At 39.2% G+C, this 144,179-nt stretch overlaps 3 protein-coding genes across 3 annotated transcripts in view; 2 read left to right on the top strand and 1 right to left on the bottom strand.

Moving 5' to 3' along the window:
* Positions 1 to 7,394, top strand: part of LOC134139603 (organic solute transporter subunit alpha-like) — a 10,333-nt gene extending 2,939 nt beyond the window's left edge. The window contains exons 4-8 of the mRNA XM_062574201.1: positions 789 to 947; positions 3,591 to 3,702; positions 4,829 to 4,975; positions 6,360 to 6,465; positions 6,955 to 7,394. Of these exons, the coding sequence (XP_062430185.1) occupies positions 789 to 947; positions 3,591 to 3,702; positions 4,829 to 4,975; positions 6,360 to 6,465; positions 6,955 to 7,142 (712 nt within the window). The 3' untranslated portion in view covers positions 7,143 to 7,394. The remainder of the gene's footprint in view (positions 1 to 788; positions 948 to 3,590; positions 3,703 to 4,828; positions 4,976 to 6,359; positions 6,466 to 6,954) is intronic.
* A 23,717-nt stretch (positions 7,395 to 31,111) lies between these two features.
* On the top strand, positions 31,112 to 84,454 carry PDK3 (pyruvate dehydrogenase kinase 3). The gene is made up of 11 exons (XM_062600144.1): positions 31,112 to 31,259; positions 49,159 to 49,300; positions 58,372 to 58,443; positions 66,632 to 66,816; positions 68,938 to 69,027; positions 72,626 to 72,703; positions 74,948 to 75,024; positions 76,256 to 76,357; positions 76,575 to 76,685; positions 81,758 to 81,871; positions 82,984 to 84,454. Exons 1-11 carry the CDS (start codon positions 31,154 to 31,156, stop codon positions 83,125 to 83,127), a joined length of 1,221 nt encoding a protein of 406 aa, XP_062456128.1. The 5' UTR covers positions 31,112 to 31,153; the 3' UTR covers positions 83,128 to 84,454.
* A 17,269-nt stretch (positions 84,455 to 101,723) lies between these two features.
* On the bottom strand, positions 101,724 to 132,547 carry PCYT1B (phosphate cytidylyltransferase 1B, choline). Its single transcript, XM_062600133.1, has 8 exons — positions 132,431 to 132,547; positions 119,763 to 119,862; positions 118,214 to 118,330; positions 115,022 to 115,173; positions 114,017 to 114,095; positions 110,169 to 110,311; positions 107,211 to 107,399; positions 101,724 to 101,936 (listed from the first exon to the last, which is right to left on the bottom strand). Exons 1-8 carry the CDS (start codon positions 132,545 to 132,547, stop codon positions 101,724 to 101,726), a joined length of 1,110 nt encoding a protein of 369 aa, XP_062456117.1.
* Between the last annotated feature and the right edge of the window lie 11,632 nt (positions 132,548 to 144,179).

Raw genomic sequence — 144,179 nt, 5'->3', positions numbered from 1 at the left:
CTTCCAAGGATCCAGTCCTATAATACTTTAAGCATATCTTAATATCTCCTTTCCTCCATTGCTACAGATGCAGATTCCTGTCCCCTTCCTTGCACTGCCACTCACACTTCTCCAGCTGCACAGTAGGCTTGTTCAAGGAGCCAGTGCAATTGAAGAGGACCTTTTCTATTTTGTGGATTTCTATTTGTTGGATTTTAGTGGATCAGTTCCCTAAATCAGTTTAGGGCAGGGAGGAAAGGGTGGCTGCACAATCTGTAGTTCCTGGAAGGGACTGAGAATGCAATTGGTGAAGGAGGGAGAGGTGGAGTTGTAGCAGTCAGTACTTGGATCCGCTTTGGCTGCAGAGGAACCACACCCTGACTGGGACAGCACATATGATGTTAGCTAAATATATATATGAATGTAGTCGTGTATTTTTTTTTTTTAAGTAGACTTGTTCAGAAAAAATTGGACTGGTTAGGACTAGCTAACTGATAGAAGAAGATAGCGTTAATGACTTGGGCCAGAAATTTCTGTGCTTAAGTACTGACTGCCACCAAGCACCAGTGTGGCTTTGGGCAATTCCACAACTCCTTTGTGTCTCAGTTTATTCCTCTTTCGATGGAGTTATGGCAGTTCTGATCCTGCAAGGTGATGGGAAGCTGATGATCTTTTACAACTGGTACTAGAATTTCTGCTGATTGCAAAATGCAAGCTTTAAAACTCTCAACAGCAGAAGGTACTGGTGTGTGCAGGCATATGAAAGACATGCAGGAAAAGTTCGAGCTGGCATTTTCTTCCTCTCCTAGATTTTTTGCCATAGTTATCCACAAGTTCCTGCTGATGATGATTAACGAGTGCGGCGGTCAAAAGTTGTTCCTCAGGCGGTTTGAAAATGGTTGCTTCAAGATCAGTACAGGCCCCTGCTGTTGCTGCTGCCTTTGCCTCCCTGGTGTGCGCATCACTAGGTGAGTTGCCCTTTAAGATTTCCCAGCTGGAAAACTGCTGCTGGAATTCAGCCAAATTGGCAAGGCCACATTTACAGCAAAGGGCCTCCCTACTTCCTGAAAAACACTCTCTTGGCTCTTGTAATTGAGATCTCTTCCATCAGTCTCAAGCTGTCTCTTTTAAACAGTACCATCACTTTAGGGCTGTACAACATGGCTAATTTATTTCATTTTTATTAATGCAGAATTTTGCTTGAAAATAGCATGAGATAACTCATTTTTATCCCAGGGCAGTGTTCCCACTTGTAGTCATGTTGAACAATGTGTTATCCTCCCAATTAGTCCCATTCTTTTCCAAGAAACTATTTGTGTACTAAGCAGTAGTGTGTGGGAGAGGGAATTTCCAATCTAGAAACAATAACAACTGAGATTTCAGTTTCTTTTCATACCAGAAGGGAACAATTGGATACTTTCCACAAACAGAATTTTCAAATTGAGGTTGACTTGAAGGAAAATTTCTCTTACTTTGATAAAATTGAAATGCTTCTTTCTGATTTTAGCTTTGAAAGTACTTCAAATTAAAACAATTTTTAGAACAAAAAAGATGTAATTCCTGGAAAGGTGTGATCACCATGAAATGGCATTATCTATGAGACAAAACCAAATATTTTCTTTACTAAATTAATAAGGTACTTTGGAGAAGACTGGTAAGGATGAGGAGCTGCACCTACAGATAGGAGCCAATATACTGTACCATAAACCTTGGCTCCTTCTAGCATTGCCTGGTAGGGCCTCTTCTCCAGCTGGTATCATGCTATTATTTACATGTTTCCCCACATATTTGCAGCTTGAAATTCTCAGAGATTTCCCAGGATTTTTCTACTGGCACAGAATATAGGAGTGTTTCTCACATTAAGAACAAAAAGCTCAAGGATTGAATGTGCAAGATACAGAGAAGTTTCTACAAGGGCCTGGACATTAATGCCAGAGGCACCTCCAGGACTTTATGGTCTAGTTAAGTGAAAGCAGCAAAGAGAATGCAGCATACCTCACTGTCAGTCCAGTGAGAGCTTATCCTGGAATATGAGAGGGCTGGTGATATTAGTTTGTAGTTGTTCATTAAAAAAAAAATTTTTTTTTGCTCTGCAGAAGAGCTTAGGGCTTCTTCTCTTGAGTTTGTAGTACTGGGAAACTTACTGCTGCCTCTGCTTCTGATTTTCAGCCTTTTCCCATTACAGATAACAATGTTTTTTTTAAAATTGGGAAGGTATACCAGAGGAAGATCAGTCTTGGATTCCTTCCACGGATATCTTCTAGGGAAGCAGGGAACTACTCCAGGGGAGGAACTCATTCTTTAAAAATATGGTATACTATCAAGCAGTCTGGGGAAGGTAACAAGGTATGGTGGACAGATGAGGCAGGGTAACAAGCCATACAATGGAGAGATGTGGCAGGAGAAATCTGAGGGTAAAGAATGGTACACCTGTGCCAACAAGGAACAAAACACCTGGTGTTGCAGTGACAGCACTGTTTGTCTTGTTATTCTTTAAAGTCCCTTTGGAATAATGAACCTTTGAAAAGGCATGTGCTAAATGGCTGGCCAGTTGCAGGCCATTCCAGAAGTGTTTGTCCTGTTCATAGTCCCATAGTTATTAGCTATCTTAATTGAGCAATTCAAGTAATTCCTGCTTCATGGCTGTATGCTGTAACATATATTAAATGGCAGCCTGTTGTCTGCTAAGGCATCTGTGATGCGACTCTCAAGGGATCAGGAAGCTGCGGTGAAGACAGTAATATAAATGTGTGGGAAATACACAGTAATAGACTAAGACATGAGCCAGCTGTAGCAGCCAAAGCTTTTCCTGTGAAGACTAAAGGTGAGTTGAAGACAGTCAGCTTTCATGTCCATTGTTTGCATGTGCATCTGCCCCTTTTCTGATGATACTCAATACTGGATGGCCAGGTTATTGTATACAGGCTGTGTTCTGGATAAAGATTATGCTGACAGGTAGGAGAAAGGAAATCCTGAGCTGTCCGGCTGGCCATGTGCACCTTACCAAGGGAAAGGTAACTCCTTTCTCCTGTTAGAGTACAGAAAAGCAAAACCAAATGCATGCGCTGAAAAAAATAACAGTCCTTTCACTTAAGTCTGTGTAATTCCTTTTCTTGATTTACCAGAAGACTAAGAATTGGCTGAATGAGAAGGCAGAGTCAGATGGAAACACTGCTCATGACAGAGATTGAAGTTCTGTAGTAGTTTGCCATTCAGCCATGAATGCTGAATTGCTCAGTTTCATCCGAAAAGTGGAATAGTAAGGCGACATGACAGAGCGAATGGCACTATTATTCAGAGACCCATTATGCTGCTACAGGATCCTTTACTAGCTCTGGAGCAGAGAAAGACATCACATTTTGCCCAGCTGTGGTTAGTAGGTAATTGTTGAAGAATAAGTTGTAGAGGCTCTGCTAAACAAGCATCTGGGTAATCCTTGGAAAGATTTTTGAATCTTGAAGCTGTTCCTCCTCAGATATTAGCCATGTACTGTAGGAGTGGATAAATTTTGCTGTTTGATGGTATCCAAACAATGTTATTAAGGTTACAAATTGGCCTGTGTGATTCTTTTTTTTTTTTTTTTTTTTTTTTTTTTTTTTGTAATTTGTCAGGCGAACCCTCCTTTGGCTGAAGTTGGGCACCTTTCAGTTTGCTTTCTTTCGACCTGTGTTCATGTTTCTGTCAATAGTGCTTTGGACCAATGGCAATTACAGTCCTTATGATGTAAGTAAATATTATAATGAGCAGTAGCCCACGAAATCCGTAATTTGGAGGTTGATGTTAGTATCTTGGCAAACAGATAAACTGTGGGATCTGGTCCCCCCACATTTCCACGTATGTCCTGGCTTTGTTCTGTTAAGAAGAGACCCTAAAGTACATCATTTCTCCATTCCCTCAGACCCTTGATTTTTTGGCTTCTTTTTCTCAGAAAAAAAACTGAGTATCCAAGTGGTTTGGACGTCAGGTTACACTCCAACACATGGCCCAGTCTATAGGGTCTGGGGATCAGGACTGCAGGATGGCCTGTAAGATGTACGTGCCCTGTTTTGTGAGATGCAGAAGAAACATAGTATGCATAAACAGGAAACCTAATTCAATATTTTTCTGCAAATTGAGGAGGTTTTTATTCTTGCAAGGTAGAAAATGTAGAAAAGCTATTACTGTGCTTCCATTTTTCTGTGTAAGCTGCAAGATGATGAAGAAGTAGGCTTTCATTGGGTTGCAATAAATGCTTTGAGCCAGTATTTAGGATCCTTGCTACAGCTGAGTAAGCTATAACATTTCCCTTGATGTCAGTCTTTTCAGCAACAGTGTCTTAAAAACAGACATTTCAAACCTTTGTTGTGGTGTGGTTCATGCACTTCCATCTTTTTACCATTGAAGAGTCAATCCAGAGGGGAATGTTGTGCCATGATCACCAAAGCTGAAGAAAGTCTGTAACTGCTAATAATTAGGCATCTCATGGGTAACTTGAATTAAAAGCAGTATTTTTTGTGTTGTTTCATGGTACCAAAATAAATGACCCCTTTGAGATACCACATTGCAAATGCTTTCACAAGCTGCTGAGCATTCTCAGGTGCTGTTGGGTCAGGCTGAGGGGTCATGTCGCTTGCTGCCTTCCCAGGACTGAACAGATTTGCCCAGAGAGTGGGAGTGCTGTGGTACCACTCCAGTTAGTACTGTGCAGTTTACAGTGCAAATCTGATCTGATCAGCCTCTGGTAGCTTCAGCTTTTGTGGAGACAGAAACAAGCATTTTAATGTCTGCATCCTCCAGTTTATAACGTCTATCTCAAAATAGTAAAATTTGCATTGTCAAGTTTTATAAATATGTTTGATTTGCTTCTCAGTTATCTCTTGAAGGAGCTGCAATATGGATTAACTGCTTCATTGGTATCCTTACCATTATTGCTCTGTGGCCAATTGGAATCATGTTTCGACAAGTTAGGGCTATCCTTAACTGTAAGAAAATCATCCCTAAGTTTGCTCTTTATCAGGTGAGCAATTTAACATTTTTGGTAATCATTTCTATTAATGTTGATATAACACTATTTCTCTGATTGTTGGTCCTTTGTTTGAAGGTTATGGTATTTTTTTCCATAAAACACACTGTGCAAATGCATATTTTTACCTAATTAAAGCTGTCATGCATCTATTGGAAGCATTTTTCTTGGCTACTTTTCAGTTTAGCCTGATTTGAGTTATATCTAGTCTCTCAGAAGTGCTGGAGATTTCAGCTGTTTAAAATCCACTCATCTTTAGGCCGTGGAAATCAAAACACCACCTTCTGCAAGGCTTGAAGGAAGCTTTGGACATACAGTATCCTGAAACACAATGTTAAAATGCTGGTGTGTACTTAAAAACTAGGAGAGGATGTGGAGCATTTTGTGGGTGGCTTTTGTTTGAACTGTTTTAGCAGGCCACGATGTTCTCTTTTGGAAGTATTTTTCTTGGCCATTACCATTCTGTAGTTCAGATTTAGGTAATAATGAAAATACTGTCTGGGAATCATCAAACAATGATGAACAGAACCAGATAAGTTAGGCTGAATAACCCTGAAGAAAGAAAAAGAGTAAGGTAAAATCCCTGGATACGCATCCTACTTGTAGAGGACATATAAAAGACTGTACATCAAAGTGTTAAGAAAATTATTAAAAGCTTATAAATGCAATAGACAGGGTGGTAAGCAGTCATCACACCTGCAAAACTACATTAGTGTGAATCCAAATTTAAGATGGCAAACTCCATTCACGTGAGGTTTTACACCCAGGCAATAACACCAGCAGCTAAAGAGACGCTCTTGACACCGCCAAGGCAAAGAAGGCCTAGCTCACTGAGTAGTGGGTAATATGATACATAAGTGATTACTGTTGAACCCAAGTTTCAGAGTCCTTCATCCTCCATTCCTTTTGGCAAGGAAGCCACTTCCAGTGTAATTTGGGGAGCTCCACATCTCTCTGCGGTGGCAAAAAGATGAGCCAATAAAAGAAGCATTCCTTGAATGCTTGTTCCTGCTAAGGGAGAGTATGAGCTCATAGTTAGATTAATGAGAAGTGATTTAAACCTTTTTATCTAATATTCAGAATTCAACATTGGTTAAAATCCCAGCAGGGAGCCGTATATATATTGCACTTCCAGAATTAAGTTCTGAGATGAATCACTTTTAGAACAGAGAGGTTTAGTTTCATAATCATATGTACAGCAATATCATCCTGACCAAAGGATGTGTTCTTCAGAATGGCAGGCAGCTGCTGGTGGATGGGAGGTGAGGAGGGCAAGAAAGGAAGAATGAGGTGAAACAGAATCTACTATGAAAGCAGAATTGGTGTGTGAACCAATCCTGCTGGTAGCTAAAGCATCTGTTTTCTCTTCCTGGTGCAGTTTATCCTCATTCTGAGCCACCTGCAAGCAGCTATTATCAACATCCTGGGTATGCAAAGAATTATTCCCTGTGTTCCACCACTCTCCTCTTCAGCAAGAGGAGCATGTAAGTCCTTCTTGACAAGGATGTTCTTCATTTACTTACAAAGGTGTCAGTTCAGTTTTGCTAAGTGCAGTATCTGGCATTTTCCTGAAATATTAATTTCATGGGATGATGTAGCCTTTTGAGAATCTCAGTTTTTATTTAAGAACAATAACAGAACTTTTCTTGCTGTCATAGTTGCAGAGGAAAATTTGATAGTGAGAAGAGTTAGAATCAGAAATCAGAGGACAAGAAATCAACAAGTATAATTATTGTTAAATCTCATAGCTTTTGGATGCGTATCTTATTGCATGCTTATAGATGGACAGTACGTTAATTCTGTATCTGGTATTATTGCTGAGTGTGAGATATGCTCCATTATGGAAGTAGAGTAGTAAAGTTTGTTCCTTTCGCACAGACAGGAATGAATAGGCTAGTCATTCCTTGCCTGAGCCTCATGTTCCTGTGTTTTTGTTTTGTTTTGTTTTTGCTTTTTCCCCCTCTTTTTGGCAGATATGACCCAACAGCTTCTCATCATGGAGATGTTTCTGATAACCCTAATCTCAAGGGTGGTCTATCGGAGAAGATATGATGATCTAGAACCTCCAGAGTGTACCCCTGAAGAAAGTGGAGATAACAAGCAGACTCCTAAGATTATCCTAAATGGTGCAGTTACTGAAGATGGATTATTGGGGATTTAGAAGGTCTCTGGGCTCCTACTCTGCAGGAGCTGGAAGCTCAGCTTTAGGAGCTTTTATATCCTTGCAACACAAATAACAACTGCCATGTCAGAACAGCTTCTGGTATAAATACCCATGAACTGTACTGAAAGGACCAGGAAGGATAACCCCCTTTTTCCCCCAGTGATATATACATGGTGTGAGCATTTTCATACCATGTAATTTAGTGAGATTTCATACTGTGTAATTTTACCCTATTGTCAAACACTTGATGGTGGCCAGTCTCACAAAGTGATCCTTTTTTTTTTTTTTTTTTTTTTTTTTTTTTTTTAGCTATTTGAATGGCTATGATTTAGAGTTAATCCAGAGTCATTCTCTTTTCATCTTTTTTGATTTTTGTTTTAAGCCTATTTCAGGTAGGCTGGATGGCTCTCACAGGTCTAACAGCATTCTCCCATTTGTTCTCCATTAGAATTTATCATCTCTCACTCTGTGCCACAAGCTCATTTTAGCTCATTTGGATCAGTATTTGCACATGCTCCTTCTGAAATTCCCAAACCTGTTTGTGCTCTCCGGCTGCATAAATGATGATCTCTTCATGGAAAGACTTTCGCATTCTCTGACAATTCACATCCTAACTCAGTAAATACACAGTTACTATTTGTAAATCTATAATCAACATTGGCAGATGTTCTTCTTAGGGAAGGCAGATTCTCCGTCACTGATATGGAAAAAGAAAGTAAGAGTTATGGTCCAAGGTGTGTTCTGTCACCTCTATATGATGATACGTTGTGCTTCAGTTCTCTCTTTGGAAAGTGGGAATAAGGATACATGGGATCCATGTGCGAAAGATGTCTGTGAAGATAATTATTACTGAAAGGAGCTTTTCCAGAAAATTCTTGCCTCCCCAGCTTATCTACCCCACCTCTGGCCTGCCCAGATGTCCAGTAGAACTTCAAGTGTTATTAAGCCTTTTGACTTCACATCCATTAGTTTGTTTTGCTTAAATCAACTTCTGCTTTTAGCGAAAGGTCCTGGTGTTCAGGTATGACCCTGATCACTTTTATTTAGTTCACTATAATTTGTAGTATGATATGTAGTATGATTAGTAGATGTTTACTCTGTTTAAGCATGTTTTAGCATGTGGATATTGTGTTTGTTGGGAAAGGAGTTGCAGTACCATATACTAGCATTTGTCTCTCTCCACATCTAGTCTGATTCGTAGAGGTAAATGCCTAATCCATGTAGCATGGATGCTTATTCTATATGTAGACTGGGAAAATGTTTTGTATTAGAAAATGTGTTATTCTCCTCTTTTACCTGTTATGTCAAATACAATTCGACATCAAGCAGAACTGGGCAAATAGTGGGGTTATTTCTGGTTTACAAGGAACTCAGAAAATACATTCAGTCTGGGAGCTGGGGGTGGAAAATGAAATATTCTGTAAACCTCAGCAACAAAATGTTTTCTTTCCTTTGGATTGAGGTCAGAAATAATATTTTCATTAACATTTTACTAGAAAAATGGAATTATTTTTGTTTTGAAAAGGTTGAAAATTTTTTGCTTAATTTCTTTCTAAGCAGATAGTGTGAGAAATTAACACAGATTCTTGAACTACATTAATGTGATAGAATCTGCATTTTTCTTTGAAAAACAATTCGTGTGAAAGTTTTCACCATAGAGCATGTCCTTAGCGTTAACTAGGAATCAGCTTATGTATTGTTAATACAACAAACTTTGTTAAAGTATTTTAACATTATGGCTATTAACGTATTTCTAATGTTGTATTTTGTCTGGATACACAAGACCACAGATACATTAATAATGTTGCTTTTCTGAACTTACAGACTGGTCTTAATTTCATGATGGCATAGGGAATGGCTGGCTATGACTTCAAGAAACTTCAAAATTGGAAAATATTTAGAGCCAGTAAATATCTCTGAATTCATGTGGAAAATAGTTTAATTATTAGAGTGAATGGGATAAAAGAGCATTATTGCAAGAGGCTTTCTACAGTGATTCTTTAAGTGGCGTGGCTTGGTGAGCAGGATCTGTTGCATGGCACAGCAGACCCATACCGCCACACAGACACTGCATTTGGTAACGGAGCGTAGGGAGAAGCTGAGCTGGGGTGGTCTCTGCACACCTGGTGAAGGTGGCTGCCAGGGCACAGAAGGGTCTTCACATGTGCTGCCTTTGAAGCACTTGTTCAGGGGACAGGATCGCTATAACTGTTGGCTTGATATTTGTCGTGTCTCTAAAATGCTCATTAAAATACATCTTGTAAACAGCAATGTGGGCCTAATTCAGCCACAAAGATCACTAGCTCTTGTGCTTTTGAGTAGATATTAAATGTTTGTCCTGCTACTTATCTAACATATTTCAGCAATAAAATGTACCGTCAGGTGATGACTGTCAAGCAGAGTTGGCAGCAAAGACAATTCCTTTTACTATGTACAGTTACGGAGGTCTCATTTCAGAAAGCACTTGTTTATGTAGAACCCTTTTCAGAGCAAAATTGGAGATACTAAATCTTAAATATGTGCCTAAGAGCTTTCTTGAATCACAGCTTATGTGAATGCAGTAGAATGTATGGATTTTACTACTAACTTCTTGATTTTTAAGCTTTTTAAAGGAAGAATTTCTCCCTCATCTCTGGCTCAAGCCTACAGCTTTAACCTGCGTAATCTAGATGTTCCTCCCTAACTGGGTAGGAGTCTGGGAGGTAGCAACCAATGTCAGCAGGTTGCTTTACATTCGTTAGGTGCTCTTGAAATTAAAACAGAAAACCCAGCATGCAGGTTGTACCTTAGGTAATCTGAGCATGGAAGAAATGAAACAAAACACAGAAAATTCTTGCAGTCTCAGTTCGGATAAGGATCCCTTTCTCACCAGCAAGAAAAATTGCTTTCAATTATGTGATGATGGTGATGAAAGCGTTTGAAAACATTTAACAAAAGCTAGAAGATAAGTTTCACAACTGATATTTATACAGCTGCTATAAAGTAATAAGTCTTGAGGTAAGCTATAACCTTTAAGCAACGTTTGCCTTAGCTTATAATACAAGGAAGGATAAGGGTATTTTATTGGTGCTTTTTGTGATGATAAAAGGCATCAACACCATTAAATAGAAAGATAGGAATAGATGCACAGAGATACGTGATCAAAGGTTAAAACAGCATTTGGAGAGATTGATGAGAACACGGAGGAAAAAAAATAGCTATGTGTTTTCGGTGGCCAAGCAGTAAAACTATTGAGAATGAAAACAAACACAATAAAGTGTTCCAGAGTATAGCATACGGTGATGTAATAAGTACAGCATATACAGGAGAGGGCAGAATTAATACTAGCACTTTGTAATTTTGCATGATTGGCTTTTCAAGGAAAAAAAAAACCCTGCTCAGTGCATTTCTTTTGCATCTGTCATTCAGTTGGTGGTGTTTTTGTTTGTTCAACAAAACTAAGTGAATCTCCTGCTGCAGATGGCTGTGAACTCCCCCATGAACCTTGAACTCCCCCCTACAGTCCTCCTTACAGTGGCAAGCTGTCATTCCCTATGCAGGGCTAGCTAACAGAGCAATTAAATGTGTATTGTCAGCAGCAAAGGAATTGTGACTGGCTACCTAAGGGATCTTTTCCCAGTGATAAAAGAATATTCAGATGACTGTAGACTTTTCCATCCCTATATGCCCCCTCCAGTTGTCCCCTCACACTTGTCCCTGCCTCATTTCCCTGCTCGAGATAAAAACTGGATTGCTCCCCAGGCTGGCCTCTGTATTGTTGTCTGCCAAGAGAAAATAGGCAAAATAGTCTTTGGCCATTTTCGGCCATTTTTTTCTCTGCTAAGTCACACCTTAATGTAGCTCCCAGCAGGTCACAGTGCAGCCTCATTAGCAGATATGCTGGCTCCTTCCACAAACTCTTTACATTCTTCACTTCTCAAAATCCCAGTTCCTACTGAAACGTCTCTATCTAAATATTACAAAAGCAGCAGATTTAAGGAGATGAGAACTCTTTATTTCTGCAGAAGATTCTCTTTGCTCTTCTCAGTTCTTTACATTCAGAAAAGCTTATTAGGCCCACACTGATGCTACTTAAATGCCAAATAAGTTAGTTGTTGTGTCAGTGTGAGACAGTTGTGCACCAGAAGACATGGGTGCTTAAAGACGAGTCTGCTTCAGCTTGAACTCACCAAAAATTATTTATTTGGCTCTTCAAATAAGAAAAAAATATATTGCAGAAAGTGAATTGAAAAACAGCATCAAGCTGTTATTGAAGAATTTTTACATGCATTTATATGAAAAATCGGACAAGATTTTGGAGATTCTTGGTCAGCTCTAGAGAGAGAAAAAAACATTGTCTCAGGGCAATTTCTGTTTCATTTGTGGGTGTCTCCTCCTTTGACAGCTACTCAGAAGCTACCATCTTTTAGACCTAACTACCCAGCATCCATTAGGCAGATATGGTCACTGCTTATGTACAAAGCTAACGGCAGGGGAAACAATTAGTCACATTTCCTGTAATGCAGTTTAGCACCTGGAAAGTAAAACCTTTCCTTCTAGAGGTTCAGCTTTCTAAGATCTCACGCACAGTTTTAATACAGGCTGAACTTGGTTCCAACTTCTGAGAAAATTGCTAAATTACAAGAAAGTACTGTAAGACAGGCTGCAGGCTAGAACCATGCAAGATAAGAAAGGTAAAATTGCCAGCAGTGGTGCGAGGGTTGCCACAAGGATAATCAGCAGCTCAAGGGTTCACGAGGAGAAAAAACAACATGAAAGAGTACAAAATCCTACAGAAAAAAATGAGTTGCCCAAGGACAGCAGTTTAGCAGTTTTGATGACCACTCTGCTCCAAGTGGCAGGAGAAGCTAAGCCTTCCCCAGCTGGCTGAGAGCTGCCTGGCCAGCCATGACTCCGTGGGTCAAGAGTGGTGAGCCTAATATCTTGTTAATCTACCTACCTATGCGTGTGTTGACCAATAAATAACTTTGGTAAGTTTTACCGTTTCCAGCTAATGTCGTTAATCCATAGTCATCCAAACAAACTGATCCATATAGAGAGGGCTGCAAAATAAGAGAGAACTGTATGATGTGGGCAGACACCTCCTCCTTTATCACAATTTGAGAACCACTGCCAGAGGCACAAAAATGAGTGCTGAATTTACATTCATTCTTCAGTACAAATCACTGAAAAAGGTGAATTTCTGTGTCTCTTTATAGCCTTGCCATACCCAGCCAGCAAAGGGTGTGAGCTAATTGTTAAATTCAGTTCAACAAGTTCCTCATTAGGGGGAAATTACCTGAGTTTGAAATCTGCTAATTTTCCAATCAGGGTGAGTGTTTGCACTTGTGATTTGGAAATAATTAACACATGGTATAACATCAAAGCCTATGTAAAGGCTAATGGTAGAAAGACTAATTTCCTTGGTATGAAAATGGTGAGCTTAGTTTTTCTAGAGCTCTGTTACTGCCCTTTCAATATAGATGTCTAGTATGTAGACTGTTCTATTATTTATGTAGCTTGATTGTTTCTAGTGTTGTGTTTTTCTGTGTTAATTTTGAAAAAAAAATCAAACCTTTATTTTTCAAGGCTTAGAGTTATTTTTGGTTTTATTTTGAAAGGAGTTATTTATATTTCTCTATTTCTTGTCATTACAGGATTTTCCAGAATTACTAACTTCCATTATCTCTAAAAACAGATCAGTAAGAATAAACCATCACCTCAGGCTAGGGCTTCAGTCTTAGTTCTGCAAACTTTAAGATAAGTGTTCCTAGGAGAACCATATTCAGATTCTTAAGAGCCTTTCTGGAATATGAATGTAGTGTAATACTTAAAGAGGAAAAGATGCCCAGGTTAGGACTGTTCATTAGGAAGACAGATTTATGGATAGGAATAAGGAATATAGCTGGAAAACAGAAATGGATCTTTCTATTTTAAAGTTCCAGCTGTTGAAATAACCCGGTTCATCACCACTTATATGCATTATTGGATAATGTTAACTGGTCTAAAAGAGATAATACTTCACTAAATGATGCTACCCTTGGAGCATTATGGACAACTTGGTGCATTTGTTACCTCTCTCTGTGAAGCTTGCAAGGGAGAGTAGTGATTTAACATTCAAGGTCAGGGTCAGTGCCACCCAAGGGTTTCATTAGTTCTGCTTGCAGGAATATACTGCAGTGTATTGACAAGAAGGGTGCAACTTGACAGCCAGAGACAAGGAGAAGAGCCAATTCCCCATGTGCAGGCAGCTTGTGGCAAGTATGTTTTCTAGACTAATGTCTATTCTAGAACTAGTCCAGTTCTTGCTGTAAGCCTGGTGACCCAGAGTGTGCTACATGAGCTCTGCTTGCTCACCCTCTACACACAGCACTTTTCACCACCTTGTGTCACTGTGTTGCTTTTAAAACAAATACTTAAAGCCTCCACACAAAGCTTCACACACACACGCACACACACACACGAAAGAAAGGAAAAAAAGGCCATCAAGAGAGCTGTGTAGGATGGTTTTAAATGCCATCAAGTCTACCAAGGCTTCCTGGTGCCAGGCAGTGCCCTCAGGGTTGAGAGGCCACCCCAGGAAACCCATAGGAGGGGAAAGTGGCCAGATAGTAGCTCCTTCTGCCCAATCCCATCTTATTTCACACCCACCAATATCTGTGGCAACTGTTTGTCCTGAGATACGTGTGTTGTGTTTCAGGTGTATGTGACTCAGCTCAGGGGAATTTTGCTGTTGGGCTAATATCTCTTAGGTAACCTGTTTTGAACACTTCCAGTATCTTATTGATTTGCAGCTTGTTCTTCTCAATGTGTATTTGCATGAATGTAAATAGAGCCTGAATTTCTCCTTTCATAGAGGAAACATTTGTGATTTGTGTGCATGTCTGTTGAGTACCATTCACGCTACCAGAAACGCTACATGCAAGTGGTACATATTTGCATTTTCATGCAGGCTGACAATAACTCCATTTCTCAGTCAGTTTTGCTTTTGTTATAGCTCTTTGCTTATGAATTACTGTTTCTTTTCAAATCTGGGACTGCAGTTCTCATATTCATTTTTCTATTGCTCTAGTTCTCTGCATCTGCCTGCTTTTGTCAATGACATCAGCTGCTGCTACCTCTGTGCTTCAGTAGAAATTGCTCACATCTAAAGTGGGTGCTTTGGTTATAGGTGGTAATTCATATCTCATATCCCCAGGAGCTGTAGAGGGCGTCTTCTTTCCTCTCTCCTAAGGAACATCCCCCTGCACTGATCATATATAATGGGGAAAAGAGAGCATGAGCAAGCAAGCCTAATGGGCTAATACTTGAAAATTCTCATTTCTGACTGGAAATGCTCGAGTTATTTTTCTGTTTATTTTCCTTGCATGCATTATCTCTAACTTCAAAAAAAGAATCAAGTTTCAAACTCTGCTCAAGAAGCTGCTGTTTTCCTAAGAAATACATTGGCCATTTCACTCTGTTTTTTACTGAGCAGGTTTTTGTGCTACAAAAACCACATCTTGCAACTTGGGTGTAAATTTTTCCTTAGTGCCAGCTGCCTTGGGAGATGATGGAGACTCTCTGCTGCACAGGCAAGGGAGAGCACAGCCATTAGGTCATCTGTCGGAGTCCTGGCTGGTGTCTGCTTTTGGACGATGTTAAGAATATAAAGCTAAACCAACTGTCTGTTCTGCTTTCTTCTTCCCCTTCTATCTTTTTGGTTGCATGTTGCTTTCTACTAGGAAACCCCTTCTTTCACACTCTTTCCTCCACGTTCTCTTTTAAATTCTCTTATTTGAAGCCTACAGATCTCTTGTCAGTATAATTATGCACCAAAGGATCAACTAGCTTCTGGAAGCTAACATGAGTCTCTTAAAAATAGTTTTTTAAAAAAGGGGGGGGCACAAAGAGTTAAATATGAGCTGGTCTCTTAGCGAATTGTAAATGTCAGATGGTTAATTACTTTGCTACGTAGCAATACTAAAAACATAAAAAGAACTTTTGATGCTTCTCCTAATGTACACACATTCACAAATCCCTTCAATAATTTCTCTATTTTTAACCACTTGCATAAATTTAACTGAGTTATACAGGAAACTAATATGAGTGCCATAGGAAATAAAAGTATTTGACCAAAACTTTCACAGCAATACTTCCAAATTACCATCTGGGCTATCAAGCCAATTTCTATTTTTAAGTAAATGAACCTGTAGGCTGCTATTTGTTAAATGCTGCCATAGCATACAAAATCTCTTTGAACTGAAGACGTGGGCAGGCATATGCTTTCTTCGTATCCTTCACCTCTAAAGCATGCAACACAGCCTATCGTGTTCACACTATGAGGTAGCAAGCACCAGCAGCTGTGTGGTGTAAGAAACCAGCTCCCAAGTTAGCGTTGCTGCTTCAGTGTGATGCCCTCAACTATGATTTCTTCAGTAAAATTGTGTTAGCAAATCCCTGCAAAGGGATTAATAACAATTTTTCTTGTAATGATTTTAATGGGATTTTTGAATTGCTTTTGTAACTTTAAGCAGAAGACTCTGCTAGATTCTTACCGCCAGCCTCCAGCGCCTGGGCTGTCTCTCAAGAAAAAGAACACTGATAAATGGAGAGAGATAAAAAGGATTTAATTTGGATTTATGTTTCTTAATATTCTAGACTCAAAACCACCTTTTGAATGGCCTTTTCTTTTTGAGGAAGTTATCTGAATACTTTCATTAGTATAATGGGATTTAGGTAAGATTACTGACCTTATCCCATCTGCAAGCCGATTTCCACTGACAGTCTAAAGAGATTTCCCTGACACTAAGCAAAAGCCTCTGGCAACAACTGTAGCCACCTGAGACAAGACTTGCTACTGGGGCTTTCTCTCCAAGCTAATATGTAAGCTCCATCGAAGCCCTCTCATAAGCAGAGGTGAGAAAAGTATGACAAAGTGAAAGTTATTTGCTTGGCCTTTTTTTTCCTTTAAAATAATATTACTAATAATTTATTTTTTCTTACTTTTCTTTTGTCTGTATTAGTCTGCTACCTGAAGCTGAGTGAAGAACCCATGTAATTGTGTCACACTGCAAAATGTGCAGGGAATGACAAATAGTAAAGTTTGATTTACCATCTTTTTTCCCCCAACTGTAAAAATTCTTGTATCCTGAAAATGTTACAAGCTAAATACCCAGAAATCTGCAACAGCCATCACCATCCCTAAGACGCTTAAGGGTTTTTCCTCTTTTCCAACTATTCGGGAGAGCTGCAAATGGCAAGCATGTGCAACGCAGCCTCTTGCATCTCTCACTTTGTCCTTTATTACAGGTAGGAAATATTTCTTTTTGAATTCTGTATTATCTCATCTCTCCAGTATTTGTAAACACGGAACTGATTTGCCTCTTTTTTTGCCTTTTATTTTGCCTTTTTGGCCTTTTGTTTATAGCTATGCCATGATGGGAAAAGTATTTCACCCTCATTTATTTCATTCTGCAGTCTTTCTAGCTGCCTTTGTACTATGCTGATGGAGAGAAAATGCCAACTATTTTTGGTCATTCCACTTCTGAAGTCAAAATGACAATATTTGAGATAATTCATCAGTCTGGTGAGAAAGGAAAGAAAATAATGGAATATGATAGAATAATTCCCCACACACGCCCACCTACTTTCCCAGTTCTTCACAGATCAGGAAATGAGTGTTCACAGAATCACCTGGTTATTTTATGGGTTTATAAAATGTTTCCTTCTCTACAAAGCAACAACAACTTTTGAACCCTCAGAATAAATCACCTCTAAAGACAGCATCTACCCAGTCTCACTTTCTCTCATACCAGATTACCAATAACTGTGACAATTCCACCAGTTTGAAGCATCCAGTTTAACTTCTGCTGCATCATAGGACACGTAGATATCCTGAAAAACATAAATGCCAGGAAATCCTATATGTAGGCTTCCTCACAAATCGTGGTTTGTCCATAGGTAGTACTCAGTAAAATACATGCCAGTCACTAGATGGCACACTTAAACAACTCACCGTGATTTCTTACCTTGCTTTACAGGTGCACGTGGGCATGAGCTGAGAGCTCCTGCCATGAGGGACAAGGGGTCTTTGATGCACGGTCGTGTTTTATATATGCCATGCAGTTATATTTGTATTTCAGTTTCCTGCCTTAATTGATAAGCTTAGTGTTTTGTTATCAGCATACAAAGCTCGATTTCTTTGCCTTTAGTTATATTTAAATTAGCTTTGTTGGCTTAAATTTTGGAGAACAGCTCATTTCAGCTGCTTTGAGGAATGTCTGCAAAAAGTGATATGTCCTGGGCTTATCATTCCAGCTGCTGTCACACAGCTGTAAGATTAGGGTGATTTGTGATTAATTCCTGAAGAAATAATGAGTGGTGCAACCCTCCCTGGATGCTAACACTATTTTGAAAAAACAAATTTATAGGGTACTTGTATTTCCTCCATCATTTTACTTGCATTCTCAAAAATATTTAACAGGAGTCACCGCTGTTATCACTGCCACATGTACTGTAAGCAGTAGGAACTACAATTTTTGTATCTTCTAACCATCCGATCTTCTTGCAGTTATTGAGGAGAAAAAATGTGAATCCTACCATGTGGTATATGGCAGTTTCAGCTGTTCTTGCTCAGATCCTATTGTATTAGCCCTGTGAAGACTAAATCAGTACACCCTGGCGTTGCAAAACGAACAAATTCAGTGAAGGTACTACAACTGCAACTTCAGCTCTGACTTCCAGCCTTGTCAATGTGAGACTATTTGTGGGACGTGAAGATGGTTGTTCATGCTCTGTACCCTGTCCTCCAAGTGGTGGCACTAATGCATGAACCTTACACGTGTTTTCTGCCTTGTGCTGAAGTCTACCCTCGGCTTGGATGAAAGAAAAAGCTCCTTGGGGATGTGTTTTTAGTGTCGGTCAGACTGGATGTGCCTACATTAATATTTTAAGTTGGGTTAGTGCTTGTGAAGCCCGTCTCTCAACTACTTCCTGCACCGCTTTGGGTCGCGCTGTGGATGGAACATGGACTGCTGCAGCAGGATGCCTTGGGGCAGCTCGAGGGGCTGGGGAGCTCCAGCTCCTCTGCTGCTGACAGGCTCAGGCTGTGGGGCCGGCCAACAGCTCGGCCAAAGTCAGCTCCCTCAGATGTGGATAAGGTAGATACTGAGCCCTCAGAACAAACCATTGTGCCCTACAGATTCACTCCCCTTGTGTTGCACCACTTCTCAAATGTACCTGGAGTCACTGTTCCTGATGCTAAATGTAAAATTTCCCCCACTCCTCCTCCTCCTTTTTCTTTTTTTTTTTTTCTTTTTTTTCCCCGCACAGTTGCAGCCCCTGTCTCTCAGTGATCTACATACAAGATGTTCTTTCTTCAGGTTGAAGCTTTCAGATAAATTTTGCCATTGATTAGTGAGAACATGCCCAGCACGTGATATTTTCCTTTCCTCCCTTTCCCTTGCCCCTGCAAGTAGTGTCAGTCATGACAGTCCCAGGTATTTGTTGTCCTGAAATGCTGCTGGACACAGTAGCAGAAGTGCAAAAAAATGTATTTCATTGCATACAGAGAAGCAACATAACTCTTTGTCCTACACAATAGTCTGCAGTGCCTGGAAGTTGGAGCATTTTCAAGCCACACTGTAATTTGCCATCTAAGAGGATTCAGTCACACAGGGAAGCTGTTTCCAACCTTGCTATTTTTCACTTTATCAGACTTTTTGGAATGAGATGTATAAAATCCAAGCTAATATACTCCTTAGTGAGAGCATATTCCTCCCTTCCCCTCATGGTTAAAGAGGCACTGTCAGAATTTATATGACGTCCTAGTCTCTTCTTCCTTATGGATAGCTAGACAGAGCCTGCTGATACCACTTACTAGTGGAAAAAAATGCTTCACAGTTTCACAGCACTGTTATTCTATAAATAGCATTAATATGCTAGTGGTGCAGTCATTTTTTCTACCTCCAGTTTAGCTGGTGGTGTCTGGCAACCTCAGGCCTTGACTTGATGCTGTGTGGCTGGAAGAAAAAGGTGGGATGGGGGAAGGAGAGGGGAAAGAGAAGCAGGCTGGTAGCATTTGTACATGCTCTTGGGCACTCCAGGAAGAAATCAGGATTGCGAGGAAAAAAAGCCCAGGCCTGGGAATGGAGATGTGTCTTCCATTCCTGGCTCCACCATCACTTTTCCACTCCATTTTCCAGCTTTCCATCAGTAAAAATGCACTGCTTGGTTAGGTTTGCAGAATGTAGAAAGTGCAGCTGAAGACCATTCTTAAAGACAGGAATTTTGAAACACTTTTTACAAATGTGCGCATCCCACCTTTAAATGCATTCGGTTTCTTTGATGGAAATCAGGAATTTCAGCAGATAGGCATGGAATGAAGTTCTACAGTTTTTATTCAGTGTGGTTGGTTTCTCATCCATTTCAACTAATGCTTGTGTAGAGAATAATATAGTTAAGGATAATGCCTTACCTAGAGGGGTTGGGTACAACCAGTAAGGAAGGAAAGAGAGCAAATGAGATGTCGTGGCCTCTTCTCGCTGGGTAATTTTTGCTTGAGCACCTTGTGCTGTGCCAAAAGACTCTGCGTAGTTTAAACCTGCAGCAACTATTTAGTGGCTGAAGTACACGTAGGTGTTGCTGCCTTCCCGTTCTCTGCCTTTTCACTTGGGCTTTCGCACCTTTTCTTTTCATATTTTTCCTCTTGAACCCCTGAGCTGCTTGCTATTACTGCCCCCGCAATTTCACGTCTATCTGCGTGCCTGCTTTCACACGGCTTTGGCTCATGCTCCTTCTTGCAGCCTGACAACAGCTTCTTAAGTAAAACTGAGCCCAGGTGCCGCAGCTGTGCTGCACTGACAGCAGGCTGCGCTCGCTGCAGCTCAACACCTGGGCTGCAGCTGGGTGGGTGCAGCCAGCTGCGTATTCCCATCAGAAGGTAAACACATCTCACTGCTCTTGGTTGTGGTGCCTGGACTGCTGTCACACTGATCATTAAGACTGTTCTTTAATTATGATTAAGGCAGGTTAGACTACTAGCTTTTAAGATACTGTTATGGAGTACTGGTACTGTTATGAAGAAATTCAGGCTAGACAGCTCATAACACCAGAGTGCCTGAGCTAATCATTCACTACATTACAGAACGTCTTCTAGAATAAAATGATCTTGATTTAAATGATCTTGATTAATTAATAAATAAATAAATAAATAAATCATTCACTGGCTTAGATAGCTTGTCCTAGTGGTTGCTTCAACACCTTAAGAAGGGCCAACTGCACCAGAAATTTTTCAATGAGAAGTGCTGGTTTCGAAGTAAACTGTAAAAGACCTAAACAAATTTTGCAGGGCATTCTTTCCTAGATGACAAGTCTACAACCAATGTCTTTGAACCCACGTTTTGGAAGTTCAGACACACAGAAAGAGACTAAGCTTCCTCAGACAGCAGAGCAGCAAGAATGCTAAGTACCCAGTAACTAAAACCTACTTACCAGAAACCATATGTACAGAAAATTAAGAATGTGATCTTGATAGGGGCACTGGAAATACCTTCTTTGATCTGCCCGATAATCAGAACGTACCGCAGAGAAATCAATACAAAGATAATCTCATTTGCTATCTTTTTCTGGCTTGTATTTTCACCGGATTTGAAATGTGCATTTCATCAGTCATCTCCTCTAGAGAGGAATGCTATGAATTTCAATAGTCCTGCTATTTTTGCCTGCAAAATATTCAATACTGTTTCTACAGAAGCTACAGGAAGCAATGGGGGACATTTATTTTGAGAAATTTGGAACAATGGATCACTAGTGATTAAAAGAAGAATGGAAATTACTCATTTATCTCTTGCAAGCAGAATGTATCATTTGAATGTATCAGCGTTTTGTGTGTATGAACTATCACTAACTGAGTAGTTACATTTTAGAAATTTTGAGACCCGACTGTCTTTTGAAGCCTATAAAGAAAATTGCAGACTCAAGCTCCTGACTTTATGCTAATAGAAATAGATGAGGAGAATATGAGTTTCTTCAGTGAAATTTATGTGGGAACAGAGCGCTTTGGACTTCTCCCTCCTGAAAAATCAGTTTTCAAAATACAAAATATGATTAAATCTTACAATATGATTTTTTCCCTCTCATATCCCCAAATCTTAGGTTACTTGTGGTACATTAACAGCTTTTGAGCCTGTAGCCAATGGGGCTACAGCTTCTATAATTTTAAGTAATACTCATAAACTACAAATTTAATAATCTACAAATCTAATAACCAATCCCATTTTCTCTCCTCTTCGCTAATTTTTCTCTTTGATCTCTATTTCAGTTTTGGGGACTGATGGTTTTGGAAACACTTATGAAGTAAGAGTTTGAGAGACAGCCTGGCTTCACTCTTTCCTCTTGCCAATGCTTCTCTGCAGAGGACGGTGTGGCCAGCCTTGCCAGAGGTTTGTGCTTGTTGCTGATGGATTCCCTGCAAACAAACCAATCTGGCAGCCGTATGTTGCTGAGCTAGCTCAGCTGCAGCGACACAAGGGAATTAGTGCCGACTGAAAGGAAAAGACTTGTGAAGACAGTGTACTGTGGTTTCGGGAAGGCTTCCAGCACAAGCAGCTCTTCATAGCTGCATATGCACCTGGCTCAAAACAGTCAGATCCAACAACGCAGCCACATCCTCTAACACGTGAACCTCCCGCAGCAGAGGCTATGACACTCTTATGCTCACGTGAGATAAAATCTCAGGAATCTCCATGGTGAATGCGACTCTACAATGAAAGGACATTTTTGCCTTCCAATTTCATTGCCTCTCTTTCTCCCGCTCCCAGTTCCTCTGAATAACCTCACGGTAACCTGACCTGTGTTTAAAACACCTGTTTGCATTTGTGCCATGGTGTGCGTTTGCTTTCCTTCCGTGCATTTTATTTGCATTTGGTTAATGATTAAAACAAAACCCAACCATTGTGGCCGTTCAGTGTCTCCTTTAACAGTGAGGATAGAACTGGCAGTAAGCCTGCGTTGGTGGCATGGCTATTTCTCCCTCTGGAGTACTGGATCTGGGCCACGCTGAAATACAAAGTTGAGCTGTAGAGCTGAATCCTGTAAATATAATCTCCACACCAACTAAGGCTGCTTTTGTCTGCAAATGCAATCACGTTATTTTGGAAGCAAGATGGTTTTTGACAACAGTGTGGAGCTTCTTCATTTTTAGTCATCTTTGCTTGGGGTAATTATGGCAGACATAATGATGAAGTACAACTATTCTGAGCTTCATAGCGACCAGATGTTCCAACTTTGGTATCAGAGAGCAGTGACTAAACCCCACCTACGCCGCACTAGCAGTTAGAAAGGCGGCAGGAGGTGCAGTTAGATTATGCAGCTTTAACGGTTGTAAAGCTCTTCTTTCTCTTGGCAATGCCAATATTTGCCTTTCTGACTAAATGATTGCTTTTTTGATGTGGTAGCTACTTTGCTCCTAAGGGGAAATGTAAGACACTCGATAAAATGTGTGTTTACAGGCAGAAGATTACAAAAGTTGTTTGTTTGTTGCCTAAATGGATGAGATGTGTACTTGTCTTGATTGCCTTACTGGGCAATAAAAATCCTCTAATCAGCTCAGTGAAAATCTTGATTAGTAGAGGACCAGTGCTGTCACTTCCTTGAATGAGAGGTAGCATCTCCCGAACGGATTTATGGCAACAGACCTGCAGTCCTCTCACAGGAGGCTAATTTAGGTGGTAATGGGTAGGAGAGAGCACGGCACATTTCCCTTCTGCATGCCCTAACCTTTCGCTGAAGGCAGTAACTGGTGTCACATTCCTAAATCTGCTTCACTTTTTGCTTGATTTGAATGAACTTCCCCCTGCTATCTGAATCAGAGAATCAGAAAGATGCTGTTACAGTTACTGGGGGGAGCCTGGGGCAGCTCCGGGTGCAGGCTGTGCTCTCACAGCTTCAAGCCTAGCATCAAGCCTAGACAGCGTGGCAAAGTCCAGCCGTTCATGGACTGCACTTCCTGATGGCTCCATGCTTGCTTATCTAGCAAGAGCTGCTAGTACTGAACGTCCTCTGCTTCTTCGGTCCGAGCGTTAGCCAGCTGCCTGAGTGGCCTTCAGCTTGGGCCAGGCCATAGAGTGATCTTACCTTCCTTGAAATTGTCTACCAAGAGATGTCTCAGGTCGCTTTTTGACAGTATGAACATTGCCTTTAGATTTGCCCAGTGTGATAAAGCTCAACACTGGGCTGTGTTTTATTGAGCCAGTCACTTTTAGTGCCCTTTTCTCCTGTCCTGCAAGCGTACATGCTCATACAGCTGTGCCTTGCATCGTCTCCAAATGACCAAGCAGATCAAGTGGAAAGTTCATATCTACAAAATAAGGTCCTCTGATATTAGGTATATATGGCCAGGAGACTTTCTGTCAAAACATTTTAATAAAAAGTGTGTGTCAAACAGCAAGATGTTAAAAGCAACATCTTTGGTTGCTTTTGATTTGGTTGTTTTAAGCAAATTTCTTGTGGGGGGAAAGAAGTTGAAACTTTAAATATGTGTGGAAACTTTTCATAGTTCTTGTTCTGAGTATTACTAGTGAGTAACAATAAATATGAAAAACAATTTCATAACTCCTTCTCATTCCATGATCATAGAATTGAAATATTTCATTTGTTTTCACAACAAAAAATATTTAGAGGTTTTGTACTAAATAATTTTCTACAAGAAAAAGATTTTATATTTAGATTTTCTGATAACTTAGTGAGCACAAACCTGTCAGCTCATAGTTGCCAACTATGATAGTCATGAGTAAGATATGATCTGGAAGGGAGACTTAGCTTGAATGAAAAGCATAGGAAAAAAATCCCTTAGAAATGATGCATTACCCAATGTCTCCACAGTCAGAACAAAGCACCCTAGTGACCATCATGGCAGCATTGCTAAACTATATTTCACACACATTAGTCTTGTACACAGTTTGTGTCGCTTTAAATATGTCTGTGAGAAGGAAATGGGCTCAGTTTTACTTGTGTAATAAAGCTTTACTTTTGGGGGGGACAACACTCAATAATCTTATGACATTGTTTTTATTTTTCAGATGTCACAAAATAGCAATTTATACATTTTTCATGTAAAAAATACAAAATACCAAAATCAAAGCCTTATTTTAATAGATGGAAAATGATACAATAGGTGCAAGTTTGACAAGATGGCAAATACCATTAGAAACAGCGAATCAGGAGACAAAAACAAAACATCTGAAAAATGTGGCCTTATACCTACTATTGGCAACCCTCTCGTGACTGAGATTGGCTCCAAAAGATTATGTTTCATGTTAGCAGAACTGGAACCCTACTTTTCACTTACATACATTAAGAAAGGATAGCTGCCATCTGAATGACATGAGTGTATGAGGCGAAGCACAGTTTCTCAGAAGAGCTTGCTCCAGTGCTGCTCTGTCCCAGGTGACTGTTCCTGGCCATGCTGCCTGGCTGCTTTCTGTATCTTCTCTGGAAACGCAAGATTTATTTATTGTGCTCCTCCAAGGGTAACAGCTGTAGTATAAATAAGGCATGGGCCCTTTAGCTACAGGTTAGAGACGGCTAGGCTTGCTTACGCTACAGCTTTACTGTTGCGAGTATACCTGAGGAACCATTTTTTTCTTTCCTCCGACTTAGGAAAGGCCTGCTGCATTGGTATCCTATTCATTATGCATGCATAATGCTGGTCAAGTGCTGAAGGGTTGGCAAATTTCTGCTGAACAGACCTAAAAATGGCTTCTAAAGGCAAGCATTCAACAACCCTAGTAGCAGAAAAATGGCCTTTGCTCTTCATTCTGCTTTTCAGTGTGCACATTACACGCCACCTCCAGGTTCAGCAGAAAAACATTACATGTATGTGTAAATGTTAATCATTTGAGTGAGACTCTTGTTTAGTATTTGGTTGCTTAATGAAGTGTAAAGACGAACTTGGGCCATCAGTAATTCTGCTCTCATCCACACCCACATCTAATCTTTCAAAGCTAATCTACCCCACAGCATATCTGTTGACGTGACTGATGGTGCACGTGGAGGCAGTAAGACTTTTATGTTGTTAGGTCTTTGCACAAGATCCATTTTGGTCCTGAAGCACAACATTTTATTACTTCTGTTATCTCAAAGCAAACATCTACCTGCAAACACTGAACCAAAAGTTTTCTCCCACCAATGAAGCTGTCAGGCTATGTCTTCCCACTGACGATCAGAATACTTTGCAAAATGAGATGAATAACATGCTTAATAGGTAGCCTATTTAAAGAAATAATTTGTTTTTTGCTCTTGTTAAATTATAGTATTTCCTAGTCGTCTTTTTCTAGGAAGCTCTGCACAGAGACCCATGAAATTCTGCCAAATGATTCTCTTAAAAAAGCTGTCAGCCACTAACAGCAGGCCTTCTGGCCTAAATTGAAGCCTATTGCATTTACTAAGATAGAATGCATAGATGTATCGAATGAACATAATGTATTTTCTTTCCCCTTGGACTATGTACATAAAGAATAGAAATGTTGTGGGGTTCTTATTTGGCATTGATCTTGAGTCCCATTATAGGCATAGCCTTCAGCAACTACATTTACATTCTGATGTGATTCCCTGCTGTTAAAAGGAATTGGAAACTAGGATTATGATGCAAGAAAAGCTGTACAATACAGACAAGAAAAGCTTATCAAAAAAATAGTTTTATTATAAGCTCAACAAGGGTTTCTAATCTAGGCTGTCTACAAGATATAGTTTGCAAGCTATACAGAAAATCAAACAAAGTATGTCTGGCTGTTTACTCTACATCGCAGGGAAATGCCAGAATCTGGTGAAAAGCAGTATCAGCAAAAGGTGCAAAAGTATATTTGAAGTTCAAGATGTCACAAAAAGGTTAAGGATCATATTTAACTTGTGTTACATAAACCAGTTCAGTTTCTCTAGTGTACATTTGCAAATCTGTAAGACAGAACAAACACATGAAAACAAGAAAAACGAAAGCTTATTAGTCAAATAAACACAGGAAAGTGTTTTCAAGAGAAAAACTGGGGAAACTACAACTGTTATTTTAAATTGTCACTGGGCTCAAGTTAAGATGAAAAAACAAGCGATCTCTGCATGAATACATAGAATGAAAAAGTCTGATGAGCAATAAGAACCATGGGTTAATGAAACGTATCAGGTTGGATAAACCTGATAGCCAAAACCACTGAAATTATATGTCTGTTATACAAAGGTATTCTAGTGGATGTAATGGTTATTGATTTGAGAAAAGCACTTGATACAATATTGAATTATGAAACTTTCAACATTCAATGGCTAAGATACAAGAACATATCATAATGGGCTGAAAAGGATTGATGAAGAGGAGCAAAGCTTTGTACAACTACATCCTCGGTGAGCAGAGCTGCTGCTGGAACAGTAACTCTTCTCATCCCACTTTCTATTGCCAAGATCTGGGAGAGTAGGTAATCAGAAAACATACATGCTTGCCTAAATATTTTTTTTCCTTTGAAATGAAAATGGCTGATAAGTCATTAAAAAAGTGCATTCAAACTCAGAATCCTTTTTTTTTTTTTTTTTTCCCCCCATCTCTTGGCACAGAGGTACCCCAGGAAAGTGCAGCTCAGGAACAGGAGTAATTCTCTGAAAGATTTTTAACATTCAGACAGTTCTGCAATGACAAGCACAACAGCTCCTCTTCCCAGTTGTTTGTGGAGCTGCAACTGTATACTACTCTGTTTAAAGAGTCCCATGAAACGGGTGGATTCTCAAACAAGAATGCTTTGGGTTTCTAGAAAAAGAGTGATGTTTTCTGGTATTTTTAGTTCCTTACTTCAGGGGTTGCACTGAAATCAGCAACCTCAAAAGCCCCATGTTCACGACACCCTACATGGCAGAGCTGCGGAAGTGGAGGCATGAAAACCTTGGGAAATGCACTTCTCTGGTCCCCCAGCAGCCTGCTCCATAGGATGCTGAGCAGTGGGAGTGCCAACACAGATGGGAACAACTTCCCGTATGGCAGGAGAGTACGGCAATTTTCAAGCAAACCTGGTATCTTTTTTAAAGAATTGATTGTGTGGAAAACAAATGTTCTGCGCAAAACGAATGAAAAGTGCATATCTCTGGCTGAGAACTTTCACAGTCAAGACAACTCAAACCTACTCTCCTAAATTCCAGATTTTATTAAGTGTATTTGGGGAAAAATTACAAGAACTTCTCCCACTGCCGAACATGGTAAATTCCATGTAGCAAGATCTGGCCCTGATTCATTTTTTTCCTTGCAAGGTTCCCAGAGGCTTCAATCACTGTGAAAGAATTCAAGAGGTTAAAATGATTTTCCCCAAAGATATCGCCGGGTATAGTAACATCAACTCAAACTCAGATCAATTTTTGAATTTTTTCCCTAGGCAGTTCCCTAGCCAGGTGGTGTGCTTGAGTGACTGCAAGGGAAGAAAAAAAGAAAGAGAAAATGGAATTTCTTTTAGAGGGTTTCCCATTCTACTAATAACAAATCAATGCTGTCCTCCTCAAAGTAGGTTGATAATCCCATTTTAATGGATCTAGGACCTCAGTACAAAACTCAAAGGTATATTTCTCATGTATATCTAGCTACATCTTCCTCAGCTGGGGTATTTGTAAGCTGTTCTTGTTTCAGAAAAGATGGTAAAGAAACGTTATTTTCTCAAGTAATAGACATGAATGACTGCAAATGTAGGCTATGAGTATAATAGAATCTAATACTGCATGTGCATTTCCAAATGAAACTGCAATATTTACTTTAAACTCATGACTTTGAGTGCTATCAATCTTCTGACCATTATGGAGAAGAGCCTTGCCAAACTTACCTGAGTGCACAAACACTAGGAAAAGATAAATTATTAAAAAATATAAACAAGTCTTTTTTTGGAAGTTTAGGAAAGCTTCATTACGAACTTTGATCCCTGTCTAATTCTGTGTATTCCCAGTGTACCTTTACACAATCCACTACCTTAATCTAGCCTTGAAAGCATGTAACAGCAGGTGAGAAGGTACAGCAGGGTTACTGAGAAAAATTAGCACTGTTAACAGAAGTAATTTGTATGAAACATCATACTATACTATACCAGTTTTTCTGCTCTGTGCCGTTTTTTCTGTCATTTTGTAAAATGTACTTTGGGACTGTAATTCTCTGTATGAATTTCCCCAAAATAACTGTTATTGGTTACTGTTATTGTTAGCTTTTCAATTGTATTATACCCACTCTCAATGAGTGCTTCTGAAATTTAAGATACAGGGGTTACAATAACTTCAATATAGCTTTTTTTTCAGTTAAAAAATACCACAAATTCCACAAAGTCAGCGTGTCTGGAATACTCTAATAACCATGTTTTCTTGGTTTACAGTTTAACATTCCTTTTCTCTCCTCTGACATCTGTACAATGAAGTTCATTATGCTGAATGCCCTGCTGCTCGTTTACAGAACTACCAAGTATTCCGCGCTGAAGAAAAACAAGCTTTGTTGAGGAGATTATGGCTCTGGTGTTTTAACAATCTGAAATGTTCACTGAGAATAAATCCTAACTGGACAAAATGTTCATTGCAAACACTTTGATCCCTGAAAGCCGAAGTACATGTAATATAAAGGTCCTGAAAGAACTAGATCTGGAAATGTAACAAACACAGTTTCCACAGCAATAGGAGGAATGAAAATGCTAACATAGCTAAAGAAGCCTTTAAGGTTTTTCCAGTGGTTAGAGTTACCTTTGAAACAAATATTACCTTGAAAATCACTACTTTATCTTCATTCAGACTGACTGTTTAAGCACTGAGTTTTTATGTATGGTTGTCGCTGTCTTTCATTGGTAAAACAATCATAGACTTTGGGGCTATCTACATTTTATGCTGTGACAAGTTTTGCAGTCTTCATCTGCATGGGGTTAGACAGAGTTGTTGGGTCAGTCTGTCGTTTCTGAGTAAGAGTATATATAAGCGGTTTGCAGAGAATTCAATCTGTTTCTCCAGTATAGACTAGCTATTGACAGTCCATTTGATGAGAAACAGCAGACCTCCGCTCTCCAGTAACTTTGCCCAAATCTTCATTGTTACGATGGTTTTTGGTCTATATCAGCACCGACCAAAACAATTCCAATTTTTATATGGGCTATTTAATACAGGCTTAAAGAAATCCTAACAAAGCAATGCGGTGACACTGTTTATATTGCAAAAATGGTGTGCATTGAGAAAGACAACTGAACAATTAACTGTTGCCTTGTTATTTTCAAGGCAGAAGTGAAATCACACGAGGATAATTTGAAAATGTGAAAGCTATAATATAATCAAGTGGCTTACAATTTGACAATGTATCACTCTTTGAAGGTAATAATGTTCATGTTAATTTTGTGGGGCGTTATTCTGTCTACTACAGATAAAAGAGTATTTCCTTGCCAGATAATTCTGCAACTCATTTCAAAGTTACGTTACAGATAAATCAAAATCAGATCTTGAAGAGTGTATAACAAAAGTTTTAAAACACTTTTCCTCACCTGCCAAAAGAGCTTCAGGATTACAGGAGAAGTTCATTTTGTCACCCTTGATTACATGACATGTCTCTTCAAGACAGTTATTTCTATAACCTGCAGTTGAAGTGATTTTAAAACATTTTCCAGCTATTTTGTACCTTAGGCCAGGATTTCTCAGTCCCAAATTCTGTAAGGACAATCATGACAGGAAACGTGGAAAGACTTCCAATAATTGAGGAGTATCTGTACTTCTTCTGTGATTCAGTTATAAAACTAGAGTAGCATTATTGTGTATGTGCTGAAATGTATACTAAATTAATTGGAGAAACAGGAAGAGAAAAGGATTTGTAACCTGTTATTTGTCATTAGAGGCATTTGTCATAAATTTATCTTAAACACACCACAGCAATGCAGTACAAAATAGACAAGGATTTCATTTCATTCAGTGGTACATTTTAGCTCTCAAGTACCCAACTTAGCTTTTGATTCTGGCAATCAAAATTATTTTAATTTGGTTCAGGCACTTTCTCAGATAGAAAAAGGGACTTTTCAGGAAATCTTAAGTATTGAAGAGTTTAAACCTGACTGGATACGTAATGTCTTTATGAGGAATGTAGGGCTGTAAGAGATTCAGCCGTGCTACCATCATTTTAAGTCTTGTTAAGAAATGGTCTCATCTCTCACCTCTAAATCTAGTTCCGTTTCCTAAAACACGAAACGCAGTGAGCAATGCCTTCCTTGTGCTGTCTTGGGCGGTAAAAGCCCGTTGAATATTCATACTGTTACGGTTAAACTTCAAGTTGAAGCTAATCGTACATGTAGTATTTTATGCACCAGCTGAAACAGAGATTAACCGAACGGCAATAAAACTTATCACATCAGTCTTAACTAGTAAACAAGCCGCGAACCGGATTTCAGGGAGTGCCAAGCAGAGAGGCGTGCTGAGAAGACGCTGAGAGGCAGCGCCGCGCCCCCGATTTTTAACGCGGGGCTCCCGCACGCCCACCACGGCGCCCGCCGCGGGGCGCCCCGCCGCCCCCGCGCCAGGACCCACGGCCGCTGGCGAAGGGCGGCGGCGCCCGCGCTCGCCCCCGCCCGCCCCGCTCCCGGCGGCGATACGCCTGCGCGCTACGGCCCCGCCGACCGTTGGCGAGCGCGCCCGCGCCTGGCACCGCCCCTCCCCCGAGCCGGCGGCGCGCGGCGCTCGCTGCCCCTGCCCCGGCCCCTCCCCTGCGCCGCCGAGGCGGGACGGGGCGGGGCGGGGCTGGGTTGGGGAGGGGGGTTACGCGCGCGCGCGCGCGCGCGCGATGCCAGGCGGCGGGGCGGGGCGGGCGGCGGGGCGGTGCCCGCTGCTCGCCCCTCCCCCTGCCGCCGCGCCGCGCTGCGGAGGGCGACGGGCGCCGCCGGGCTCGCTGCGCGGCCGCCCCAGCGCCAGCGCCCTAGGGCTCCTGCCGCCGCCGCCTGGGCCGGGAGCAGAGCGGCGGGAGGCGGCACGGGGCCGCGGCGGGCCGGGCCGGGCCGGGCCGGGCGCCGCGGCGGCGGCGGCGCCGAGCCATGCGGCTGTGCGGGGCGCTGCTGAAGAGCCCCATCCCCAAGCAGATCGAGTACTACTCGCGCTTCTCCCCCTCGCCGCTCTCCATCAAGCAGTTCCTGGACTTCGGTGAGTGCCCCCCGCCGCCGCCGCCTCAGAGGCCGGCGCCTAGGCCTCGCCTTGGTTCCTTCACGGGAGGCCGCGCGGCGCCGTCGTGCGAGCTGTGCCCGCGGGGGGGGGGGGGGGAGGGGCAGCGGCCCCAGGGACTGGCGAGCGGCTGGCGGGGCCGCTCTGCCCCCCGGCCCTGCGCTGGGGGAAAGCGCCGTCCGCCCGGACGTGCCTTGCCGTGCTCTCCCCCCCTCCAAAAAAAAAAAAAAAAAATTACCCCCACGTTTCCACTATGAAGTTTTGTGAGCCTCGCAAGTGAGGGAGAGAGCAAGTACCTGATCGTGAATAATTAAAAAAAAAAATGGTTTCTGCCTTGTGTAGATTGGTTTTGTTAAACCTCAGGCACAAACTTCAGCAATGCTGGCGGGGGAATACCTCTTCGTGGAAAACTCGTGCTTCAGGGAGCGTTGCTGATGGATACGCTGGATTTGCTGTCCAGAAGCACTGAACTGAGACACAAGAATGACTTGCATTGCTGTCAGAAAATAGCCTGTTTCATCTAGACGATAATAAATTGTTCATATCCATACCAGAGGGTATTTTTCTATATACATTTTACTCATTGGTTTTTGCCCACCGACACAAGACCTGCTTAGATTTCTGTTATCCTATGAATGTTCTTGCTAAGGTAAATAAAGGCCATACATAACGGCATATAACTTAATAGAGTGTTCCTTCATCCTACTTTTATGCTGAAGGTCCAAGAAGATGCAGATGAGGCAGTAGTGTTAAAGGAATGATTAAAATGGCAAACAGTTGCACTCTTAGGGCCGTGGTATTAGTGAAAGAACCCTGCAAGTGCTAAGAGGCAGCACTGGGAGCGTTATTGCTACCAAGTTTTAATGAGCTTTCCCCTCCCCTCTTCCAGCCATTTCCTCCCCCTGAAAAAGATCGCTTTGCCTTGGCTTGAATTAAAATTAGAACCTGACTAGTGCCCATGCCTTCCTTCTCTGGTCTCTGCCTGCTCACGTGAGTTTGTTCCCACTTCCCCACTCATTCCTTTGCTGCTGTGCTTCCCTTACCCTCGCACTTGTGCTCCTTACTCCATGCTTATCTGTACTGTCAAGACAGCAGCCTGGAGATTGGAATACAGTTATTTCAGCCCTGATATTAAATAAGTTATTTCACTGCTGTCTGTTTGAAACTTGAGTTTGTAAACGATTGTTGAAGACCATATTAATATTCTTAAGGCTTTTAAGTTGTGATTAGAGAGGTATGAAGATTTTAGCCCTTGTTTTAGTGACGTGAGTATTCTGCCAAAACTCTGCTTTTTGGAAAGGGTGTCTCTACCATTTTAAGTTGTCTCTCAGGCATTGTTTGTTTTTGGACATATTGTGTGGCAGCCTTTAAATAATGCTATTTTTTGCCATATAGTGTCTGTATTGCTTTATGATTTGAGTTTTTGATTCTCCAGTAAGAAAAAGGCCTGGTTTATGTTAGTTGATGTGAACAAAGTAAGAACTGAATTCTAGTGTGGCCCATCCTATTCTTTGGGTGTGCTCTGGTTTGTTGTGATTGAATGTGTATGTTGAATCTTTATGCTATACATTTAGCTAAATAAATTTTTTTTATCAATCTTAAGACACAAATCTTTGCTGTTTAAAATCTCTGAAGAAAAATGCCTCCAGTGTAGGCTTCTAAGATCACCCTGGAGCATTTTCAGGTGTTTATAGGATTAGTAGTCTTATATGGCATCAGTCTCACTAAAACCATCAACTTGATCTTGATAAGCCTTAGGTGCTTCTTAACTTTTCTACTTGTTCTTTTTAGTACATGTGTTTACCTAGAAAACCTGACTGGGAAGATTGTACCAGTTTAATCAAGCTTGTATAAAATGAGGTACTTGTGTGATCCCAGACAGTTGCTGGCTTTGGATAGTTTAAAGTTTCACTGAAGACTTCAGAGGGCTAGAGGAGAGCTAAATTGGCAACAGAGCTTAAGATGCTGCTGCAGGAATTCTACTAGTCTATGCAGAGAAGGCCTTGACAGTATGAACTGTGTTGGGGAGCTCTGTTATTTTTATCTGAATTGCCTGAAGAAGAATTTACTGATAGTGCAGGGCACATGGAAGTCCTCAACAGAGGAAATACATCAAGAATAAGGAGTGCAATTTTAAAGGTGCGGTTTAGTTGTGTTTACCTAGCCTGAATGCTTGGTGGGAAGAAGGCATTCTATTTTGTAGCCAGTTCATAAAAGCTACCGAATGGCTCACATAAACTGTATTTTCATTGAGATGTGTAAATGTGGTGCTTGGTTCAAAAATCTTAATCATGATTTTCTAACACAGCTTTTGAAGGAGAATAAGCCCAGTGGAAACCTGTGAATAGCACCTCTCAGGGCAGTCTTGGATTTTGCTGTCCCCTGTGTGTGTAAACGTTTCATGTGAAAAATGGACTTGGAATTAGTGTACTCCAGATATATTTGGAGAAGAATTTTGACTTCCATTTTGATAAGAATGTAACTCTGCAATATGATCTTTCCATTTTATGTCTTCTCTTTGTTCAGAGTTGTATTAGCTTAAATTAAATTGACTGCTAAATTGATCTCTGCAAAATCCTTTTGAGTAGGGGAAGAGAAACTTTCTATTACTTGGCACCTGAGAGACTTCAAACACAGTTGGTGGCAATGTATATTAACATACATCTTGGTCTTTTTTATTACAGAAAAACAGTATGGGTGGTATGAATGCAGTTGTGGGCATATCCGAGCTGCAGAATCTCCCTTCCTCTGCAGTGGTAGAAATTCTTGATTTTATTTATGTTAAACTTCTGCACGTAGCTTAATTCAGTTAATTAAACAACTGTAAAAGACAGTTTTGACTATTTAAATAATTCCAGGTTATAACAGGTACTAAAAACCTGTGAAACAAAGCAGAAAGGAAGACTTAAAGCAGCGATTCTCAGGGTCTTTCTCTAGTTATGAGTCCTGTTTCTGTCTCCATACTGTATTCCTGCATATGTGATTTACTTTGTCAAACTTACAGCTATCCATGTAGCTGCCAGAACTGTGCAAGAGGTTACAGCCTCATGGGTTGGCACCTCTGTGCTCTAAACTATGAGAACACAAATTGCTTGTGCAGCTTTTATTTCCCCCTGTGCATTCATTTTCCGTTTGTATGCTTTTCTTGCATAACTCTTCCTTCACTTTCTTTTTTATAAAGTGGATTTCCCAAGATTCTTGTGCACTCTTGTTTCCTTGGTCAGAGAATGACCTTTTGCGAATACATTTTAGTCTGAACAAGTTCTGACCTTGTGGAGTGTTAGTGTGTCATTCTAGGTTTATCCAAGCTTCCATAATTACTTTGGTCTGAAAAATACCTGGATTCAGCTGTGTGCTTCCGAAGTAGGTAGTTAATTTGGAAGTTATTTTGGTAGATTTCTAAGTGCAGGCATTCCTAAATGACCCAGTTGCTGTAATTGCTAAAATGGCTTTCAGAAGTAAACTTTCAGTTAGAGTTGTAGTCGTAACATTCAGTTCTTAACATTCAATATTAGTCTTTGTACACATTTGGGGCTAGACTGATAAAATACCCATACTGGAGATTCTTGTTTTGTGTCAGTGTTGATACAGTCATGTTTATTTGGTGAAAATAACGTTTCTATGTCTAGCTGTGTCCTATCATTTAAAAAAAGACATGAAGAGACTTGATCTCATTGTGTCTGCATTACAGGCTGGCTTGATAAGGGCTAGGTTTGACCAAAAAACCACATGGCCCTACTAATGCAGAACAGTACCTGAACTAGTAAGTCACATGAAACTGCATAGTTCGAGCAATGTTGGATTCCTCAGTTGACAGTAAATGTATTAATGAAAGTTTCATGAAACCTGTGGTTGTACTAAAACATTTGCATATAAAATAGTCACAAAACCATGTCTGAAATGTAAACTATGTAGGGCTTTGAGTATGAACAAAAGAATCATTTTAAGTTTTGCCAAAACTGAGATTTGTTATAACTGGTTTGGGTATTCTTGTAGTGTCATTTACTAGTGTGTATTCACTTTTTCGTACAGGTCAACTGATGAACCTGAGACTTTTGTGAGCTTGTGATTCCTCTCATCAAAATAATGTTCTGCATGCTTTTGGAGCTATTTATTGCTGAAAAGCTATCTTAGTCTGTTGAATTTTGTTAAGCTTCAATACAAGCTGTGAGATTAAACTTTGCTTTTGGTTAACTCTTTGTACATGTAGGTAAAATTTAACAAAATGGCACTTATTCCTACTTGCTTGTCATATTTTAGCATTCATGTAGCACATATTTACTAATGAGTTTGAACAAGAACAGTCAAGCATATACTTAGGAAAGAAGATAGTGAATCACAGGCTGAATGAATTGTTATGGAATATGGCCTAGAACATCCTGATTTCATAGGTTATAATCAAAATATCTGTGGCAACAGCTGTAGCTACTGGCATTGAAAAATATCACAAAAGTTGTAATTTAGCAATCTTGCTGTATGGTGAACAACTGAACATGCAACAAATAGTTGCAGTGAGTTCATGCAGTTTGGAAACAGTTGCCTTACCGGAAGGGAAAGGTGAGCAATGGATATTCTCCCCTTATTTTAAAATATGTTTTTGGATATTGAATGGTTTAGCTCATGTGATACCTATTAAAGTTTCTGTTTTGAAGGACAGGCCTCTTCCAATACTGGTGTAAAGAGTAAACCAGCATTGGCATTGCTGTCAATTGTATATGCAGGATTAGATCAGATTTTTGTGGTAGTGTTTATACTTACTGTTGTTGTGTTGGCAGCAAGAGTGTATCAGCATTGTACCTGAAATCATACTTGGAAACAAGAAAATTGAAAAGGTAATTATCAGATACAATTTAAACAACAAGGTGTGGGGGTAGAAAAATGAAGATTGAAAGCAGTCTTATTTTTCTGAACAGAATTATTGTTCCTGAGATGGAATATGATTATTTTAGGAGGCATTTTTTTTTCACACATCTTTAATAGGAGACTGTGTTTTTGTGCAAGTCTTTCACAAAGCTTAAGGCTAAAAGGTACTATTTTAAAATATATATGCCTGTCATTTATTGCATGCAAGTGCATTTTTCTATAGCAGTTTATGTATTGACCCTAAAAATTTAGGTTTAATTAATTGTATCTTCAAAAAAAAAATTGCTCTTAATCTGGCTATTAACCACTGGAATGCTGACCGCTGAAACAGGCCAGAAAGATGAATGCTAGTCAGACATTTTTTTCATTATTTAATCTGATTGGCTTCAGCTTCCCAACTAACAGTTTTGTTGTGGCTTTTTTTGTTAGGTTAGGATCCTTCATTCATTCCTTTGTTCACCACTTCATTCTGTAGATGTGGATCAAGTTTGCATTTCATAATATAAAAATGCGTTTTGTTTGAATGACCTGTAGCATAGCAAGGGGTTGGAAGCTTTTGTATGATGCAACTATTATTGTTTGCAATCTGTTGCTTACAACTCTGCCATTGGTACTCCAGTGCATATATGTTATTGCAGGTTTGTATAATGCCTGGTATTGATTGTTGTGGTTGTTGTCTGTCTCCTACAGACATAGCTGTTGGATGACTTTCTCTAGCAGACACTGTTCAACAGCGATGTGGTAGAGAGATTGATTTTTGTGAGAGTACTATGCAGCACTAGATCAAAAAATTTTTTTTTTTAGTAAATGTTTGTTTTCATTAATTTCATACTGTTAGTTGAATCTTAGAGCAGTTCTATGAAGTCCTCAAATGCAAGTTTTTGGCTACTTTGGTTATGTGTTAAAGGAGTACTTCTTTTTTTTTTAAGCATTAAGAATTCATAGATTCTGAAATCAGTGTTTTACTGTACAAGTTCTGTGAGTTGGTGTGGATGATGGAACTGGCTTACGCAGATGATAGGCTTTTTTTGTGTGTTATAAAGTCTAAGCACAGAAATTTCTACTTTCAGTGGTTGAATTGGCAGGCCATTTTCTTGCCTGTTTACATATGCTGTCAGCCAGCAGATGAGCATCCTCCAACTAGTGTGACTGGTTTGGTTTGGTTTCCTCTACCCTCTAAGTGACTGAAAAATCTCTTTGATTTTTGCACACTGTCTTTGAGCTGACCAAAGGTGCTGCTGTGTTCATCTGCCTTCAGGTGTTCAGAAAGAGAGTGTATTGCACTGCATACATACTCATATGCATGCTCATGCAGTTTTTTGCTGAAGTTGACTAACTTCAGAGTTGAAGCAGAAAGTTGATTTTTTTTTTTGCTCTCATTTTAGCAAGTAAGAGAAGTGATAGAGACTTGATAGAAACTGCAGGCTTTACAGAAATACTTGCTGGAAGGGCAAAAAGATAGAATGTTCAGTTTATGAAGATCTAGGCATGCTTAGGACAGCTTTTTCTTTTAGAAAATGAAAAAAGTTGTCAAAGTGGCTACTTCAAACTAGATTTGGACTAATAGTGATGAGGTAGTTGAAAATTTGAAACTTAAATTTTGATGAAAATGATCATGAATTGATGGTATTCCTTCTGCTTGGGAAAGGAAGAAATGAAAACTATTGATTTTAAGTGGTATGCCTTTTATAAACTAAGGAAATTGGTAGACAGGAAATAGGATCTTTCCTAAAATGTAAGGGATATAAAACCTGTCAATTTCTGAAAGGGAAGTAACTCTGATGCAGGCAAACGGTAAGAGAATAGTAGAACAGTGTTAGGAATTCTTGAAATATTATTAATCAAAAAGAAATCCTATGAAAACTGGAAACAAAGACATCTATCTAGGGTTGCAACACAAATAAGCACAGCTAAGGTGAATAGTCAGGGAAGAGAAAAACAATTAAAAAAATACTGGAATAATTTATAGTGATTGGACTGAAGGGTGAAGTATAGAATCTATTTGATGAAAGTAAGTAAAATAAGTAAATACTGAAATCACTTTTTTGCTTTGATCCTCAGAAAAAGATAAATTGTATGCAAAAAAACTCCACCAATTCCCCACTGCCCCAGTACAAATGGAACAGAGTTGGAAGGAAATTTTGCATAAGCTGAAAAATGTTTAGATCCTTTTGGCTTAATGAATACCACTAGAAGTATGCAAATTCTGTGTTTTATGAATATCTGAACACTTTTTTCCTATAAACATGAGTGGCCTGTGCAGCCCATCTGTTGCTTATGGGATTAATGGAAATAACCATTAGTGATGGTCCCAGGATTGTGGAAGTGAGCAAATACAGCTGTTGCCTTTCAAAGAGAGGGAAGAGGAAGACATTGGAATCAGTCAGGAATTAGATCAGTCAGGTTGACCTAAATAGCTGAAAAAATGATAGAGCTAATAATTAACTAATAAATACATAGGTAAGCACCTAGGGGTAATGAGGTGGTAAATAGTAAATAAATTCTGTTGAGACCATCTGATTTCCAGGTTAATTGGTGTTTGTTTAGAGGAAAGCAGATGATGTTGTGTAACTCACTTTTTAAAAAATGTTTCTTATGAAATTCTTAATAAACAAACTATGGGCATTAAGATGAAATTGCCATTTAGTAGGGATACGATTTTATGAAGAACTTTCCGTATATACTCAAAATTTCACTAACAGTAGTTAATCTTCACATTACTCTTTTGTGGATGGTAAGTAGTATTTCTCCAGTTCTCTACGGTCCACAACAACATAATGTGTAATAGAGTTAGATTTAAAACTTAGGAATTGTTTTATCCCAATCCCATACTTACTGTGCTAAAACAGCTTTTTTGGATGCCTAATATCCTAAACATATTAATATTTCTAAGAAGTGATATTTTTCTGAGCAGTTCCAAGGTATTTTTATAGACTAGTTCTTTTTAAAATATACTTATGATAGTGTTCCTGGAGTCGTCTAAGTGTGTAGTTTTTCTTGTTTGAATAATAGGCTAAAATGGCAGAAAATTTTACTGGAGTGCTGAACTGGGACTTGAATTTGTTTTATCTCCTTTTTCTGATACTGTTTTGCTTTGTGTATTATAAGAGACTTAAATTATTCTTAATTTTTCTTTTTTTTCCAAATGTTTCTATGTCAACTGTGACATTTTCCTCAGTGTTTGCCTTGTTTATTTAAACTATAGTTTTCTCTGCAAAGTTTTTGCTTACTGTATAGATATGCAATTCATAGAATATTAGTTTATAGGCAATGTTAAATAAATATCATAGTATCGTAAATAGTTCCACTGATTTAATTCCATAAAATCATGCAGTTTGGTGTGGGTTTTTTTTTCAGAATTAGGTTTGACGTTTTGTGCGAATAGAAAAGAGGTAAGGTAAAATGCTGCAAAATGTATTGTTAGAAAATGTAGTTTCCATTCTAACTGTTGCTTCTTTGTGTTAGTCCTATGTTTTTCTTTAAGATTTTATACTGGATAAATATATTCATAGCTCCTAGTAACTGGTGAAGATATAGATGCATCTTCTAATTTTCTTTCAGAAATGTGTCTTGTTAGGCCTTGAAAGCCTTTTGTAAGGAGATAGCTAATACTCTAATACATTTCACTTTGCTGAGACTGAAGGGAAATTAGATCATGTGGTATCAGCAATATTTTTATGCTAGTGGGATTAGCTATGTGAGTCTTTGCTCATATTAATGAGTTAATTTTGTCCATACTGGAGATTTGGAGTAACTTGCCCTTACACATGTTGTCAGAGAGCAGAGGGTAAAGGAGAGATTTGTTTTTTTTTCTTAGGTGGTGATTGAGAATTATGGATGTGTGTAGTTTTATGCAACCAATTTATTTTGTGTATGTAACCACAGTGGGATTGTGAGTCTGTCTTGTTCAATATGCTGACTTAAAATCAGAGTTGTTACAAAATGGTCATCGAAGGAGAGAGAGATACTGTATTTTGTTTGTCCATAACTGAATAGTTATTTTTCCGTCAGATTTTGGGAGGAAGTTCTCAAAACTGAGCTTAGAGACTGTGTTAAAATTTTGGAATACTCAACTGTAACCTTCAATGTGAATTAAATCTTTACCTTTTATGGAGGAAGATGTGATTATAAACTCAGAAAGAGGCAAAAATCAGTCCTTTCTGGAGTCAGTTTATTGTGATAGAATTTAATTGGGGAGCAGCTGACAGGGAACAAAGTTTCTTTGGCCTGGGTTTTTTTTAGCCTGATTTGTGTAGAGTTTTTCTTAAACCTGTTTGGTTTAAAATTTTGGGTCTGACACAAACACACTGAATTTGCATTCCCCAAGCTCTATCTTGAAAGCAACGGATCATCTCAGTTTAGGCAGGGGCTGCCTGCTTCGCTAGTTTTCCTGCGAACATACGACTGGTCTGCTGTGAGGCTTCCTGGTGAGGTACTGCCCAGTGCGTCTGCCTCTCTCCTGCTCTTGGGCTGCTCCGCCAGCAGGGCTCCGGAGTGCTAGCGGAAGAGGAAATGTCTGAAGAGCTGCTTTTTTTTTTTTTTTTTTTCCTAGGGGCTACTTATGCTTGGGTAAGGAGTCTTTAGACTGCATGCATACATATCTCTAGGCTCAGGAACCTGAGCTGGGCCATGATTATTTTTATTTCCAAGAACGTTTTGGTTCTCTGCCTCGCATGTAATGTGGGGAGTGCCCATGATATGGCTGGGAGAACGCTCGTCTACTAAAGCGATGCAGCTGACTCTCAGCCTGCTCCCCAAGGGCCTCAAGAAAAGGCCTATGCGAATTGTTCTAAAAAATAACAAGCAGCCTTGGAGTGGTAGTTTGAATGCCTTTGCAATAAATTTACAGGTACTTTTGACTACCATATGTGTGTTTGGTTTTTTTTGACAAATACTTCAAAATTAAAATACTTTAGAAGTTACTATATTAGAACTTAGTGCTGAGCAACCAAAAAAATAGTTTTAGATCAGAAAAGTTTATTTTAAAATATTTATGCTTTTGTTTTAGTTTTAGCTACTTTATGTGATACTGGATTACAGACAGCTTTTACAACAGATTGATGACCAATTTCTTTTGACAGAGGCTGTTATCTTTGCTTGAACGCTTTTTATGAGGAGGAGACTGCTTTAGGTGCGATAGTTAGTGATTGCAGTTTGACCTAAGACTTGTCCTACCATGTATTGTTCCTTTGTTATTCCTTTGGTTTATGTGTTCTGGCTCAGGAATAAATTAAGCTTCTTTCCAAAAAGTCAGTTTCATATGTGGGGGGAGGGGGGGCGTTTTCATGATGCATGCCTACCAGAGTTTGAGAGAGTTATACAGCCAAGCATCTGGCTAAATCCAGTAACTCTGAATAAATGTAATACATTTTTTTTTCCCTATACTGAGTCATCCAGTTGCACTGATGACAACCATTTGAGGTCAAACATTTTGGTCTTAGCCTGCCTTAACATAAAAATGTGAACTGGCTGTGTGTTGGCATCAATGATGCTGGGCTAAGTCACTGTAGTAGGTAATACGTGTAAGGCGTAAACAAGCTGACTCTTTCAGGAATTTTGGAAATGAATGGAATTAGGTATATTATTTTCTGTATACAAATTGAAGAGTGGTTATCATACTTGCGTAATTCTGAACTTCTTAAATTGAAGTCTGGACCTTTTTGGTTTGGGAATGGAATTTGGACTGTATGTCCATTGAGATACCAATTGTAGACTAATGTATTCTCTTCTAGTGAATAGTTTCTTGAAATCTTCCTTTGAATATAAAATAAATGCTGTAGTTGGTCTGGCAGTCCTTGAATCTGGTTGACAGTGCTTGAATCAGTTAATCAAATTGCATAAATCAGAAATGGTTTATTAAACAGTTGTTTTGGTCCTTCAGCTCTGATAACTTGTCTGTGTGGCATGCCATATGAATGCTGGAAAGTCTCAACTGGAAAGCTAAATAGTGTGTTAACTTGCTTGCTAGTTTGGATGCATTGAATGCATTTTAGCACTGAAATCACACAAAGTAGAAATCAATGGTCAGTATTAACACCTAAACTCATTTATGAACATAAAATATTTTAGATTGAGAACATTCAGCATCCCTGTATTAGAGTACACTTTTCACTAAGCATCAAAGGTGCGACTCATGGTTTCAGATGGGAATTGGATGGAAGAACAGAAACTCAGTTCAGAAGGTTTACTTACAGACTTTAATTCCTCTGCCTTTAGCTGGTTTTCTAGGACTGGCTATTAAAAAAAAAATCATTGTTTTACTTCTTGGAACTTCAGAGATGCTCCAGTTTCCTCATTAATGTAGAATGAATCTCTTGATACACTGAACATATGTGCCAAGTGAAATGGCACTTAAAACAGGACACTTGAATGAAAAATGTTAGGTGGTCATGCAAGTAGCCTTACGAATAGATCTGTGATGGAACTTGAAGCTGTTGTTTGGACTGTCTAAAAATTGAGGCTAAATACCTAACATTAGTGTGGGCTGTACCCTTAAATTTGGCTAGCTGCTGGCTAGCTGTGTTGGAGCTTGTAGTTTGTGGTTGCTTTCTGTGGCACAACATGGTAAGCGTGAAAATAGAACCCAATTTCAGTATGCTTTCTTGATGGATACCCTGTGGTAGACAGTGCAGCTTAGCACAGTAGGAATCTCCAATTAGCCTGTGTTTTTGTTTGGTTGGGTTTTTTTTGCCCTTTAGTGTTAGTAAGTTTTACAACCCCCTGTCTTTTAGCAAACACACTGTGTGATTTGTGTGGGATTGCTATTTTTAGAGGCTGGGTGAGATAAATGCCTAGAGAGCGTGCTTAAAGTGTCTCGGTTCCTACTTGGGCATATCCAGGGCAGCCAGATACAAAGGTACTATAAAGCCAGGGAGAAGATACTTTTTTTTAAAGCTTTGCGATGTATTTAATTTTTACAAATAGTTAACATTTCATTCTTTCATTTCATCTGAAATAAACTTCTAATACTGCAATAACCTTTTATCAGACACTAATAATGATTCAGGGAAAAGCTACCAATATTGTCAAAGAACTGCCCCCCCCCCACTTTTTTTTTCCTTTCTAGTTTGTTTGGATCAGTGTATGCTATGATAGATTTGCAGTTGCTTTCTCATAATGTTGATTTGGTTTTGGTTTTGCTTTTTCTATAGGCAGATTTATTGGGGCTGAGCAAACATAGTTTGTTTGCCTTTAATACGTAGTCCAAGCTTCTGGAATTGACTACAGGCCGTGTCTTCATGTAGAGTGACAAGATTGAAGTAATGCTCAGTTGGAATCGGGTATTGCCCTGTTAGGAACACTGGGGAATAAACATTGAGGTGTATGTTTTATTGTGTGTCAAATATATCATGCGATGTCTTACTGTCCTTTCTTTTTGACTTTGTGGATTGGAGGTGCTCTACTTTGAGTAAATACTTCTAACATTTTCATCTTCAACTTTACAAAAGTATGGTGTTAAAATTTTTCAATTTTGTGTGGAAGCTGTGGTATCCGGAAGGCAAATAGACATACTTGCTGTGTGTGTGTACCTTGTATATAAATTCTGTATATATGAAGTAGGACTGATGCCATCAACTGGAATGTCTTTTTCAACTGTTCTGCTCATGGTAAATATTGATTATCAAGTTGCCCAGAAGGAGTTTTAATAAAATATGGTTAATTATAGAAATGTTTTGAATACTTAATAATGGAAGGTGCAAGTTCACTATGTCTGTATTATATCTCCCCCTCATTCTTCACAATGGTGATAATAAAGCAGAATATTACCTAATTCTTTTGTGTAACTTTGGCAGACTTTTACCTTCACAAAAGCAATGTAGAACTTGTGAAAATTTCAGTAATTGTATTTCTGAAGCACTGTTTTGAAATCTTTCTTTTCCTAGAGCAGAATCCTAGGTATCCAACAGCATAAGTACCTCAAAACTAGTATTGAGTAACTTTGTAAGTACCCATCACTTTAAGAAAACAGTTCTTCCTGATAGATTTATATACCTCCATTTTTTTTTCCTTAATTTTCATTATGTTTTTCCATTAATATGTTCTGGACTAGCTAAAATACATAATGAAATGTTGCTGGTTTTTGAAAGGATGAGAAGAGCTTGATTTCACTGTACTGTATTTTCACAAGTAACTATATATGGGAAGCTGATCCATCATACAGCTTACTGAAATATTTCCAACAAAAGTTTAGTGAGAAAAGTCAATTCAATAAATAAGCTTCAAACTCTTGGTAAGCTCTAATGTATTTAGCACTTTCAGCTTGTTTGCTTTCTGGGGCATCCTCCCCATTCCCATATTTCTAATCTCCCATATGTGGAATTAGGAGCTTCAGACTCTTGCTTTAATTAGTGTTTCCTTCATGGGTGTAGTGTAACAAGCTGGCTGATCCACAAATGAGACTTTGTTTGTGGATGGCCTCACAAGCTAACATAGAGCTGCTGATATTTGAAATGTTTCCTTGAATTAACAGTCACCTATAATTTCTATCTGTTTTTCTTGAAATGAAAATTTTCTGTATTGTGAAGTACCGTTCCAGAAAATCACTACTTTAAAATCCTCTGAACTGCTTTACCAGCTTCCCCTTCTTGGAGTTCAGAGTCTCTGGTTGACCACTGGTGGAGGGCTGTTCTGCAGTAGTCCCCCATAGCTTCTCGTTTTTTCTCTAGTCTTGAATGCTTTTTCAGAACCTGTTTTTGGAATAAAATAGTATGCAGCATTTAACCGATGGTTCCACCCATGTCTCTGGGACTGCTCAAGACAGTAAAATTACAAACGTATATGTAGGTGAAGCTGCTTCTTTATGCCGATGATCCTCAGATTGCATCTGCTCACCAGCCCTTTCCCCAGTGTATTTTTGTTTCCTATGGTTCAGTGATTCAGCGATTTATAGGCAAAAATTCATGCCTCTTCAGTGTTAAAAATGAATCATAATTTCCTATAATTTCACAGGATAGCATAAAGCTAGTATTTGTGGCGTATAGCTTCAAGTGTAAAAACAGCAGGCTTTGTATTAAGTAGTTTATAACCAAAGACGTATTCATAGTATATTATAATGTTGTGCTAGCATTATACTTCCGTGCCATTACAGTCTGCTGTACCTTGAAATCTGTTGCTGCTGTTGCTCTTTAGTGCACCATAATTAAGTAGTTCCCTGACACAGCACCTCCTGGTTTTGGAAATAAAGCTAAATACAGTCCTTGGTATCTAGTGCAGTGTAGCTGCACTGGGACATAGAATTACTATATTCTTTCTTACCTGTGTATGAATTCAAATATAAGCTTGTGATTATTTTATATATTTGTATTACCTGGTATCTTCTGGTCAGGAGCTGCCGTATAAACAAAGGTGAAAATTTTGCAAGTTTCACTTTCATCTTAACCTGGAGGATATAATTTCAAATTCTATTGAAGTGAAACTTATAGAATTAAACTGGACTTAGCCTATGACATTTAAGATAGAAGTCTGATTTTTGCTGTGTATATTGACCCAACTGGATCGATAACAAAATTGAGAAAGAATGCCATGTATTTTAATAGAAATGTAATGACTAAAGCAAAAATGAAACCACCTATGAAAAAATGGTGTCTGATTATAGCCTGAGCCTGCAAAAGACATTCAAGCTTGTCAGAAATTGTTTCTGGAGATTTATTTAGATAGGTGTACTTGTGTATGATTATATTTAAAAAAATACTTAAATTCTAGACTCAGATTGTGTGTGTGCTTAATAGGCTGTCCCGTGTAATGACAAATAGAGTCATACAGGAGTTGCTGTGAGGAACAGGAGCCAAGGAGCAACTACTAGGACGCATGCTTTCTGTTCCTAAAGCTGAAGTATTTTTAACTATTGCTGATGTAGCGAACAGTCATTCTTCTCTTCCCGGACATGTACTGTTTGGCAGGTAGATAACTGACTCTGTGCCAGAAGCTGAAGAAAATCTGTGGGTGCTCTCAGATAAGCTACATGCAACCAGTATTCTGACAGCATGCCATGAAACAAAAAGATGTACTGAAGTCACAGTGAAATGAGACTTCATATTAGTCTTCAGGCAGACTATCCTTTCCTTTTTCTTGGGCTAAGCATGCACAGGGATCCCAAAGGCTCTGTATCGAAAACATAGCCATACGCAAAGCAAGACAACTATTTAAATAGGGACAGTTTAGAACTGCTCGTGTGAGACACACAAAATAGAAATATGCCCTTGCTTATGGGAAAACAAAAAGCCAGGCTTTTCTGCTGCTTCTGTTTTCCAGCCTGGCAGCTTTTCTTGCCTTCCTTGCACAAACGCAGGGACTGTAATGTATGCCTCTGTGGCTGCCCTTCCATAGTTCCAGCCTGCGGGCTCTTGTTTGTTTTTGCTCATGATCTGCTTTTGCTGTCCTTCGCTTCTCTTGCTTTTACCTGTGGAGAAAAGAGTCAAACTTGTTCTCAGTCACTCTTGAGTAAAAGCAGGTGTCCTTTTTCTTCCAGAGGATGTCACCAGCCCAGTGTGTAGATATTGTGATGATGAGCTAGCTGGGGAGTCTTAAATCCTGCTGCCCAGCTACAGTCATCTTAATAAATATACCATCTGCAAAGGGTTGTGAACAAACAGAAGGTTATAGCCTCGGTCACGTGTGCGTTGGTGTCAAACTTAGTGCTTCACTGAAGGACAGGACTCTGAAGTCATTGCTGTGCTTCACAGAGAGCAGCACTAATGTCGTATTTCCTTTGTCTAATTTTGACAGGATGTGTGCATTTGTAATTGAAGAAGTGAAAAAGCAAATAAGTAAAATAAGTGCAAATGTTTGCTGGAAGAATAGTAATAGAATTGCTGATACCAATGGAATTTAATGATCCACTGATTGATGATACTTAAATGGGCTAGAAAAAAAGGAAAACCCAAATCCTTCCTGCCTATTCTCCTAAGCTTGTGTTACAGTTTGATTGGGAAGTAATCCATCAATGCGTGTTACCTATGCAAAGAAGGTGAAAACTCCACTATTCAGCTGATTATAATGGGGCTATCTTAAAAAAGTGTGACCTTGATTGTGCCAGTTGCATTGTACTTCAGGCTTTCAAATTGCAAATCTTAGTGATTATATTCCAGCAGCGCTTTTAACAGCTCCTGGTTTGCCTGAACGTAATTTGTAGCTCTTGTATTATACTTTTCACTCATAAATTTTGCAGGCTGTCACATTGGTTGCGATCACAAAGACATTTGCTGTCTTTCTCAGCTAAAGTAGAATACTGGCTGTTCATTATAAGTAAAACATGGATTTTTTTTTTTTTAACTTATCTAGACTGTTTAGAAATTAGTCTTCATGGGGGGAATGATAGTCTTGTGAAAGCTGTAAAATATGAAAGTATGTTAAGTCAAGCCTGTTCTTCCAGCTGAACGGTATGGACAAGAATGTTCAGCATCTTTCTTTTAAATACATGTGATTAACATTTTACGGACATCTCCAGGAAGTGGTTTAATTTAAGAATACAATCACTAAGAAACTGCAGTAGAAGAAAGAAGTGCATGTCAGTGTTTTGGTCCCTGCGGGGTGGCTCCGTGGGATTATTGCTGTTCCAAGTAGGTCCATCGCAGAGTATTACCAATTTGCTGGATCCCTTTATGTGCTTTTTTGAGGACTGTTTTGCAGTTTTCAGAGTCCTGTGCTCGACAAAGATCTGTTTTAAAAATGAAAGATAACCGTAGCTGCAGCTCTGCATTGTGGTTATGAGCAGTGCAGCTGCCTCCCAGGTGAGCTCCCTGTGTCACAGACCCTGGGAGGGGTGATGGCCATTGCTGTTCTTTCCATGACCTGCTGAAATGTGTCCAGGTACTTGGTAGGTTTGAAGAGCTTGTGAGAGGAAGCGTCAGCCAGCTGTTGCCATTCTGATTTGACCCTTTATGTTTTTGTTCCTTGCACTCCATTATGCTCACTTGCGCTTCTTGAGCTCACTCTCGCCTCCCGCCCCAAATCATACTTTTAAAAACTAGCATTTGTGAGTCTAATTTTCAGGTAATCTCAGATCTTTGGTTTTTATTAACAGGATGAAAGCTGGTATGATATCACTGTTAACTATCTTAGTGCTGTAATACATTGATAAAAATGTATGGCATATTGCTATTTGATACAGCTTGTGTGTACAGTAATGCTACTGTAGTAGTTCTGTGATTGTTATATCTAGTATTTTTGAGACAATTTAATGCCCTTCCAGAAGGCAGAACTGCAGCAGGGAATTATTTATTTTTGACCAGTTTAGAAGTCAAATGCTGATTGGGTAATAAAGATGGTAATATTGCCGGTCTCCCCCTGAACAGGGAGAAGAAGATGTATTAAATTGGAATCTTCTGTAGCAATATATCTGAAAATTCTGAGGCCCAAAGAATTCTAACTAAGATAGTAAATGAGTTACTTGTGAAGCAATTTGTGTAAACTACAGAGCAGCATCAGATGGTTTCTAGAACTCTTGAAATTTCTCAGGTTTTATCTTACTGGCATTACTGCCTCTTACTTGCAGAATGTTTTCTTGCAAAGCTTGCTTCCATTTCCTTGGAACGGAATGAGGAAAAAGACAAATTTGAAGTTTCTTATGTGAGAGTCCTGGGACGTGTCTGATGTTGCAGACATGAACTGGAGAGGAAATAAAAAGCAATCTGTAGGGAATAAAGAAGAGTAAGGGAAATGAAGTCAATTGGAGGCAATAACAGATGTATTCTCCTCAGAAACATACCTCTATCTTGAAATGTATGTGAGATGTAGGTTAGGATCAAGTCTGGATGAATGAAGAGGCTAAATTGATGCAGGCACAAGTTTTAAGATGTGAAATAAGGAAGAATATCTTTGGCTGATAAAAGGGAGTGTAAAATTTGGGAAGATAAAGATGTATTCCACTCCTTGGGAATGAGAGGGAAGTGAAACCTGACAAACTGTTTAAGTGTTTTTATTTCCACAAGTGAGCTTTTTTTTTCTCTTCTAGAAGTGGGAAGTTCCAAAATTTGGCTTGCTGCAATAGCATTCTCTTTTCTTGCATCATTTTTAACAGGTCGTGATAATGCATGTGAGAAGACATCATACATGTTTCTGCGGAAAGAACTTCCTGTGCGACTAGCTAACACCATGAGAGAAGTCAATTTGTTGCCTGATAACCTCCTTAACAGGCCTTCAGTTGGGCTAGTACAGAGTTGGTAAGTAAAAAAGCAGTTTAAGAAATTAGAGTAGAACTGACACTGTATATGTTGTTTTATTTGCAATTCAGATTTGTGAAAACAAACTTCAGCCAGTTTTTTGACTTGAATTGTTTATAATGTATGTTTCTTGTCCAAATAAAATTTAATTCTTCTGTCTTATGTTAAGTAAATACTCTAATACAGATCTTAGAGAATACAATTCATAAGGTTATGTTTTGGATGAAAATGTAAAATTGTATTCCAGATGATCAGAATTATTCAGTAACTTCTACAGTTATCTTTTTTTTTTTTTAGTGTCCTTCCTGTCCTAGTCCCTTAACTTCTGACCACAGCTATTCTTTCTCTTTACTCTTCCTTTGTCAAGAACACTGAAAGCATATTTAAGCCTTATCTAATCTTCTCATTGCTAAATCTGTAAAAATCTAACCTGGTACTCAGTGGAAGTTCATAGGATGTTCAGCATCTTTCTACATGGGAATAGCTGATCCACAGAATTTATGTTAAAGTTTCTTTGTGGTATGCAACAAACTTTCCTTGTGAATGCTAACCTAGTGACTAGGTCTGGGAGTTGCATGGGAGTTGCAGCTGATGTTGTAGGCTTTATGTTCATTTCAGTTATGTCCCTTGAGGCAGGGAACTTAGTCTTGACTCTATACTAACTATTGGGTTTGGTTTTGCATTTGTCAAACTTCAGACCTAGAAAGTGTCAATTAGGGTATTCAGTATTGTGTGGTTTGGTTCAGATATGTTTGCGTATGAGATGTAGTGCTAGCAGTCTTGATGACCACTTCAAACATAGTGATTAAGTGCTTCAAATAAATGTATATGCAATGGAGCCACACAATAGCAATCACGTTATGGTGAAGTGGCAGCCTACGGGGACTGAACACTTGTAGGTGTCTGATGTTACTGGAAGCTGTTATGCCAAATAGAAAAGAGAGTGGATAATATTCAAGCCTTTTATGCTGTTCTGGTATGGGTGATTTGTGAAGGTATCTTTAGTGAAATATAGATAGATAAATAAAGGAAAGGAAATAATTTCTCTGCATTGACTTTAAACCATAGTACTTTTGATCCAAATAGATGTTCTGTGGTATATTCTTGCATCCCGCTAATACAGAGTCAGGCAACATGGAGATTACTTCTGGCAAAGGATGCAAATTGGTGGTTAGAATGGATATTCCATTTGAGGATCCATGAGATTAATTTTATGCCTATAAAATATATGCCTGATTAAAAAAAATCTCTCTTGAGCATATTGGAATATGTAATGACTTGTCCAAATTGTGTATTTTTATATGATAGTGTGATATGAAGTATCACAATTACTGTAAGTAGTCTTTCATTAAATGGACCAGCATATCAGGTGGTCATCAGCATCTCCAGTATGATAAGTTCAAATGAACATCCAGTCTAAAAACAGAAGTTTGAAGTCAAGATGTTTGTTGTAGTGTTTCTCTGATTTTATTTCTCAGTTAAATAACAGTTTTTGTGGAAATGAGTATCTTTACTGAAATTATGTAAAAAAACATTCATGATCCCATATCAGAAGTCCAAAAATAACTGTAGTGTTTTGTTTTCCTGATTACAGATGTGGACTTTAAAAAGCTTATTCCTTTTTTTTAGTTTAGATTTTTTAAATTATTTTTTAAATAAAAAACAGAAAACCCCTAGAAGGACCAGATTTATTAGAACCCAGTAAAACTGTCAAGAGCAGAATTCTTTTTTTTTCTTCTAAATTGTAAGGCCTGCTGTTGCACATTTACCAGTAATGAATCTTTGGCAAAACTTATTATACCAGCTAGCTTTTTCTTTTTTAACAGTTGTCCTATAACTTCAGTCCCAATGACCTTGAGTATTGGGCAGGTATGATGATAGCAACTGTTGAAGCACATTTGTAATTGGTTTTGAGTCTACTTTTTAGACATATCTAGAGAGAGATTCCTGAACTTTATGCAGTAGAACCTCAGTATGAATTTAGTTGTTTGTCTTGTAAATTGAGGATACCTTTGCTTGAAGCAGTGGTTGTTTCATGCTTTAGGAAAGATTTTTCAGATCAGATCTCAGTCTTGAAACTTCATTTTTACTATAAAACATAAATTGCAGAAGCTTGACATCTTATTGATATGCAAACCTAAACTTAATGTGCATTTGCCACAAGTGAGCAAAGACATCTTGTAATGTGTTGTTCACTTTAATCTGTTTACTTGCTAATTTCAAGTAATTTGTCTAGTTACCAGCATAATTACGATTTATTTACACTACCATACTGCACTAGGACTAGGATCCTTTCCCATCAGTCCTCTGGCTGGCCAGTCTGTATCATCATGAATTGCATGAATTTCAGAGCCTCTCACAGGTCCCTTGAGAAGCAGCCTCCTCCTGGCATTTCTGAGAATCTGTTCCTTGCTGCAGGCACAAGCTCCTTGTGGTGGTGCTATAGGCACTTTGCTTCCTGTACTACACTCCCTGACTGCACTGTGCTGCGTGACAGGAGGTTTTTCCAGCTGATTGCTCTTGCAAAAGGTGCAGTCTTTGCCTCCCTCTGCTCTGGTGTGCCTGATGTGAAGCAGTGAGGGTAAGGGAAACAGCTGGCCTTCCTCTGTGCTACTCAGCTACACTCTTTTGAGCAAAGCCAGAGTTACCAACACTGTGAACTGAAAGTGTTTTGCATTTCAGTCTGCGTAGAACTAAGGCATTAACTGTGTCCCAGTTTAAAGTTTATAACTTGCTGTACGTATGTTCTGCATGAAGCAGCAAGGGAAGGAAGGAAGTGGATCAAAGTAATAGTGCAGTTTTTATGCACTCTAGCTGTGAACTGCAGTGATTTCAAATAATAGATCAACAACTAGCATGTTAGGAATCAAGAACTTATTTTTATTTTTCAAAACTAATGGCCATCCTCATAGTTCTAAAGAAGTGGCCCTTGCTAGGCCAGCTTTGAGAGGACACTTGAAGGTAGAATTCTGAACATGTGGCAGAACTACATATTAAATGATGTCATCACTAATGTCATATGGAAAAAATTGTTACATTAAACCTCGGAATGGATAAGGTCAGAGTTTATAAAATGTTAAAAGTGATAGTATGAGAGTTGCACAAAATGCAAATCAGTCATATCAAGATTGTGTTACCATGGAGATATGTTTTATTTTTTTAATGCTTTTTAGTTTCTAAAGGAAAATCTTAGTGAAATATCTTTACTTTTTCATTACGTGTATCTTGCATGAGTAATGAAAAACTGAAGAAAAAAGGTCGTAGAAAATTTGGAGTTGACATTATGGTCATTTACACTAATTTCATGTAAAAAATGTGCTATACTGAAAGTATTGCACTTAGGTTAACTTCTTGTTAGTCTTCTATGTTATAGTAATTAACAAAAGAATGAGTGCTTGAAGCCAAGACTGCTTTCCCAAGTAATTGTGGTGTACTATGTTTAAAAAAAAAGAACACCAAAAGACAATGGATTTGAAGGGCATAGGCTTTGATTTCTGCTTTTGATGACTCACTGCAAATAGCAAAATGTAACTGAATTCTTCCATTTCTACTGTTTTTCTGTAGGTCTGTGTCCTGTATGCATTTAATAGTAGTACAGCAAATCACTGGTCTCATTTATTCTAGATGACTAGTAAATTACATGCAAGTGTTTTAAACATCGCCAGGTGTTGCTTTTCAGTGCTTGGTGAATCTTGTAGTTATCACGTTCAGTTATTCACATCTTCCCTGTAGTTTTAAATCAAAAGAAAATTCAAGGAAATAAATGAATTGAATGAAAGGGGACTGATAACACACACGCGCACTATTACAGGAGAGAATTACACTGCTGACTAGTGCTCTTTTCATTAGGCAGATCCTCCTGTAGCTTGTTAAGACAATGTTGTGAATTATTTATTACAGTTCAAAGTTATAAATTTCCTTTTAAATAAGATTTTACTCCTTTTCTTTAATTTTGAGGTGTTTTTGTTAGGGAGATAAATCTTGTAAGCAGTTTGAAAAACTAAATCACAACAGAGTAAAAGAAAAAGATACACAGCATTTGCAGCTCTAGGTTTTATTTAGAGACCTGGGTTAATACAAAAGCTACATACAAAACCCCCAGTTGGGTGATACATAATAGCAAGCATCAGATGATAGTGGCTTAGATTTGAGTTAAGGTTACTTGTTTCCAGCTTCATTCAGTCAAAAGGATTGAAAGAAATGGTAAAAGTGATAGAGGAAATTTGAATGACTTAAATTTGGTTAAGGAAAAAAACCTTTTCTTTGGGCTGGTCTTTAACTCACTGATCACAGTGCTTGTGCTAATGAACTACAAACTTGACTTCTAAAGTAATATAGATTTACTCTAGAATCAGAGACATCTTTGAGATACTGTTGCTAATGTTATATAAAGCAAAAGCATTGCCTAGTTTCTGTAGCTTCTCCATCACCACAGAAACTAAACAAAATAGCATAATCTACTCATAAATGTCCTTAGAGCATTTAGTTTACATAACTTTTCTTTCAGAAACTTTCAGTTTCTCATTGATTGGTGCTATACATTGGGCCTGCAGCATAATGACTTCAGAAGCTGTTCTGCCTGCAGGTTGCACTGAAGCATGGTTACTGTGTTTGGCTGCTGCTTTCTGGTTGAGACCTGCTTCAGTCTTTTTCTGACCCAATTTTCTGCAGTTTTATGGACAATGTCCTCCTCCATTAGATGGGAGAAACGCTTGGCTTGCCGCTGCTTGGTACGCTAGTAAAAGTGCTGATTCTTTAGTACAGAATTAGTGACACAGTTGATTATTCTAGGGTTAGCAGTTTTAGGATTGATGTCCCAGTAAGCAAACAGAGTATACAAATTTCAGTACAACATACCAGTAATAGCGGACAACTAAATTAAAATAGCATAAAAATCAGGTATCAGCTACATTTAATGCCAGAAATATTCATTGCTTTGTTATCCTGAGATGAGCATTGGATTACCAGTGTTCTAAGATCTCTAGTAGGATGTTTCTAGTAAGAAACATCTGCTGTGTTGCTTTCTAAGTGTGGTGGTTTTCCTGGATCTTCAGAAACAAGGCTTTCTTATTTCTGTATGATGACAACCACGGGTCCGCAGCCCCCTGATAATGTGCTCTGGCTTAGCTGTGATCAGAGAAATTGTCAACTCTCTCATGGCACAGATTTCTGAATTTTCTTGGAGAACTGAATTTGGAATCCTGGATATTCTAAGAGGCTGAAAACTGTTGTTGCCATTATGAAGATGACAGCGTGGACTAACATGTAGAAGGATATGTGGAGGGAAATAAAGACAGGATAAGGAAAAGAAATAAAAAGCTTCCATGAAACAGGGAGAGCAGCAACAGAAATTAAAGCTAGAAGGGAAAAGATTTCAAACCAGGAGGAAGTTCTGAAAGGATAAAGAAGGAATGGAAGGACAGTGTCTGACAAACTTGCTGACGCATACAGCATTTGGTTCTTTATATAACATGAGATGCACTTTACAGTGTAGAGGAAACTTGTGACAGTTCCAGATGTTCCTCTTGGCATGTGTTGTGTTCTGCTTGCAGTAGAGAACCTCACAGCGTTTTGGCCAGCTAACTGGTTCAGGCTGTGACAACTGCATTGGGTTTTGACACATTTGCTTGTCCACAGAAGCTTCTGTTGTCATTTCTCCTGAAAAGATGCAGGTTTGTAGTGCTGAAACAACTCTGCAAATCTAATAAAAATGTACTAAGTGAGGATTATTTGGGAGATTCCTTTCAAAACCATACTCCTAGTTTTGATTTGGAAATTGAAATGCTCGTGTAGACACAGTCATTAAGTGCCAAGAGATCTACCTGTATTTGAGGACTAGAATAAGACTCCTTCACAGAAATCAGGTATTTGCTGGATGAATTGTTTTTCTCTTTAGAATCAAATAAGTATGTTGCCGATTTTCCTTTATAACACATAGAAACAAATTTAAGATGGTAAATATTTATTTAACTGAAAAGGAATGTTGTAGCCCTGGAGACTTTAGATTTCTTGTTTGGTTTATTACAGCCCACGGCCTGAGGAAACTAGTCAAACCTGACAGTGTGAATTTCTTGACTGTGTCAAGTTTATGTGGCTTTTTTTTGCCCTCCCCCCTATTCCTAACTGTATTTGCAAGAAGAGGACACTCCCTTTTCTCTGGCTATCCAGAAAAAGTCCAGAAAGTCAGCTTGGTCTCGAGACAAATATGGATTACATGACTTGATTCTCCCCCCCCCACACACACACACATTCATTTTATTGAGAGGGTTTTAGGTAAGGAAGTTGTTTATGGAAGAAACAGTGAAGGAGGTAATGAAAACTCATTGCTGAGAGTCAAAAATTCACTAGAGACTGTGAAAGAGCAATGTTTGTCCCTCACTGGCTGCAGCAAGATTGGGCACAGCAATGAGTCTTCAGCATTCCTTCTGCATTAGATTGCCTAGTTTGGCAAGAAATCAAAGTTATCTGAAATGTTTGCTTTTACAGCACCAGATTGAGGCCTTAAAGTACCACAGTAACACCCCCCCCCCCCCATCTTTCCATCCAGCCGCTTTTCCATCTTTCATTTTGGAGTTCCATTACCGATTGCTTGATGATGTGTTTTGCTAACTGTCAATGTTAGGCCTTTTTTCCATCCATTACCCTTGATTGACTTGACTGACCTTGAATCATCTTGAGGATGATGATGTTGAAGGAAAGGTACTTCTTCAAAACAAGGAGTGAGAATGCTCACACCAGAAGATTTATACTGGGTGTTCAGAGAGTGAAGCTGCTGTTTTCTCTTGAGAATTATTAAAAGGGAGGTGTATGCAAGGATTCGTTTTTAAAGGAGATTCGTTTTCATTCCTTCGTTTGCAAAGCCAGCTGCCAACTGATTCTGCCCCTACCTCTCCCATCTTTCGCGTCACATATATTGTCCCTGTATAGTTGAATTGTGTGCATTTCTTAAGTCTCTGCATGCTTTCTCCTTTCTGTTAAAGAGTTCTCTTTGGAAAGACTATTTTATTATCTTTAAAATTGCTAAATATTGCACTTTTCAGGAACAGGTATGTGGTGGATGGTGGGCTGTGGCTCCATGTAGTCACTGCTTGTTCCCTGAAGCCACCTTGGACAATTTTGTGAATTCATGGAAGGATGGTGCAATGGTTCTAAGCTGTTGCTAGTCTTCTAGCTTTGCAAGAGACTAAGCTTTAAAATATGCAGTACTAAAGACCTCAGCTACTTCCCAAGCTTGTAACTGACAAATAACCTTTCAAGCACTTCAGTAGACCTTTGCAACAGTTGCAGTAGGATTAAAACAGGAGGAGGAAAGCTAATATTGCCATACTGTAGCCTAGGAAAAGCTCATCTCCATTGCAGTCATTCTGGACTATTCCACATGCTTTTCACGATTTCTATAGAAACTTCCTTTTCCTGGTAGTTTTCTGCCTAATAAACTTATTTTCAAAGTGAACTTGTGCTCTGCTGGGAGAGTTTCCAAGTTTTCAACATTTGCAGAACAGGTCTTAGTTCTGCGTGTTTCCTGTCTTAAGTCTTCATCACTTATGATTGTGACCATCTCAGTTTTGTGTTCTTTCCTTCCCTTACCTTCAGCAGTGCTGATCCAGATTAATAATCCTGGCAGTACTTAAAAATTCTGGCTCCATTTCATACCTTACTTCAAATGTTGGTGCACTTCACTAGTAAAAGTTTTCTTAACAATTTGTTAGCACTTCTCCCAGAGTATTCTCTGCTTCTTGCTTATTTACATAAATTGCTGTTTCCTATGTAGATGCGGAGAGCTGTAGTTAAAACCTCTAAAAAGTTTAAGGATGGTTGGGGTTTTTTGTTTGGAAAGTCTGTAACGTGGGTCTCCTGTCAAAGTACTGAAGGTTGTTGGTGAAGTTGGGTAAGAGTTATGGTGTGTTCCTACTAGATTCTCTTTAACCCCCTTGTATAATGATCCTTACTTTGGAAGAACTGTTTTGTTCATCAAAGGAAACCTGTTCCTTTCCCCGTGTGTAATATACATCGTAATTGTGACTAAACTCTGGCATTCAGCTTAAGCAGGTGGTAGTAGGTGTGGGTTACCCAGGAGCAAAGGAGGGGCAAAAGGGAGAAGAATGACATTTCCTCCTTCTCACAGTGTTGAAACTTTACCTCTTGTTTTATGCTTGTGGTTGATAATTTGTGTGAGTTACTTCAAGAAATGGGGCCAAATTCTGTAATCTTTAAGGCTACATCAGTACTGCTAAATGTGCCTGCTTCAGGGTGTGATAGTGGACTATGGGCCAAGTGGTGTGCAGTGGTGGCATTTATAGTGGTGTTGGGCCAGTTTTCTCCAGAGCAGGCTGGCCATGTATATGTGAAGGGATGCTTTGTCCTAGGTCTCCTTTGGGTCCTGCTTGATACCTCTGTAGCTCTGAGCCTCAGTTATTATTTTACATGTGCTGAATATGTGAACTAAGGAGAACTGTGTTACCTTAGAGCATTGTTTTTGTGAAACTGAGGGTAGTACAATATGTCCTGAGTGACATATAGTGTGAGGAGTTACAGGAGTCTTCGAAGGTGCGTAGTTTCATGGGATACTGTTGTAGGACCTGCTTGATACATACAGCCTTGTTCACACTACTTCTTGGGGACGTTCCTTGGAGTTCGCTTGCTTCAGAGCTCTATCTGAGGATTTTGGAAGGAAAGCTAGATAACTGCATGAAGAATGTAGGATCAAACTAACGTTTTGTAAAAAGTGGATGACTAGGAAATCAAGATCTGGGGATGAACTAAGTTACCTGAAATTACAGACCTAGCTGAAGAGGAGGAATGCTCCTATTAACTGTAGATTAATTTGAATGGCAATTTTTGTGAAGTGTGGACCATAGTCACACATACTGCGTTTTAGCTCTGTATAATATATCGTAGTTGCTTTCCTTCCCTTTGTAGTGCCCCATTTCATTTTAGCCTTTGCAGAGAACTCTACTGTGCTTTCCTTATTTCAGACAAAGTTGTAGTCTTCATGTTTAAAAGTTTCAGAAGTAATTTAGATGTAAGTATTCTAATTTCAACCCTTTCTGTATCATCTTTGCTTATTTCAGGTACATGCAGAGCTTCCTTGAGCTTTTAGAATATGAAAATAAAAGTCCTGAGGATCCTCATGTTTTGGATGAGTGAGTATTTGGTTTTCCTATGACAGTTTATTTTCAAATAATAATCTATTTCAAAATCATTTTTTTTTTCTTTTGGGGGTTTTTGTTTTGAGGGGTTTTTTTGGTACCATAGCATAGCAGTGATCTTACTTGCAAGATAAAATTCATGCAAAGACCAAAATTGTGAACTAGAGCTGAGTATGGGAAATCAAAATGTATTTACACAATATATGTTGCACATATAGAGTCTAGTAAATGAAGAAATAACACGAAATATTTTCTCTGAGGCTATATTAAAAAGACTATGTGCATGCAAGAATAAACTCATATAGCAAATATTAAGACTAAGATGTCATTTTAGTATTTATTGAGCTCAGTAGCCTGTTTTATGTAATGTGTATTAGCATATTAATATTATGAAATTTTAAATTGAAAGTACGGAATGTATCAATAATTCTTTATCTAAAAGCTTTTTTCATGGATTTCATTTACTGGCATTCAGCTACCTCATTAAATATGATTGCTTATGCTTTGAGATGAAAGGAAATCTGAACAAATCGTCAGCAATAACTTCTTATAAAATTGCCATCAGAATATTTCTTTGAAATTTTTACAGACAAAACAAACTCAGAAGAATGTTTAAGTGAAAACAGGTGCATCACTGTGCGTATGTGTGTATCTATCTATCTATCTATGTGCATGTATCAGAGTAACAGCAAAATAAAAGTATACAATCTATTCTTGCCTTCTACCATACAACAGTCAACTGTTTCAGGTGATTAGTTTTTGCAGATTTTTTGTTTTGTTGCTTAGTTTTCCTAGGGCAATTTGTCTTTTAGACTTGAATTCTCTTGTAGGCTCTGGAAACTGTCTGACAGAACAGGCAGTGCTTGACGATAATGTTAATAAAATGTTTTGCAGTCCAATAAATGCTCTGTGCAAGATGTGACCTGTGTTGTGCAAAGATGATACTTTGTCTTCATCCTGTTAGCTTAGTGTAACTGAAAATCAGTGTCAGCTTCAGATTCATTAACTAGCATGTTATGTTAGCTTTGGTATGAGTTTTGTTAGGTAGTGTGTTTGAGACTATATACTCTTGGATGTGGGAATATTCTCAGAGTTATTTTCACTTTATTTTTTTTTAAGTGCAATGTACATGCAGGAGAAAATCAAGTGCAGAAAATCCAGGTTACCGAAGTGACAGGATTGCAGGAGGAGACACAAGGATTTAGGCCGAGTGAGTCAGCTGTAGTTGGGAAAGTAACTATTTTCTCAGTGAGAGTCCTAAGCTGGTATGCAGTTCTGAGTGCTACCTATTAAAGAGCTAAAATGCAAATGCATGGTACCAGGGGAAAAGGATCAAGAGTTAAGGGTGTGAAGAATTCCACTCCTGAGAAAAGTTGAAGGGATTTGTTTGGACTAGCAAAGAGGAGATTGAAGGGACTCTGGAAATCAGGTTTTATAGAAAATACACTGTAATAAAGCATGATCAGTTGCTCTGCATGAAGGAAAAAAGAATTATAAAATAGTTGATGTTTTTTATTAAAGTTGAAATTGAGTAAATCTAAGATTAGTGAGAACAAATTGAAACAGATTGTCAGAGGCTGTAGAGCATCCTGTATTAAAAGCATTCAAGAATAGATTAGACATCTTTTTGTGATGTTAATGGACATGCTTATTCTGTAATGGATGAATTAGATGATCTCTTTCACCATTTCTAGCTGTTACTTTCTGTGACTTTGTATTCACAGCGTGTTTGCTGATGGGATTTTTTGTTTGTGACTAGGTTAGCAATAAGATTTCTTACTATTTAACTTAAAATAACATTTTGAATGTGATTAAGTTACCAAAACTTAAATGTTAATTGCCCTTTGAGATGATGTATGCTGCCTTAGATATCTAAGGGAGCCTAGCAAATGTCACACAAGTCTTACGAAACCTATAATATTCTGAATGGGCAACTTGAGGCAAGGTGTTATGAAGCTTCTACTACGATTTGTGTTCCGTATTTAGGTAACTAAATTTCAACTTTTTGTAGGCTTCAGATACTTAGGGTAAATCAAAATGTTTTAAAAATGCTTGATATTTTACCAAGTTTCCATGGGGACCTGTTTTTGGAGTTTGTTCATGGCTGCCAGATATGTTATTTGGTTTTGTCATATGGACAAGGGGCATTCTTGATACTGTTTTACTGTAATGTAAAATTTTGTTTGAGATGCTCTGAATTAGTATAATGTACGAAATATTTATTCGTTCAGAAAAATTGTCAAAATCTTTGAAATCTTGCAATTGTAGTATTATATAGCTTTATAATTAAAGATGTTAGGATTTTCTTGCTACCTGCTAAGATAAATTCCAGCTAGGGACTCTGACAGTGAAAAGAGACAAAACCCAAATTATCTGATTAAAGATCAAATTTATCCTTACTAACAATATAGGCTAGGCTACCTAAGATTAGAAAGACAGATTAATTTTTCTGCTCTTGCATGTCAACTTTTCCTAACATTCTGAAGGCTATGCCACTTTAATTAAATCTTGAGCTTTAATTAGCAATTATTTCAATATTCTCGGCAAACTGAGTTTTTTAAAATTGCTCTTAACTGTGTCCCTATTTCAGTTGTAATAAGCCAACAGAATAAAGCTTAAAAAAATTACTCAACGGCTGTACCAGCATTTCATATTGCAGGTATCTAGCCCTATTCTACTTTTATATCTTTGTGATCAGAGAAATACTGTTAACTCTACTAGTTAATGAACTACTTACCAATGGGGGGAAAAGAAAAGTTCAGAAAGTTCAGTTATGTTTACATAATATTTTTCTGTTCTTTTGTAATTCCATGCATCATTGATTTCAGAATTTGACCCATTATCTGCAACTTCATGTGTAGTGTTTTTAGTGATGTACAAATAGCAATAGCATTTTTCTTCACCAGATCAGTTTGTTTAGAGAAGGACTTGTGGAAGTTCACACTGTGAAGTGTGCCCACTCCTTTGAACCAGAGCCTTACTTATCCTGACGGTATCTGTAGTACGTATCTCTTAGTGTACCAGGTATATCGTGATGTATAAAGAGGGATTGGAGCCTGCTCCATTTCTTGATTCTTCTCAGCAGGAGTCTTCTTCCTGTGCTGAAATGTAGCTTCTAGGTTCAGATTACAGAAAAGCTGCTAGACCCAGACCTGCCTCCTTGGGGCTCTAGACATCACATTGCCCATCCTTGTTAGTGCCTTGTGTGGTATCAGGTGACTTGTGCATTTCATGGTATTCTCATCTCTAGTTCCTTTCACTTAATTAGTATTGGAAAACCTGAGACTGCCCTGGATAAAAGGTTCTTCTGCTCGAAGAGCTTTTGGTTGGTGAATGTGGTGTCCACTTCAGGCTCTCAAAATCGTGAAGACCTCTAGAGTAGATTTTTCCATCTGTCTGTCTTTCATAATGCAGTGAGCACCCTGTTGGTCTTCTGGTCAGCTGAGATGGACCTCAGCTTCTTTTACTGACAGTCAAATTGGCAATATTTCAAGCACGAAAAGAAACCAAAACCATTTTGTAAAGAGACTTGATATCCACCGATGCACTGTGCCTCAGTTCTATCATTGCTGTTGTCTACTAGGAAACAAGAATAGTCTGGTGTCACCAGTATCATTGTATTCAGAGACACATGTCCAGTAGTCCTGTTGCGTTCCAGTTTTTCAGTGTCAGTCACATGATGACTTGAGTATTGTTGTTGGTATGAATCTTTACAATGCAGATACTTAGCTGCTTCAAGTACCTGCCAACAGCTAGGAAAACTCATTTTTTCAAAGTAGAATTGTTTTGAAGTTTTTTTAGTGCCAGTTTGAAGGATTTTTAATTCCTTGGTAAACCCTAACATTTCCTAAAGAGTTCTGAAGGTTTTCCAGTTGCCCTTTAAAACAGGGCCTGTGTGTTGTCTCTGTGGCTGACTGCTCAGCCAGGAACAAGGCCAGGGTGGATGCTTGGGGCTCAGGCATGACTTCCCAGTAGTTGGAACATTTTGTTCCTCTGTCCTCCTCTGCTCCCACTGCTTGTTTCTTTATGCCATCCTTGTGGGTGTATATAAAAATGTCCTCTGACTATTTGTGCCACGTGTCTGCTTGTCCTGGGAGCCCATTCAGATATTGTAAGAATTCAGAGTGGTCTTCCTGAGGAGAACATTTTCCATATCAGTGTTCTGGGATTATGGATGTTGTCCATGTACTGGCATAGCTGTCTGTGAAACCATGCAGTAAAGTGGATTGGAAATTGATTTGGCTGAAAAACAGCTGTATTAGTCCCTGATTTATTGCACCACATGGCTTACAAAAAAGCAGCAGTGCCAGCACACTGGAGGGGTATCAGCTGAGGGTGAACGAATGCTGATGCCAAAAAATTGCTAGCCCAATTGATGTCTGCTCTGAGTGCATGAATTCGAGGACATCTGTTCATTCCAAAATATGCTGCCTTTTCATGTACGTTGGGCAAAATCCTTAAAAGGGACTTCCTGTCACAGTATTTTTGTGATGCAAAGGTTTAGAGGTACTTCAGTTTCTTTATTATGGTTGTTCTGCTGCTTAGTGAACTGTACGCTGCTGACGTGCTGTTCCGTTGTCAGGTCAGTGTTCCTGTCAGTCATATGGGCATATGGCAACAGCTCAAAAGCCTCTGTGTTTTTGATAGCATGAGTATCTTTCTTTGAGCTGTAGAGTAGCCTGGTAGGAAGCTTTTCACGCTTCTGTCAGGCGGGGTGATGACAGGAGTGTTAAGGTAGGGTGCTGACATTCGGTAATGCGTGTTACCTGGCGGGAGGGAGGTGGTGGAATTTTCCTGTGGTGTCAATACAGGTGCTGATAAAGAGGAAGAAATTGTTTTTCAAAAACTGAAGGTTTTGTAAAATGTGTTGTTCATGAGTACATTCAAACCTAGCTTACCTCACCTCCTGTACCTGTGAGTTTCTTTGCTGATTTTTGTCTTTCTCCTACTATCTTCTTTCCTGGTGTGTGTGACAGATCAGGGTATGTGTGTGAAATATTACATTTTAGAACTTTTATAATGCTTTTTAATATTACTTTTAAAGTAACTATACTTTCTAGTAGAGCAGTCTTTCAGAGTGTGAACTTGTGTCTGTCTGCCTGGTGTTTCTCACTTCTTAAAAACAAAACAAGAATCAAAACGAACCTCATGTACACAACCCCAAAACAAACAAAAAACCACATTGCAGAGATATTGCATTTAAAATGAGATTTTTGATTGTCTGTCATCTTTTTCTATTTCTTCAGATAATATTTTCCATAAAATGGACCTAGAAAAATTTCATTTGCCTTTATATTGAAAAAATGTTTTTGTCTCCTTTTCTTGTACTGTGATAGATCAAAACAGAATAATACATACAGTCATTAGGAAGTTAAATAGTAACCTGTGTTGTGACATTCATCAATTGTCTTTACAGAAATCTATGGGCTTAATTTATTTAATAGCTATGCTGATGTCTCAAATGTTCTTTTGTTAATACAGAACACACTGAAGCTCATTCAACTAAAATAGCTTCATATTAATAATTTCTCATCTGTCAAACTGCATTATTTATTCATTGTGGTTTTGTAAATACAACACAGAATTTTGAAAAGTCAAAGTTAAGTTAGATAAAATTTTCACAACTCTCCCAGAGCTGATTTTTCTCAGCCAGTCCCGTGAGAATATTTTGAAGATTCCTTGATGCGTTCTTCCACAATATGGGTACAACTAAAAGCTTCAGATGCCTTTTTGGGTGTGCATGGGGGTGGGGAAGAGGGGGAAAAGAAGGGCGAGATTAAGGGAACATATTTAGTTCTGACTTCTGCCTCACCACTGCATAATGTGCATGTATACTTTCATGCGTTTGGTCCTTTGAAAGCATCTAGTTCATAGAAACGTTTGAGTGAAGTCAGTCATCTTTGGAACAGAACAGGAGGCTATCCTATCCCTGGAATACTGAGGAATTCCTTTACTGGGGGGATTTTCGCTTGTTTGAACTTGAGCTATAACTTGCTGCTCTGTGGCAGGTACGCATCCTAGGCCTTTGCTTGCCTGTCTGGCATGCTCTGGGCCTTGAAGCACTTTGGTGGCAGGATGTCAGAGAAGAGCTTGCCCTCTTGGAACGTGTAAGCACAGTAATGTGTATGCTGTAGGTAGTGGAGCTATTTAAAAACAAAAAGCAAAGGTGACAGCAAGTAAGTCAGTAGGCAGTGCTATTAGTTACTGGGTTTTAGATGTTATGATTGGCAGTATTGCTTCTCAGCTCTATTTAAGCTATTTTAGCTTAAACAGAGCTGAGATTCTCTGAAACAGAGAAAAAGCTCGAGTACAGCTTTTTGTCTAGAAAGCTAACATTACTGCCACTGGTGAGTCTGCAAACCTTCCAGTTGAGAGAAGTGGCTGAATGCCCCAACTGGGCTCAGGGGCAGATGGAAGTCTCCCTGGGTTGAACATACCGTAGTGTATCTTGACCTCTGTACTATTGAATAAAAGGTTTGTTTTGAAGAATTTATTTTTAAGCGGAGTATGGTCATTGATATGAAACATTAAAAAAACATTGATAGCGGAGAAAATAGTTTTGGTTGCTCCTCTGCAACCAAAACTATTTTGTTGTTCTCAGTTGTGAAAGAGAGGTATGAAAACTGTTGAAACCTGTGTCCTTATCATTTAACTCTTGGGTCTGAGTGGCTACAGATCACACAGAATCAAGACTTAATAAACATACAAAGAGTCTACAAACCTTTTTAAGCATTAAAATGGTTTATGATGTTCTGTCAGCAAGACTGATAAGGAGACAAAAAACAGTCTTTCTGTACTCTGCAAGTCTTCAGACTGGGGAATTAGGCAGTTAAGGTTTCTTTTGTATGCAGTGAACTATGTATGCAGTGGTTTTGAAAGACCAATGAATATTTTGTTAATACACTTGCAAAAACAAGTGATTAGATAGAGGATGGTAAAAAAAGCTGTAAAAAATGAATCCTACATTCCTTTGAAGCTGGCAGTGTGAAGTGGGAGAAACCATTTTAAAATCGTATCACTTGTTAAGAATGATATATTTTACTTTCAGTCCTCTTGGACAACTGGTTATGAAAAAGGAAGAAGCATCTGCTTTAAATCTAGTGACAGATTGGTAGCCTTTTTTACTTTTGATGATTTTACTGTCTGTCCTTAATTAGTGTATATTGTACTTCTAATAAAATAATTAATGCATTATCACATTTTCTGTGTTCATTATATATCTACTGAGAATGTTTTGCAGGTGGTTCTTTTTAAAAAAAAGATCTGTAGATTTGCAGATCTAGGCGTAACACAACAAATTTTGCTTTCTTTTGAAGTCTACATTTTATTCTGTTATTAATATTCTATTTAAAGTATGCATGAGTTTGCATGTGAAAAGAAAGGCTGAACACTTTGAAGATCAAAGGTGTTGAGCTGCCTTGTCAGGAAAAACAAGAATCCTGCAAGCTGTTTCAAAATAGGTACTGTTAAAAGCCATGCACTATGTATCATAAAACTTCTGGACCTACTGCAGGGAAGGTTCCTTAGAAGGAAAAAAAAAAAAAATCCTAAAGCAAAAAACGCGCCATTGTATGCATTCTGCCATCCAGTGGTGTAAAAGGAAACTGAACACAAGTCACACAGATAATTACCTGTTCTGGTGTTTAGACTTACCAGAGTAGATGCCAGGTAAAGGAAATACATTCTAAAATTAAACTCTGGATGGGGAGGGACTTGGAAGGAAGTATGAAGTGTAAAACCTTTCAGGAAACTGTGAAAGGTAGTCAGGTTATTTTCTCCCAGATTGAGTCTCTGGTCTCCCAGCCACTGTTGGATGCAGGGAATATGAGAGTTACTAGGGTACATACTTTAAAAAAAATCTTGTTCCAAAGTTAAACAAGATAGATAATTTTGGATAAAAAATCTTGTTCCAAGTTAACAATGAGAAGAGACTTAATTTAAATGAGTATTTGGAGGAGGAAGAATTAAATTTGAATGCATCACTCTCATGAGAGGTTGATGTAATATTTCTCTTTAAATAGGCTTTTTTAGATGCTGCTTTATTTTGACTTCTTCCTTTTGATAATTTTACACTGACTATGAGGGATAGAAAATAAGAGATGATTGTACTGTGAGGAGTTGAAAACAGAAGTTGAGATTAATTATGCTCTTAACATTTTGTTTCTAATTTTGTTTCCTTTAGCTTTTTAGATGTTTTAATTAAAGTCAGGAACAGACACAATGATGTGGTTCCAACCATGGCGCAAGGGGTGATTGAATACAAGGAAAAATATGGCTTTGATCCATTTGTTAGCAGTAACATCCAGTATTTTCTAGATAGATTCTACACCAACCGCATCTCTTTCCGTATGCTTATTAACCAACACAGTAAGTAATTGCTTTTTTCATCTTTGAGATCTCATTAGTTATTGCCTGTAAACCTGTGACATAGCTTTGTTTCAGTGTTTTTCGTACTCATGACTAACTCTTACTATTCTATACTAATTATGGTAAATGGTATAGTGGCAACTAGTTATTTTTGTACTTTTTTCAGTTACCAAAAATGTATCCAAAACACTAGAACTCTTTCTCCCAGACTCTTTGTCTGGCTTTGTCAGTGTGGCTGTCACTTTCTAATCTCTTTGGCAGAGACACTTTGCTTAGTAACACATGAGCTATTTTTAGGTAGTGGTAGAGCAGCTGTATCTTTCTACTCACAAATCTGTCAGCATAGTTTGTCAAGTTGACATTTATTTCATCATCAAACCCAAAGTTGCCAAAGATTTTTGAAGAGGTTGTATGCTATATGTATTTTCATTGTTAATTTTTCAGCAACTTGCCCGGACTTTTTCTTGACTTCTAAAGGAACTGAGAGAGCTGAGTATCTCTAACTTAAGTTTTAAATTATCACCTTTGTCTGGCTGTACTTCCCACTCCTCATTTATGAATAAATACTAAAATTATTTATTCTTTGTTACTAGGGTCTATTTTGTTGTTTAATAATACTGATACTTTTTTATATATTCATATTACAGAGTAAAAGGAGTTACTTGCACAGCTCCTAATAACTAGTATGTGTTACTGTGTAGAAAGCGATCTGCACCAAGTTAAGGTCAATATTGTGATCTCTTATACTATATCTTTTACCTTAGCTCTAGAGCTTCATTCATGGCCCAATATTCTGCTTTCATGAGCCCTTGGAAATACGGGTACATGACAGATAACAGGGAACAAAACTTGAGTAGTGTAAAGTATTTTCCTGTAAATTATATGCTTTTCTAATAGCCTTTTATGTGATCTGCAAATGCCATGTTCTGCGACTACAAATAACTTCCACGTGGCAAGGCATATGATTTAAGATATATATGCAACTTTCTTTACTTATATTCGGGCAAACAAATGACAGAAGCAAAGCAAGTCAAAAGGCCCTCTTAGAAGAGAGCTAACAATGAGTCAAAGCTTCATCCTAATGGAAATTCTAGACCAAGTATGAGCATAACTTGCATTAGTTCTAACATATTAAATTCACTTCACTAAACTGAAATTGCTTTCTCTGTGGACATTCTCTTAACTGTTTGAAACTTGCACCAGCTTACAGGTGCTTGAAGTTCAGTTAAACTAGTAGTAGGTTTCTGTGCTAACAAGCTATAGTGACCTATCCATGATGGCAAATACCAATCTTGAAACATTGAAAAGAAAAAAAGAAACTGGAAAGCAGAATTTGGAAGCAGGTTTTTATGTACTTTCCAGTTCTGTTTGATTCGTTATGGACAAACTGTTTCTTATGGTGCAGTTCTACAAGGTGCAGTAAGCCAGTGTGTTGGCTTGCCATCACTGGAATAGGAAAATCTTCAATCTTATCTTTTGCTTTCCTGCTACTGCCTCTGTTTCTTTATCGGAGTTGACTAAGTTGTTTAACAGGAGAAAATTGCCCCTGCAAAACAGTATTAAATATTTCTGCTTTTTTAAGAGTTAAACTGGGTCAGTGAAGGGTGTGGTGAGAGCCAGACTTTGTGCAAAGGAGGGAGTGGGGCATATACTGCTGAAAGTCAGGGAGGAAGCTGAGGGAGAGACCTCTCTGCCGACTGTGAAATTACAGCTTAGGTGAGTGTAAAAGGCTTTTAACACTGTCTTACAGTTCCTCAGTCCTTTTTATTGACATTTCCATTATTATGACTGCTGTTGTACTGACATAATGATATGAATGAAGCATTTTACAGTTTAGTTGTGTCTCATTTGGTAGTCCAGTCTGAAATGGAGGTTTTCACCTTAACCCTCCCACCCCACCCACCTTTATTTCTGTATTAACTAGTTTTAGTGATATGAGAGGAGGTGGGAAGAGAAACTAGTAACTTGTCTTTCTAAACAAGGATTTTGGCAATTGGGAAGATTATCTTTTTACAAAATGATGTGTTATGCAGTAAGTTTCAGTTGTCATCTGATTTATTAAGTTTTCTGTGCTGTTTCATGTGTAACAGACAATTTACTGCTATTTCCTTTTCCTTTTAGCACTTCTTTTTGGAGGCGATATTAATCCTGCTCATCCCAAACATATTGGAAGTATTGATCCTAATTGTAATGTGGCTGAGGTGGTTAAAGGTAAGGAGATCAAGCTAGTATTTTTATTGATCAACCATTCCCCCCAAAACTCTAGAATATTCATTCATTTATTATTCAGATATGAAAGACTGAAAATCTATGTCTATTTAACAAACAAAAAAAAGAATAAATGAAACATCTTCAGTCACCTACAAATAAGTTCATGAGCTTATTAAGAATTTCTAATGTCTTCATCATTCAGTAAGTTGAAACTTACAGTATATTAACAGAACTAGGAAGACAAATGTATTTTTTATAACTATCATCTGTTCTTCTTAAGCATCAGATTAAGTATCTTAATGTTTTGTTAAATCTTAAATGTTTTCTTACCCCAGATACTTAGGGGTAGGTTCTCAGGTACTGCTTTTTTATTTAATACTGGTACTAAAGAAAATTAAGAATAAATAAAATTTTATAATTTTCCTTAAAGGCTGATATATTAGTGTCCTCAGATGTACAGATATTTTAATGGAACTCCACATTCCATCATATAGCCTTGCTATGTGCATCTGAATATATCAGTCTGTCCTCGATACAGAAGACATGTATGTCATGACTGTATCTGAATAATTTGGCACCTTCTCATTTGAAATCTACTTAATGTTATGAATGTTCATATGTCTACAGAATACCTATGTATTAGTACATATGCATGAAGCAATGTTGCCCCCTTCAAGAACTTGTTTGAAGATTCGTGCTCTGGATATATCTGTTAACAAATAGCTTTTGCTGTAGGTGTGAATCCTTCTTTCTAACCTCAACTGCTCCCCTTTGCTTTCTCTCAGCTTTTGGGAAAGCAAACTGTTTTACAGCAGAATTTGACCTGCACGATGGCTTATTTTGTAGTGTGGACACTTCTTGCCATTATCAAGGCTTCTTGGTTTCCAGCCCTTTGGCTTTAAAGCAGTCTTTTTTTCCCTAAAACTCTTCTTTTCTTTGATCTTACTCTGCTATAACCTCAGCATAGCATATGTTGCAGATTTGTTGTTTATTTTAATATTCCTTCTAATAGCAATGTTTGAATCTATTTTCATCATCAAATTCCTAGTTGCTGTCTACCTTGGACAGAGGAGTGCATAGTGGCAGAAGGTGCCCAGTCCAGTTCTTAAGCCAAAAGCTGAAAGCGACCTGCATCTGAAGAAATATCTGTCAACAAATGACGGCACCATGAACAGTGTGTCCAGTGTTGTCTTTCAAAGAAATGAAATGACCTTAAAGGCAGAGCTTATATAGTCAAGGCAATTAGGGTCGTTTCCTCTTAGAGTTGTTGGAAGGGTTAATTTGCATTCCAAAATGTTCTAGTGCACAAGTGTCATTCGAGGCAATTTGTTAGAGTTTAGATGTCAACTTTGGCACTGTATGTAGTAGCAGCAAGCTCTGGATGCCCTTCAGAGGTGAAAGAAATGGTTTAAAGAGCTTCATTTCAAGGGAACTCTGCCAAGAGTTCTCTCTAACTGCCTGAGGTGGGTCTGTAGATCTCTCATTGACTGTGCTTCAGTAAGCTTATTTTTGTCCTGAGAGCAGCTCCAGGCTTGTTCCTGGAACTAGATTTTAGAGGTACTGGCAGGTTTTACACTCTGTTGCTGTTTACCTCCTGCCACAACATGAAGAAGGCTTTGAACCTTATTACACTATGTCTCTTTTACAGTCTTAGGCCTTTGCCAAAGACAAAGTTGGGTGTTAGAGGAGGGTAGACCATAAGACTTTGCTTTTTTTTTTTTTTTTTTTTTTTTGCCTCTGGTCAAAACCATTTTTACCTGGAGGTGGATTGTGAAAGGCTTTCCTGTTCATCTCAAGGGGGAAGGTTTCAGGATGGCTACTTCTTGAAAAAGGTGTGTATTGAACTTGGGGAGTCTGAATGTGTTTGTTCAGAGTGCCTTTGTTCTCTCAGGCTTCATGTAGTGGCTATGTTTGCTCTACATCCATATACTGAGGGCTTTTGGTTTATTCCTAGCCTGTTATCAATAGACTTTTCTTGATAGCCATGAGGCTTCTGCCATAGGAATCCAGCTTCTGTCTTCTGGATGGATCCACACGTTATTCTTATTTCTGTGATGTGGAAACTCTTTGAAATATGCTAACATAGTCCTTTCTCCATGTAGAGGGCCTTGTGGTAGTAATTGCTATCCTCAGCTTCTGATGACTCAGTCAAGCTTGTGGCTGTGTTCCTTATGCCCCTTTTTTCTAAAACACATGATCATTCACTCCTGAGGCCATTAGATGTTCTGAGGTGATCTGAGAATAAGTGTAGATGTTCCAGTATCTTGTCGTCCTGCCCAGTTGTGTTTACTGCAGGTTGAGGGTCTCTGCATAGCTTTGATGTTAGATGAGATTTTTACTAGGACATGGTTTTTTTAGTGCTACTGACATGACCATTTTAGGAGATTTTTTTGGAGTTGGCCATCTTGACACAAGGGATTCCTCCTGGATAGCTCATTTTATGAGACTTTATAGAGAGTTGGTTGAGAACGTTATGTTGATTAGTTCCATTTTACTAGAGCTCAGGCAGCATCCATGTTAGTCTTGTGTAATATGTACAGCTTTGCAGATGTCAGAACAACTGATACGAAGTTTTCCATATAACAAATCACATACATAAATATGTCTGTAAAAAGCACGTCTTGAAGGAAAACAATTATAGGCAAATACCCAGTCCTTTCTGAGGCCAGTGATTTTGTTGTCCTTCTACCTGTCACTATCAAGAGTCACTGCTATTTTGTTTTTTAGCCTCACTTTGGACAGGAGGAGGAAGATACATGTTGGACTTGGTCAAATGAAATTGTTAACAATATCTTAGCAAATTACTGCCAGTCTGCAGAACTGCCACATCTGTTCATGTGCCTGCTCTTTGCCCATAATAATTATGAGGAAACTTTCATTTCCTTAAACCACTTTCATTAAGGTAACTTAAGCAGTACAGCTGGAACAGGTTTGAATCTATAGCTTTTCCTCATTGAGCTAAAAATTGCTGCTTTTTTCTGACATGTTTTTGCAAAGGAGAGAGAGTGAATATTAAGAGTCATTCAGAACTCATTCAGACAAGAGCACAGCTTAATTTTCTTGCTGTACTTTGGCAATAGGTAATGCCTGATTTGGATTATGGTGTTTTTTTTGGTTCGATGGGAAAGAATGAAGAATCTAAAAAACTTCAGCTTTTTTTCCAAGAAAAGCTTCAAAATCAAGTATTATAAACTTGATATTTGGAAAATTTGAATTTGTGGTTGTCCATATAATCATTTCTCATCCTGTTATGTTTGAGATGAGAGGAACAGGTATTAAATTGTGACTGGGACATAAAAAATAGGCAGTAATTACAGTCAAACTATTATATAGACCCTTTGGCTGGTTTTCAGGCCCTGAGTAAAGAAAAAAATATATAGCTTGTCTCCAGTAATCTGCTTTTGTTTATAAAACCTCTGATAGAATATATCTGTTCTTTTACAAATGGCTGTGAGCATATAGACAAAAAGGGATTAACATTAATACAGCTTCACATTTGTGAGTGTTCTGCTTGTAGTCTTTCAGATGCAGGATGAATGTTGCTAGTCTCGCTTAGCTGATTTTCATAAATAAGTGTTCTATTCTCTTATTTTTTTAGATGCTTATGAAACAGCTAAGATGTTGTGTGAGCAGTACTATCTGGTTGCACCAGATTTGGAAGTTGAAGAATTCAATGGTAATTGTGAAATTCATTTAATTCCGAAGTGATATATTTCAGAAAGAACATCTCTAAAATCTGTGATTTCCAGCTTTGTTTAATTAATTTTAAGTTATAATTGAAACCTTGCAGTCCTATATATGGAGTTCATTCTCTTTCTCTCATAATGTATCTACATGGACACCTGAATTTTAGTTTATCACAATGGCATGCTTACTTAATTCCTGGTGCTGCATACAGAGTGCCACCTGCTGAATTGATTATCATTTTATGGTTGTTGAGAATTCTCCTTACTAAGAAACAAACAGACCTGCCTTCTACTAATCTTTTAACAGAACTGAACTATGTTTCGTTTTCAAGTATGCTTGTAAATCCCAATCTCAGTCCGTGTACCGGGGTGGTTAGCTCTTGTGTGCAAGGTGGCAAAATTTGAAACTTGATTTTTTTTTTCCTACCTACCCTATGCATGAAATCTTATACATAAATCTTTTTCGCATGAAAATATTTTTCTAGTCAATTGCTAAGAAGAAGATTGAGTGCTACAAAACTGATGAGATAATCCTTGCCAGTCTGTTGACTGATCATTTTGTTCCTCATTTGTATTGATGGAAAAAGCAGATTTTTTTGTTACAAAATAAATTGTCTTGAGTAATCCTTTCACAAACTTTAGACAACTGTCAAAACACAGAACTAAAAGTGTTTCCAAATTTCAGAAGAAAAAAAAGAATTGCAAAAGTCTCAGAAATGGAAAATAAATAGAAAATAGAGGAAATTATATGTGGGAACATATTTTGCTCAAAGCAGAACTCTGCATTGTAGGAATACTTTTCTATGCTAATGCTGTTGGCAGCACAGCAACAATTGTTGGCATTAGTATCACCTTCCTCTCCCAAAAACAAAGAATCCAACCTTCCCCTCCACCGCAAACCAAGTGTTTGATTTTAGAGCTAGATCATCACAAGTGCTGAGTGATGCAGCAGAACGTTCAATATAAAATTCATTTGAAGACGAAGTTTGAAGATCCAATAGTGGGGCAAATTTCATTGTCGCAAGATGATGAAAGATCGTGTTCTCATCAAAAAAGCAGGGAGAGAGGGGAAGGATAACGTGTTGCCTTCAAACTCACTAAATAACAACACGACGAAAGGAACTTTCCAGATTATCTCACAAGAGTGGAAAAAAAAAATGTTTTCTGCATAACTGTGCTCCTCAAATGAGTACTAATAAATCCTTGTAATTACAGAAGTGGCATGTATTTTGTATGCTGCTGTGGACTTGCTGGTGCATAAGAATTGGAATATGGACTTAGACAAGGTCACTAAAACAGTAGATTGCCTTGCAACTAATTTTGCAGAATGTTGTTTTGGTCATCTTTTCCTGGGAGTTTTCACCAGTTCTTAGAGAAATTACAAGAGTTTGAGACACACAGAGGGTATATAAAGTAGTAACTGGGATTACCTGCCGTTGGTGCAAAAAAAAGACGAAATAGTCCGGCCCCTTTCTGCAAGCATAGCTACACCTTCACACAGTTTATGAAGCAGGAATTTAGAGACTAGTTTCTTTAGTGTGAACTGCTGCTGAGTGTATAACTGCTGTGACTGTATAACTTAGTGCCTGGGAAAATTTAAATGTTCAGGGATGACAGTGTCTTCAGCTCCAAAACTGTAACTGATTGTATTAAATGCAACTGTATTTCTGCTAAATGAATTAACGCTCTATTATGCAGAGTTGTGCCACACACCTCTACTGAAATGTTGGCAGCAAGGACAGCAGTGGACAGAAGAATTCAGTTATGATATGGAGAAAGAATTATGATACTTTTTGAAATATATTTTGAAGATTCATAAAAATTACATTTTGCATACTTTCATTAAGGAAAATAATGTGTACATTTGCTTTTAGAATATTTAAACAGTTTTTAAGAGTCCTTTTTGTCCAATCTGCTATGCTTAAACATTGCATATGTTTATTAAAAAAAGGTAAAGTGTTTTACATTAATTAATAATTACATTATTATCAGTACTAACCACTGCTTAGTGAAGTTTCATATCTAAACAAAGTTTGCTGGCATGGATGACTAAAAATCGTCATTAAAATGTGTCATTTCAGGTGATGCCTGAAACTAAAATTCCTGTTTTCATGCAGCATGATTTGCACTTGGAAAATTAGACATAATTGTTTCTGTCTATATTTTTGTATTGTTACTGTAAATAGAAATGCTGCAAGAGATTGGTGTCTGTCTTTTTATTTTTTTTAATATAGCTAAAGCTCCAAACAAGCCTATTCAAGTAGTTTATGTACCATCTCATCTGTTTCATATGCTTTTTGAATTATTCAAGGTAGGTAGTGCTTTTTAATATTTGCAAAGAGTTGGTGAACTTACATTACAATTGTAATTATTCTTTTCAGTTACTCTTAAGTGTTCTTTCAGTTTCCCTTTCTCAACTCAGTCTTAACCTGGTGAAGATTGTTTGAAATTGTGATGAAAGCTAGGCACACAACCCTCTATGATGCCCCTGTATACTTAAGGAATTTTTCTGTTTTTCCCACTTCTCCTTTTAGCACTTTTGCAACTGATTAATTTAAAGCAAGTATAAACAATCTAGTTTTGTAACAATGACACATTATAAGGCCTTACAGTTTTCAACTCTTGCTTCTTTATTATGGATTTGAGTACTGGGTAAGATCAGTGTCTTCTGTTTGTTGTGAAAGCAGTCTGTGTCTCCTGAACAGCGTAAATGGTATATTTTGTTCTATTTACTTTCTGAATTGTTTGAGCAACAGTAAAAATGGAACATAGGAGAGCTGTTGCAGGAATGGCATGTATTTAGAGTAAGGTAGATGGTCCCTAGGTGGTGCAATTGAACATACTAGCAATTCAAGAAAAAACAATATATTCAGTCAAAGAGAATCTTCTCTTAAATAATGTATTTTGGTTTTGATTTCTGACATCCATCGAGGGCATTCATTTTAATCATCCCCTCTCTTGTTATTTGTAAAGTTAGCTCTAGGCCAGAGAAGATGTGAGTTTGCAGATTGATTGTAGGTGTGCTTTAGTATAAGTCATGAAACTGAATGAAATCAAAGAAGTTGTAGCTGTAAGTGATGTTATGTCTGTGATGGACTGGCAGGGGAAACTATTAATTAAAAAAAATGATATAGAATAATGGACCGTAACATAAAAATTTTGTGATCTAGATCAATAAAACAAAAGCTGTTTCTCTGTGGTGAGCATCAGTATTGGTGTTCTGGCAGGTGTAGGGCAAGGACATTATCTCATTTTATAATTGCTGGATTTCACAGGGAGAAAATTTTTTCCTGCTTTATGTTCTCTGGTTTTCTGTCAAGTAGGGGAAAGTATATACGATAGAGTTCTGATATAAAAGTCTAATTAGGCAACTGATTTACCTGAAAGCACTCTTTGAATTTGTTTTAAATACAGCCTTTCCTGTCCTGCATACAAATCTAGGACAAGGCATCTAGATTCAACAAAATAGTTGTAAGTTGTCACAAAAGCATGTATGGTAACGTTTGCCAGAGTCTAAGACACTGTTTTCTTCTTAACTTCAGAACTCAATGAGAGCTACAGTAGAATTGCATGAAGGCAAGAGAGAAGGCTATCCATCAATCAAAACCTTAGTCACTTTGGGGAAGGAAGATCTATCTATTAAGGTAAATGCCTAAAAATAAGTTCTTGTACAACTTATGACCCTGTTAAGTTTAAAACAGCATGACTTGTAATTTGAAAAGGCATTAAGTACTGTATGATTTTCAGCATTTATTTCATACTGATGAATGTTTCTCAAGTCATTTAGATCATGCTTCTTGTGTTTTACACTTTGCTTTTTTCAGAACATGATGTTTAAAATTTTAACTTTTCATTCCCTAGATAAGTGATCAAGGTGGAGGTGTACCTTTAAGAAAAATAGACAGATTGTTTAACTACATGTACTCAACAGCACCCAGGCCTAGTTTGGAGCCAACAAGAGCTGTGCCTTTGGTAAGCAATTGCACTACATATTTAAATGTGCCTTGACACTACTCTAGTCACGCCTTTCCTTTCACTGCAGCTGACTGGATCAGTTTTTTCAATTGAAGAATTTGGCTATCAATAGTAATTTTGTGCAGGTAGAACATATCAAGGGAAAATACATTCTGCAATCACAGCTTAGTCTTTGAAGTAGACAATTTTTTTCTTTATTTTGAACATTATATTCTTGGAAAGAAACTTGTCTTTTTAAGCTCAACATTTTCACAGATTAATGGACAGAACTTCTAAGTGCTTTGCTACTGAAAAGGTGGATAACCTAATGAGCTGCTACTTGGTGTGCAGATTACTGTTGAAGAAGAAGAATTTTATCTAAGTTTACTAGGTTAAATATTTGTATTGAAGAGGTGAAACATGCTGTTAATATTACAACAGTTAAGAATTACTTCCTGATAATACATGCATTTATCCTAAACTTTGAAAATGGTTTTATATAATTTACAGATTGTGAAAACACATATAGAAAAAAATCCTCAAATGCATAATGTGTGATAGAATCACATTTGATGCATTTCTTTTTCAGTTGGGGATATTTCATATGATACTTCCTTTTGAGATGCATCAGAGTCAGATTTAGGAAACAAAACAAAACCTCTTCCCATAGCTGCTTCTAAATGGAGAATTGCTTCAGCATTAAATGCTTTGATTCTTTTAGGAAGTATGGGTTTTTTGGTTGTTTTGTTGGGATTGTTTGTAACTAAGTTCTATCTCTGGGATTATTGTAATAACAGTGATGTAACAACTGTTCCATTTGACTGTCATTCAGTAAGTGGATCAGTAGTGATACTGTATTCTTGCTTTTCTTCTCATTGTTGCTCTGTATTGCTTCTGATGCAATCTGTTATCTTCAAGCATGCCAAGAAAAAGTCGATTCTTTGAGCAATTTCCTTTCCCTGTTTAAATGCGTTATGTGGTCTTTTTTTCTGGTAGTTGTGTGGTTGAAGAGCTTTCAGGCAGCTAATAAAATGAGGTGCAGATTATATAGCTATTTCTGATATAAAATATCTGAAAGTGAGTTTAGAGGTGAAACCTTCTCAAAGTGGTACAGAGTAATAACAATTTCCTTTTACACTTTTAGCAGAGAGCCTTTACAGTACTATTTTAGTTCACAGTTCTTAGCAGCGTGGCATGTAAGTGTATTGCATTGTTTTCACTGGTGTTTTTTTGCCACTGCAGTAGGTGTGAAACCCGGTTCTGCATCTACATTGACCTGACATTAATCCTTCTGGTTCCCTAATTCCACAGCCCATTAGTAACAAATAGTTCAAATGATGCTGTGCCTTTTTCATAGAAATTCTTCTTCAGTGGGATAAGTGATACAAAACAGTCCTTAATTCAAATATGAAGTTTATTTTTCAGGTCAGAAATAGTAGAATTTTTCTTGATTCATAATCTGTCTTTATTCTGCCTTGCTTTCAACCAGCACTTTTCTATATTGGCCTACAAAGGTTTCCTGAAAGTTATTCTTTCTTAATGGGGGAAAAACCCTTGCATCTTAATTGTCAGTTAACTTCACTATTAGCATGTCTCTGCTTTTGTGGCTCTCTGACTGTAAAATATAGTCAGTTTAGGATTAGGATTGTCATGTCTGTTTTTTTTTTTTTTTTTTTTTTTGCTTTTGTTTTGTTTTGTTTTGCTTGTGTCTTTAGCAATGTATTCCTCTGTTTTTCTAATCTTTAAGACTTCTTACTTTGATTCTGTGGCATTTATACTTAGTTTTCTTCTAACCTAGGCCATCTTCAGGCTTCATTTTCCTCTTCAGTCCATATGTCACTAAAGTGACATAAAAGACTTCTGCCTTTTAAGTCTTTCTGCTGCCTGTACATGACCGAATGCTGAGAAGAGTTGTTAAGCTCTGTCCTTGCACATGTGTGTTCAGAAGCAGGAAAAAAAAAAAAAAAAAACAAGAACTGGGAGTTTATGGCATATCTTTCCACTAAGAGCAAAAAGGACTTTGACAGTGAGACGTGACACACATTGTATTATGATCCAGATTCAGTTATAAAGACAATTATGCTATTTTTAATATGTTAGTCTGGAAACAAAAATCCTTCCGGAGAGTTTCATGTAAATGAATCATCGTAGAAGTCCATACAGAAGGAAGGCTTCTTAATTGCTTAGTACCAAAACCCAAAACACTTAAGAATTACAGTCCTCCAGAAGATAGCTAGGTGCCTTGACTAAGATATATTTGTTTATTAAACTGTAGTGTAGTGTAAAAAGACTTATTTTTCTGTTCTGATACCTCTGCCATACACACATTATTATAGCATCTCCTGTCTAGTTTATGAAACATTCATTGACTTAGAGGCAAGGAATAGGGGGATATATGGTATTTGAAAATTATTTTTCAGTATTACTGCAAATATTTTTTTTTTTTTTTTTTTTTTTTTTTTAATCACTGGAGAAGCCTTGTTACCATGGCAGCATTCTGATTCTAGCAGGTCTTGGGTTCCTCTGTAGTATTACATGCGTAGTGGAATCATTAGAAGCACATTAGAAGCTTAATGATAATTGGATTTGTGGGGGGGGGGGGGTGTTCAACAATTCTGTCTGTGTTGGAAACATCTGTTTATAGTGGGAGATGTGTTGCTTAAATAAGGTTTAATTAGACCTGTAGACACCGGTAACAAACAAATTTAATAATTTCCAATTTGTATAATACATACTGTAATATTAAATGAGAAATTGGCACTAAAAAGCTTTCTCAAGGCAGTTGTGTACTCATTGACTATCTTCTATATACTCTAGATCAAACAAGGACCTATGTTATAATCAATTTGTGTTAATTTTCTTGTATTTTGTAAAATACAGATCTTGCCGTAACAAAGTACTTGAGTACTCATATCTGAGATCTAGTCTTCTCATTTCTTATTAATTAACTATTTGGGAAAATACTCTGAAGACAATATAGAGAAGGAATTGATAAGATATGTTGGAAGAGGAAGGAGAAAATAATTACATGGGCCAGTATGGTTGGTAAAAAGATTCTCCTGGAGGGAGGATAGGAGGAGGAAGCAAGCGGAAGCTGGATGTAGATATTAAGGAAGTATAATTCTGGGGAGAGGAAAAGGTAATTGGTTTTCAGGATTGTTTGATACAGCCTTTATGGTCTTGCAGTTAGTGTACTTCTAATTTCAGTAAAATATTTACTTTTTTACAGCAAGTAACTCTTTGGAACTTTTTTTAGAAGCTCTTTCGAAGGTAATCAGATAACTTCCCCTTTTTAGAGATTCACAAAGAGATACTTGTCTTAAAATGAGATGTGTGGAAGTGATGCATATATCTATAATGGGCATCTTTGAGAATTAAGTTTTTGAAGCATACTATTTTTTGCAAGAGTTCATCTAAATATCTGTTTTAACTATGGGAAGGGACACTAATAACTATAACAAGCAGTGTGAGTAGAAGGAGGCAAACAGTTTCCAGTTGTGCTTGCCATTTCTGTTTCTCCTTTTCCTCCAATGAACCATTAACAGTCATCAGTGTGAGCAACTCCAGCCAGTCTGAGCACTAAAACAAGGAAGGAGGACAAAAGATACTGTGCGGATTGTAGGTGACAGAATTTGTAATGGATACTCTAGTACAAAGTTCTTTAATATCCCCTTCTCCCTCCAAGGAATTTCAGATAGATTGATTTCTTATGAAGTGACACCACTTACTAACTGTGTGTAATGCTCACACATCCTTATTCTTAGTTCTCTTATTTTATAAATTGTTATGAGGTTTGGCTTTTAAGATTCAGCACATGATTCTTGCTGCAAGCCAAGCGTTGTATAGCATCCAGTAAAATCATTTACTCTATCTGAACCCTTACCCCTCCCAATATCTTTCAGGGGTTTTTTTATAGAAATATTATATTGGAATGAGTTTATTGGTTTTCTGAAAGTTTTAAGTGCCTAATTCTTTCTGTAATGTGTCCTTATGGAAGAGTTTTATTACTGCCTTGCCCTGTGTACCCTTACTTTAAAATGCTTGTATTTTTGGAAATCCTCTGTTATTGCTCTGGACAAACCTGAATAGTTCAGGGAGATTCAAATGGATAATAAAACACTGTGATTCTCAGCATGTATCCAGCTGTCTGAAAGAGAAGATTTGTAGATGAATGTCTTGGTTACTGCAATGAGAGGAACTTGTTTTTTTGTGTGTGTGATAACTTTTTCTCACAAGAGAGGATTGGAAAAGGTATGAAGCTTTTGACTTGTTTGGAGCTATGGCTCTGAAAAACAGTGTTTTAAAAATCGAAAATTTGTAGCTGTCAACTCTGTTGTGCTTTGACAAATAGCATGGTCTGTACAGGCTTTTAATCTTCAATAGATCATTCACTGCATTGTGGAATCCTGGCTTTTTGTTAGATGGCTAAGCAATAGCTAAGATTATTTCCTTAGTATTGCTTTGCATATTATTAATGGAGCGAGTTTTCTCTGCAATAGTCCTCTGAACGCCTTTGCAGTATGGGATCGCCAATCAAATGGTAGTGTGACCTAGATGAAGTAAATGGTTGTCTCTTGTTTTCTTGTGTATTCTCCTAAGTGTAGAGGCTTTTGAAAATGATAATTGCAGGGCTTAAGGAGGAATGTGCTGTCAGGAACTTGATATCAGCAAAGAAGGAATGAAATATTACAGCAATGGTAATCATCATGAGGAAGCCATAAAAAGTATCAACTTGCTTTGATTGGAGACTGCATGTTCTGTGTGTGGCACCTACTTGCCTCCTAGAGGAAAATGAAAAATGACCGAAGTAGTCCTAACAAAGGCTTGTTTACTTCTTTATGGTGTTATTTTTCCCCTCTTATGTATTTAAACTAAAAAAAAATAAAAAAACATCTTAAGACAAAATGAGATTGACTGAATAACAACTTATAGTGCAGGCTGAGGAGTAAAAGAAAGTTTGGAGGGTAATCTGAGGCAAATCTAATAATTAGGTATTTTTATTTTCAGTTCTACAAGCAATTGTAGTGATTTATTACGTTTTTTCTTAAACTTTTCATCATACTTTTCCTTCTGTGTTCATATTTTTGTAGGCTGGATTTGGCTATGGTTTGCCAATTTCTCGTCTTTATGCCAGGTATTTTCAAGGTGACCTTAAACTCTACTCAATGGAAGGAGTTGGTTCAGATGCTGTAATTTATTTGAAGGTATGAATTTGACCCTCCTATAAGCTAATAGTTTTGTGCAATTTGATAGTTTAAAGCAGGCAAGTGTTCTGCTGAATAGGTTATTTTTTTTCTCTTTTCTCTCTTGAATTTGTTTTCAAATGTATAATTGTCTGTTATATTCAAATCAGGTATGCAGAACTATAAAAGCAGGTTATACATGTTAATCTCAGCACTAATATTTAATTAGTTTCCAGAGTTTTTTCGTTTCCCCAGGTTGGACCTCTGCATTTTGTTTATCCATTGTACGTGCTAAAATTTCAAAGAATACTTGAGTGATGGGAGATAATTTCAGTTAATACACTTTGATTCTTCTAATTTTGGCCACAACAAAAGTGAAAAAAGACTATTGTATAACTCCTGAGTTACACATTTTCTTTCTATGCAGTTCTTGACCTATGTGCAATAGACTATTGATCCTGCTGTTGTTTCTCGGGAGAATCCCAGACTGTTCAAGGACTTAAATTTAAAACTAACTACTTGAACTGCACAAAGGAATTAAGAAAATAAAAAATACAGCTCATGCACAGGCTGTTGAATTGGTTACCCCACTGTGTAGTAAGCGAGCTGTGCGGTCCTGCACTAACTTCAGTTTCTGATGGATTTAATCCTATGTATGAATGTGTGGAGGAGAACTTGAGTATGGCCTTTCTCAGAGAAGAGGCATGCCACTGTTCTAAAATGTTTCCCCCCAGATTAGTGTTCTGACATAGTCTAAGGGAATCTAAGTTTACTGGGTAAGTGGAGTATCTGTGTAAACTAGCTGTCTGCTCCATATCAATGACAAATCTCCCCAACATATTTTGGATCAAGACTTTTTTTTTTTTTTTTTCCTTAATGTCTTTGTAGACATTATTCCCTGGAAATGAGGAAGTATTTTAAGATGTTAGTTTCTTTTAACTTTTACTGTACAGCAGTTCTTTAGGAATGACTGGTCATAGCCAAAATATTTTGAAAACAGTGTTGTGATGTGAAAGTGGATAATTGAGGCTTTTGTTCAATGCAGAAGTCTGAACTTTAGAACTCCCTAGAGTATCTTTGTGCTGTTGGTCTTTCTAAACAATACGTTACTATGGCTTTTCTTTTTTTCATAGGCCCTTTCAAGTGAATCATTTGAAAGACTTCCTGTTTTTAATAAGTCAGCGTGGCGACACTACAAGACCACACCTGAAGCAGATGACTGGAGCAATCCTAGCAGTGAACCAAGGGATGCTTCTAAATACAAAGCTAATCGATAATTTCCCACCCTTTTGTCTCTCCTGAGGATGAGCTCTGCATTCAGTATAAAGTTTCTGCTTTGTTCCAAAATCCTTAAACCACAATAGCCAGTTACTTCCAAAGAAAGACCTAATCAGGGCTTTAAAAAATAGTAAGAACAAAGGTTGGGACTTAAAGGAAGATGCTAAGCACATTTGATATGTGAATTCTGTCTGCTTCACCAGAATATGCTTGGTTGGTTCAGTGGTTCAGTCGTATTGACAAAAGGGAAAGGCTTGCACAGCGATGCCCTTAAGATTACAATGTTACATTTGAAATGGCTGAATTTTATTACAACATAAGAATTGGCAAGATGTGCAGAATCCCTTTTTATGAGGAATAGTATCTTGTGCAGCAATATGACATAAGTGAAAAATTCTAGTGTAGTTAAACATATGCTTAGCAAATCCACTCTTTCCTGCATTTTGTATTGCAGTGTCACCTGTTATGGAAAAGCCCTTTGAGCTCTTCAGATCTTAATGAGCTTATAAATGCATAGTTCTAAAAAGGGTTGTGCAGCTTTAAACTGATGCTTTTCCCAAATTCCCAAATCCATTTGTCAAGTGCATACAAAAATTATGTTCTTACAAGGCATTGGGACTTTCACTTCTTGGTATGCACCTTAATGATTTTCTTGACTTGCACAAGAATGCCAAATGGTAAATCACGTTAATTATGCATTTGTAAACATTTTTCCTTATTTTAAGGAAAGATCATAAGTAGTTTTATCATCTCTCCATATTTTCAGGAACTCCCATCAATATGGGGGAGGGGAGAAATTAAAAATGACAGGTAATGAACATGAAATTTTGGTGTGGGGGTGAGGGAAAGGGGGGGGAGAAATGCTGAGAAGCCAGACAGCCAGTCATACAAATGAATTTGCCTTAAGAATGTTGGTCACTTGGAACTCGATTAGTATAAAATCTGTAAATAGTTTGCAAAGTTATTTATATACTCAATGTCTAACAATAGTCTGATAATCTGAATTTGTAGTGTATATAAAGATGTTATACACCAGCTTTTGGAAAGTGTCATTAGTCTAAATCTCTGAAACTGGGTATGTGAGAAGGATAAGAAAAGACAGACGATGCCTGATTTAAAAAGAAAGAAAGGAAGGAGAGGAAAAACGTAAATAAGTAACACCCTTTTAAATTTATAAGTGTTGCTGTTGAATGTTAGGAAACTGTACTTCACAGAGTCTCTGCCAAATAATATTTCTGTTACTATGGCCCTCTAGAAGAATCTGTGAGATTAGAAGTTCTGGTGATATCCTCGCTATGTGAATAAAGATAGAGAAGTTGTAAGCAACTCTGCACCCTCAGTTTCTCTTAAGTGTTTTGATATTTTTGAAAGACATTGCGGATTTTTAACAGGGAAAAATGAAACCTCTTTGCTTGAACTATGGGGGAACTGTCTCTTGTCCTCTTGAATATTTATTTTTGTAAAGAATTGATCTGTTGGGTAAACAGGGAAAAGCTGAGAAAATTCTAGGTATTTTTTAAAAAACCTTAGTTTGACTTAATGGTAGTACTTCGCACTTACATAGCACACTTCAAAGGACTTCAGAGTGCTTTGAGCAGTAAGTTTCTTATAGCCCCATTTCTGAAAAGCTAAGTTCCTTATCCTGCAAATCCTTACTGTCATCTGTTGCAGTCAGTTCAAGAATTTGTATATGAATAGTTCATGTATTTGGGGGGCTTGAGGTTCTATAGGTTTCTCTATACCGTACACTTACGTGGTGCTGGAGTACCAGATTGCTTGGGCACTGTCTCATACCTGTCTACATGGAATGCTGCAGCACCATCTGGAGACAGAGATACCAAAGCGACTGCTGTCTGACTTGTTAGCTGGTAAGCAGTGCCCTTAGCCGCCGCCACCAGCAGGTCGGAGGAGGGACCGTGCTAATGGCACTGTCCTCTTCTGTTCCCCAACTGCATTCATTTGATCCTAGCGAGGAGATTTTTGCATGACATTGCATGGCACAGTGAGGATGTACCTTGCATGAGCTCCAGAGCATTTCTTGTGACTGCAGGCACTGCTGCAGAGGGGGAAAATTGCCATTCAAGTGATACAGCTATGCTGCTGTGGAGAAATCTGTGCAATAGGTTTGCCTGAAACATCAGTTAAGTCACATGTACTTAACTTCTGCCCTCACCCACAACTTACTACTATTCCTTTAGTTCAAGTTTTCTATAAGTAATAGAGAAAAAATAAAAAATGGAAGTTCATGATGAAACATGAAGTTCATGATTTTTTCAGTTGTGTGTGGTCAGTTTTTTCTGGACTTTTACCTAAAATGTTCCAATGTATAAAATTGTTTATGTAAGAAGCTAAAGTTTAGCTGTTGTTAGAAGTCATATTTTTGAAGTAGTAAATGCTTACCTGGTGCTTCTTTTTGAGTGCCTCCTTGTAAATGATGGGAAGGAATGCAAAAGATGCAAGGATACTAACATCAAACAAATGTTAAGCATGAAAGCCAATAAATGAGAAGTGAAGATACTGCAGAGGATGCTATATTGTATCGTTAGTCGCTTCCCTGCTTTTTCCATCAAAACAGCTGGCTTGGCTTTCAGGACTAACTGAACTGCTCTAATACTTTGAAGACTCAGGTCCCCTGAAATGACAGTTATTTCCAGCAAACTTGAGTATGACCAGGCAGTTCAGAAGAGGAAAATAGAGTGCAAGAAATGCTGCCCTTTTTTTTCCCCTCTATTTTCCAAAGTCTGTCTTTAGGAATTTTGCTGAGTGTGAGCAAGAAGTAACTTTACTCCAGGCTTACCTAGACAGTCTGTGCTTTAATAAAAATCTCGAATCTGCCATAAATTGTCTTTCACTTGTCGTCCCCACACCATGTTCCTGCACAGGGTTTTCTGAAATCTGAAAATTGTCCTAGGAACCAACAGCAACAGACATGAGTAGAAGAGGTTTTCCATGGGTATGCCTGAAAAGTGAGGGTGGATACATTTTTAATCTGGCTAGTTTATCTACAGGTTTTGTTCTGTTTTTTTTTTTTTTCTTTTTTTTTCTTTTTTTTTCCAGTCACTTCTAGCTTTGATTGGAAATTGTAATTGTTTCAGTATTTTGGGACAGTTAATTCACAACTTTTTGATGATACAAAAATGTTTCTTCTATGTATTTCAGATGTATGGCCTGCTAATGTTACTGCAACCTGCTTGTCTTGAGTTACAGGACACAGTAAACAGAAAAAATATTTTCAGTGAAAATGCTTTGTATCTGTGGTGCATAGTGATTAACAGAAACAATCTGAGCAAGAGATGCTTGCTCCTTGATTCTTCCTGAGAATTTGCAACCAATTGTATGTCTTAGTGTAAATGGAATAGTTTGGCTTTTTCTTCCAGTGTGCATTTTCTGGCGTGTTTGGTTATTAATGGCCTGTCTAGTTTAATGCTAGTAGATACTGACGCCTTTCCAAATCATATACATATTTCTGCTCCCTATTTCTTCTAGATTTTGTTTTGGGGCAGTCCGTTAAAAGGAGTCTTTCAGAGTCAGCACTTCGTAACAACTATTGGAAAAATATTGAAAGGTTTAAACAAGCGTTGTTTTACAACTTAGATGCACAGTCCGTGCCTCTGTACTTGGCTGTGATGACCTGAAGTAGTACCAAGAAGGTCTTTATGCTGCTGCGGCTTGTGCTACCTCTTGGGTAATGTTCAAAGCAGATTCCTTGCCATAAGTTTTAGGAATATGCATATTCTAGTGTTCTTGCAAAACTCAAGCTGATTTTTGGCTATATAAACTATTCCAACTAGATAATGTAATTTTCTTTGTCCTCAGTGGTGTGCAGAATTGGTTTGCTCTGAAACAACTGTCATTTTCTCCAAAAAGGTGAACAGTGATCATTTCTCACGATAGTGCATTCTCCTGGTCATCTCAACCCAAGCTTAAGTATTTAGTGTAAAATCTTGACCTCGGAGATTTAGAAGACATTTATCCTCTTTCCCTTAATAAGCACTTCCAGATCCTCACGTTAGGTGCTGTAAAATGCAAAGTCATCTTGACAGATATGATCATTTTTTAGAAAATGACCTAAACACGTTTGTTGTTATGGTTCTCTCTCGACAACAGCCATGTCTGATTGTGAGATGCTCAGTATGCGCATTTCCTTGGTTGCTGCACAGATGCTGTAGTTTGTAATGGCTCTACATCTCCTCCTCTTGACATGTTCACTTACCTATGAGTTATGTATCTAAGCATGTTTTAGCAGGTGTTAAGAAAATGTCATGGCAGATGACAAAATGATGTATTACTGAATTCAAAGATGAATTTATTCACAATAAATGATATTGTGAATCCATTCCACAAATGAGGAATACAGTCATTGCGTAGTGACTGCAGGGCTGAATCTTGCAAATACTTGCACAAGTAACTGCTTATGAGAGTAGTCTCACTTAAATGGATCTGCTTTTAGGATCAAGACCCAAGGTGTTGATATTAATTAAAACCATGAAGATTTATATAGCTAAAGTAACTTTATAATTAAAAATAGTTAAGAAAATTTAAGGTTCACATACTTTAATTGCATAGATAAAACTTGTTTCTTAAATTTAGAAGATTTTATGTAGTATCAGTAGGACTGATTTGTTTGATTTTTGGTAATTCTGATGTTTTCAAACTAGTATCAAATGCTTTATTAAATTTCTTATTTTGAGTTGAATACTGTTGAAGGGTGCCAGATTGACAGTCCTTAAATTAATTCCCTCTGTCTACAGACCGTGTTAGAAGATGGGCAGTGGCAGTGCCGGTTTCCTCGTGCTGCACTGTTGGTACTTTCAGTGGTCTGTTTAGCAAGGACTGTGCTTAGGTGAGAGACGTGCTAGCTCCTTCACGCTTGCCTGCTCTGCCAGGCAAAGTGTTCAGTTTGTGCAGATTGTATTGGATTTTATGATGTGCGTTTCTGTTAGTTAAAGTCAAGTGAATTTGCTCTCAGCATTGGTTACTGAGCAGAATCCCTACAATACTAGCTCAGGTCGCTGGTGAGCTGCACTCTGTTGCACTTGGCATCCGAGAGGGAAGGAGATTTCACATTGCTGTTCCTCTGAGGTGGCAACGTTTGAACTTCTGGTTTGAATGAACTAATTTTTAATGGAGAAGGAGGAAGCTATTTTTTCATGAAATTACTTGGTGATGTTTTCAGTTTTATTTCAAGTCTTCTGTAATTTGTGTTGGATTTGTTTCTGGTTTGGTAACCATGTATATAATTTGTGTATGCTCTTATTTTCCTTTTTTTCCCTTACATTGCAGTCAAATAAAAATATGTAAAAACTACACAGTTGATATCTTTAAGGACCTGAATCAGTTTCACACACCATGGAGCTTAGGTTGTAATTTGGCAGCACAAGGTGAACTTGAGGCATATGAAGAGGGGGACACGCCGAGCCTCAGGTTGGAGCTCAGAGTAATTTTAGAAGTCACAAACTAAATACTGAAAATGTTTTACTTGCATGTTCTGTCATAAAGTGATTTGAAACTTTTTCTTTTAGATTTTATGGAAACATACATTTAGGTATTTTCAAGCCCATCTTCCTCTGTGCAGAAATCTGATGATAATATCTCAAGCTTAACATCCTCTTCATTTGGTTATTTCTAGAACTATTTGTAAATGCAATTGCTTCCACTTTGTAGTACTCTGAATTCTCAGGTACATTTAATCCGATTTCTAATGTATCATATTTCCAGGTAGATTTAAAGACTTTAAAACTTTCAATATCTTTGATAAATACATGTTTTATTCCATTTGAATAGGATTGCTTTACTTCCTCTCTAGGAGATTTTTAAGTACAGTTCTGGGGAGTCCTGACCTTGTGAAAATGTGTATTTTCACAAAAGACTCCCAATTGCACTCTGAAGCTCTTCCACCCTAGTTAACTTTCAGCAATTCTTGTGGCATGAAACATAATTTGTTTTTTAAAAGGTAAAATTACATGCTAACATAGATGCACTTCACAATTCTTGATTTGTCTATTATGCCAGAAACTTGATATGAAAATGTTTAAAAAGGCAGCAGTTCTGTAGAAAACAAAATTGACTGTACTTGATTCGAGAGGAATTTTGAAACAAGTTTGTTTTTTGTTTTTTGTTTTTTTTTTCCCTAGCTGTGCATCTGAAGATTATCTTTCTACAAAATAATGGAAATGCAAAAGCATTTGTGGGAGACTGGCTCTTTCAAAAATCTGTACTGCAGGTATTACTCTGGGTCCATCATTTCTGCAAATGTTTGTCCTACTTTGTTTTTTTCTGTACAAATCAGCTACCTGGCCTCTAGGCTTGCAGCTTTTTTTTTTTTTTTTTTTTTTTTTTTTTTTTTTTTTAGGGAAGAAGAAAAGAAAAAGGTGGTGTGGGAATGTGTATCCTTATGTATTTTGGAATAAAACTTATTTTTTTTCTACTGTAGTCTGAGCTCAGAAACTGTTTTGCTCTCTCTCCTTAACCAGCCCTCATTGCTCCTTTCTCAGAACACTATTAGAGATAAGAAAAGTTCAGTCTTTTATCTAGAAACTGCCATTTCTGAATAACTGCCTAAAATGGAATATCCTTGGCAAGAACCCCAAATTCTCCTTTCTCCCTTTCTTAGAGAAATCCAGGAACAATTCTACTTCAAGGGACTTCGCATTAAATTGAAATAAATTAAATTTGTTTAGCTACTGAGAACTTGACCACTTGAAAATACAGAATACTATTTCAAAAGATGTGTTTCATTCATGTTCCCCCAAATGCCTGGTTTTGGGGGAACACACACTCATTTGCAGAAAATGCATTAGCATTGGCAATAAAATCAAAGGGGAAAAAAAATCCCCTGCGCGTACCTAACAAAATGGTTGGACAGCTGGAGAAGCTGCGATAGGCTGGTTGCAATTTTAGTGCGGTTTGCAGCATACGTAAGATACGAGTGGTACCAGAGCTCCACAACTGAGCTGCTCTTATGCTTCACCTTCACCGTTGATCAAGGTTTAATGATTTATTGATTGAATGCATCAACGCAAGTAACGAAAGGGAGGATTTAAGCTGTCGAATCGTGATTGTTACTGTGGCAGCAGCACAACTGCTGCTTGGCAGACGTGCTGGAGTTGGTGGGACCAGACGGGGGACTGAGCTGCCTGTTTTGCCGGGGGCAATGCTTGCTTGCAAGTAAATTTGAAGCCGTGGGCTTGGCCACCTGTATTTCCATGGAGTACGGCGTTTCTTTTGATATTCACTATTACTCAGGATTGCCTCCTGAAATCATACTTGCCTCCTGGAAGCTTTTGGTGTCCTGACATTTAGACAGTAGAAACTCCTGGAAAGGTTTAGAGCCACAAGCTAGTTATTGTGGATATTTTAAATTGTTTTACATGAACTTGTATTTACAAAAATCCTTAGGATTCCAGTTATTTTCAGTGGTAATTTATGGTGGAAATGCACACTGAAAGACTTATTTGAATTTGCAGAACAGTTGTTACAAAGAGCCCTTGAAGCTTTGTGTTGTTCAATAGCGTGTTTAATGCGATAGTGCAGGACTGGATAAACGAGAGGGAAGAATTCAAAGAATAGATCTAAGAGTTATATGTTGTAAATAAAACTGATTTAAAACTATCAGAATGTTTTTGATACAGTATACTTTTGCTGATCAAGGAAACATTTTCACTGGGTTTGGTAGAGATATATATATATATATATATATACACACGTATATACACAAACACATACATATATATTCAGAACAAGGATTGGCTATAGGGGTATATATCTACCGGAGTTTTTTTAAAAATTTCTGCTAGCAGCATTACCAGTGGAGTCATCTGTATGAAGGTAACTTCCTAGGAGTATATGATATGTCTGAGATACTTTATTCCATGGGCCATTTGGAAAAGTGTTACAGTTAGTTGGGAGTTGCTAAGGATCCCATGAATATTTGCTGGAAAATGTCTTAAACTTTGGTACCTGATCATTCTGTGTATCTCAGTGCTATTTGTCACCACACATTTTTCTTGAAGCATATAATTTGTATTTCTGAGCACCTTCTGTTTTTGGTTTTGGTTTTGTTTTGTTTAGGGTTTTTCTGCTGCTATATGAATCTCCTAGAAGCTAAAATTTCTTGGATGATTCTAGACAGTCAAAATGTTCATTGTTTTTTTTTTTTTTGTTTTGTTTTTTTTTTTTTTTTGTTTTGTTTTTTTTAAAGCAAGCTTTTACATTGAAATTTTCTCAACTTCCCATAGAATATTACAAGTGTTTGTGGCTTATTCAAGAAGACTGAGAGAGGGGGGAGAACTTCACCAAGGAGTTTCAGAGCAGGAAAATGCCCGGAGACTCAACTTAGCTAACACAAACTTTCTTGTTGAGTAACAAGCGGGACCCGGTTTTCTTTACGTTGAAGAATTTCTTTGTCAGCTTCAGATGAGAAGAAATCTGTGCACTTCCCCTCCGCCCCCACTTACCTTTTGGCGCGATAGGATATTCACAGGAGAGAAGTGATTAATTAAATAGCTCAAAATTGCAGAATCTGTCAGCATCTCTTGCGTAATATTTGCCAGTAGCTGTCTGTAGGATGGGAGGTAACCAGCTACAGCAGGAGCATAATTAAGATTTATGGCTCCGGGGCACAGGCTTGTGTGGGAGAATGATTTATGATAAAGGATCAGTTTCTCACTATACAATTTGTATATCTTTTTTAGACTGCTGTAGACTCATGGTTACTCAATACTTAAATTTGTTACTTCCAGTGGAAACAAATCTTGCAGTAGTCAGTTTTCAAATATAGTTGGCATGCAAAACTTGTCAAGTGAGCTTAATAGAAAAATATTAAACTTACATTGTTTGTCAGATTAGTTTGTTTATAATTTGTCTTTGTTCGTACTTTAACCTTTTGTATCCTGTCCTCCAGTGGCAGAGTAAAATTAAATGACTTAAATAACACCTGCTGTATTTTTGTGGTAATAAATCTCTTCCTATGAGAATAGTTGATACTTGGAGCTGTGGAACACCAGCACTTAAAGGTTGCCTTCACTTAAACTATTTTTTCTTGTGCAATACAGACAGACCTGGTTGTGTGGTAGTTCTTCTGCCTCTGAATGTTGAGTGAAGTTTCATCAGTGGGGAAACAATATTTTTTCCTTCCCTTTTTTTTTTTTTTTTTTTTTTGAGTGTCTATTTTCAGAACCATACGCTAATGCTTGAAATCCGCCTGCGACATAATGCGCTGAGTAAACTGGTGTGCTCCCGCACGTCGGGATGCACCAGTTCTGCGGGGTGTTTCACTCCTGATGTGTAAAATAAGTTGGAGTTAAGTTTTGTTGGTATATTTAGTATGTTTTGTCCTGTTACTACTTTGTACCGTTTATGGTGCAAGTACTCCAACTTGCTGGACATTGTGCTTTATAATAGGAGAACAAAGTTGCTGGTTTTTTTAGTGGCATACCAAAATATTTCACCAAGGTGCTTAATATAGCTGTCAGTGCTCACGTGTGTGATTAAATTCTAAACGTTTTGTTTCTAGATAAAACAGTTGAGCAGTTAGATAAAACGGATGCAGAACCGAAAGAGCGTGTGGAGCAGTTCCCTGCAGGAGGTGTTGCTCCGTTCAGTGACCGGGGGCAGTCGGTTCTGCTGATGGCACGGTAACGTCGCCGAGCTTCACGTAACCACTAGCTGCATTTTATTCAGGTTCTAACTTGTTTATGTTACGCTGTGTAATGTGAGTTTATCCATATGTTCTTAATGATGATGCTCTTGATGATGATTTGACTTGAATTCCCAGAAGCTAGAAGGCAAGAAATGTCAAAGCAGAAGGATTTGACCTGGTGGCGTGCATTTTTTTTTTCCTGGTGTTTCTTGTGAAGTTACAGCCAGTGAGCCTGCTGGTCTCTTCCGATGGGTCTCCATGTTCTCTACGTGAGTGTTAGATACGCATCTGCGCTGTGCGAAAGTCTGAACAAAAAGTACTTGTGCAAAATAATAAAGCCAAGATTTGCTTTTGGATTAATGCTTAATTCAGAACTAGCTAATTTGGGAGAATTGTTAATTCTTATACAGGACGTGCCTTGCAGATTTTTATTTGTATGTGAACAATGCGAATATTCAAAGTGTCCTTGTGTTCTTTTCTGGAATAGATAATGCACATTTGGATTTAACCCTTTAGATAAACAAGAGAGAGTTTCATATTTTATTTTACCACCTAGCATTTAGTTATACATTGCAATGCCACATACTCAGACACAAGCTGTTAAAGATGAAAATTGCTAACTTTTCAGCTGAGGATACAAAATACCTTAACTATGGACAAATACTCCTGTTTCTCTTCGTTACTTCTGAAATGAAAAATATAGAGGCTTGTGTGGCATATATTATGTTAAAACAACACTATCCTGTTGGTATTCAGAGCTAGTCACTTTTCAGTAGTAAGGAGCAGGTAATAAGTAATCCACTTTTTCTAAGTGGATGATGACTTTATGGTTCACCATTATTTTGTTATTTCTTTTTAATGAAAGATAGGATTTGTTTGTGGGGAAATTAGAGAATGAGAGGATAGAGTTTTTTTTTTTTTTTTTTTTTTTAAAAAAAAAGGTGTGCTGAAGAGGCCATAATTTATTGTAATAAGGTTGTTCATAGAGGGTGAAATACGTGTGCGACTTCAGCTGCATGTGCAGCCGGATTAGTGCCCCCACGCAGGGGTTTCCCTTGGAGTGTTTCTCCCTTTGTATGCTCAAACGCAAGGATCCGCTGGCTCGAGAGAGTGGACATTTTTCTCTTAATTTAGTCTGCTTAACTATTTAAGGAATTAACATAGTGCTCTATTTTGCAAACCAGGAAGTTGTCCCTTGCAACCGTGTGGTGGTTCTGCCTAGCGCTGTCGTTTAGAAAGAGAAAAATCAAAAAATCCTCTCGATTCCCAGATCCCCATCTTCCGCCTGCGTTTGTTTGCACCTTTCCTGCACGTAGGGGAAGTCGACGCAGGGTTCGGGGACTTGGGCCGCACCGTTCCTGTATCCCCGCTGCGCAGCAGAGTGTTGTCCCGTGGTCTCATCTGTCTGTTCGTGTCTTCTAGGATTTCGTTTGAGAGGCAGCGGGCAACGGTCTTTACCCTCTTCCTTCGCTTTTGATGCTCGCAGGCTCTGCCCGCTGTCTCCCTTGCGCCGCCCAACGCCCCAGCACCGAGCACCCCAACCGATGCCGGGCAGGACAACCCCCGGGGGCCACCCCGAGCTCGGGGAGCCGTCGGCGCCTCGGGGCGGCCTTTCCGCGAGGGCAGGTGAGCGGCGCGGCTGGGACGGGCGCAAGCCCGGCCGCGCGGCCGCCTCTGCGGGCGAGGGCGTTTCGGCCTGCGCTGGAGGCGGGGGAAAGCCGCCGCTCTGCCCCGGGCGCTCGCTGGTTTGGCTGTTGGTGGAGAGCGAGGCGGAGGAGGGAGTTGTCTGCGCGTCCTCCTCCCCCGGAGGCCTGTCCAGGCTCTTCCAGGTATTCGTTGTGCAGTCGCTCTGACTATTTGGTGTGGTTTGGGCGGCAAAGCGAACCCCCTTATGGGGGTTCGGCTTTTACCCGAAACCTTGATGTAGGTTGAAAGCCAAGCTACCCCAACGATGAGCGGAAAATGTCGAAAGGACTCAAAAGCTTCCACAGAAATCACAGATTTCCTGTAGAGCATAGACCATAAAGTGTTACCCAGGAATTTGGGGTCAAACTCTGTGTGTAATCCTCTTAGGGGTCGTCTGTCTTTGGTAGGATGAAACCACCTTTTTGGAAGTGTTAAAGGAGGGGATATTTTCAAAAGCGTACTTTCCTCTTTAAATGTTTCTGCTGTTCCTATTCAGATTATATTTTACCTTTCCCTGATGTATGGAACAGGCTTTTCTCTTTGTGTGAAAGCAACAAGCTGCTTTGCCGGTCTTCCGCGCTATTTTAGCGTGTACCTACTCAGCGTAACTTAGCTAGCGACTGAATGTGTCATCAGCAAATGCTCCCTGTCCGGACAGAACTGCCGTTCAAGTCCTCGTCCGCCAGGTCCAAGGATGTGCTTGCGAAGGACCCAAGGTTATTGGTATGGAGGTAGTGAAAGGAAAATACGTGCTGCTGGTCTGTCGTGAGTTCAGTTTTGCTTTGCCTGAGGCCCTTTGCCTGTGAAAAGGGACTTGGGATCGGTGCGGGCTTTCGCCGACGGGCGAGCTGGCGCGGACCGCGTGAGGTAGGTGAATCCGAGGAGGGAGCCAGCGAAGGCCCCGGTCTGCCGGCGCCGGAGTCGCTCGCCTCCGCACAGCAAGCGCGACAGCGAGTCCCCGTGGGAGGAGGCTCCTCGATGCCGGGGCAGCTGCCGGAGGAGCTGAGTTATCCCGGCCTCGGCGCCCCCGTATCTCGGGCCTGCGGGTTTTGCGTGTGGAGCGGGGTGAGATGAGCAGGAGCGGTCTGGCTTGGACACGGGGCTGCTTCCAGGTCACTGCTTCTCATAGAAGGAAACGCTGATGCCGGTTTCTGTGCTTCATGCTTTTGCGTGTTTGATGCTGTTTTGGGAAGGCGTCTCCTTGGGGCAGTGTGTACAGTTCTGAGAGGGGAGAAAAGGAGGATATTCAAAGAGGAACAGGAACAGCGTGGTTTGTCATCGGCAAGAGCCTGAATTTTTGCAGGAGTCCTGGTCCCGAGCTCCTTGATGAGCACCGCGAAGAAGAGCTCTCGGCTGTCCTCGCTGTGTGGTGCATCTCTCTGCTTGGGCTCTCGGCTCGCCCTCGGGCTGAGCTCGAGGCCGTGGCCTTGATTTCCGTTCGAGCCCGAAATGCTAGTGCTGCCCTTTTTCACGGATGCCAGGAGAGAGCCTTTGCTCCTGATCTAGAAGGGCAAATGGATAGAAAATACCTACATGTGTGCATGTTCGGGAGACCCATTTTTTGAGAGGAAAAAAATAGGTCTCTTCAGGATGAGATCAGAACAAGGTCTTTAACCTCCTGCCTGAGGGAGTCCCAAGGCAAGAGGCAAATCCCTTGGTCCGTTTTTTGGTCCATCTTCAGCTCCACGACAAGTTGAGTGAAACTGCTGCTTAACTGGGAGCTATGTGCTGTTATATAGGACTCCTTTCCCATGATGGCTTGGTATTACTGTTTTTTACAGAAAAATTTGGGGCAGAGTCAAACCCTGCCATTCTGCTGAGCTGAGTTGCCAGGCTGTGTGGAGATGGAGGGGACCTTGTTCCTGAGGGGTTTGTCCTGCCCCTGGAAGAAGTATCTTCTCTGACCTCAAGCTGCACTAGCACAGTTGGGGCCTGGCTTCCCCAGTCCCGTATCCATGGCACTAGTGGCAGCTTGAAATGGGCCTAAACCCTTCCACTTGGGTTTCGGGGTAGAAAAGCAGCAACTGCAACTGAGCAAGCAAAGCCTCAGATGTGTGTCAAGGAGAACTGAAACACTTTCGCCTTGTTCAGTGAAGATTTTGGAGGGGGGAAGGAGGGCTGGAGGATCTGCCAGCTGTGTTGGACTCTGCAGCCCTTACAGTCGTCTTGTGGTTGTCTGGCAGCATACGTCTATTGCCATTAATTGACCAAGGCGTGAAGCCCATCCTGCCTCCAGAGCCAGTTGCCTCTGCCTTTTTTTTCAGAGTAAAGGAGGTGAAGGTTAATAGTAATCCAGCAGGATGACTTATAAATGTAAAAGGAGAAGCTAGGAAGTGTAGCAGTTATCACATTTGCTTTACATGCTGAAGGTCCTGGGTTCAAGCCCCAGTGGAATCAGCACCAGGAAAGCTTTGGGAGGTTGGACCAGATGATCTTCAGAGGTCCCTTCCAACCTTACTGATTCTGTGAAGAAGAGTGGTAACTATAGGAAACAGTAAAACTGCGGAGGAAAACAGCAGCATCATTCAAGAAGGACCAGAGCAGGCAATTTCAAGAATTTATTAAAATCATATGCTTGATAGATGGTTATCATTCTAACCTCTGAAGTTAGGATTCCTCTTTGTGAAAAGGCATCTAGTTTTCTTGTGGCTTTATTTTAAATGTCTGTTTCCTGTTGTTAACTTTGTCCAACTTTCAGTATTGTTCTGTGCTACTGTAAATACTTCTTTTTTGAGAATTCAGTCCCTACAATATTTGGAAATAATAAATGCATGAAGTATATTTTTTAAAAAATCTTAAAGTTTGATTCATCTTGAGCCCTGAGTTAAATCATCTGTGTGAGTGAACTTACAAAGATGATACGAAAGCAAACCTAAGCAAAGTACTTTAGCCAGCAGAAGAGCTCTCTTGCATTGTACTGCAGAATACCATCTTTGCCTCTTCAGTCAAATTTCAAACGTTCTCCTACCCTTTTTATACAAGCTTACATGAATTTACAGTGAAGGCTTTCTGACCACTTCTAGTTGGTGCCCTTTGTTAGTTTTAAGGGTTTCTGTGGTGCAATAAAATATCAGTTATAAAACTGAAAATGTATTTCAGTTTTGACTCCTCAGTTTAAAGATTTTTTCCAAATCTAACTTACTTGGTATTTGGCTTGTTTGTCACTGAGGGAGATAACTAACACAGGCTGGTGAGACGCCTCCTTTGTGTCGCATTCCCTGGCAGGGCCCAACTTGGTAGTGGGTCAAGTCCATAGCTTTAAGCAAGGCTTGTTGTTGTCCTTTCCCAGATTGCTGCTGTCAGGATGTATGTGGGTGTACGTGTAGGTGGATGTACAGATATGTACACGTGTGTGTGCGTAAAACCAGCATCTAAAAGGCTTATGGGGAGATACCAGCCAGAAGTGGTTCCTTGCAGAAGACGAGCAAGGCTGTAGCTGGGGCGGGGAGGGCAAGGCCCCCGGGTCCTGGGAGCATATGAGGATGTCTTGTATCCCCTGAGTGATATAAGACCCCGCTTAAAACAACCATGTGTCCGTCTTTATTACTAAAGCTTGTATTAGCAGGATTTTGGTGTGGATTCTGTGCCTTTAAATAGTTTTTCTGCTGTGTAGAATGACTTTGAAATTTGTCCTTAGTCTTTAATTAAAAGTATCTCAGCTGGGAAGTCCTAACGCCTTGTCTGCTGGTTGAGCTTCTCTCTGCCTGAGGCAGGACTGTCAGGGAAAAAAAAAAAAAAAGAAAAAAAAAAAAAAAGAAAAGAAAGAAAAAATCTGCAGCTGCTGCAGTAGCAACTTTTTTCTTACAGAAAGGAAAAAAGGGGAAGAGCAAAACAGGAACATTTATGCATCAGACTGGCTTAACTAGAGAAAGAGTCAAGTCCAAAGCACAGTGTCAGGAGTTATACCCTGCGGCTAATGTTTTCTGCTGGAATTTTGCATAAATCTGGCACAGCTGCAAACCAACTTGGCAACAGGGGAGTTAGAGCTGCTGCTGCTGGGGAAGCTCTCCAGAAGTGAAAACAGCACGGTTGCAAAAGTACTGCCTCTTTCTCTCACTTAGAAGTAAAAACTAAAATAGGGGAGGTCCTGATTTTGCTGCTTGGGCAGAGGATGAGGGAAGCCTAAAACTTGCTGGTGTCTAATGTTGCACCTTGCCTGAACAAGGCACAGCCCATTGCTTCTTGCTGGCTGACGCACAAGGTGGTGAGATGTTCAATTTGGCGGCATCTCTCCATCTTTATGTTGGAGCCATAAAAAAGCGAGTGAAGCTCGGGAGAGAGGTGATGCAGTCAGAACAGCAAGAAGAATTAGCACCTCAAGCAGCAGGATCTGCAGCAGGTCGGAGAGGCCGCTCAGGTAGCATTTGTGAGGGTCTGAAGCATGGGGTGCAGAGGACGGGGCTAACAAGCCCTGTGCTATCAATGCAGGCTGTACCGGGGCTTGTGTTTGGGAAGTCTTGTAAGTAGCAGCTCAGAGGTGCTATAAAATGAAGGTGAGAGGCAATGTCTGATGTACACCGTTTATTTTTCTTATGGAGTTTGGCTGATAAACAGGACTGAATTAAAGCAACACTCATGAAAAATAAAACCCAACCATGACTCAAAAGTGCAAAAATTGCCATCCATATGTCCAGAGATGATGAGGTTCTGATTTGCTGGAGATAGCACATGGATATTGGTGTCTGTACCAGCAGGGCAAAGGCTTCAGCTTACTGCTATCCTAAATGCAAAAGATGTCTGGTACAGTAATATGGCTTTGTCACGGGGTGGCCACCTGTGACTCTCTGAGAAACAGCTTCAGTTAAAAAGAGGTCATTTTGGTGAGTTTTTCTCCAGTTCCTATTTACAAGTCATGGATGCTGTCTTCCACTCAAACCATTAAACAAGGGCTACTGAACAGTAAGCACTGAAATTAAAACAAAAACACAACTGTAAAGCCCAGTAACAACAAAACCCTGCCCGCCTCCGTTGTGTTTGGACATGGCTCGTTGTATAAACAGCACCAGTAGAGAGCAGACTGTTCCCATGGTGGAGGAGTGGTTTGTGATGGGAAGACTCAGACTTGCAAAGATCAGAAAAACTAACAAGTGCATCCCAGATATGAAATTACAGTAACAGGTTGCCTAAGGCTGAGGAAGGTCTTCATTGCATCATCCCACTGCCTGTGTCCCTTCTCTTGCGCTTTCTAGTGAAAGTAGCAGTTCACCCTCTTCCCTGCTAATCTGCCTTTTGCAGCTGTGTGAAGAAGGAATTAGTTCAATCTCCAGAAAACAAATTATGCCATGAGAAATGATTTCCTCAGTCTTCTGATGTTCAGCAAAAAGAAGAGAGTACAACAGAACTTTCTTGAAGAGAAACTGGTTACTCCGTAGGGAGGGATGGATAAAAGTTGCTGGGAATGAACAAATTAGGGGGCTGCTTTGGTGCCTGCTTGCGAGGGGCTGTAATTTACCCACAGGAGAAGGCATTTGAAATGGAGGGCGTAAAGGGCAAGGCCCTCGGCAAAGGAAGGGAAGTAGCCTGGGAGGGATGGCTGCCAGTAGAGTTACTACTACTACTCAGGGCCTTGTTTGATGGTTGTTTGGCTTTTTTTATTCCAGCATGAACTGCAGCAAGCTCTATGCTTCCTCCTCCTGCCAGAAGCTTTCCCAGCTCACTTCTCCCTAGGGTTTTGCACACTGCCTGCGCATGAGACAAGCAGCGCAGAGACTGCAGCACGTTGCGTGCTGTGATGTGTTTGCCACTTCAGGGAGCAGGGGCAGAGAGGAGGCCACGCTGCTGTGCCCCCTCCTGTGGGCAGCTCGTGACCTGAGCTCCACGTGCTGCCAGGCGAGATCAGGAGCACAGATCTCACCGTTGCTTTGCAGCCCTCCGAAAGCACCTTAGGGGAGATGTTTAATACGGCCTTCTGAGCTGGACAGGGCAGGGAGACCCTCCCCATAACTCTACAGCCATCTCACCAGAAGCCAACTGAGGGGCCGAATGGCAGAGCCAGGTTGCTGCCGAGCTGGAGGAAAGTCAGTTTGGATGTTAGTATGTCGAGGGGAGGTGGAAGCTTCCCTAGTGCTAAAGTTTCTGTGGTTCTGCCTGGAAAGGTGTTGTAAAGGTGTCACATGGTAGGAGAAAGAAAATCCCCAAGCCTAATCCTGCTTAAAATGTTGCCATTGGTTTTCAATCTTTTCTTCATGTTAGGATAGAGGAACAGCCCCAGGATTCCAAACAGAGGGAGAGTGTCTCTGAATATATTTTGTTTAGTGCTTTGTCAGAACTTTGTTTAACCTGCTTAAGTAGAGCATGAGAAGGCAGAAGCACTGCTGTGCTCATGGTTTGATGGTATCTGGTTGCAGTCGGGTTTCCTGGAAGTCTGTTCTTAGGCTGTGAGATTCCATGTATGTTTTTAGAATTGGCTGGTAGAGTCTTCAAAATGAGCATTTTTCCCAACAAGAAATTCTAACCTTCTTTTCTTTACTTTGCTGCCTCCAAAAACACAACACCAGAGAGCAGAACAGAAGTTATCAGGTAGCTGTTCAGGCACTACAAATATGGAGGGAGATTTGATAAAGCAAAGGAATTTCACACAGCCTGAATCTTTATACCTCCTATACAGAAGCTTGGTCAACAAGCAACATTGAACAGGTTGACCATATTCAATGACCTTCCACCATCCTGACTAGACAGCTCTCATTTTCACTGCAGAGGTTTGGGTCTGGGGCAGATTTGGCTTGAAAAGAAAATTTTATTTCCTGTGTCTGAAGATTTTTTGCTGCTGTGATGCCATTCCTTCATGTGCTAGAAGAGCTCAAGGCTAGCAGGATCCAGATATAGCTATATCTTCTCTTTCCGCGGGCTGTGGCTGTTGCTTGCTTCGTGCTGTGTCAGGAATAAGGGCTGGCATTGCTTCTCCTACCAGCCACTCTCAGTGCAAAATCCCCCGCCGGTCTGGCCTGGCCTGGCACAGAGGAGCAGTAAGCAGTGACACACACACAGGCTTTGCACAAAGGTTTTATGTTTTTCAGCCAGCCACCTGGTACTGTGTCTGGCAAGCACTGCTGGCAAGGCATCCAGCCACCACGAGGAAGCGGGGATGGGATAAGCTCTTCCTGAGATCTTGTCCCTTGCCGTGCTCCGGTCTGTCTGTGACAACTTCGCCCAGAGCGTGTTCCTGGCTGTCAGAGATAGCCCAGATGTTCCTTGCACCTCTCCTCCCCATCCAGTGGTTGAGTTCATAGCTTGTTCTTCTGTCCCATGATTAAAAAATATATTCTCATTTTACTTTTCATCCTCATCTCCCTCGCTCATGCTGCTGAGGGAGGCAGAGGCAGCTTTTGGAGAGGAGGGAGGGGAGGCTTTATTGAAGAGCCAAGGAACAGGTGGAGATGGAGAACGGGATGGAGAGCGGCCTCGCGTAGGGCTGCTAGTTGGGCTCTGTCTTGGAGAGAAAGCCTGGAGCATTCGACCACTTCGTTCCTGGAACATCTGCTTCTGCAAAAGCAAAGGGAAAAGATGTTCACTGAGTAACATGCTGAGATGGAAGACAGCACACCTGCAGGCAAATGGACTGCTCTCTATGTTCTGCCTCTCATGAGGGACGACAGGTGAGCAGAGGCTAGGCTCCTGCTTTGACACACAGCCAAGGATTATGGTACCCTGTTTGTCCTCCCACCATCGCAGACTTCAACTTAGCCTCTTATATTTAGCTCATAGTAAGTTTTTAGCATAATGGAATTTTTGTCTTGGGGCACTCACAGTATAAAAAAAGGTGCATTGTCCTCAGTCAGCTAGAGAGAACTTCCTCTGGCTGTTAGTAGACTTGAAGATCAGACTGTGTCTCCGAAAGCTAGTTCTCTAGCTCCTTGCTCCCAGGACCTTTTCTCCTCTGTGTACTGGGACGGACCAGTTATTTCCTGCTGCGTTTCCTGGCTAGTGCAGACTTTTGTGACCCTCTTTCCTCCTCAAGGGAAGGTGATAGACCAGTGCCTGCCACTTCTCCAGCTACTTGGAGCACACATGCTCCAAAACCTTAATGGAGGTTAAGGGGCGGGGGGAGGAATCTCAGAATTCAGCTGTCTTTGTTAAAAAGAGAAACAAATGTGAAGCTGTACATTCTGCTTCGGCTTTTATTGTAATTTGCTTTGTAAGGCTGAGCAGGGATCTGTCAGAGCTGGTTGGTGGAAGGAACCGCCTTTTCAACCAAGTGGTCTGTCTGCTACACGTTAGTGCTGTATGTAGCCTTGTAGTTAGGCTATGGGACTGTTACAGGTGATATGGCTTCTACTGCACAGTTGCTGCAGGCTTCATGTTGAAAGTGCAAATTCTGGATGCCTCACTTCTCCTCCTGGAAATGGGGAACAAGAACTCTTAACCTTGCTCCAAATACTGGGAGGATCGAAGGAGAGCCCCAGCTCAAAGGGAAGAGCCAGCCCAGGCTCCTTGCCATTTGGGTCTGTGAGCAAAATAGCTCCGCTATATATTCTGGGCTTGCCTCTTTGGGCAGCAGCAATCCATCTTCTCATCTTCTTTTCATTTTGTTCCTCCTCCCCTTTCCCCCTCCAGTGACTCGGTCCTGTGATGACCTTCCTCCCTGCCCTGAAGCATGTCGCTGTCCAGCTTGTCCCTTCTACCATTGAAACTCAGTAGGAAACTACATTTCCTGCAAGAGGGAGGGGGCAAATGCTAGGGCCTTTTTTTTGTTGTTGGATTTATTTTTTTTTTTTTAATTTAAACACATTTCTGGTTTTCACTAGTCCAGAGAGTTAAAGATCAAGCATAAGTGACAAGCTTGGCTGTAATTATGTGAGCTCCCTCACTCAGATTACATGTTTATCATGTTGACCTTTATCAACTTACTTTTAGAGCCTAGATTTCACTGCAGTGCAGAATAACAGAACGGTTCCTGCCTAGAGATAAACTTAGCAATAATCCCGTGCATAAAAACCAACAGCACATAATCTGTCCTTGCACTGCTGCTAGGTCCAAAATAGTCAATACTTCCTAAATCTCAACAGTTAGCAGATGGTGGTTGCTCCTGACAAATGTTGCCAGCCTGCGACAGAAAAGAAGTATTCACATAGGAGCAGGTTCAGGCTGGCGAGCGCTATGAGAACAGCATCAGAGCTTGCAAAGTCCTGAAACCTGCTGAAATTTTGTGGGAGAAATGCAGCACTTCTTCTCTTTAGACCAAAGCCATTACTTTTTTTCTTTTTTTTTCTTTTAGGGAGGCAGGGGGGTGTTGATGTAGTCTGTTTTGTTTCTCTCACTAAAAATAACTCCCAACAAAAATGGCATTTGACATGATTTTTTCCCCCCGGGCAAGCAAAACATTTTGGCTGCCACTTGCACCTGGCCTTGAGACATTACAGACCAGTTCAAAAAGCTCAGTAATGTTACAGTGCTTTAGGTACTGGCATTTGGGGAGATCGAGGTGGCCCAGCCTGGCCAGTTGCTGCCCCATCCGTCTTGCTCTGAGCGTTTCCCTTAGCAGCTGGTACTTGACCATCCCTTGGGCCAGACAAGCTAAGGGCGGAGAGTCCCACCTTCCTGCTAAGGCAGTCAGCAGAGCTGTGCGACAGCTGCCTTCTGGTCCCTGCTTTAGCAAAGCTTTTTTTGCTTCAATGGGTGGAAGAGGGAGCGCACTCTCACTGTTGGCTGCGTAAGTGCTCAGCCAGTCCACATTGCCTCCTGCGTCCTTGATTGTGCTTTAACCATCAGATTGCTGGCTAAAACCAGAAGCTGTTGCTGGAGGAAGTGGCGATGTAATTCATCAAACTCCAGACTAATTATTTTCCCCTCCAGCTGTGCCCCAGCAAGGTCAGTGAGTTATACCTGTGCAGCTTCACAAGCAAGGTGTTCCTAGTCAGGGGTGGTGGCCATTGGGTGCTGAATAAATAAAATTAATGTTAATAGATCACTTGAAATACAGGAAGGTTAGATGAGGTTGGCTGTGTTCTGGAACATTAACAGAGATAGCAGAAGAATTTCAAAGCCTTGATTCAAGCAAGTTCAGATACATCCCAACAATTTAGGGAGATGATACTTCGTACTTGGCAAACTTACTGGACAAAAAAATATATTGCCCGCTTCTGAATTCTGTGGCTTGTTATTGAATTCACACTATTTAGGACAGGATCTATGTACATGCCCCTATCCAGCTACATGAGGCTGGGCAAAAGAAATTTTGATGCTCCTGTGCCTTACAACTGGACTGCTGCTTTCCAGGTGCCGATTCTTCCACAGGCTTCCAAGGACGTGCTCAGGCCCAGGCTGCGGAGGTGCGGTGTGCCCTAAGGGCCGACCCTGGGGTCCAGCCACAACCTGTACGTGAGATTCATCTGAGCCACTGCAGACGTCTGTGGTTCTGCAGCCGTTTCCTGGTGTGGCCGTTCCTGGCTCCCTCTCTGAATGTAATAGAGGAAACTGGCCCTTTGAAGGGACTGGTCAGGGACTGAAAAGCAGCTGTCTGCTTGTAAATATCTGAAATTAGGTAGAATTAACCCCAGTTCCTCGCTTCTATGCAGCTACATGTCTGTCTTAGAGCTTTGTGCCAGCCTGTGCTGTGTGATACTCTCTCAAACCAGAATAAAAATTTTGTGCCATATAAATCATTGTTGTTTCTGACACTTCTGTGATTCTTGCTCAAAGAAAATATGTACAGATAATTGTACAGGTGGGTAGAATGACTAATGAATTATGTACATCTCTGCAGCTTGAAAACTGACATGCTGACCTTTTTCAGAAACTGATATTTTTTGTAGGTTACACAGCCCTTACTGTACTTCTAGAAAACTGATGCTAGCATAAAGTATATTATAATAACTATTTGTGAAATAATAATAGCATGTTAATGGATGCAAATTACTGATCTAGGAATCTAACAAACCCATAATGATTCCTGTACTTTTAATGTCAACATTAAAAGCAACATCTAACTAACAGTGATATGGTAAATTAATGTTAATAATGGTTTTGACACTAATAGCAAGTTATCATTGTTTGCCCCCCCCCCAAAAAAAAAAAAAAAATCTTTCCTGTTGCCAGGCTCAAACTGATTAAGAAATAATAATAAAAAAATGCCACAGCACCTCAGTTCACTGTTGCTGAAGATTTTTCTCAACAAAGCAAGGAGACTTCTCTCTCCACTGGACGTTTATGGACATTATCCTAGCAAACATCTCTGTGATTGCATCAGGTTTCCTACACTAGCTGGGACACTAAATCAAAGAGTAAAGCAGGAGGCTTCTCCCTCCCCCCACAAAGACCTTTGCAGAGCAGTTTTTCTGTAATAAACCGTGTTCTATTAAAAAAAAAAGGCAAAGGATTCCTTTAAATATCATCAGTATGTAGTTGGAGTAGGTAGAGGAGGGGAATGAGATCAAAGCTTTGAAATTCTACCTTTGCACAGCTAAACTCATCCAACCTCCTATGGATTTCATATGCTCCATTAGCTTTATTAATACAGTACCTATGGCCACAGGATCCTCTCTATATTGGGATCACTTTGCTTGCAAAGCTATTTGGAATAACTTATTGGCAAAGCACTCCTTCTGTGGATGTGGTCAATACAGGCAAACCTGAACTTTTCCATCAGAATATTTAGTCTTCCCTCCCTGAAGGAAAATAATACATTGCCATAAAAGAGCAATTTGTTAATGAAACTAGGTATCTACATGACTACGACAGGCATTGTTTAGAAAGCACTCCTCTACATGGGACAGATAAAGCTGTAAGGAGATTAAAACGATGTTGTCTCTGTTCTGAAGCCTTCACAGGCTAACCTTTAAGTATTTCTGAGCTGAGTAGTAATCAATATGGCAAATGACTGACTGAAAGGACTGATGTCCAACAAGATCTAAGTTCTGTTTCAAACAACTGACGACTACGTTGAAATCAGTAGCAAAGCTTAACAGGAACACAGAAGCTAAGGAAGTGCTGCAGGCAAACAGAACTTCCCAAGGATTGGCATGTGACATAGTTCAGAACTGAAAGCTGAGGAAGGATTAGGATGCTTCTGGGACTCCCTACATCATTGCCAACTTGCCACCAACTCATTGCATGATTTTGGTTACCCTTGGCATTTCTCCTCAAACTTACAACGTTATAAACTCTCAACTGCCTTTCCAATGCATCTGCATTGGAAAATGGCAGACTGGCTCTTTGGCAAATTGGTTCTTTGGAGCTGTACAAATCAGAAGACAGCTTCAAAAGTGCTTCAGTTTGCATTCTTACCTGAGACTTCTCTGCAGGCAATTAGATGAGCTTGGCTACTATAGATGTAAAATATTTTTTCAGACCTTTAAAACAGTATTTTTTTAAGTAGCAAACTGTCATCTTCTGCTGTTGAGTATAGAGAATGCAGACAAGTAAACAATTAAAAAGCTTTTCCAATGTCCCTGTTTCCTTCCCCAGCTCCAGTGCATAATATGTCCCTGATGTGTATGTGGGCCTGTTTAATGTTGAAAGGGAGATAAAAGAGCTGTATTTGCCTGTTTGGTAGTGTGCTGTGATGCAGTACCACTGAATGCAGTAATATATTACAACTAACTTCACTTCAGAACATCACACTGGTAAATATTTCTGCAAACATAAAAGACAGAAATTGTCCCAAAGAAGCATCAGAATTAGCAAATCCTTCCACTGCAGTTTTGGCATGCATTACAGGCCTCAGCAAGCAGGTTTGATGCTATCCTACTGTGCTGGCTTTCAAAACAAAGACTGCAGCAGAAGAATTTCCTCTTGATCTGTGTTACAGAAAATACCTACCCAAGCTCCATCTGGTCCAAACAGCTCTAAGAAGTTGCCAATAAATTCCCTGGACTTTTCTTCCCATTTCTGAATGAGGTCATGGCTTTTCTCTTCCACCTTGTTAACAAATTCCTTTGATTTTTCCTCTACATTCTTGACCTTTTCTTTCATTTTGTCCACTTGGTTTTGAAATCGGTATTTCTTCTCCTGTTTTAAAAGTCGACAGAGAGATTATTATGTAGGGACTTGGCAATAATTAGCCACTCAAAGTAGAGAAAAATAACAAAAATTGCATTAACATTAATATTATTTATGACTTCAGTTAAATATTCTCACACCATATTTGAAAACAAAAATTTAATATTTATGAGTAATGAAATGCAAATAGGTACATGTTTAAAAACTTACATGGTGCTCATTGTTTATTATGTTTCATCCACTATAAGAATCTTCCTGCATTTTCAAACTTGATACACTTTTTAAAAATTAAATGAATCTTGTTATGATACAAATGAGGAATTAACAGCTCAAACTTGATAGTAAACAAAAGGCAAATTTCCCTGTGTTTCCTTGCAAATGCATCCCAGTGCTGACTTGCCATCACAGATGTTAACTTGATCCAAAGCACCTCTTTGGACAGATTTCTGCATGGCAGAAGAAAACCTCTGGTCACCTACAACTGGATAACACAGGAGCCTCTGTCTGTAACAGAAAGGTGTGCAAAGGCCAGTCACTTGTGGACAGCTTACTTAACAGAAAAGACTCCTAACTGCTGAGAGATACAAAAAAAGAAGTGGAAAGAGAAGGTGCTCCTAGGGAGCTCCAATCTGCTCAAGCTCAAAAAATGCTTCAGGTTAAGTATTTTTGTCCTGAAATGCTTCTGGGCTCCTCAGAAGTAAAGCACAAAGAACTCACAAAGCCTGTGCCCTTGAAGATGTAATGACCGCTGTAGAAGCAGAGCTCACTGCCAGCTTTTAGTTTTCTGAGATTTTCATTTAACTGACTCTTTAATTTACTTCTAGAACAAATGCTGTTTAGTTCCACTGTAGCAGCTTAAAGTACTGAAGTAGAGCTTTGGATCAGAAATACGCAATACAAACTTCTGACTCAAAAGATTTTGCTTCCTATGCGTTACTGCTTTCTTTTTGCTCATTACGTCTACTGCTAGTTGGGGGTAGGAGGGTGTTATTCTAGCTCATGAACCTCTAGAATAATGGATGAAAGCCCAATTGTAGAATCCTTATAATAAGAACATGCACAGCTTGGCCTCTAAATCTCAGGCCACATACAGAAATGTTATCTTACATTTAAAAATTAATTGAATGCAACCATGCAAATACATATACCTAAATACTTGCGTATTCACTTATCGGCTGTACTGGCATACTTCATTAGCAAATCTAGTCTGTTGCTCCAGATTTGAGAAAAATTGAAAATCAATTAGATATAAAAGCTTAAAATACCCCTTCATTCTTACTCTCCAGTACATTAACACACTTCAAATCAGAAGTTTAAAATATGCTCACAATGTTTTTCAGCAGATTATTTTCAATGCCAAATGTTTCATGGAATTAACACTTCCATGTTATTTTAAAAGTGAAAAGGCAGCATTCAAAGCAATAGCAGATGCAAGAATTCGAAAGGACACCGAGACATGTCTTTACAGGCCACAAGGCCAAGAAAAGAAGAAATCTCACCTATTTTGCATCTAATAAATAACCAAACCTTCCTTTAATTATTTAGGACACCAACTCTTTTCTGTGTTAATGAAATGCTGTTATTTATTTTGAAACACTAAAAGCCTCTGGTAAAAAGCAGTATTTCTGTATTTAGAGCTCTATAAGCTAAATAACCAAATGTCAGGAGGGACTTCAGAATACCTCAGTGTCTTTGGTTGTGGGGAACATATAAGTTATATAACAGTTTCTTAACCTCAGAGCAGAGAGAATGAATTTGAGAACCCCAAAGGAAAGTTTGCATCCAGTGTGCTTTAATCTAATGAATGTTTGCAATTGTGATTCCTAAGGGTGGAGTATCTACAGCAGGAAATTTTAAATATACCATAAGTACTAAGCTGTACTAAAGAAGTGTAGAAGAGTGAAGAGAAGCATAAGGAAATAAATATTTATGTCTTATGTTCTATGATGTATCTGCCAGACCTTAAAATAAGAAACAGGTAAACAAAATCCTCACAAAATGACACAATTCAGTCTGTCATAAGGGATTTCCTAGCTCCCAAATGTGAGGAAATCTGCCTGTGATGAAACTCAGTCACAAGGAACCTTTCAGTAATGTGGGTTTTCCAGAGGCCTACCAGTTAAGACTTGAAACAGAAGATAGAAGAGAGTAAATTCATTTCTGCTACGTATTTATTTCTTAGTGGAGGGTAAGATGTAGTTCTGTATGTGAAAGCTGCATAATTGGAGCTGCTACCTTCTTTGAGCAATCCTTCTAAGTGGCACCCTTGTCCTACCTATCACACTACATATCGTGATTTGTAATCTCTTCAGCATCATTTAAACACTAGCTTCCTAACACACTTCCTTGTGTTTTACGGGGCTTCTACAGGGCCATTTGTTTTGTTATTTTTATCTTGTTACTTTTTGCAAAGAAAGAGCTTGAATGTTAAGATCTATGCTGTCTTCTCACAATGGAAATAAAGAATCAGCGCTTGAGGGCACTAGGGCTGGGGGTTGGTTTCTTTCTTGACAGTCACTTGCAGCTCAAGGAGAAACATGAAGCAGTAGCTTTGTTACAAACATCAAACTGTAGGATGGAAATGAAGCTGCTAAGTACTATCACTAGTTAAAACAATCCTCAGCTTAACAGTTTCTTTTAAACTAAACTTTCCCCAGCTCTGTCTCCCATTTTAAAAGCAATAGGAGGAAGATATGCTTTCTTAGCCTCTGCTCTAAAAGTTTGCTCTCTTCATACACATCCTTTCTAAAGCAAATGCACAACAGTGTACATACTTACATTTATAAAACTAACATTCAGCTCTTTGGCGGTGTATCCTCTTTGGAGGTTGCGTCGGGCATAAACGTCGTAATCACGGACAATCCGTGTGATGATATCTGATGTTGAGATACCTTCAGTTCTTTGTGTTGGTACGAACATTCCTGAGCAAAGGGAGAAAAGAAAGCCCGTTGAGAAAGCATGGCTGGACCAAGCTGTGCAGCAGGTAGCTGAGTATGAACATCTACGCAAAGATGCCTGACCAAAGATAAGAGGCTTGAAATTCTGGCTGGCTTATTCCTAGTTTTTCCAATTGTTGCTGTGTGAGTTTAGAGAAGGCACAAAGTTGCTATACATTTCATTTCCCCTCCCCCAGCCTATAAAACAGCTAAAACTTGTCCACTTCACAGTATCAGTTGATATGTTAAAGTTATTAGCTAGACAGGGGATTACTGAGTCAGGAAGGTGAGACCTAACAATTGCTGACAATTCACTGAACAGTTCTTTCCATAGGCCTAGCCCGAATTTAATATTATATATAACTGTGTGTGTGTGTATATATATATATATATATATACACACACACACACACACACACACACAAATATATATATATAATATATATAGTTTTTTTCTCCTGGCTCCCACTCACACTACTGAAAGGCCTTTTGCTGGTCTCCTGCATATTTCCACTCTCCTCTCCATTGCTGTGTTGTACCCTCTTACAGTCCTTTTTGTGCTGAGCAAAACAAACCAGCCTCTAGCACTGGCCAAAGCCTTGAAGCACCTTCAGGTAAAAGATGTATATTCTGCATTACAATAAGTGGAAGAAACCCAGAAAGTGCTGGTAGTTTTTAACAAAAAGATGTAGCCCAGTGAATTCACATCAGTGAATAAACATGGCTTTACTGTGGGTGCTAAGGATACCACTTTCTACAGTCCCTGTTTTGAGTAGCTGAGGCTATGAGAGTGTTATAACACTCTGATAAAACTAGCAATTTAGATCAGCCCGGATAAAACTAGCAATTTATTAATACTGCTTATATTTCTTCAACACAGCTGTGTAATATGTTGCTTTTTAACTGCTTCTCATCAAGGCAGGATCACACGAATTGTTAAAGCAAGTCACAAAGGCAGTAATAGCAGAGCACTAGCACATCTTGTCTTAGTAGTTATTGAGGACTGCAAGAAATTACTACTATCACTTATATGTAATTGCAACATTAAACTGCTGATGAGAGAGAGAGAGAGCTGTGAGATTAGACTGGAAATGGTGTTGCAAAAAAATAGTGCTTTGTCTTAAAAGGGTGCTATAGCTACTGACAAATTAATCCTCATGCATTCCTTTGAAGCAGGCAGGCATTTCTAGCCCATTTTACAGGGCTAGAAAGATGTATGGAGAAGGGATCAAGCAGCTTAGCAGCCTCTTGTGAGTGAACGATATATGTTATTTTATTATCTCTAATTAATACCCTGCTAATTAATACTCTGTTAAAAATAGATTATTTTAATCATGAGCAGAGAAGTTTCCATGCTTATGCTTTTCAGGCTTGCAGCAGTCACTCAGGAAACTATTTTGGGAAGCAATAAAACTCACTTTAAGCCAAAAGCATTTCTAGATAGAAGCTACAAGAGTCCATGAATCCTCAGCCTTTGCTGAGCCAAATACTGAATTAATTTCAAGTAAACGTACAAAAACATGTATCAGAGCACTATGTTTAGTCATTAATTTTGGTTTCACTTGCTTCATGTCCTGAACTGATCCATGTTTTCAAAAGTGAATTGTTTACAGATGTGCAGAGGTTCAGTTAGCCCACCGTTACCAAGCTCACTGTGGTCCATGTACGTCCCAGCCTTTGAAAATAGGGGGGAAATGGTAGCCCATGAGAAATCTACAGAATGAGCTCCACAGTTCCCATTTGCTTGTCTGCTGCCCAACAGCCCTATGTGGGAAAATGAAAAGAGGAGTACTATAACTAAGAAAAGAGAGAAATGTGCACAAATCCATTCACAGCATTGGTCTATTTTAAACAAAATACCTAGGAGAAGAAGGAAATTCATTATAACAATAACCCTGTTCTGCAGCATTAGGACTACTACATCACTAAATCTCAAAACTTCTCACAAATTAAGTGGGTAACATTATCCTTATTTTAGACATAACAAAACTCAGTGGTACAAAATTGAAGTCACTTCTCCAGTATTACCCAGTGATGTAGACAGCACACAATGCAGGTTCCTGAAGTTATAAACCTATACTATATTGCCTGCAGGGACAGCATGCCGTTCCTTCTTCCCGCAGAAAAACAGCTTATTATTAAACTTATCAAAGGGTGAAACTGAAATTCCAGTTTAAAAGAAGTCTAGCTATAGAGAGCAGATGAGTAGGGAATATGAGAAACTGCAGATGCAGCACTGATTCCAGCTGGGGGTAATTGTTGCTTAAAAATGTGAAAACTGCTTGTTTGTACCCTCTTCCATTTTCAACCAAAAGCATCTGCAAAAGAGAGCACTGAGTTTATGATTTATAGTATCCGGGCTGAAATGTGCTAGAAATGCAGCAAGCCTTTATCCTACTAACCCCTGCTTTTAAAGGCAACCAAGTTTGTCTGACTGCAAGAAAGAAAAAGTTTGAATTTCTTGTCAGGATGCATGCATGGTGTACCTGTGCCTAAAAACAGCAGAGAAGGATATGCCAGCTCTGGGCACTCTCCAACTTGGTCTGATAATGATACAGTGACATCAGGGTGGCTGTTGGGTTGTACTGTGTATTCAGCACCTTACAGAAGTAAGGCAAAATAGCTCCCTGCCAGCACGTATTCTGTATGTCCCTCAGTGACTCATCCTTACCAGAGGTATGTTTGTTCCATTGCCTAGGAAAGTACGTTCTCTCTGGCTCTGAAACTGTAGAAGAGTGGTGCCCAAAGGAATGTTGTGAGTCTGGTCCCACAGTGAGGTTTGCAAGTGGAAAAAGATTAACAAATACTACTGTAAAAAGCTTATTCTTCTAGCTCAGGTCAATATCTGACCTACAGCTGTCACTGTGCAGTTTGAGAATGTCACTTCATGCTACAGATTACTATCAGGCAGATTTTCCCTGCATTTTTTTTAAGATGTACATTTACATAGACCAGGAAGAAGATAGACTCTCTAATGTTCAAAGCAGCCCCTCCAAGGAGCAGAGGAAGAAAGGTTTGATCTCTTCCTCCTCCTGCAGTGTTCACTGTGTTAGAATAGCTGCTTCTGGCAAACAATAGCTTAAGTTGTTCTTTGGTTTTAATTCAGCATCCATGAATGGAAGTGAGACAGCTGCCTGACAACTTCAGCACATTCATGTTCAGTGTAATTTGGTAACGAACCAAACAGCTAAACAGTTGTGACACATTGATTTCTCTTATATTGATTTAAATCCTCTGCCAGCGTGGTAAAAAGCAGCCTCAGTGTAAACCAGAAGTGGATCCTGATGACTCCTGAAGGCTGACTGTGTGCTTTCCCCCACAGAGAACTGCTGCGTGTTCAAGGAGCAGTCAGTCTGTGGTTACCAATAAACTACTAAAGTTTGCTGGGCTGCTGGGGGTACTGAACTCAATTTCATTGGTCCAGACCTGTTGGTGGAACACCCTGATGTTGCTAAAAAAGCAAGAAGAGACTCTTTCATGACATATTTGAATGGTTTTTTTGAGGTTATGGTAGGAATTTAGCTAAGGATATTCTTTGTGGTTTTACAAAGAGAACCTTTCTGCTGAAGTCAGCGATAACTACCATAAGGGTAGAGAATGTGACATCATTTCTATCGCTTCTCTCCCAGCAGTTGTGATCACAAGCCAATAACAAGAGTTCAAGGTGTTGAAATGTAAAACTGTCCTTACCTGCCTCTTTTATATGTTTGTATACATCATCTGAGCCAGCAGAGGAGTATGGGATATCATCATGGGCTACAAAGTCAATCTGCAAGTGAACAGAAGAGTAACATACCACCATCACTAAATTCTGGTTCAGTGGGGGTTGCTTTGGAGGATCCTACCTTGACTGCAGTTGACCTGCTTTTGCATTCTCATCCTAAAATATTGCACCTGATTTAGGCCTACAACCACTATGCTCCACAGTCAGTTTGAAGGAATAGAAAGCTCGTGTCCAGAAACATTGACATTAACACAATGCTCTGTCTATCTCTGGGTGATACTCTATAGAAAATCTAAGACACTTGTTTCTGCTTTTATTGCTACTGGAAGTGTTCTTAAGTCAAGTGGCAAAGACCCAACTTTAAAAATTGTAGAGGCAGGATTATTGATTCTGCCTCCTTAGATCTGTGTACATATACAACTGTACCTAGTAACTGACTTGCTGTACATTCATCACACAGTGATGTGAACACTAAAATAAATTCTAGTTTATTGTAGATTGTATATATTAAAATTGTTATATATTGTAAGATAGCCAATAGTACGTAAGAGCAGTTACACACATTTCAGCTGCTGCCATTTTTACGAACTTCTGGGCCCGTTATTGCACCTATTGAAATTAACAAGAAATGTGCCTTTAATCCAGGACTTCAATCATTACATTATAGCGTTCCTGGTTCATGAGCTTCCTACTTGTGCTTGCAATTTATGGATAATTTATCTGTGTTATTTTACCATTCAAAAATTCCACTACAGAAATCATGCCAGCATACTGAGGAAAAAAAGCAAGAAAAATAGAACATCTTTTTGACAAAAACTCAAGCAAGCAATGCAATACACCTAATTTCTGTGGCTGGAATTAACTGAACCAAGTAATTTACTCCAGCTAATAGAATTTCACATACATACTTTCTGTTTATTCTCAACCATCAGTCTACAGAGGGAAGGCAAAGGATCAGGAGAGCAATGTACCTTATGTTTTTCAAGGAACTCTGGTGTCAGTGTCCAGGGTGCATCTCTGATGACCTCATCTACATAGCGACAGTGTCTGAGGGCTTCATATCGCTCAGTTTCATTCATCACAGTGAAGCCTTTGAATTTATGAGTTAAATCATCACTGCAAACTAAAATAGGGAAGTGTCACAAGATGGCTCTATATCTAGTACAATTAGCATGATCAACAGTTAATAAATTCTTGACAATTCTATTAAGTACCTAGTGCCATTTGGGGGTGTTCTAGGGCATCTGAAAGATCTGCACAGGGTCAGCAGTACAATCCTAGACCTAAGAGAGACTCCCCTGCTTTCTGAAGCTGCAGCCAGAGCTCAAGTGAGATACCACAGGACATCTCAAATGGTATCACACACATATATTAAGGAAATTGAATCCTACTCTAAGTGGAGATTTGATGGGCTGTGAGATTTTAGGAGTGAGGGAGAGTGTTTCAAAAACAAATAGAGAAGTGACCTGTCAGCAATCAAAAAGTGCTCACAAACTTCATGTATCACAGAATGGCTGAGGTGGGAAGGCAGCTCTAGAGATATCTAGTCCAACCCCCTGCTCAGAAAAGGGTCAGCTAGAGCAGCTGTTATGGGCTGTGGGCTGTGTCCAGTTGGGTTTTGAGCATCTCCAAGCGTAGAGACTCCACAACTTCTCTGGGCAACCTGAGTTCAGCAGATTTCATGGAAAGACGAGTAAGGCTTATTCCACAATCAAAGAGGAAATCACAGAAGGAAACCCAAGGAAAAGGACTAGGAGAAGCCATATGCTCTAGTGGAAGTCCAGAAATCCTGCACCTCTGGATGTGACAACGTTTTGTCATACTGCTTTTAAAATGACGGGGAGTATTGCCCACGCTTTTGAGGGACTATGAAGTTGGCTACTATCCTTCTCCCTATATAATATTCCATAAAGCACAGTGGCCTGTCCCCTTGACTGTAACTCTGTCCAGTATTATAGCTACAATCATCCTTCACTTCCCCACATAGAAAAATTCGACACCCTTTATAGCCGGGTTGACTGTGATTGTCCTTCATCACAGGTCAAGCCTGTGTGTGCCTTTGGATCTCACTTGGGAATGACACCTAGACAAACAGTAAATGTACTGGACAAATTGTAAATCCAACATTATTAGTGCTGCAGGGAAGTATGATAGCAGCCCCATAGCCGATGCTGCTTTCTAATTTGAAAATATCATCCTATCAGGAAGGGCTCTGGTGAAAAGGTAGTCTTTTTGAGACCTAAAATGGATGTTCTTTCTGTGATGGTCATTTAAGATCTTTAAAGCAGGTAAAAATGTAGGAGGGCTTAGTTAGCCCTGGAGTTTGTACAAAATTCAAAGCCACATATTAATATACACATATACTTCAGCTGGAGAAATGCTACTCTCATCCTAGTAAGTCACTTTGATGCCTGCTGACAAGAAATTTAATGGAGATCAAAGCCATTCTCAGTAGAAAAATCCCTTCTGAGGGGTATTTATATTTACTTAAAATCTCTATGTCACCTTAAAGTTGAGCTCTGCTAGAAGAAAAGGTCTACCAGAATTATCAGAAAATAGTAATTTTTGCTCAAATTCTGTAGAAAACTTTCATTTCATTTTTGATTACTGTTCATTCACGCACAGTGCAAATACACAATGTGTCTATTTTTCCTTTTGGTTCTGTCTAATGACTGATTTGGAAAGATACAAACATCTATTTAAAAAAAAAATCTTAGCTCCAAACAATGTTCTTTAAAACAAGAAATAGAAGGGGTTGGGGGGGAGATGCACCCACAAAAGCATATGACAGCAGTTCTTTTGCAGCACAAATTGTATGTGGGTGTGGAGAAGTGCCCATTTGCTATACATGCACAGAATATTGCTGGCAAAAGGTGCTGATGAGTGCTGGCTGCTTTGTCCTTTCACTCAGAAAATAAGGAGAAAAACAGCTATATCATGAATTTCAAAAGAGTCAGGCTTTTGCCTCAGAGCTCCTTCCCTGATCTGTAAAAACTACCCCCCACACCTTTAAAAATAAAAAGAAAACCTCCATAACTTTCATCTTTTAAACCTCACACTCTTGCACCCCCCTTGCTTCTTCTGCAAGCTATCTGGCTCAATAGGAAAATAATACAGAGTCCTAAATGTTTCTTCAATAACAAAGGATTGTGTCCTCCTTTTGCTCCCAGGAAGCTCCACTTGAATTAGCATAATTCAATAATTTCAGGGCAAAACTAAAGATTGTGTTTTTAAGAAGAGATTTTGCTTTTCCTGTATGTTGTCTTACTTCCACCCCCACCCCCCCTTTTTTTAACTGATGCAGGACAAAGATACAAAATAATGCATCTCAAAGTGTCTGAACATTGCACTCACAGCAGCCTCTTTACCATCATTTTTGTAAGCATTTGAGCAGCAGAGTTTTGCTGTGAAATGTTAATGAGAGGCATATCTCAAACCCAAAGGCACAGGCAAACTGCAACTCAAATGCATATTTATGAGGCCTCACGAAAGCAGTGCTTGCATAGCCAGCTAGGCAGGAAACTCAGACACTCTCAGGTGACTTGTCTGGCATATACCAACTGCTGAACATCTGTTAGTAAGCTGTACAGCAAAATAGAAGATATTCATGGAATAAACTGAAAAGAAGAGTAACATACTTAGCAATACTTGCGAACTGAAAAACATATTCAAACCTTGACCTATGTTTGAGTCTCTAATCAGAGTTAGCTTCCTTGATGCTGAAGGCTGGGCCTGCACATTGGTACTGACCTGGCTGCCAGGGAAAGTGGGCTGTGTCTGGCGGGCAATGTAGGGACTGAGGAGCCAGGAATAAATGAGTGGTTGATCTCATTCACTCATCTCCATCTCTGAACAATTTTGAGGAAAAAATGGAAAGGTAAATTATTCATATGGAGCTATTCTAAGCTCAGAGTCATGCAGGCATCTGCTTAAACTAGAATGAGAATTGTACCTGTGCTGCTGAGGGCAGAATTTGACTTTTACTTTAATTGATGCGATTGTAAGATGTAATTCAAGGCAAATAGCCTACAGAAAGCCCGCAGAGAGAAAGAAGCACTCAGAGTCATAGTGTGTAAACAGCTGGGGGTGAGAGCACAGCAATCGCTCTCTGCTGCTGAAGCACAGAAGCAAAAATCCAGTGCAATAAATAACTCTGATCTTACCTCCTACTAATAAGTAGCTATTTGGAAACAGAGTTTTGGCTTGCATAAGAGCTCTAGCATGGCCAGAATGGAAGAGGTCAAATATCCCATCTGCATACACTCTGACAGGTCTGTCAACTGCGGAGAAAGAAACACAACAGTGATTTTCCAGACCCCCCAAAAGCTGCACGTAATTCTGCTGGGCGGGTTTTTATTCCCAGATAAGATGGTTGTGGAGTTTTTTCCCAATTCAGATTTTCAAAATACAATGTAAGTGAACTTGCAGTGCTTTATTCTGCTCATTACTTGTTCTTCTCTGTACTTACTGCTGTTTTCTCCCAGACTCAGCCTATTTATTATCATCCATCATCCTTGCATTCTAATTTAGAAAAAATGTTATCCTACTGTCTCATTCAGAGTTCTGCCATATGTCTTATTTTTTCCTCTCTCTGACTTTCTAGTCAGTCCTGCCTTCTAGATCTTTTTGGAATTTGTTCCTTGCTTTCTTTACCCCTCTCCCTTTTCCTCCTCTCTGCTCTGTGGCTTTCTTTTTCCCACAGCTTGCCACTGTAAAAAAGCATTGCATATCTTTTCCACATAAACCTTTCATTTCCCATTTTTCACACTTCCCACAAACTCTTCTCTTTAATGATCCTATCATTTATTATTCTCACTGTCCTGCTGTTCCACTTACAATTCTTTCTTTCTGTACGACATCTTTTCTATCAGGCCACTGCGGAAGGAGCTGCTTCACCAAATAACAGGCCTGACAGCTGTGCCACAGAGAAGTCACCTCCAAGCAAAAGGCCATCAGAGATGACAGCAACAGAGCTCCAACCTCCGTCAACTGTGCTTCTGTGCTACAGCGAGAAGTCTTGGCTATCATGACATCCATGGTCCACAGAAATATGGAGAAAATGTTCATTGCAAAGCTGACTAGAAAACTGGGTCTTATCTCTATAAAATGGCTATATTTTAAAAGCTTATTTTAAATTTGCAAAATAAGTATATGAAGCTTTTTATTAAAAAAAAAAAAAAAAAAAAAAAAAGAGTCTCTTAGCGATTAGGCTCAACTATATTTGGGCCTTTCTGTGAAATCATTTTGTCTCCCCAGCCCAATGACAGAGGTAGGTTTGGAAAAAATGTCAAGATAAGAGTTCAGAAATCAGGCATCCTTTGCAAAGGGTGAATGGCCTTTAAAATCACCTGTGGTTTGATATGGTCAACAAGCAGTTGAGTGAAGGGAGAAATTTTCTAGCATACAAAGGCAGTTTGTGAAGAGAATTCAAGAGGTAGCTCTTACAAAATATGATTTTCAGGCTGCCTGGAATGGGTGAGGAAGCTTTCCTTTCCACAAGTGTGCAAATGTCCGTAAGAACTTTAAACTCTAACTTGAAACATTTTCTCTTGTTGTTTCTCTAACAAAAGAGAATCATACCTCTTTCTTCCCCAGTATCTAATAGCACCAGACATCAGCTTCCGAATGAAAGGCACAAGCCAGCACTGATACAAGTTTGTAATGGACTCGGGAGCTGTGTGTGGCTCTGCTGAAGGGGCTCTCCACACCTACCTGGTGTTCCCAGGCGGGCCTGTGCAATAGTTAGCTTCTCATGGGGCGCTTGGCACTGACAGCTTGTTTCATCCGCAAATGGAGCAGGTGCTGTCAGAGTCTGGAAGGGGGGAGCAGGGAGAAGAAAAAAACACAAAGTCAATTTGTTTTTCCACCAGGTAGTTTAAACAGAACCATTTAATTGTGGCAAGATGCTCTAACCAGGCTTAATGCTGGTTTCTTCCTTTGGATTTTTGCTTTCTGGTCATGCCTGAGCATGTGCAATTCACAGAAGGCAAAATGATGAGGAAAATAAGGCCTCCTAAACACATGCAAAGTAATTCATGGTCTCTGTTGAGAAGCTCAAGCATTTCTGAGATGGGTGCAGGTAAATAACTGTTCTATTTGAAGGGAGAAGTCAGCTTGGATGGCTATAGACCCAAGCTGCTTAATCCTTGGTTTGGATCTCAATGAGGCCAAAGGCCCCAGATATGAAATGTATTCTGCTAGGTATAAAAATAACTGGAAAAACTAATTAGGATTTGGAATGCTGCAAATTGGACATCTCATCACAAGCGCCCGTTCCTCCCATTGGTAAAACATCAATACCAATGACTAGTGACTAGAAGACATATTGTGTTTTTAGTCAGATCAGAACCTGGATAATTTTGAGGAGCTATTCAAAATAAAGACAAGACTGCAGCCAGATGCCCCACATAACCACAGCCTAGTCAACTGCAATTCCTCTCTCTACTCTGACATGTACTGTTGTAACACTAAAAGCCTCTAATTGTGATCAGAGCACCATGAGAGTCCTTTTTCTGAAGAGCTTATATCCTAAAGATATAGGAGAGAAAGTGAGGATGTGTGAATAATGACATAGTATTATGTGCCAGGAAACCTTCTGATCACAGAAATTACATTTTCTGCTCATGCTTATGTGGGAAGTTATCAGCAATAAAAACCTTAGGTATTTTTTGTCTGCCATATGGTCTGATACGAAGAAAACATGTTTCTACTGTGCTTTGCTTGAAATTTTTTATGGAATCACAGAAGCAGCAAACTAGCATTAGCTGTTTTTTGTTTTGTTTTTCTGAATGAGATGGTGGCTAATACCATCCAAAGGAAGTGTATCCCTTACTTTGCCTCCACTGTGATTTACCTGTGACCTCATGACCTTGGCACCAGTGGTTTTGACAGTGACTATTTGTGCCATGCACAGTTATCATCAGCCTGAGCACCTGTGGTTGATCATAACAAAATATCTCTTCCTTTTCACTTCTTCCAGTTTTTAGATGCTGAATACTTAATCAATGACCATTTACTTTTTAGCATCCCTGAGACACATTAACCCAAAGACACTCCACGCAAGGTCTTACATTGGCTTGTTTATTGCCTTCATTGAGTTGTTTTCAGCTGTGCCACCCAGTTCCCAGTTCTTTTGTATGGAACTGTAGCTCTCTAATTTCCCATCTCTGTATGTGCAGCTGATTGTTCTCTGATTTTTGTCCTTAGTGAATTGCATTCTTTCTGCTTCTCCATTTTCTCAACATCTCTTTGAATTCTACTCCTGTCCTCATTCTTCCTTGGACCTCTATCAGCTTGATACTGTCTATGAATTTAAGACATATAATTTCTATTCAGCATCCACATGTTAATGAATAATACCAGATGCAGGCTATATCCCTGGGGAATCTTGGTCAGACAGCAAGCCACTGATGAATGTCACAAATAGCTCTGAGGGGGCTATTCAAACCACATAAGTTAGAGACTTGCATCCAGGTCGCTTGGATGGCATAAGGAAGGATCTTTGTTCCAAAGCAGTCTTGGATGCCTGCGATTCAATCATGTGAAAAGGTCCTCCAAAGGAGGACCTATTTTGGAGTGGTGCATGGCTGTAAACAGATTGCATAGCTTCACACAAGACAAATACATGTTTTTTCCTCTAGCAAAATATTATTTGCCACTCTGGTTTCTTCTACACTTGTTAATGTAATCACTTCATAATATCTTTTGCACCTGTCTGCAAAGCATTCACATTGGCAAACACCACAATTGATAGGTTTAAGGTATAGACAGTGATAGGTCCCTTCATTTTCTTGACCTGATGTTGCAGCAAAGGTATAAACTGAGCTCTAAGATTCATTTGCAGCTCCTACTGCTTTGGGATTTACTATTTATTTTGCTTTCCAAAAGCTCTTAAAATATATTTTTTTTCCTTCTACCTTTCTTAGGATGAATTTAAAAATGGAGAAACTATGACAAACTCCAAGTTTGTGTTTGGGTTTCAGGAAAGGGAACTGTTCAACTGGCCACCCACATAGCACAGCGTAGAATATTACACATAATCATACAGCATGAGCTCCTTTCTTTATTTTCTAAACACTGTCTTTTCACTTCTGTCTTTGTGATCGCTGAGTGCTAACCTGTCTTTTTATCTCCAACCAAGGTCAAGTTACACAACAGCCCATACAGCTTAGTTCATGCTGGGATAAAGAGGATGGTCTGAGGCCTGCAACTGGTAATCAGATCCTAGCTTGGAGAGGCTGTTTCCTTGGAGATTATTTGAAGAAAATAGGCCCAGTTTGCAGCAAGATATTTTTTTCCCCAGGCAAACACAGTAGTGCTCTTAATCCATGTAAACGCCTTTGCAACACCAAGACTTTTCTTTCAGTCTCTGCTAAATGGAGAACAACTTCTATTAGCTTCCCATCAGTCCAGTTTTTGTAATCATTCAACATTAAAACTCACTTTACGACCTAGGGCTTAGAACCAGACATGTCAATATTTCCATTACCTTGTGACCTCTCAGTCATTGGATATTAAAGATAACACAATAGACTAAAGTAAGGAATATTCTGATGAAGAGAAACTACATACAGAAATACATAAATATGGTGTGTTGACAGATCAAGTGAAATATCGTGATAGCTCCCAATTAGTATCCAAGACTACTTCATTTGATCTAGCCTAGGAAAAATGTAGCTGAGCTTAACAAAAACATGAGTAAAATATTATAAGAATATTTGGTTCCTATAAAAAGCATAAGAAAATATTTCAAGAAATGATTAAAAAACAGAAATAATCTATCAAAGCTCTTTCAATTTGTACATGATTACTTGTATTCTTTCCAGGTTCTTGTCAGCAATAACTAGGATTGGGAGAAGAGAGTAAATAATTTATAAAGCAGCTCTTTCATTTTGATCAATCCATTAAAATACTTATAGGAGTTTGCTATAGTTTTGCCAGTAGTCAGATGGTTAGACAAAGACTTTGTGCAAGTGTATTTCTGTCTTGATCTGACAGATTTTTGCCTTCATCTGTGCCTTCTTATTTTCTAGGCATTTACATTTTGTGATTAGTCAAGGAAGTCCAATTAGCCTTGTTTTGGGGCCATGATAGGCTTCTATGATCTACAGCATCCTGTAGCAAAGTATTCTATAGCTTAAGTGCAAGTTGAATGAAAAATTATTTCATTTTTCTTGTTCTGAATCTGTCTCTTCCTTGTATTATTTGATATTCTCTAATTCTTGTATGGGAAGCTTCAAGAAATTCATCCATATTCACCTTTTCCCTGCCCCTCTTGATTCCACAGTGCTCTCTCTTTTCTCCTCTCAAGTCATTTTTCCAGGCTGAAGAGTTTCCATGTTTATTTTTTCCTCGTATGGAAGCCACTCCACATCTTTACTTTTGCTGCCCTTCTCTGTAACTGCAAGGTGGTTACATAGTGTTCATACTGATACTTTTCTAATATCTAGAGTTTTGATAGATATGGATAGAAAATTACTCATATGGTGTTTACACTTTGGAGTTACTTTTCATGACATAAGCCCCTAATACCTCATATGAGCAGGGAGACTTTACTTTCATTTAAGCAGTCTAAATATTATGTTGATATATTATTATTAATACATTTTATGTGGTATTTAGAGAAGGACAATTACATGTCATAAATGGAACAGTTATTGTACAATTAACGCTCTTTTGTAATATTTACTTCCAAACATGTTATCAAACTCTGCAAAGGTCTTACAATGCAAGTTCTGTTTCCTGGAGAAAAAGAGGACACTGGATTCAAATGTAATTAAATTGATGTCCTAAAACTGAAGATGAACCTTGTAGGCAAAAATCACATATCAAATAATACTTACATCATCACAAGTGATTTGTTCTGTGACAAGTTTAAATAATGTCTTACCGGCATTCTCACAAGCTCCAAAAATAAATAACAACCAATTTTAATAAACTTTACTAAATTAGAAGATGGGAAGGCAGGAAAAGTGGGGTTTCCCAGAAAATGACTCAGAGCTTTATTTGCACCTGGTAATTTCTTTGTAACCCCCAACTATATTTACTGTAACCCACAGAGGGGAGTACTATGTGGCAGACAGCACTCCCCAGCTGAGCTGGCTCTCTGGCCAGGATATTTTACAGAGATATCCTACATGACAGCTAGTAGTAGTAGTTTATTTTGGGGTGTATCTTAATGTTGCCTTTTTATTATCGCTCTTTGTAGGCTAGCATACATTTAACTTAACTGAAATTCAGCAGATAAAGTTTAGGAGCCTAGGTTTCCTATGTAATTAAAGGAAAGTAGTAGAGGAACAGGAGTCCTATCATTGAAATAACATGCCAAAATGAGCACTCCATACCACCTCTTTTTTCAGAGTCTTTAAAGTCTGCAACAGGGATGATTAGTTATTTTATTTTTTGTCTTCTGTATGGGTTTTTACCCAGCAGCAAGGAAGATAGATAGAAATATTTCTTAAAATAATAGGAAAATATAGAGACATCTATGTTATAGGGTATCTGCCATTATAACTCTGCCTGCAGAGTAATTGTATGCAACATATGTTAATGGAAGGAGCTACACTTTTTTTTTTTTTTTTTTTAAGACACAACAGCACAGCTACAGTACCTCCTTCAGCACATAACTACAACAGGCAAAAATATTGTTCATGGTATAGCTGTATTTGCATCTACGATATTGTTATCAACAAAGGTCTAAGAGAACTGTAGATCTTGAACCAGTACAGGTACACAGGCAAAACTTTATAGCACAGAGTTGGCCTGTGCTTACAAAATAATAAAACTGTGATGCAAATTTAGTGGGAAGTATGATGCTGTAATCTCCTTTTATCTCAGAGGGAGTCTTTGAAATAGATAACTGATTTCACTGGAACAAATCACATGGATATGATCTACTCAAATGAGGAAAACATACTTTAGGAAACTGGTCCTGATGTTGACAAACAATAATTACAGAGCAGGAAGCGCTGATATCAGTTTAGGAGCATTTCTTAAGAGTAAACCACTACCAAAAATCTTTAGAAGGAACTAAAAATATGTGCTGAGTTTTTGAAGTATGAATACCCTTTGCAAGTGCAAAGAATATGTTAAAGACTACCTAAGTCTTCTCTCGGAAGAGTGAACACTGTAAAAAATGAAAATCATGTTGTCTAATATATTAGCACTATTAACCATGATCTAAATGGGCAAATTTATGAGCAATTAAGTTATAACTGAAGGTTTTTGCTGGGTGGCTCAAGGTAAAGTTTTCACAAACAATAAACAGTTCCAATTCTAATGAATGAATCAAAAGGGAACTCAGCGTGTTCTCGCACACTTCTGCTGACTCTGGGAGGTGGATATGAACAAAAAAATAGTGCAAAATAACCTAATAAGAAAAACAACTTCAAAAAAAAAAAAAATCTGTTTGCAAACATTCCAAATTGCCTTATTCTCAGTTGCTTTTTTCTGGACTTCATCTTCAATCAAATAGACTTTGCTTGTCATTACTGTTAAGGTAGTAATTATTAAATGCAAGATACAATTGCAAATTTAAGGTGTAATAATAGGAAAACAGTTTTCACTGCCTTCCGAAGGAGCATAGTGATGTATATATGTACAGATTCACAAATTATGAAATTAGAACAACTATTATGTAATCTATTCTAATCTTTGCAAAAGGCTACAGAATTTCATGACAAGATTCCTGCCTGACAGCCATAATTTTTGACTAAACTGAAACACATTATGTAGAAGATAAAATCCATGATAGAAGTGGGATGAGCCGCCAGTCAAGCAGAGTTCAAGTGAAAGAACTCCTGATAATGCATCTCAATCTACATGAATATAAACTGGAAAAGAAATGTGATTTCTGCAATGGACACTTCCGACCTTGCTTTATTGGCACAGCTGTGAGGAGCACCTGGGTATGACTCATTTAAAGAACAAACCAAAGCTAAGGTAGTGTGCAGTCTGTGAGCCTACTTCTTACTGTTCTCCTTGCTAGAGATTTAGCCCAGCTGTCAGATGTCTCAGCATTCAGAAGGAATCTGTAATATTTCAGCATAAGGGAGTATGTGGCTCCCTCACTGAGGCACTCGTTCCCAACTGTAGTCTGCAGATGCAATTACAGAAAGAGGACATTGCAACCAGTCTGCAGAACTATACTGTCCTTAGTGCATTTGGAATTAAAAGCTGAATGGCAGGTGTTTGCTGAGCCATGATAAATGCTGAGGGTTGACAGTGGTCAGCGGACCAAAAATGTGGGACTACTGTTCTGATGCAACTCTGTGTTTCATTTATCAATCCCTAAATTGGAGATAATTCATGTTTTTGGATTTCTATTACTTATTTCTTTTTATTTGTACATAGGTATATATACCTAACATATGCTTACATGGGGCTAACATCAAATTTAATGCAGGCAAAGGTTAATCTACTGAAAACAGAGTTACAGCTAAGAGAAATGATGGATTTGGCCCAATATTCAATCTCTACTTATGCTTCTACATAAAAATACTTATTAAGTATCAATCATCTTGTGTCACATGTATGATAGCATTCTTTTTTATAAACCATTACTCAAAATACAGCTATGCTGAAGCAAGAAAAAGTTGGGTTTTTTCCCAGCACATGAAGCATGTATTATTTGCAGACCTCCCCGCTGGAGCACAGAAGCATCCTGGGAAGAACTATCTTCTCATAGGAAGTGCATTGGGCTGCTTCTGCAAAGAATCTCTGATTCATCCACTGCCTTTCACAACAGATTTTTCACTTTATATCCTTATTCTAATATGTATGTAACAATGAAAGCAGATTACTTGGAAAGGAAGGTATAAGCACATATTGTGATGGATGATCCCATCTGCACTGAGTATTTGTGTATGATCCTAGATGTGTGATCATACACTGCATGTACTCTTTGCCTGTGTAGTTACCATTTGGCTCCTAATTCTGTATTTCTTCTGCTTCACATGCATGTATGTTTTGGGTTTCTTTCTAGGTATGTTTCATTCTAGGTATGTTAGATATGTTTTGGGAGAGAAAGGGAATCTAATTACAATAGTATTCAACATTTTTTTAAAGATCTACACAAACCTTCATAATAACTACAACAGCACAGTTTAAGAACTAGATAACATTCTCCTAACAAGGCTGCATCTAAAAAAGCACTGCGGATATGTGTTTGCAAGCAAGGAATACAATATAGAGAATGTAACATTTGTTCCTTGTTTTTATGTCTTATTTGTGAATCTTGCAAACATATTTCCTGTATACCTGACCAATACGTATTGCAGCATATTTTTTGCTTAGATTGTGGCATTTCAGAATGCATACCAATTGTACATTAATTGATATAGCGGAGGCAAATCACAGATTAAATTTTGCTGGTGTCTACAGCAAAATGTTTTTTGTTTGTTTGTTTTTAAGTGTGGTGAAGAATACTACATATGCACAAATGCAAGACTCCCTGGGCATGTTTTTATGAATTTATACTTTTATGCAGTGGCCAACATTTATGAAAACTAAAATTAAGCCAGAGCAGAGACCAAGCTTGTTTGGACCAAAATAAAATTTAATCAAATAAAGTTATTTTGGGTTCCTCAAATGTAAGGCCTTTTACATGCATGCCTGTGCTTAGTTCCTATTTGAGGTAAACCTGTGGCAGACCCCCTCCCCTAAGTCATAACATCATGTTAGAGAGAAAAAGCAGCATGAGATACTTTGTAACCACAAGAAAGTCCCCTAAATCTGGGTTTAGCTCCCCTGGTTAAAATGGCACATCTCTTTTAGTGATCTATGAAAAATAAATACCAAGCTATCTAGAAGCTCATGGAAGTAGAATATTTGAAATAATTCTACAGGACATACCAGATCCTCTCAAAACACTGTTTGCAAATAAGGAAGGAGTCCAGGGATGAAATTATAAAAAGCCAAGGCCTGTACACATTTCTTGTAGTTACTTTAAATGTCACATTCAACATTTCATTACTTAACAGTAGCAGTAGGGAAACTGTCTCTAGAGGCAGAACATTTCATTGCTTAACAGCAGCAATAGCAAAACTGTTTCTAGAGGCAGTCTTGTGCCACCTTAAACCATTACTACAGCTCCAGTGAGTGAAAGTACTGAAACTTTCTCCTCTACTTTTTAATTAAAAAAAAAAGTTTTTTCCAAATGTAGTTGAATAGTTTGAGAAAACATATTTATAGACAGACATTTCTTGTAAAAAGTTGATACAATAAATGAAATGGCTAAAGCAGCTGACACCTAAAATGACATGAGGGCTGTGATCATCAAAGCTCCTGAGGCTCATTCTCCAATGTATTATAAAGCCAGCAACCCCAAGATATTTGCTGCCTGATTCCAACTGAATTGTAAGAAGCCGTAGCCTCTGAATCTCAACACAAGGCAGTATAAGTAAATCCAGGCTTGAGAGCAATCTCTGGAATTGCATGAAGAAAAGAAACTCCCAGTATGGCTAAAGGAAAGATGAGATCAGGCAGTAGGTTTTGAAGATTGTTTTCAAGTAAGTTTCGATGTGTATTCGTTTTTGTTTTATTTGCAGTACTGTCATTATAAATTGCCATTGCATCTTTTTGTTAAAGACACTATCTGGATTGTTTCCCTGAATGAAGTATATTGAAATGTGTGTTATTATTTCAGGTATGAGTATAGTAAGAATTGGTAATTCTAACAGTGCAGACTTATCCTTTGGAACTACCCATGTAGTATTTCCTGAGGGATTAAAGTCAAACTATTGATCCTAAGAGACATAAATAAATTAAGAGGGAAAAAAAAGAAAAAGAAAGTACTTTAACAAGGCTTTGTACTAACTCTTTCATGCTTCTTCCTTTGGTATCTCTGCCATCCAGTTAAACCAGGTTCACCTATGGGCCTGTTTAGAATAGCTCCAAATGATCAAATCATAACATTGGGATTCCCAGGCCAATCTCCATAACCTGTCCATGGTGTGCAATTCACTGGAAGTTAACTGGGGGCAACTGCCATATCTTTAATGCATTGCATCATACAACTGGCAGCAATGTTGATTCCCATTTCAAACAATGAAAACCAAACCATGGACCTCCTAGTGTTTAAGTAGGAGTAACAATACTCACTTAAAAAAAAAATGATGGGACAGCAGCAGATTAAGAAGTGGCTTAACTCAGCATTTTGGTCTAGATGAGAAATAGAAAAATAGAAAAATACAAAACTATACAAACCAGGATTGGAGAAATGCTGTTCATTTGTACTCTTTCTTGACTACACAACTGCTAAAATCATCACTATGGGCAAAGCCTTAGACTCTAAGTGACTTGTTTCTCCATTGTGCATTGAGGCTAACGTACATGTGCAAGTCCACAAGCGATTTTTTTTAGCATTCAGGTATATGGAAGTTGAGAATATAAAGAAGGCAAAGGTTTAGTAAAGGATGGATCTGAGTAACTGACTGAAGCATGAATGCTCATTAGAGCTTTAGCTGGTTAAGAAAACCCAAACAGTGTCTTGGGAAAAAAATTAATGGCAACTTATATCACAGCAGTACTACACACTAAAAAAACTCAGGTTTCAATACACATTGAAACTTACCTGCGAATTGCCTTCTGGATTCCCTGTTTTCCTGCTCATTGAAGGAACAGGGGTTTTCTTTAGTCCTATTGGACACTTCCTGCCAAACTAGCAGACTCCAGAGCCTAAAATCAGAGGATCTGGTGACAGATATCCATTAAAAAATATTCACAGTTTTAGAGACTTTAAATAAACCATTTCAACGAAAAAGATGATGATGACAACTGTTCTTGAAAAGCAAATAACCCCCTTTCCTTCTTCTAAAACTTGGAATCATTTTAAAGTTCTATTTATTGCTCCTTTTTAGTTAAAAATAGCTTTTTAAAAATTAGACTATATTAAGAAATTGAAGTTCTATTAATTGATTTTATAGCCTTGAAATAACCAACGAGCAGCACTAAAAATCATCTGTAATACCACAACTTGACTTGCCACCAATTGTGTAATTCCAAAGTACAAAAACTATAGTCTAGGATAATAAATAGAAAAAAGTTAACTGAGCTATCTCCTTTCCTAAATAGTAATGGAATGAGTTCGCTACTTCGCTACAGTTCGCTACTATACCTGCTGACTTCATAGGAGCAGGATCAGAAAAGTACTAAAGACATTAAAAGGGATCTGACAGGAGCTTAAAAATCCATGTTATTAGATCATTTATTGAGTTCCATTTAACTCTATGGGACACTGGCTCCAAATTCTTCTCATCTGAGACGTAACATTGTAAAGGAAAGGTTAACCACACTTGTCTATATCATTCCTTTTACCCTAATTAAGTGCAATATATCATATTTGAAAGGCAATTTTTTTTGCCCGAAGGTAAGGTAGATCTGCTGCCTGATAAAATATCACTTTATATGGACACATTTTCCATAAGTCTTTATTCAGAATGCCTCCGCTGTCCATTATTAATTTACAGATACTCACAAAGATCTAAAACATCATAATGAATTCCTGTTTTATTCGTGTACTCTAGCTGTCACCTTAATTTCCATAGGAATTCTACTGGAATAAGTGATATTGTAAATACTGGCATCATATTGTCACTTCTTTCTTTAAAATCTTTTAAAGTGTCAGACTGCATGGAGTAATATATTCAAAAGGGTTGTTATAGCTGAGCTTTTGACAAAGAAATCTTAGCATGTATGAACACACTGTGCTAACAACACGAGATAACTTTACCTACTAAAAAAGCTCCCAAAGCCTTCCACGAACAAATTAAGTGTTTTCTTTAAAGTCAATTTTAATTATAAGTCTAACAAGCAGAAAATATTAACTTAGGTTAGAAAATATTAATTTAGGTCAACTCCAACAACAATTGCTATTTCTTGTCCTACTTGAAGTATGTCTGAACTACAATGTTGAATTTAATTACCGAAGTTTGATTTCAAATATGTTTTAACTAGGACTGTGACTGAATTTTGGTGTTAAATGATTTAATTTGCAGTGCTAAAGTGTTGCACTGGTCATGCACTTTCACACCATGATGTCCACATTTGTAGGTATTGCTTTTATATGCATGCATGCATATATGTATTATTATTATCACTACTGCCTTGCCAGTGGTGCATGCAATGACAGAGAAAGGAGTGACCATTCTTGGCAGGAATAATAAAAGATGAATTTAAATAAAAAGCAAGCAAACATTCCAATTTTTCTTTAAATTAGCACATTAAAAAAAAAAAGTTCTCAGAACATTAACTTAGGATGCAGCAGCCTTGTAAAGTTGCCTGTATCATCTGGAGGAGTCTCATCTCACCTTTAATAGAAGAATGTCAAGACCACTTCTACCCTCAATCTTCTGGCTCTCCCCCACAACACACACACACATACAGAGAAAAACTCAGCCCTGCATGATTCTGTTCCTTATTCTTCTACTTTAAGTCACATACCCTCAGTCTAAAAGGAAACTCCTCACTATGACCTGAAGTTGAAAGAAGTGTGATTTATCTTTAGCGGGTGCACCAAATGTGATAGACCTCAAGCAGGGTCTGAGCAGCAAAGACACCTCACTGCTTTATGGTGGTCATTAAAGAGCAGCTCCTGGTTGATGCAGGATGAACCTGCAGAGCTCGGACACTGAAAACGAGAGCTCTGGGGTGCACAGCTCTAGTTCAGCGCAGCAGGCACAGAGTGATACAGGGACGAGCCATCTCCCGTACAGACAGCTCCTTTGAATACACTGTTCCTCTGAATTAATAATTAAAGACATGCAGCTTTTTTATTGTAATATGGCTTTACTGAGTCACATGTTTCCCATTACCTGAGGTGAAATCATGGAAGTGCATGCTGGCAATTTCATGAGAACCTTTTAAAAATATGGCAAATTTCAGTACATCATTTTTCAGACACATCCTTGGTTCAGTTTGGGATTTGGGGTTTTGCGGAGAGGGCAGTGGGTCTTTTGAGGGGGGGGAAGAGGGTTAAATAGAGGACCCGGAATTCTGCTTAGCTGTCACTGTATTTCCTGAAGTCAGCAAAACGACAAAGAACAAGCAAGGGCAACGTAAACTCTGAATCTACACCGCCAGAAAAGAAGGCGAAAAATGTCATTCCCCGGCTCTCCTTTCGGCTGCCCGGTGCGCTGTCACACACACCACCTGCCCTGGTGCACCGCCGGGCCCCCACATACACGCGCCCCCTATGTGCATCCCCCCCCCCCCCCGGCAACCCCCTCCCCCAGGCACCCCACAACCGCGCACCTCCCACACACGCACCCCCGGCCCGTTATCCGCCCCGCGGCCGGCTTGGCCCCGCTCGCCGCGAGCCGCAGCCGGCAGGGCCCCGAAGCCCCGGGCCGGGCCGGGCCAGGCCGGGCCGGGCCGCGACTCACCAGGCGGGGCTGGGGGCACGTGTGCTCGAGCTCCTCCATGGCCTCCGAGAGCCGCTCATCAGAGAGGGATTTCGGGATACCTGCGTCTGACTCAGCATCGGTGGCGGGCACTGGCATGGCCAGCCGGAGCCGCTCCCCCCGCCGCCGCCGCCGCCCGGGCCGCCGGGCGCGCTGCTCCGCCGCCGCTCCGCGCCGCGCCGCGGGGGTCTCCCCGGGAGCCGCCCGGCTGCGGAGGGAGCGGGGAGGGGAGTGGGGGCGGGGGCAGGCCGCTGCGCGTCGCCATGGCAACCGGGCAGCCGCCGCGCGCACCGGGGCGGGGGACGCCGCCGCGCGCATTTGCATGCGGCCTCCTGGTTGGCTGCTTCCCCCGCAGCGCCACTGCGGCCCCGGCCCCTGCCCCGGCCCCGGCCCCGACGCGAGGGACCCGGCGCAGCCGTGCCGCGCTCTGCTCCCCGCGCAGCCGCTCCGCGCCGGGCGGTCTGCTGACCGTCCACCCCCCCGCCTCCACCCACCCACCCCCCCCGCGCTGTACTCTCCTGCCCACTTAATTAGAGGCGAAATGTGCTTCTGAGTCCGTAAACAGCCTTTGTTTGCCACTACCTACGGACGTAGAGTTGCACAGGTGCAGAGAGCTGCGTTTTCGTACGGCTCCCCCTCTCCCCCCCGAAGAATGCACATTTATTCCGACTAAAAAACCATCACAGGCACCATTTCAGTGCACAGCTTCTATGGGCCCCACCGGCACCAGCACCTCTGCGTGTAAAAGCCGGCCCTACCCGTGCCGGGCCGTGCCACTCCGGTAAGCGGGCTAACCCGCTTCAGCCCGGCCCACGGTGACCTGCCGTCTTCGAGATAGTTGCGTTATGAAAACGGCAGCCATGGCCCTTTAGTAAGTCTATCCAAAACCAAGAGAGACACGAGGGAACTGTTTACGAGGAGGTAGATGAAACAGCCTGTGGGCTGCAGTGCGGTGCTGAACGGACAGCTCCCGGCCGTTAACGGCCGTGCGCGCGGGGGCCGTTAACGGCCGTGCGCGCGCCGGACCCGCCCCGCGCCCTGGCTTCCTCAGCCCGCGCCGTACTTGACACCGACTTTGAAGGCAGGCTGGGGTGGGAAGCTTTTCTTCCTTCCTTCTGATACCGGGCGGGCGGGGAAATTCATACACTTCCGCTGAAGCTCCTAACACAAATCCTTATTCATTTCAGAGCTCAGAACAGCAGGTGGACTTTTCAACACAGTAAGAGTGAGAAATCTGATTAGACCACGAGTTACTCATCCCAAGCTGAGATGGTAATGGAGCCTTTAGTAGGATGTGTGATTAAAATGCTTGGTTAGTCTTATCAACTGATTGAATGTATGTTCTTATGGTTTTTGACATTCAGATGATTTGTGAGGAAGCACTACTTATATTCTGAGTGCATTTTTGGAACAGGATTGAAATACATGAGTGTCTCTATGTATTATGCATTTTAAAATTAGTGATATCAAAAGGATATCACTATCCTTTATCACTATCCAGCAGATAAGGATGTATTTCTTTAAAGATATATATTCATCTATACTTTGGTTGAGTTTCTAAGTAATGCTTTTACATATTTTTGGTGCTAAAAAGTCAAGATGCTTTTTAGTGAAAAGAGTATTTTCTGTAAAAAATAATTGTGTTCCCATGAGATACAGATAAAAGGATGCAATTTTAATAGTAGCTCCGGTCAAAATACAGCTAAAATTTTCTATTACAGCTAAATACATGATAGAGTTCCTTGACCATTGGTTAGGAATTTGAACAATATCTACTTAGGAATCATAACTAGTTCTTCAGTCATCCCATGTGGCTAGTTCATGATACACAGCTATGGTTTCAACATAGCTGAAATGAAATACCCATTTTTCTTGCAATAAACACACAAGAAAATGCTATCAAGATACTTACTAGCAAACAAATAATACTTTTGTAATGGAGATAATCTGTTAGCTTTAACCATGATAGGTTAGTAAATGTGTGTATTTCAGTAGTGCTTAGCAGTATTAGGTACTTTTAGTTTTGTTTTTAAAAAACAAACTTCATCAAAGGACACAAGCATTTAAAGCTTCCAAAACCATGCTGAACTATGACAGAATTGTGGCTCATGGTCATTTCATAAGAGCTGAGAGCTTAATTTCAAATGTCTTATCACATATGGCAAAAGAAGCAGAGTGCAATAAAAAAAAGAGCAATGCAAAAGGAAAAGGGATGGGTGAGTGAAGAAAAAGAGGTGGAAAGGGGAATGTAGAAAGGAAAGATATTGTGAAAAGAAAGATCAAGAATGAGGCAGAAGTCAAGAAAGAAAGGAAACACCAAACACATGGCTGATCAAGGAAAACATCTGACCAAACCATGTAACTAAATCCCACAGATGAATCTTTTTCCTGTAATTATCAGTTTCCTGTAATTATCAGTTTTATCTTTATCAGTTACTCTCTCTACATAGACTACTCACACATTATGGAAATCACACTCAAGTGAAATAATTAAAAATATGATTAATGCAGTACCATGACCTTAATTTGTTGCTAATTTTCTTGGGAGAAAAAAAATTGAAGGGGTGTTATGATGTGAGGAGAATATTTGGACAGTAACCATGCAGGTAACCCTGCTAAGTTAAATCCAGCCACATAGGCTGGCTTTTAAAAGATTAGTGCTGGTGTGCTGAAGTAGTAGCACTAGATATGTACTCTTCTGGAGTCAGTGTCCAGCCTTCCATGACCAGGTGTGTGGATGGGGGTAGAGATGAAAGAAATAGCTGTTCTTGCAGTTGGATGATTGCCAATAATTTGGAAATGTAAATTCCCTTATCTCCTACTCTGTGCACAAAATTCCGCTTTTGCTTTTGTGCTATGAGTTTGCTATTGACTCTCGCTGCATTTTGATTCAAAAGGTTTTTACAGGGATAAATTTTTCCAGATGGAAAAAGAAAGGCATTGTTCTTTATTGTTACATGGTTACAATGTAAATAATGTTACATGTAGATATACGTATACATACAGATATATGTAATATTAAGGAATGATGTTTCTTTCTTGCACTAGTGCTATCACCTGTCTAAGCTGTGCCAGAGTTTCAAAGCAGAAAATAAATACTTCTGTTGTTGCTTACTTCTTATCCAACTTTAGAAAATACTTTATAACTGTTTTTGCCTTCTATTTGAAGAGTGCAATTAAAGAAAATGTTTTCACACACACAGAATCACACAGAATGGTTGAGGCTGGAAAGGACCTCTGGAGATCATCTAGTCCAACAACCCTGCTCAAGCAGGGTCACCTAGAGCAAGTTGGACAAGATCATGTCCAGGTGGGTTTTGAGTATCTTCAGAGAAGGAGACTTTGTACCTATCAATAGAGAGATAGTTGAAATAATGGTAAAGGCTCTGGCAAGATGGCTGGGGAAGATTGTGTGGTGTGCCATGTCTATCCAAATGGAACGGAATTTGTCACAGGTTTTCTTGGCTCTGATGACCTTTGTCAATGCACTGGGTTTATGTTCTTGAATAAGGTATCTTAAACTATACCTCCTTCCAGTTGTAGGGACAAAAGAACTTTTCAAAAAGTTGTGGCATGTGTTCTTTACTCTTTAAAATATAAAAATGAAAATTTCATTTGTCTGGAGGAGGTGAGCTGGCGATCTTCTGCAAATCCTTACAAGAGTGCCTACTTTTAAAAGAATAAAGGAGAAAGAGTGATGAGTGGGAAGGTTCATGCATCTGATTTTTTTTTAAGTATCCAAATATCTTGCATCAGGCTGAATAAGGTCTCTTGGGCATCCTCCTGCCATTTCTTCAGAAGTAACAGCGATATGTAGCCACTGTCTTTAATGACTGAGCCCTTGGCAACAGCTGCTTGGGTTTGAACAGACATCTGACGCATAAAAATCCTGTCCCATGGTGCATAAATTACTGTTATATGCAAACCAGCCAGGAAAGCACAATCCCAATCCTCTGAACACTACTTCCAAGATCTGAATTGAGTAGAAAGCAAATAAGGAAAAATCTTAACTGCTAGGAATGCTCCACTGATATGTAGTGGGATTCTTCTGTATGGAATTTACATCTGCAAAGTGGAGCAATTAATTCCCCACGTATGAAAGATATCAACAAACAGTATGTTTAACTGGTATATTTAAATCCTCTCCTCTTTCAAACAGAAAGTATTATCTCTGCCTGAGCTTCCCAGGGTACAGAGACAAGTATTCTGGGTAAATTCCTCTATCTGTTTAGGTGCTCACTTTTACATATCCCTCTGCCTTTTTTTCAACTTAGCCATTAACATTATTAAAAACATGTAGTGGAACATTGGTCAGTGCCCGCAATTATAACTAAATAAACTTAGATTCCTTGTAGACTCCAGCACCTATAAATCCTCTGTCATACTTTTACCATATTGCATACGTTAAACTAATTCTAGCAGTCTAGCATAGATAGTCCAGTATGACTGAAATCTGAACACGAATTAATGTGTTCACTTCTCCCGAGTGGGGGAAGGGGAGAAGATCTTCTCATTTCTGTATCTTTGATGGATTAAGATAGGCAAGAAACTTACTCGCTACACAGAGGGTCATAGATATGCTGTCTAATGTGTACTAATTGCACCTTAGTGTAAGGCAAATTCTGTAGAAGCAGAAACTTGTACTTAGAAATTTTTACAAACCTGTTAAAAACCTCAAATTGCTTGAGGAGGGAGAAGATATGCATTTTGTAATTAGCTAATAAGGAATGCTTTCTGCTCCTCTATCCTGCTAAAGCAGACCAATAGCCAGCTAACTTCAGCAGAGTATAATGACTTATAACTAAGCCACTTGCATACAAGGCAATTTGGCTTAGGTGCCTTTCAGTTACCCACAGTTCTTACAACCACAGAGAAGTTTAGAAATAGCCAGCAAAGTCTTCAGGCTGTGACATATGCTGCGACATATGCTTCAGTAAGGCAAAGATACTCCATTATTCTGATGTTCTTTGTGAAAGCTGGGACTAAAATATATTGCAGCCCTTAAGGATTAAGTGTTTAAAGCGCGTCTGTGGATCTCGAGCACTAGTTAGCACAGCAGTTTTATTTAAAATGCATTTGACATAAGAAAACCTACAAGAGTCTTCTGACTTACAACTGAGCCATACTGAAGAAAAAAAGGACCCTTGTGTATTGTCTCTGTGCAAAAGTCATCAGAAAACATCTACAGAAAACATCATTTTCAAATATTTAACAGATGAGCTCAATTTTAGTTCAATGTATATATTTTGCATCTTGAAAGCTTTAACAACTGTCAACAACAAGATTTTATAAGATAGAGGAACAGCTTATGTCTGGAACAAATAGTTAAAATATTATCTGCGTATCTTTCTGTCTATCTATGTTATACTAATTCCAGTAATGCTAGAATTAGTAGTCAAAGAATAGAAGAAAAAAACATTGCTGTCATGGTCAAGTAGTTATGTTTAGACTGAGATTAAACCCCACAATGCTAGATTTTTTTTCTACCTGCACAGGGAGAGAATGAAAAGGATCAGTTTAAATACACTCTTTTCTTTTTTACTGCCTCCAACACCATTGCTTTGCTGTTTCTAAGTAATGTTATCTGATACTGCAGCTTTAATTCATTCTTAAATTTTAACTTCATCATTCTAGTGGAGTGCACTTACAAACTATCAGCTTCTTGCTAGAATTAATCTAAAACATTTTTGATTTTCTCCTATGAAAGGGTCATACAGATTTGTATCTGGATATATCCGTAAGTTTTTATATAGATGTAGTGATAGTCTGTAAATTATTTAAAGCAAAAAATGTAGTATTTGATATAGCATAACCTTGTTTCTGGTTCTTACCATAATTCTACTGTAGAGATGTGATTTTTAAGAAATGCTATATCCTCAGAAAACTTGTATGGAATCATATTTGACAGTCTTTACATAAGATTTTAATTAAAAATGTCATACCAATTCCAATATGGTGAATCATCTAAAATCCTTAAATTCCTGCAGAGACATTTGATGATGCCGTTTATCCATGTTTTATAGCACTGTTTTGAGTAGTGGGGCTTTCCACTTTGGTGTAGGTTCCTTGTGTTCCAGCTCTTTTATGATCTGCTTTTATAAACATTTTAAAGTTTTTCTTAATATCTATCTGGAATTTTCATTGTTGCAATCTAATTCCCCTGCTGCTTGTTCTACTGGATGTATACAATAGATTTGTTCTTTTTCTTTTATATGCATTGGTTACTTATGATTAAGATTTTGAAACAGCAGTTTCAGGATTTGGAGTACAGACCTGACATTCAGCAAGTAGGTTGGTATTTTTGTCACATCTCATAGGCCTTCCTAAACAGCCTCAGGACTTCCAATGGTTTCTCACTGGTTAGATTTTTCAGACCTTTGATTATCTTCCCCATTCTCTTTTGGGTTTCCTATAGCTTCTGACTTTACCAGTACCAAGAAATATAACGTTGAGTATTAAAGATCTTGCTCTTGTTTATATATTGCATTATAAAGTTTGCCTAGATGATTCATCTGTCCTACTTCTTATCAATTTGTTACATATGCTATCTAATTTATGAAAGATTTCTTTCCTATTCACATTTAAACTGTTTTTTATCACCTTCTTTCTCTTTTCCTCTGCGAGCTACAATTATCTCCTTTTTTGTATCAGTTTAAGCATCCCCTCTTTCTAGATATGCACACCAATCCCTCAAATTCACACAAAACCCTTTTCTAAGATTGGCTTTCTTGCCCATATTTTTAATTCCATTCTCTTCTGTCCATTTTCAATCTATCTGCTGCCTTCCACATCCTCACCAGCTCAATTTCAAGATTCTTGGATTGACCTTCAGTAATCTGTCACTCTAGCTTTTCTAATGTTATTAGCCTCCACCCTTTTCTCTCTCCTTCTTGTCAACCTTTATCTTCCCATTTGTCAAATTTTCATGCAAATGTCTTTGCAGATGTCTTTCCATACCATCTCAAATGCAAACCGGCTGAGTAAACCATATAAAAAACCCTACTCTAAACTGCATTCAAGTGATTTTTGAGGCATCACATTGAATGTGTTGGATTCAAAAAAGCTTCCTGACTGGAGGGTTTGATAGTCTGGGTAGAGATACACACCTCATTTAAAACAAATATGTACTGATGCACTACAAATTGAATACGGGTTAGCCAGTACTGTTGTTGGAAGCTGTTTAGACTATTTGACACTTCCCATTAAGATTATCTGACCCTTTCTAGTTAAAATCCTGTTTCAATTGCTTATAACTTTGCCAGCTTTGATGTTGTTGTCCTGTTACAAGCTGGGCATCTTCCAGTCACTGAGCAGTTATTGAAAACTTCTACCTGCATAATCCAACTGCTTCTGGGAAAGACACTGCAGATATTTTGGGGACCTCTTCTTTGAAACAGTCAAGAGTTTTCATAATTGGGAGAAGAGATTTGACATTTGGCTGGATGGCTGGCACTTGTGACAGCAGCGTGCTGTTTCTATTTTCATGAAAACTGGGAAAATTTGATCTCAGATATAAGTCACTGTTTGCATATGCACAATAGTGATATGCTGAACATTTTCTTGGTTTTAGCTGCTGAAGTATGCGGAAACTCCACTCCTAACTCTATTCTTGTAGTTATACAAAGTACAAAAACGAAGAATCAAGCACATCTTAGTTAGGCTTGGAAGGATGGAAAAATCTGTGACTGGCTAGTCTTGGAAAGTGAAGTCAGATGCCACTGGAGTGGACATATGCAAAGGAGAGGCACCTGAGAAGTGCTACAGAATGCTAATCATTCTATAGATCAGATACAGACAACTCAAATTTGGTACTTAGTATTTGTAAAACCTTTTAACTGTAGTCCCCCCTTTGGAAAGGATAATCTCAACCTCTCCTTTGTGATGATAAATTACATGGTTTCTGAGGCATTTCTGTACTATAGTGATAAGGGTTTTAGAAAAGAGGTACAACCTCGCCCCAAGAAATAAGATTAGAGAAAGCTAGTTATTCTGCTTTGAGAGCCGAGCATGAATAGAATGCAGTAAAATAAGACGTAGATCACATTCTGTAGAGTGAGGCTGGGAAAAAGCACAAGGATATAAAATAACAAAACATCTTTAAAAAAACATCTAGTCAAAGTCTGGACATTTACTACTTTTACTAGTAAAAAGTAGTAAATTTACTACTTATTTAAGCTAAATAGCTTAATAAGCTAAATAGTTAAATAGCTAAATAAATCAGACTAATTTAAGCAAAAGTGTAGGAAACAAGTCTTCATAAAACAATTTGAAAAATTGAGAGAAAGTAAGATGTACACAGTAAAGAAGCAACTATGGGAAAAAAAATAAGAATTTCATATGCTCCCTGTCTTTAAAAAGTTCAATGCAAAAATCAAATTGTCAGCCCTGTATGAATTCCTACCTCGCTTTAAGTATATCACTACTGTTATAAATCCTCTCACTGAATAATTTTAGCAAAGCTTCTCAAACCTTATCCATGCATACTTACTGCATCATGAAACTCCTAGGACTATTTTTTCACACTTTACTCCCATATAATACTAAAACTAGATTAGTGTCATTTGCTAGCTCTCATATTCAAGCACAAAACAGTGCTGGCATTTTTGTGGGATCTCTGTTGTGTTTGGGCGGAGGTGGTACGTGCTGGTAAGTCATACCTTTTTTTCCATCTTTGAACACCGCAGCGGAGTGAGGCTTCACCATTTTCAGCTTTCTAGGAGGCCTCTGGAGCAGGCGGAGGAGGGAGGATAGGGAGGAGGAGGGAGAGGGAAAGGGTAAACCCATACCACAGATTGTCCTGATGCATGGGACAGGAGGTTTTGGACTCCATCCTTGAGATGCTTGAACCTTGTCTGGACAAGGTCTGAGCAACCTGCTGTATCTTGGAACTGTTTTGAGCAGGGGGTGGACTAGAGACCTCCAGACGTCCCGTCCAACTTGAATTATTCTACAATTCCACACTCAGACAAGCTAGCTACAGCAGAATGACAAAATGAGTTATGCTGTGGTCTTTAGGGGAAGAACACAGACAGTGTAAGAGCCACTGTGAATCTGGGAAAGGTAGAAAAAAATGGGAAAGTTATTATGGTTGAATGATCACAGGGAAAGTGGAAAGTCTCTTCCCAGCTTCTGTGTTATTAAGGAGGGACTTGTGGATTAAATAATTTCTTCTAAGTGGGTCATTTGTTTTTGAAAAATAAATACGAGAATGAAAGAATTAGTGACCTTCAATAACACTAAGCTTCTGTATTTTCACTGCTTAAGCACAGTGAAATGTTAATGATATCAAAAGGTCAAATATAAATATGGAAAGCGATTCAGTATTTTAGATTGTGTTACAATAAATTAAGGGCACTGGCTATGCAATTAGATTGACGTGGGATCTGTGTGTCAGGGCCCTGAGTACACTAATAGGACTTAATGGCCATGACCTGCCTCACTAGAGCTTCCACCCAAACCTCCTGCCCTGTCCTCCAGGCCCAGAATCCCTATCAGCTCAGGCATGAGCCTTCAGTCCCTGCCTGAGCTATGTTGTGGGTGTGCATGCCTCCATCTCCAGCTGTGCTGCAGTCTGGCCAGGGACCCTGTTGATCCAGACCCAGACTTTGACCTTGTAGACTGACCTACCACCCTGCCCTCTACCCGCCATGTCACTATGGACATGTCTTGTGATTACTGGCCGTGTCTGACCATTTTTATCCCCACTGGACGTAACCTGACTTTCTGACTTGCATTTCTGGCTTGTCCATAGAGATGAGGCAGCTCTGAGGCCTTGTTTGATGATCTGGACTCATTACTCTTCCCAACTACCACCCTCAGGTCTGCCCTGATCTCCTTGTTTAGCGCTTAGGACTAGGTCCTGGCTCGCAAGGCCCCTGTCCTGCCAGTGTGTTATTGTACTCAGCTCCAGGCTCCATGTCCCTTAGGGAGCTGTCAGCCCTCACTGCACCCCGACAATTAGTTATGGCCTTCTCAAGGCCTGAGACAAGCGTAGTGGGGCCTGGCCAAGGCTGTGCGAGGCCTTTCCCCTATTATTCCTCCTGAGTGATCAGCCTGGTCCTGGACTCTGATCTCCCCACAGTGCCAAGCCTCTGCCCAACCCCAGGTTCCTGAATGCACCCTCCTCCTTGCTGGTGGTCTCCAGCAGCTCCCTGTGGGCAAGCCCCCCTACTTGCCCTTAAGGGCTCCTCACTCACAGCCATGCCTCCTACTTACTCCTTCCTCCCCCCAGCCCCAAATCTCCATTGCCTTGTCCCTTTTCCCATTCTCCAAGGTGTGAAGACACATACAGACTGCTGTCAGGGCCTTGATGGCACTAACGGATCCTCATGGCTCGTGACCAGCCTCACCTAGAGCCCCCACCCACACTCTTTGCCTCTATTTAAACTTTCAGTGTCCATCTGAGCTATGTTGTGGGTGTGTGTGTTTCCAGCTCAGCGGCAGACATGTCTGTGCCTGGCCATGGGCCCTGGTGATTGCGACCCTGACTGCATAGACTGACTTCCTGACTTGACCTTGGACTTGTCTCATCACTGTGGACTTGCCTGGTGATCACTGGGCTGTATCTGATCCTGGTTACCATTACTGAACTTGACCTGGACTTGCTTTTCTGATTTGACCCTGGACCTGCCTCATAACCACAAACTTGTTTGATGATCTGGACTCTTGGTTGACTGACTACCAGCCCTGGCCTGCCCTGCTCACTTTGCTCAGGGGCAGAGATTGCCTGCCAGCCTTGTTATCAAGATGCTCTTAGGAAGCAGCCAGCTCTTGCTGCTCCCCAACTCTGTGAGTGCAGGTTTCACTTTTATTAATTCAGTAACAGAATGCCAGGGAATTGTGAGAGTTACAACTAGACTGGTAATTATTTTAAAGCATATAAGCTTATCACGATGATTTCCTCTCTTCTGCTGCAGAGACTTGAAAAAGTGAACATTGAGAATATTCACTAGTGGAAGTGTATTTGATCTTCAGCCAGGTCTTGAAATGTAACACCCTCTCTGCAGTAATGTTCTGCTTATACATTAATTGCTCATTTTTTTGTGAAATTGTAAAGAGCGAGCGCTAAAAGTAGTTAAAACAGAGACTTTCATGCTGTGGCAATAACTATGCTTTTGAAAACCATTGGCACCAGACTTAATTCTTAGACATTATAATTATGTGAGGGCTCATTCTCTGTGAGTTTGCTCTAGCTTGTCTTCCCTATTTAATTTACATTATAATATTTTGTACTTTTCTTTTAGGCTTGAATAAGAATATTATATTAGGCAGACAGGTGATTAGATTCTGATCTCTATTACACTTACTGTAATTCCACTGATTCTGGTAGAGTTACTAGGATTTGTTGTAATTTAACTGCAATTAGAATTTAATGCTTTTTTTTTAATCTCAGGATTTTCAATCCTGAGATTTTCTTCTGTTAGAATGGAAATTAATGGATGCCGTCGTTTTACTCTTTATTTTACATTTACATTTCAGAGCCTTAATGTCAGCATAGCAACAATATTTGTTTCTTCCTGATGTTAGCAAGTGACTCAGGTAGGAAATAAAAAAAGAGCTGTCTGATGAACAAAAAGCCTTTTACCAGCCTTTTACCAGCCTGGTAAGCAAGGTGCCTACTCTCTAAATGTAAATGCTTGCATTATCTTATTTACTGATAAACACATGGAGAAACATCTACTTCTCCATATTTCTATCAGCTAATTTTACATGTGAAGAGTTTTGAAAACAA

Source organism: Rhea pennata, chromosome 1 (genome assembly GCF_028389875.1).
Source record: "Rhea pennata isolate bPtePen1 chromosome 1, bPtePen1.pri, whole genome shotgun sequence".
Lineage (NCBI taxonomy): Eukaryota > Metazoa > Chordata > Aves > Rheiformes > Rheidae > Rhea > Rhea pennata.
The sequence above is the reverse complement of the archived record's forward strand: the minus strand, read 5'-3'. Positions and strand labels throughout refer to the sequence as shown.

What these genes read in the sequence shown, in the direction of transcription:
- PDK3 (XM_062600144.1), top strand. Translation starts at nt 31,154, where the DNA reads ATGCGGCTGTGCGGGGCGCTGCTGAAGAGCCCCATCCCCAAGCAGATC. An exon ending in GATCCTCATGTTTTGGATGA is followed by an intron (nt 58,444 to 66,631) that starts GTGAGTATTTGG and finishes TGTTTCCTTTAG; the next exon opens with CTTTTTAGATGTTTTAATTA. An exon ending in TATGCTTATTAACCAACACA is followed by an intron (nt 66,817 to 68,937) that starts GTAAGTAATTGC and finishes TTTTCCTTTTAG; the next exon opens with CACTTCTTTTTGGAGGCGAT.
- PCYT1B (XM_062600133.1), bottom strand. Translation starts at nt 132,547, where the DNA reads ATGCCAGTGCCCGCCACCGATGCTGAGTCAGACGCAGGTATCCCGAAA. An exon ending in GGCCCGCCTGGGAACACCAG is followed by an intron (nt 118,331 to 119,762) that starts GTAGGTGTGGAG and finishes CTTTCTCCGCAG; the next exon opens with TTGACAGACCTGTCAGAGTG. An exon ending in TAGCTACTTATTAGTAGGAG is followed by an intron (nt 115,174 to 118,213) that starts GTAAGATCAGAG and finishes TCCCTATTTTAG; the next exon opens with TTTGCAGTGATGATTTAACT.